The 143,316-nt window shown below is 37.4% G+C and overlaps 1 protein-coding gene across 16 annotated transcripts; it reads left to right on the top strand.

The window, feature by feature from the left end:
* Positions 1 to 25,507: 25,507 nt before the first annotated feature.
* EPB41L2 (erythrocyte membrane protein band 4.1 like 2) lies at positions 25,508 to 133,415 on the top strand. Of its 16 annotated transcripts, XM_056486330.1 has the most exons (25): positions 25,512 to 25,620; positions 29,253 to 29,334; positions 71,372 to 71,844; positions 72,766 to 72,978; positions 85,758 to 85,862; positions 90,322 to 90,364; positions 96,119 to 96,194; positions 97,672 to 97,890; positions 98,339 to 98,426; positions 99,644 to 99,796; positions 100,841 to 100,938; positions 105,408 to 105,580; positions 106,771 to 106,952; positions 108,393 to 109,040; positions 110,981 to 111,013; positions 114,072 to 114,218; positions 115,459 to 115,563; positions 118,233 to 118,382; positions 119,314 to 119,367; positions 119,577 to 120,137; positions 121,921 to 122,043; positions 122,538 to 122,636; positions 124,410 to 124,490; positions 127,087 to 127,225; positions 131,217 to 133,415. In XM_056486330.1, the coding sequence occupies exons 3-24, from the start codon at positions 71,386 to 71,388 to the stop codon at positions 127,192 to 127,194; spliced, it is 3,918 nt and encodes a 1,305-aa protein (XP_056342305.1). In that variant the 5' UTR covers positions 25,512 to 25,620; positions 29,253 to 29,334; positions 71,372 to 71,385; the 3' UTR covers positions 127,195 to 127,225; positions 131,217 to 133,415. The 16 variants fall into 16 exon arrangements, with proteins under 16 accessions (XP_056342296.1, XP_056342305.1, XP_056342289.1 ...); XM_056486314.1 differs by lacking the exons at positions 108,393 to 109,040; positions 110,981 to 111,013 and adding an exon at positions 111,231 to 111,293; XM_056486315.1 differs by lacking the exons at positions 108,393 to 109,040; positions 110,981 to 111,013 and adding an exon at positions 111,231 to 111,293 and having other exon boundaries at positions 25,532 to 25,620; positions 100,844 to 100,938.
* Positions 133,416 to 143,316: the final 9,901 nt, after the last annotated feature.

Below are 143,316 nucleotides of genomic sequence, written 5' to 3'. Positions count from 1 at the left end.
GTTCTGTAGAGGCCAAAGGTTGGATGTGATGCAGAAGTCCGAGTTCTGTGAGATCCAAGAGAAACTTTAGGACGAGACTGCTGGCAGTTTTTATTCAGGTTTCATTTGGATATCAGCTATCATTAGGAGACTAAATGAATAAGTGGTTACATCTTCCCAGCCCGTTTCCATTGTCAAGTACAGTACTTCCATAAAACTTTGATTCTAGATCAAATAGTGGAAGAAGATATTTTTGGAATTAAGTGTCTTTTAATAAATGTGAATTTATAAAGCAATTTGGATCTGAAACTGCTCCAAATCAATTCACTTAGTTTTTTTGCAGAAATCTTCAGTGAGAAAACTTTAGGGAAAAAAACACTTCTATTTGTAAAATTGACAGGGGAGTCCAACGCAGTGTTTAAATTAAGGTAGAATTTAATGCTCTTAACCAATGAAATGCAGTGCATTTTTATGGAGCTAAAATTGTCTGTAACCAGCACTCACTAGCCTGGCATTAAAGTTATGCCTGTAGATGTATTCTTTGGTCACTCGACCTGCGTGGATATATTACCTCCAGGGTGAGAGGAAGTGAGAAATGAAAAGTACCTTAGCTAGAGCTGGTAGCAGTTCCCATGAATTGTCCCTACAAGTCACAGAAGTGATGTTGGAGGGAAATGTTCGATTGAGGACTGGAAAGATGAAGTAACAAGTTGTGATTTTTTCTGCCTGCCCAAATACCTCACAACTTTCACAGAGGTCACTGACCTTGTGCCTGGCAGAAACTGCTTTTCATTACTGCTTAGGTTTGGGCTAAAGCCAGCACTTTTATCAATTTTCTGTGGCCTTGCCTTTATTCAAGAAAGTTTCTGATTAACCTCTCAGCAGTACAGTTGTCCTTTAAAGGAAAAAAATCACATTATGACAACTGAGTGACGCTAGCAGAAAGAAGAAGCAGGGTCAGCTCTGTGGTTGTATTTGCTTACACAACTGTACTGCCAGTGCCTATTAGCCTCTCACCTATCTTTCCTTCTCTTAATCCTCCCACTAATTTCAGCCAAATTCTGTACAGTGTTAGAGGATTTAGAGGTATGATATTCTCACACCTTTCCTGAAAGTGGGTGATTTAGAAGAAAAGAAAGACCCATTTAGCTCCCAAATGAGGGAAAGAAGAAACAATGCTGTATGTCTGTTTTTCCAAGAGTGGCTGTCCATGAGTATTGGCCAGCTCATTACACTATAGGTATGGCACACATTATCAATACATTATGTCTTATCTTAGTCAAGCAAGAGATATGGGGGAGCTATGTGCCATGAGTATTTGGGACATGACTCACTGAGGGAAGTTAGGTAGTAAAAAGGCAGGAACGTGGTGTGTTACAGGGAGCCTAGAGGAGAAATTGGGATATTGTGTAGGACATGGGAGGGAGTTGAAAGTATTGTAATGAGAGGGCATGGAAGCTGTAGGGGAAGCTTGGGTTGTTGTGATAAGAAGGGAGGACATTACTGATACAAAACAAGTCTTCATTACTGTCGCTGCTGATGCAGCATCTTGTTTTCTGACAAGCAAAGAAGAATAACAGACCATGACCTAATAGTAATAAGAGATTTGCCAGAGAAACAAAGAAAAGTCTGAGCTGCAGTACTACAGTTAATGGAAAATGAGAGGTAGAGGAGTGCCTAGGATAAAGTAATTTCATGCAAAGGTTGAAAAACAAGTAGTCTGGAGTCTCTACAATGACTGGTAAAAAAGAAAGAAGTGCATGAAGATTCTATGACATGTAGTTAATAAATAGAAACTGCACTTGATTGATGTCTGACATGAAAAAATAATATAAATGGATATTGTCATGATCTGTTGATCACAAGCAGTTCATTTACATTTCAGGAGAGAACAGAACAGTGGAAATCAGCTGAAAAATTAACTGATTACTAAGAGCAGCAAGATCTTCACTTGCTACCCTCTGGATAGCGACCTGTTGTGAGGGACATGGGCTAAAGATCAGCATAGACAAACAAATGCTGTAAATGACAGTGTAGTATTTCAAACATTTCCAAGTTCCTCTAGGATTTTTGAGGAATGACATCTGTTGGGTGAAGAGAGGATTCACCTAATGAAGTGGAGCAAGAATGTCTTTGCCAACTGGCTTGCCACCCTCATAAGGATGGCTTTAAACTAGGTTGTTGAAGGATGGAGAAGCAGTCCCATCAGACCTAAGCTGGAAGAGAACTGGAAGAGCTAAAAGCTGGTGTGCTGACAAAGAGGTAGTGGTAGATAATGGGAAAGCAGGTGCAGGACAGCAGAGATTACCTGGCATTTAGGGGGACCTCAATAGGCTGGAAAAGTGAAACAGCAGATGTTTGCTACATTAAATTCAGCAAGGACAATTGTAAAACCTTGCATCTAGGACCTGATGGGTTTTGGCAAAAATGGCTGGATGCACATCTGCACTAACTTAATGGTCCATGACATATTTTACCAACTTGGACTCTTGGACGGGTGTTATTATTAGGCGTAATCTCTAGCCTGAGCTCCTGCAGTCTTTGCTCCCTGTACACAGCATTTATTAAAGCTAATTTATTTCTTTACCCATTCACCCTGCAAACTCTATCTCACTGGCTAGTTTTAATATTTCCTCTTCAATACTTCTAGCAGCAGGCATAGAATACGCTTTCCTAATCTATACTTTTTCTGATCTAATCTTCCTTTTTCTTTTCAGCACAGAAAATCCACCAGAAATAATTTAGGTAAATCCCAATGCTCCAGCAGAGTTACGTCATCCTTTTCTAGTCAACAAAACCAGTCTCGCCTATGTTGCTCCATCGTCAGGTTGAAAGAAGCTAATAATTTCTTTAGTTTTGTCTGAGAAGCACAAATTCCATCTCTGTGATATACATTGCTACATTTTCCAAAATGTAAGGTAATTAAAATACAAATTAAAATACAAATATAATTAATATAATATATAATATAATATATTAATATAATTAATATAATGTAATTAAAATACAAATATAATGAAATATTTCTAGTAGTTCATATTTTGTAATGTAAGTAGATAGCTTTCTTTTTACTAAATATTTATATACACATGAACAAAAAATAACTGTAAGTGATTTTGATTATCACAATCTTGTTTTTCTTATTCTTGACAAGTATAATGTGGATTTAAGCAGAAAGTTGCCTGTCCTGGAGACCATTAAGTATGCCAGTCTGCATGATGAAGATAACATTCAGTTTGATAGGAAACCTTCACACACTTGCAATATGAAAGATTGTACACTGAAACAAAAGCAGATTTCACTTTTTGGAACTTTACTAAACCCACTTCCCTTTTTAGCACTGGAGGTCAAATTAGGTTTGATCTGGAATGTCCAGTTTCCGGGGGCTGTTCTTTTTCCCTGACTGAAAAAGAGGTTTTAAAAAAGCATGTGCAGGGAAAAAGAGAATGGAAAGTGTTTAAGTAAGAGAAGACATTGCCTGCAATTAAAAAGTTTGAGTGAGTATGGCCAGCTACATGCAGAAATCATACAGCTGAGACACTAACAAGATTGTGCATTCCTTGAGCAAAAGACACTTACTGGGAGTCTTAGGCAAATAAAGAATGCAGTTTTGAATCCAGAATTCATATTATTCCAGATGTGGGTGGGGGAAATACGTATTCACTTACTAAACTGAAAAATCATGATTCTACTCTGCCAGTCTTCTGTTTCTTACTCTCCTCTCTCCTCTTGTTCTTCTGTCTGTCTCTCCCTTCAGCCACAAGCTTATTTTTTAGCTCTTGCTTCCTACCTTCTCAAGCTTCAGGTACAGCACAAACACACTGTGTTTGTCACTATTATGCAGACTTTGTGTGTGGCCTTGTATCTATTTCATTATTTTATCCGTGGATTTTCTATCAAGTTAGCATGTCTGTGGAATTGAGGCAGTGTCTTTCCTGCATGTTTGCAGAGCCCATTGTCCAATTAAGAAAAAACAAATCTATGCTCCTTACTGCCAGAACATGTTAGAATTCTTCCTGAAGTTGAGCTAGTCATTCTTCTCTCTTCGTGCATTTCTGGCGTGTACCTGGTGGTTTTCCTAAGAGAAGCCCAGACATTAATTCACAAGCACTACCAGAGCTTCTGACAGTTGCTCATTTAGCCTAAGGTGTGAATGTACGTGCTTTGGGACTCTTCACCAGTCATTAAGACAAAGGCTTATGTGAATTGTAATTCATATAAGTAAACAGTTGTTCTAGAGATGCTTTACTCCCTCCATTAACAACCAGGATTGTGTCTTGTTTAGACACAACCTCTAATCTGCATGGTGGTTAGAAGGCTGAAGTTGGGTGAAATGGATCAAGGCCCGAATTTTGTTTTCACCTGGTTTAGAACTAGGAAGAAATATTTGTGTTTTAGCCCAATACTTGCTCTGGCTAAGCCGTTTGAAGCGCAGATAATTAAATTTAACATCTGCTCTCTAACTGGAAACACTTGAGTCAAAACAGCCTTTCTTGATTGTTATGCTAACCCTCATCAGGTTGGAAGAACCTGCTGATGGCTATGGCTAATGCTGCAAAGCTCAAGTGTTCAGGAAACTTCACGCAGTGTAGGTTTTGTGATCCTGCCAAGTTAGAGCCTACCTAGGAAGAAATAATTAAGCGGTGTTGTTTTATGTTTCACATGAATTTTGAAATTGATTTGCCCCTGGTGTTGCTGGGTGTAACTGTGAAAAAAATCCCACCCACCTCTCACATAAGCAGTCTCTTAAGATCTCTGTTTATGTTAAACCTGAACTCTAAAGCAAAAAACCAATGATGCTCAAAATACCTTTCCTACGAGATATTCAGGGAAAGAGTAACTTATTGTTTGAAGAAGAAAAGCGCCCCTGACCTCAAGAGAAACAGATCTCAATTTTAACACTAGTTTAGCTACCACTCACACTTTGAGCAATGTGATGTGGCATCCAGTTTCTGTCACTGAAATCTCTTAAAAGGTATTGGATCCATCTGTATGTATGGCTCTGAGGCTATTCGCCACCTCTTTGCTGATGGTGGAGTTTCCTTATCCTCTTCTTGAGGCTCAAGGTTTTAACTTATAAAATCACAAGGATGGACCAGTTCAAAGCTCCCTTTTTTACAATCATGATTTTAACCTAGATCAAAGAAATTAACTCATGTCCACATTATAGTATGACCATGCATGAAAAAACCCAAATACCATTAAAGGAAAACACAATCTGATTAATGGGGAAAAAGACACGTTTGAATTCTCCAGCTTAGAACACTGCTATGTCTTTAGTAGATTATATCATACAGTTCTAACTCCATACTGCAAGCTTTTGATGAACCATTTTCAATTCACATACTCTGGCACTAGATGAGTTGCAGTAACTGAAAGGGAGGAAAACATTTGTATTTTTAGTAGTACTTTCAGTCTAGGTTAGAACAATGTTTTAAGCAGTCCTATTAAAAGAACCAAGTTTGGGTCATTTTGTCAGGCATCCAGTCTGTCTCCATAAGTCAATATGTGAACATTATCATGTATCTGTGATAGTGGACTAACAGTTGTTTAATATAGCTAGTATAAAGTGAGGAGATGAAGGGGAAAAGTATCACCCTAGGACTCTAGAAAAGCTGTAGCTTGCTTGGTCTGATCAAAACAGCTATTTGGTCTTACCACAAGAACTTGTACCCATGTAGGGAAGAAAAGTAAAAGGTGTTACGTGGTGTTGTTTTTATTCACTTTCTGGATGATCTTCATTTTAAGAGAGCTGGACTTGCTTATATGTAAGAGAATCAGTCTACAGCTAAAAAGTCATGAAAGCTTACACAACAGTGTTGCTTTGAAACACTGAAAGGAAGGAGCTCAGGCACACATTAAAATGCACTCTATCAAAAACTATTTTTGGTGGACATCCAGGGAATCAGTGAATTTTTTGACACGTAACTCATACTCAGTTCAAAATATTCATAATAAGATATACTTGCATTGAGTTTTGACCAAAAGCTATAATTCCCCATGTAACATAGCATGACAGGGTGACTTAACTGCTCTCTTTCTAATTTGCACAGATTCCTAAAAACATCATCATGATTTTGAGCAAATATAAGCATCAAAATTGAAAATAACAAGCAAATTGAAAATAGTAGACAAATAATACTATGGGACATATAAATGTCTTTCTGCTATGTCTTGGCAAACTGGTATATACAATCCTAGGAACAACCTTCCTCACAACTCTAGCTCTCTAAGACAGGTAAGGTGCATGGAGACTTTCTAAAAGGGTGAAATCATACCCAGAAAAAAGTTGCTTTATGCTTTTGCAACAGTTGGGAAGGCAGTCATAGGAATCCTCACTTGTGGTACATTCAGTGAAAGAATTAATGCTTTCCTGAAGTGATGTAGTATGGCAAGGACCTGTTCCCTTAAATGCTGAGGAGAAGGGCCAGCAGAAAAACAAGGGGGAAAAAAGCAAACTGAATTGCTGAAGGATGTGTTGAGCTGCACTTGTGTCAAATCTATGTGTGGGTTTAAAGTAGGCTTTACCAATTCCATACTGTATTTTCAGGACTCCAGAGACTCATGGGAAGTACCACTAATTACAGTTGACTTGTAATATCCATGCAATTAGAATGATAATTAGGGAGATTTTAGAGCAAGTGAATGTGATTAGGTAGAGTTCGTTGACTTCTCTTGGGATCTGGCAACCTAAGGGGCCTTTGTGCCTTTGAAAATAACTCTGTATGTATTTGCTTTTGTAGATGTTATGTCTTACCCATTCAGCTCCAGCCTCAGTCAATATTCTGTTTACATTTGCTGTCTAAGTTCTTCTAAAATTGCATGTTCTACAGTCTATTGTCTGCCTTACAGTTGAATCTCTTTTCACTCCAGTCTCAAATGACACAAGGCCCATAATTGTTCTTTGTGGTTAGTTGACATCTTTCAAATCAGGGTCAAATTTCTGCCATTGAAATCTTGTCTCAATTGATTTTTGTAATAACATTGACTCATGATTATCCCCTGTTTCCGAATTGCCTTTGGAGGATTTGTTTTATTCCTTGACCCCTTTGTGTATACCCTTAATTTCTTATGGTCTTTCATCTAATGAACAAGTTACCATCTTTATCAAATTCACTCTCAGATTTTTCTCTCTTTCATATTTTTCAAATTAAGATCTCAGCCTGGCTTTGACCATGTGCTTATGGATGTCTGGCTTTCACCCTAGGTGCAACATCATTAAACATGGTTTGTCCTCATCCTCATTCTCCATATTCCTTCAGTCACTAAGAAGCACAGCTCCTATCAGTTAGTATTTATCACATAAGTGTTAGGTTTGTCTAAAACCTCTCAAAGCTCCTCTCTCAATCTGTCATGTGTTAGGCAGAACTTAACTTTTTACCTAAGATGGAGTCTTATCAATGTAAACTGCAATGCTTACTATTGAAATTCTTGTCCAGATCTTCACCTCATGTCTCAAGCTGTCTCAAGTACTGGAACTTTTTTTTTTTCTTTTTTTTTTTTTTTTCCTTCAAAAAATGCGATTTAATTCCCCTGTACAGTAATTTAGAAAGTCTTTGGAAAGGTAATTTTTTCTACAATTTCAACTTTTGCAATGCAGCCTATCTTAAATTCCTCCTTAGCTTCTGTATTTTAGCACACAACTTGGATATCTTGACTTTTATTCTTTATGGTTAATGCCTGCCTTAATTATCTTGAGCTTAATACTGAGAATGTTGATTTCTTTCTCTGAAAGGTTTGTAATTTAAACAGGAGCCATTACGTATGCCTACATAGCTCAAGAGAAGCAGAGTCCAGGTCTTGAAAACTGGCCTTGGGTACTGGGACCTGGATGGCTGTGTTTACTGTGCCTGTACATCTGGATGAATATATTTGGGTTCTTAGCCAAGCAAACAGCCCAAAGAGAATACTGCACTAATTAATTTGTTCTGCTCTCAATGTGAATTTAAGTCATTCAGAAGCAGCTCAGATATCTGTGGACAATGCTGTGTTAGTACTGTGCAGACATGGAATCTGTGTTTTTTTTTCCTGCACTCCTTCTTCTGTTTGGAAAAATACTGCTGTTAGCACCAGCAAAACTACCTTGTCGTTCTCCTTTAAACTTTTGTTTACTATGATATTGCCAGAAAAAAAATCCCAAACAAAAACAGCAATAATCCTTACAACTGCTGAACTGATAATGCACTAAGACAATCTTCTAAGCCGTTTAATGCTTGTCATATGGCTCCCTGGTGTATACGCCAGTCTATCTATCTCAGATGGAGCTTCTCTGCTTTACAACTAAAGAAATCACCACCAAAGAAATCTGTCTAATGAAAACTGGACAAGGTAACTTCTTGTTTGTGTGATAAGTATCAAGCCTTGACAAAAGAGCTGGCGCCCTTTGTAAAGCTTCATTTTAAAATCTCATTTTAATTTACTAGTAGATAATTTCAGAAAAAACCCATAAGAATTCCAGTAAATCATATGTCATAAAAGACATGTCTTCTTGTAAATATCTATTTCTGAATCTTTTAAAGTATTATCACCTGAAAAGTTTGCTGTCCCCAGGTATATTTAATAAAGTTGATTTCTGAGTGATTTATTGCATCCAACACCATTGAAAATAGTCCAGTTTAATTGCATGAGATGACGTTTATGTTGGTAGAAATCTAGGATGTAAAGCTGTAATAAAAGCTTTACTAGAAGGAATAGTCTAAAGAATTTTTATAAAGTGGTTATATTTTATTTAAATGTGCTTTTTTGAAAGTGGCATTTTTATGTTCTTTCTCTTATTTACACCATAAAAAAGGGAATTTGTATATTGCTTCTCTACAGTGAGGACAATTGAATATTTAATAAGTCCTTTGCAGACAGAGGCTGACAATTCTTCTCCCTCCTTGTATATTCTGCCAGCACCTGCGTTTTTTTAGGTGTGTGGAACTTGTGTCTTTAGTACTGCCAAACTTTGTGCCCCTATCTGCCTTGTTAGTGCCAATTTTATGGAAAATGGGTCACAGTCTGTACTAATTGACAATAGCTTTTTAAAAAAAAAATCCCATCAGAAAATTTTAAATACTCTCATAAAATATTTGCCTAAACTATGCATGCAAATGTAAGTGCAATAGAATTGAAAGTTATTTTTATCCTCATTTCTGAAAAGATTGGGACAGTTAAATATGGAGCAATTTTAATTTTATCTTTTGGTCCTTTAATAATTCTTTTTCCATAGTTATGATTGGAATTTGTAATGGCAGGGGAGATTCAACTGACAGATAACGTTTCACAGGTTTTACAGCTCTCCTAGAACAGAGTTGCAACTATTAGAGTTTATTCAGTGCCACAATGTTGAATTCATGGGATATTTTACTCCTGATGTCAGTAGGGCCTGGATTCTTGCCCTTGTGCTGTGGCTGCCCAAGATGAAATTCTATCCACTCTTCAGTAAATGACAAACTTGCTGTATCTTCAGTCAGAACAGAATTTCACACTTTAGGAATAACTGAAAATTATTCCACTTTGGTAGCAGATCTGCTTTAAGACTCATCTCCCAGCTCTTTTCCCCACTGCAGCAGCGCACATTTGCCCTTGCACTACTGAAGCGGAAGAAATGAGAATGAGAACATTGAAAAAATTTGGATTAACAATACCTAAAAAAAATTAATTCTGTGGGTTTTTTAATGTGTGTCATTTTAACAAGCCACCTTATCCTGGAGTCCAGAGACAGCTCTGTCTACACATCTTCTTTGTAAATGCAAAGTACAATGTAGATTTGATCAGACTGGGAGCAGTAAACAGAGCTCATCAATTAGGCTTGAGCTGGCTTTTCTGCCAAAAGCAGTGCTACACAGTTCCACAGCCTTCATGTGTATAATAAGTAACTTGTACACAAAGGGAAAAGATGCCATGTTCTTTTCATGATATATTGAAAAATGAAATTTTGGATAAGAAGATGATGTTCATTGAGTTTTCTTTCTTACTTTGCTCTTTGCATATCATGAAAAACATAACTAAAGGTCAGAGAACTGTGGTCAAAAGTACAGAGAATATAAAATATAAAAACACATATTAGAAGTGATTTGATAGCATAGTTTCCTTAGGCACATGTAACTGCTGTCAGCCATTGTCCTTTATCATTTGAAGTCAGTGACCAATTTCAGCCATATGTGCACGAGGATTGTCATCTTAAAGACAATTAATGCCTTACAAGCTTTTTTAAAAAGCCCTACAGTTAGCAAGAAAAGAAAGGAAAATAATTCTTTAGCAGAGGGAAAGGTTCTCAGATCTCCTGCTCTCCTTCCTCCAAGTTAGCTGCAGTTCATGCTGTCTTTTGTCTGAGGCAGGTGCCACAGAAGATCACTGCAGTAGGGAAGGAGATTTCAGGACCAAAAGGCATAAATCTTTCACAAACCAGACTGTATCAGTTGTGCTGCTCAGCCAAATATATTTTTGCCTCATAAGCAGCTACAGCACTTTTGTGACATGGGTAGAAAGCCCACTGGCTCAGGATTCTCTGGCAAGGCAAATAAACTGATTTTCATTGTGAGATAAAAATAAAACCGTTTAAAAAGAAGTAAAGAAATAACTTCCTAAACAGCTTGAAGGAAACAGGAGAAAAGGCCTCCCTTTTTTTCTGCTTTCCTCTTTGCCGGATACAGGGCTTACAATAGCCCGGAGCATAACACCTACAAATGAGTAGAATCTGCTAACCCATTTTTAATTACTGCCTTTATCTGCACTTCTGTAAAACAAACAATTAAAAAGCCTTCAGCTGGGCTTGCACAGGGAAAACCTAGGTGTTCATAGGACTGAATTCCCCACACTTCTCTCTGCACTGTTTCTCTTTTCTTCATTCTGACTTTTGAATCTGCCCTGATGCCCTCATCTGACACAGCAACTACATCAGGGAGAGAGAAAACAGGATAGGCTTTCACTTTTGTCTGGCAGCACAAGCTTGCATTCTGTGCTTCAGAGGTTTTCAGAGGCTCTTTATTCCATGTAATGTTCCTGGAGTGGAGAAGCGTATCTTTTGTTCTTCCTTATAAAGGGATATTTTTATACACAAAGATATACAGTACACTGAATTGCAAGAGTTTTTATGTATTGGATTTTGAGGCTTTAGCACAGAAATTTCTGATGATTCTTTAATTCTGCCTTACCCAAAGCATTTAACTTCAAAACCTTTAAAGCATAGATGAATCAAAGACTCAGAAACCATCCAACACATCAACTAATTGTAGTGACATCAAAACCAAAATGACACTCTTAATTTAAATAGGTTTCACTCCTAGCATGCTAAACATGCAGCCTGTGTGTATGTGCTAAGCAGCATTATTTCTGTATACATATGTATAGCTTTATATACTTGCAAGTAAAAGGAGGGAGGACAGACGTACGTCTTCCCTGCAAGTAGAAACAATTCTTTTGTGTTTAAGCATATCTCTTGTTGTTTTAAACGTAGCTTCCCCATTTTTGCTGTGAGATTCTGTATGTCCAAAGTGGCAAAGCTTGTATAGGTCTTCTGATTCCTTTAATATCGCTTCCATATTAGATAGCCAGATGGTGGAGAGCGATAATACTCTGCACTAATCACTTAGGAAGTCTACAGAGTGGTGCTTTGAGATTTAGACCCACAGCCACTGCCATCGCTCCTTTGATGGAAAGCCGCAGATACTATTCCAACCAATTGAATGTTTTTAAATATATCAACACTGAACGAATTATCTAAACAGGAAAAAGACTGACAAATACCATTCAGTGCTAATGAAGAGAGGGTTTTGTCCAAAGGAAATAATTGCGTTCACAAGGATCAGAGACCAACATGGCATTATGCAATAGTATTTAGGCACTTCTAAAAAAATATTTTTGCATTTTTAATAGCCATCACAAATAGAAGAGACTTGCATTGCTAAGTTACTTTCCCCCCAAAAAAAGAAAAAAGCCTAGGAGCAGAGTTATTACCTCAATGAGTTCCTCAGTGTTAGATTTTTAGTTCCACACTGATCTTCTGTTCTGCCAGTTGTAGGGTTTTGTAATTCCAAGATCAATCAGCAAAAACCTTTTTTTCCTACAGTAATATTCATCTATGTACGGCAATACCTTTTTGCTTATGTTTCTACCTTGAAAATACTTGGTTTCTTTTCTGAATGATGCATTGTTAGTTTGTGGGTGCATTTTACAGGAATGAAATGTCAGATGTGCCCATTCCTAATGCCATAGACTTTTTCATAAAAAAAAAAAACGCTTGCTGAGATTTCTACACAAAAAAAGGGAAAATATTTCTCTGTGAATTTTACTTTTATTGTTAAGCATTTCATAAAAATCTACACTGCAGGCTCTACTCCAGGCTGGCAACCAGAGGCTCTGGAAAAGAGACTGAGGCAGCACTGATCAGCACTCAAATATGATAAGCAAGCAGACTAAACATGTAAACAAGTCCTGCTGAGTGCTTTGTTTTGGCAGTACCAATTGTCATTTCAGTAAAGGAACAAACAACCGACTTCAGGCTATCTGGTTTATTAATTGTAGAACACTTTAAACAGTAAAAAGACAACATAAAATGTTTGTAAGGTTTGTAAGATAATTCTCAGAACTGGGCTGCTCTAGTAACAATTTTCAAAGAGCAGCAATATTTTACTCCAGCCGTCGGGTAAATTAAGCATCTTTATCATCCTGATATTTGTATAACATTGTACTAACATTGCAAAAATGGTGGACTTTATATAAAGTTCCCTCCCATCTATCCAGAATTATTTTTTCAGTGCTACTGTACAAATATTTACTCAGAATTTCTGAAAATCAGACTCTTTAATACCTGAGAAGACTGAAGATGTCAATATTTTAAAAATATTTATATTTCTTCTTAGTTCAGTGTGTATTTTTCCTCTTTTTAAGCTTAGTAAAAGAATATATTAATGTTTTGGATTACACTATTAAATTGTTAATTTTAATCAGATTTTTCTCTCCTATCCTAAATCCCCTACTCTGAATTACAGTATGTATCACTGTAGGTTCATTAGTTACATTACTATGCAATGTGGTAGTTCACAATGCTGCCCAGTCAGCCTGAAGCCAGAAAGCATGATTTTAACCTTGAATGACTTCATGGAGTTATTCTTCATGCACATTAATACATTAAAAAACAAACACTGGATCATAAATTATATAAAACCAGCACTCAACACATACTACTGTTACAGCATGCAGTTGTGAAATGTACATTGGAAATAAACAAAGCATTAAGGAATGTCTTTAAAATGAGGATGGAGCAGCCACACAGAGAGGAAGAACATGTAAACAAGTGGTGGAAAAGAACAGATGTGTGCTGTTTAGACACACAGGCAACTTGCCCGAGGGAAGTTTGGATTATTGAGCTAACATGGCAAAGATACATAGTCTGTTCACATTTAAATCATAAGAGGGTTTGTTCATGTTGTGTGAAGAATGCTCCCACTACTTCTCTAAAGTAGGTGGTTTCTTAGTGTATGCCAGAGTCACATATAAAGCACATTTGCAGTTCAGATTGCCTAGAAATTTTCTCAGAAATGCTGGTAAATGTTGCATCTAGTATAAAATTCAACAGAGATACAAGTTACAGAAGCCTCTCCAAGACTGTTGCATGAAGTCAACCAAAAAAAAAAAAAAAAAAGCTTCAATAAGGATGATAACTTCAACAGGCATTAATGGTTTTGATTTCATAGATACAGCATCCCCGTATTAAGCCTTTACATTTTTCAAAGAGTAGAGAATACACTTCAGTTCTGTCATTACTGCACGTGGGTGATCCTGATATACTTCTTGTTCCTGAGGGCAGCTTCCCATGACAATTGTGCACCATAGAAATACCCCAACTGTTGGGGTGAGAAGGGAAGAAGAAAGATGTAATGTCACCAAACACTCTGATGAAGTAATCCAGAGATTCATAGGTCACAAATCTCATTTGACTTAACTTTTCCTGCCTTCACTGTAGTTACAATCCTGGTAAAAAAGTAAGATGTACCAAAGAAGAACCATAAAATTACATCCACATTAAAAGAGAAGAAAAATACATCTCCTTTTGCCTTATCTAAAGTCTGTTAATGAAAAATGGTACATACAGTTCAGCAAGCCACCAGAGTACCTAGAGAAGGACTCTATTCTATAGAAAAAGCAGCAATTAGTAAAATTATATATATATAAATATATAAAATTAAAATAGTGAAATTAGTGTTAGAACTAAAGACTCCAGCAATAGTCAGAAGTTTGTTGCCACAAAAATTAGTCATCCATGTGACTCAGGCTTGCACATCTTACCAGTGTCAGAATCTCCCCTATGCTTGTCCTTGCCACATTTTATAATTTTGCTGAAGCTTTAGCAGAGTACTGTCTGAATACAGGGTCCTTCAGCAGTCAGATAAGAAAAGGAAGAGAAGGAGGGTGTTGCAGAGGAGAGAGGTGATGTCAAGTGAGGGGCAAATTTTAAAAGGAAAAGGTGTGCCCCAACTGGGCCCTGAAGGAATGGACAGACATGGCTTTCCCAGAAACTCCAGGTATGGTATTTTCTCTTCTTGAAGAAGGACAACTGAGGGAATTCGTAATGTGTTTGAGGTGCAAAGATGCAGAGCTGTTTGTGTACATATCCATATGCTCTAAGCAGACTTCTAGGAAGGCATTTGGTTACCCTTTCTCTCATGGTTGCCCCACTGTCCTTCCCACAGCACCCTATTACTCCTCACTGGATCTTGCATTTTGCACCCTACTGCTTGGCTCTGGCCCTTCTTACTGAACAAGAGAAAACAGTTCAGTGCTGCCAATCCCTCTGTAGGGCCTGTGGGTACATTTTTTGCATTTGTGGTGGCAACTACGTGTGGGAGCTTTGCACAGACTGGACTACTGGGGTGGAAGGGGGAGGAGAGGGGTTGCCATGGCCCTAGGTGCCAGGCACCTGGCACAGAAACACCAGAAGTAATTTTAAAAACCTAGCAATTTTCCTGATCTTGCTACAGCAACTCATCCGCTGGCTCATCACAGAAAAGTTAAGGAAAAGAGACAAGACAATGGTGATGGGTAGCAAAAAGAGCAAACAAATGGTGAGTTTAAAGCAGCTCAGTGCATCCTTTAAATTGCTTCTCCTTTTGAATTAGTCACAACTACTTTTGAACTGAGCCATGCTTGGCAGAAGACTACTAGTAGACCTTAAAAAACAGGGTGATTGAAGCCTTCAGGAGCAGGGAGTCTAAGGCTGTCAGGCTTCCTGTAGGATAGAGGCTTACAGATTTTATTTGAGAGAGGAAGAATAAGTAACACTGCTAGGCTGGAAGCCAAGCCACTAGAAAAGAGTTGTGGAGTAAAGGGGAATCCAGGCAAAGTCCCTGAACACCACCGCCTCCTGACAGATTTGTGTGAGGCTGCTGTTGTGCAAAGGAACGGCTGAATGCGCCGAGTGATGCTTAACCTCCCTTTCCAAGGATGTGAAAAGCTGGCTATAAAGTATACATGCAGTATGTTGTATAAAACTCTCCTGTGAAGTAAGCATAACACTATTTCTATCTATATTTTTATACCTGTGCTGAACAAGGTTGACAGTACATGAGATCACAGCCGCATGCTTGTCATGGGTTAAACTGCATGGGGTTTGTAAACAGTGCGTAAATATGCTATATGATACAGCAGCACGTCACTAATCCACGGTAATGCAGGGAAGCCCCAGTGCAGATTAGTGGGGTTTGTGGATTACGGGCTGAGAGGGCATTTGAGGGGAACTCAGCCGTGTCTCAGGGCAAACTCTCTGCTCCACTTGTAGTGCAGTGGAATGCTTGTCACTGGAAGGAGCTGCCAGGGACACCTCCGCTCTGCTTGGCCCCAAAGGACATTATGAGCAATGCTGATGCTGCTAGTGCTTCTTTTTCAAACGCTGTAGTAGGCCTGCTCCAAACAGGGAATTGCACTCCTAGCCTCCCTTGAATCAGTTTAAACACTTAGCACACACCTTCTGTGCAGACACTTCAAACCAAATTAAATTAAAATTATCTGGTGCATATGGATTTTGCAAGGAATTCTAACCTGCTCTAAGCACAGCTGGCATGGACAGATGTTACTCTGTATGTACAATGCAAAAGTTTGTTTCTGAGGGTTTTTAGGCTAAAGAGCAGTGACATCAACAAATACATTGTTTCTGATTTTATATATATAATGGCTGTTTCACTAACCCAAAAGACAATGCCACTCCCTAATTCACAATAATCTAGAATTGCATACAGTAAAATAATTTTCCTTACTAACAATATGACCAGACACATGCACTTTTAACTGTGAAAGACGTTTTTACTCATATAAAACTGAAATACTGCTAAATGTCATATGGATAATAGTCAGTGTCATGATAAAATATCAGTATAGCAATCATGCTGATTAAACATTTTAATAATACAGGCAATATTTAAAAAATTGAAATTAGATATTTGGGCCCAATATTGATATTCATGGTAATTTCTTCTTTTCAAGAGTCAAAATGAATAATCCACATTAAAAAAGGAGAGTGTGAAGTGTTTGGCTTTGTGTCAGGCAAATTTTACACTATCTGAAAATCAAGGTATTCATTATTTTTAATATAAGACATCACAGATGTCTTGGCAATGTAATGGTTATTCGTGGTACGCTTTTGTAATGCTAAAAAGTTACCTGAGGCAAAGACTTGAGATAGATGATTTTAAAAAGATCAGCTCTTCGTGAAGCACATTTTCCCATCAGCAGTCTATAGGCTCAGACAATGAGTTTGTCAATTTTAAGTTTATTGACCTTTGTGAATACAGTACTTGAAAACTGCTAACAGATTTCTTTGAAAATCAATGCCACTTGTGAAACTGTTTGTTATCTATCCAATGTTTTTTCCTGAGTATGATTAATAAAAAAAAAATTACATCAGTGAAATTGAAAAGTCAAATAGATCAAAAAGGAAGCATTCATTCTGTTCTCCTTTGGAAAAGCAAAATGAAGAAGAGATGGATATTATATTTAGATCTATATATCTGAACTACATATATAATAGTGTAGCTCACCACAGACCAAGAAAGTTTCTAATAGTTGATTCTAGAGAAGATTGTGTAGAATTCTATGCCCATATTGTAGTAGAGAAAAAATTTGCTACATTTGCTACTTTAACTTATTTTGGCCTAAGCTCTCAAAAGTAAAGCAGTTGATTCACACTGCTGGCCATATTACAGTGTAAAACATACAGGATAAAATAGAGGACCCCTGTGCTGTCAAGAGAGGTTGATTTATAGTGATTGAGTGAAGCCAGGATTTGACCTTGGTTTCTTTTGTGACCATGGAGTCTTCCATGGAATACTGAGAATTAGAAACATCAACATAAGTACCATTTTTCCTTTAAAACACGTTTTTCCAACACATTTTCTGACAGTAGCACATAAAGCCTTTTCTCAAGCAGTTTGCTGTAAAGGTAGCTAAACCTAACTGGCTGCATGGGAAATCTCTTGAGGGCAAAACCAGTTTCCTGCTCTGCAAATAGACATAAATATGAACTAGGTACCAAACTGTCTGCAGGACCAATCAATATAAATGTTAACACCCACTATAGGGTAACTTGTCCATAGCCAGGTTCCCCGAATCAACTGCATTTGTAACACAGATGGGGCCCCACAAGCTATTCAAAGAAAATACTGCAAAAGCTGCTTGCCATTTAATGATTGCATTAACACCATTATCTACTATCTAATCAATGCTGTGATTGACAACTTTGCAAATCAGATTAGCTTTCAGTCTGCCTATGAGTGTAGCATGGCTAGGAATGGAAAATTGTGTGGGCATCAATCTGTAGAAAATGAACAACATTCAAAGGTATGAAACAGAAAATCACTGATGCTGCAGATAAGTTGTAACTGTACCCCAAGATTTACTAAAATCTGTCCTGTGATTTTATTCACATCTTGCATCACATCACTCCAATGTTGCTTGCATACAGTGAGGGGAAGTTCCCACCCAATGACATCATAGTTTGTCTTTGGCTACAGCCAGCTACATATTTTTAAAGAGGTCCTGTTTGTTCCATAACTGAACTCTTCACCTTTTGATTATATGTTTTGGTGGGGGGGGGGGTTAAAAGGAAAAAGCCTGCTAGTAAATTTACTTGAACTTGGCATTCACAATCTCAGACTTGGGTGGGCTGCATTCCCTCCTCCGGTTACACCCTACCTGAAATCCTTGTATGTTAAATCACTTGACTAGTTCAGCCTTAATGATTGGGTCATACCCTGGGAAGCAAGTTCAGAGATACTGGAAATGTGTGCTTACAAAAACACACATAATTGTAGAAAAATATGTTCATAAACTAAGAGAGGAACACTGAGACTGTGGAAAAAACTTCACAATTATTTGGAAGAAAAAATTATCTCTTAGTTGTGATGAAGTGTCACAAAACACACATTATATGCTACACTTCTAGTGGCAAATTTTTATGAAGAGAAATGCCTCTCCCCTCCCTCCCTTCCTCCCAATCAGGAAACTTTAAGCTATTTTTACATATTAACACCAACCTTAGTATTTCTATCTTCTTCAGCTGCTACAAATGCATTCCCTATTAAAAACATGTAAGAAAAAAATGTATTTCTGGGAATATCTGGATCTTCATAGAGGTGGACTGAGCAATCAATAAGCATGAAAGATTGGAGAATTTTCACATCACACTCAAGTGAAGTGGATTTATTACTACATTTACAGACACACAACTTTTGTGTTTTCCATAGCAGCAATCTCAAAGATGGGGTCAGCAGGCAATTTTCTAATGGTCTGTAGGTAATTGATAGAATGCATAGCGCTGCTTTCTTGCTTCCAGATACTTGGAGGAGTAGCCAAGAAAAGTCAGGAATCATATTTAAGCACTTGGAATGGGACAGATATAAGTATCTTAACTGCCTCTTGTATGCACTGTCCTCACAAAGAAAGTGAAGGCTAGAACCACAGCTGGAACAGTTAGGAAAGACTAAATATTTTCTTAACATTACTTTTCCATTGGAATAGTTTCTGTGGTTGGCCCTGTTTGTTCCACAAATGAAACCAGAGGGGATCCATGCCACCAGTACTCCGTCCTGGGAAAGCTTGCTTTAGAACATCCTCAGCACATATCCTGAAGAAGATATGGATGCTGGATATACTTTTTTATTTTGAAAAAGTTGTCGTTTCAGAAAACAGGTAAATGGTTGTTTATGGTATCAAACTAGAATTGTGAAAAGAAATGGATAAGTACCATTGCTACTTGGGGATTTTTGGTGGTTGGGTTTTTTTGGGGGGGGGGGTTGCTGATTTGATTTTGCTGCTTTTGATGTTGTGAATTCCTTTCTTTTTGCCATTGGAAATTTTAAAAACTTATCAAGAAAATAGTCAGTGAGTGGTAGAAACTTAGAATTTTTGAAAAGTAAAGAAATATTCTGTTGAAAACTCTTGCAGAAAATTGACTTTATTCCTTTTTTCTTTATTGAAGTCGTGATGCCAAGGCTCCCATTCAGTCGTGGGGTTAGCATGGAACTCATCTAATTAACCAATGTCCTCTTTTCTCATTGTGTGGTCTGTCACACTGCGATATGCACATCCAAAGCGTTCTTAGTGAACGGGTTGGCTTCCTACCACAGGACGCTGTCATACAAAAACTTATTTAAATAATCTGTTCCTACAAGGTGTTTAGTGATTTATATGACCTACAATCCTCCCAGTTTCTTCGATCTTTGCTAAAAGGCAAGGTTTCCCACATCTTGATCTCAGGATCTTAAGATGGATGATTCTAGGAATGCATACAGTAGACACTACGATGGTGATGTAAATATCCATTTTACCATTGAGGACAATGGGAACAGGATGGGACCTTAACCTATTTGGCACAGCTATCATGAGACTCCAATATAAATAAAAATCCATCCCTCCCAGCTTACATTTTCACAATTCTATTTATCAGCCCCATGAAAATGTCTTTCAAATGTGATAATTATCTACAGCCCTCTCTCACAAAACTTGATGATGGCACAAGCTCTCTCCAGCTAGAGTCCAGAAGCTTTCATCTCTGCTTAGTATATTAGAATCAGAAACTTTTTAGACATGTTAACATTAATTAATACAAATTGAGAATTACCAGCTTTGCAGCTGAAATCTCAGGTATGAAATCTCAGATATGAAATCTCAGTCATGTTTTTACTAAGTTACAAAAGATACACATCCTTTGCTTCACTTAAGATGCCTCTGGAGTTGGTTGCTATGGTGCAGCTATGAAATAAGTAACTCATTTTTTTCTTAAAGGCTTTCATGCTCTACTTTATTACCATACAATCATGTTTCAGCTACATTTCTTTAGGCATAACTGATTTTGAGACCTACTTGGCCTGCCAGGTTGGATCTTTCCATCTGTTGTGGATGTTTGCTCTACAAACAAAATCTAGGTCTTCAGCAACACTTGCCACTTACCCATGCCAATATTTGTTATCCGCTTCACTACCCAGTCAGTAGTGATGCCAAGCAGCAACATCAAGGGAACACAGGCTTTTCACATCAGCAATCACTTTGAACTATTTGTTGTTTTTTGCTGTTCAGGGGAATTTATGTTGTGGCTTTGATTTTGACACTTAACAATACTACAGAATCAAATGGGCAATCTAAAGAAAAAAGAAAAGTATAACCTATGGGTATTAATTTCATGACCAACGTGGTGTATTTCCCATGTGATTCTCTCCTCCCTTTGTCCTCTTCCCCCAGCCTCCCCCCCTCCACCCCTTCTCTCTAGTTGAATGAAAAGTTGAAATTCATTGTGTTTATCTTACATCATGTACTGATCATCTTCAGGATTTTTTGTTATTTTATGGCTTTCTTTTAACACTCCAGACTCCACAACTTCTATTGCTATAAAAGGTGCAAAGGCCCTTAAGGTGTTCCATTTCTTCAGAGACAAAAACAGGCTTCTTTTCATTAATGGGATGGTCCAACAATGCATATCGACAGAGACATGTCCTAACTTGAGGCCAGCCCTCAAGCCAGTATAGCTGTAACCAAGAAGAATCTTAGCAGCTCAGAAGATGCAGTCGTAGGAATGAGTCCTTAACCAGTAGTGTCTGCAAGATCAGAACCTTATTAATTCCAAAGCCCCACAATTACATCTATCTGCTTGTAATCACCACACAAGAGCTGTCAGAGTGGGATTGCTGCATTTATCCTCCCTGTCAGCACCACAGCCAGGCTGTGAGAAAACTCATGCCTTTACACTGCAGCAATGTAACTTGTCTCTTGTTTTGGGCTGTATCTGATGTGTCAAAATCTGGGACCAGAGAGAATCCACTGCTCTGTTCTACTACAGAAGCACAAAGCAGAACCACACATTAAAAGTACCCAATCAGAAGGGGCATTCCTTGACCAGCAATCAAATGCAGTGGCAGCATCCTCTCCTGTGATGCCAAAGAGTACCTTTCATGTGCATAAATTGTGTAACTTTGAGCTCTAGACATGGCATACAAATGATATTACTGGGTACATGAAGTCTCCTGTCCCAACAGGTTGAACATATTGATCATGATAAGTATCTTCATCAATTATGCAGCTTTATAACAGTAAAATTGCAGGTAAAATTATCTTCTCCTACTGCACATTTTTATGATGTAGCACATTTTCTATTCATTATGGAAGATATTTTTAGCCATTAATACAATGCCTTGGAACCTTGCTGGATGCCAATAGACTCGCCAGCAAACTCTGGGCAAAAAAATACATTTCCTTTCCAGAAAGAAGCCTCCTAGAAGCTTGTTCCCATCTATAAGAAAACTTAAGAAAGAGAGGCAATTTTCAGGACCAGCTTCCAGACCACTCAGGAATTTACTCAGTAGAAACCACAACGACGTTGCTGAGTAACTAAAGTTAGTCACTAAATATAACTAAGTGTAACTAAAGCAGTTATATTATTTTACAGGAATAGATTAGACAATTTTCTTGTGTTTACTTCAGCCATTTCTGGGTTCTTATTTATTTTTCCTTCAAAATCTCTAAAAAGGAGACATCTTTAAATACAAGAAGGCAGCATAAGTATTTTTCCTTATGTCTTGTTTTCTGTTAACATCACACAGTTTATAATTAGAAATAGGTATTTTTCCCTTATTTTCTATTGTAACAGACACTGCTCATGGCTGTGCCAACAGATTAATGTGGAGACTACAGAATGAGTATTATAAAAGTGTCATTTAGATAAAGCCAAGAAGCAAAGTGGCTTATAGTCCATAGACAGCAGCTCCTACATTGCAGCCTTTCTATCTCTTAAACAGTGTGTAGGTTGTATCAGCACTTTAAAGAAATTTTGCATATTGAGTGCAAGAACAGATTGGTAACAGTTATTATCACCATGGCACCTACACAAAATTCAGATATAAACTCAGAGAAGTAGAAAAGGGATCAAGAAAAATATTTGAAACTACATTAATGGCTTTTCTCTAGTGCTAGTACACAAAGTACATGTCCCAAAAATGTTGTATGTTCCACCTGAATATGAGGAAAAACTTCTTTACTCTGAGGTTGTGGAATCTCTCTCAATGGATATTCAGAAATATCCTGTGCAATATGCTCTAGGATGATTCTGCTTGACCAGGAAGGTTGGATCAGATACTGTGGTCCTTTCAAACTCCACCCACTCTGTGAAAATCAGAGGACTCTGAAAATGACCACTTGACATGCCGCATACAGAATGACACAGACTTTTATGTGGCGACCCAGATGTTCCATTACTCTGCTTAAGAAATTGTCTACATCCTTCTCATCTTCAGGACATGTTTATCTCACAATAAAAGTTCAAGAAAAGCACACACAAAAAAAATGTATTTTTAAACATTTAATGTTGTTTAAAGAAAAGCAACATTGATTTTTAATTTAATGAAACTTCCAGGCTATTTACTTTTCCAAAACTGTAGATGAGAGAAGCAAAGTTTGTCATAAGACAACAGATTTCTCCAAAAACAAATGGCCTAAAACCAGTATGAGAAGAAATGAGAGTGTAAATAAAGCTCTGGGACGTACCTCTAACTGGGATTCTGAACAGAAGTGTCCAAGTCTTGCTGAGAAGAAACAGAAGCAGCTCCTTTGAAGTCTCCCTGAATTTTCTAATCTAGGGAAAATTCATTGCAGGCATTTCCACTGGTTTTAGCAACATTGGAAACCTTAATGAAGACAAGATTGTTGCAGGGGCAGTTGGTTTTATTACTGTGTCAATTACATTTGCTCAGGCCTGTGGTATTAAATACTGGCAGCCACACAAGTACTGGCAATGACAAACAGCAGCTGGGATGGTGCAAACTTAGGAAGCCTCTGAAAGCAGCAGAGACCAAGTGTCTCCTGATACACCCAAAAGTTAAGTCTTTTACAGTAGTAGTTACTGGTTTTTAGGCATGCATGGGAAGCTGCTGTATTATTTTCTGGAGAAACTGGCACATATTCTACTATTATTCTTCATGCTTAGTGATATTAGAGCATCTGAGGAATGAACCAGGAAAGATCAGACACAGAGTTTTAGATTCTGTTCTGCATATAGAAAGCATCTAGAGGTAAAACCCTAACCCAGTACTGCTTGGGTAATTGTAGCATCTGCTGTATCAAATTAAAAAATGCAGTAACTGGTTTTCCAGAAAAAGAAAAATTATACTCAGTCTCCTCTTTGAAAGAATCAAAAGGCTTTTTTAATGCTATTTGTGAATGTGGAGCAAGAGATACTAAAAATAATTCATCAGCTTTGTTTAAATTATGCAGTGTAATACATAAAACATGAAGATTACAACATCAAGCAATATAGCTGGAATAAATTAAAACTGCTTGTGCATATCCATTATAATTCCTTCTTTAATTACTAGTCCCTAACCTCTTTCAGTGGATGCAGAATGAACATGTGGAATTAAGCACAGATATCCAATAGCGCCTGCTCTCAATTCATTGCCAACTCATTGCTTCTCTCTGCTTACATTAATTTCCTTTAAGAGCACTCCTATGAACTGCATGGTTGTTTTTACTTCTGAAGCACTAAGATTAAAAAAAAATAGTAATCGGTGTCAAATAGGACTTGATTTCTTGACATTGCACATTATGAAATATGTAGAACATATGGTGTTGCCTGTTGACTTAATTTTCACTAGTAGGCTACCCTAAAATGAAACCCCAGCACCTTAAGATTGGCACTGTGAAAACACATCCCTCAACCTCTTCACAAAAAATCAGACTAAAGCTATATGGTACACGGCATCACACAGAGATTTTTTGGACAGAAAACTTGGTATCTTAAAATTTCTTCAGAATTCTGAAAAGAACAGTCAGCAACCTCAATGATCCTTTTCCCTGCCTTCTAATTTTCCTGGAAATTACACAGGGATTACATATAAAATGCCTCATTTTACTATACAGCTCTGCTCCAAAGTAGGAAAATCTATTCTGTGCTCTACAAAAAAAGGCAAGGCCTGGGTATGCATGGAAGTTTGGCAAGAACTTTGTAGTTAACTTCAGGGTATAGGGCACGAAAAGGATGAACTTGTACAGGCAACATATATTATGTGCTGAATTTTGCAAAATCAGTATGGCTGCACACAATGTAAACAATTTTCTGTTTCCATAGCACTCCCAGGGCCTGCAGCCTGTGCAGCACAGCAGTTGCCATGAGTTTTTCATTTCCCGGCCTTTTAGCAGTCAGCATCCACGCACACATCCAACACCTTATGCAAGTGAAAGTCAACCAACATTAGAAAACTCAGGTTGGCCTCTCACTTAAGCTCCTGCTCAACAGCAAGGCCAGCTGCGTGGTCAGTCCAGGTTGCTCAGGACTGCGTCTGCTCGGGAGTGGAAATCCCTGGGGAACCCACTCCCACGGCCCAGCTGTCCGCAGCGTGAGTAACTTTTTCCTTACACCCAGCCTGACGCTCTCATTTCGCCCCACTCCCCTTGTCCCCCAGCAGGACACTGAAGCTCCCGGCTGCCTCTTCTCGACCGGGTCTCACGAGCGCTGATCCTATCGCCAGGCCGGGGCAGTCCCGACCCTGCGCTTCCCCGTACAGAGGGCGGCTCCAGCACCGACACCTCGGGATCCCGGCGGGCGGTGTGTGTCCCGCCGGGCTCGGTGTGTGTCCCGCCGGGCTCGGTGTGTCCGCTCCAACTGCGCGGGGCCCGGCTGGAGGCGGCACCTGCCGAGGGCTGCGGGGAGCCGGGAGGGGTCTCACCGCCCCTCCGCGGCGCCGCAGGAGCTCACTCCGCTCAGAATCACCGCGGGACAGCGGCACCCTTCTAGGACACGCCCGGGGCTATGGCTCGCCAGCAGCGCTGCCGGACAGCGTCTCTCCGGTGCGATGCCCACGCTGCGGCGGAGCTGCTGAAGCCCGTCCCGCCCCAGGCTAGAACCGCACCGCCGACGGGCAGCGGCCGCTGGAAATGGCCCAGGAAGAGCGGGCGGGCGGGGGGGAAGCGCTGGCCAGGGAGACTGACGGCTGCACCAGCCAATGGCGCCGCGACAAGCGCGGGGGCGGGGCCAGGGCGGCCCGGGCGGGGCGGGGCGCGGGGGCGGGCGGGGCGCGGATTGGCCGGGGGGCGGGGCCGGCGGGGTTTTCTCCCGGGCTGGGCTGACGGCCGCGGCCGGGAACTTCGGGAGCGTGCGGGCGCCAGCGGCCGTGCGGCGGGCAGGTACCGGCGGGAGCGGTGCCGAGGGAGCGCGCCTTACGCGGGGAGCGGGGGATGGGGGGGAGGAGGGATCGGGCAGCCGTAGGGCCGCAGGGGACTGGCGGTGTGATGGGGCCGCTTTGCCGCGTATCCGTCGCCGTTTATCCGTGGTCCGCTTCGCTGGCCGCGGGATGCGGAGGCTGCGGGCGGGGCCGGCCCGGCTGATCGGGCAGAGCTGCCCCCTCCCTTCTTCCTTTCCTCCCTCCTGTGCCGGCCCGGGCGGACGGGGGCTGCCAGCGGCGCGGCCGGCAGGGGGCGGCAGCGGCCCCGAGGACGCGCGTCCGCAGCGGCGCCCGGGGGTGGCGGGGGCGAGCGGCTCCGAGCCGCAGCCCCTCCGCCCGGCGGGCAGCGGAGCGCCTCGGGGGCTGCCCCTCCCTCGCTCCTTTCCCGCAGCCCTGGGCGCTGGTCCCGGCCCGGCGAGCCGTGCGGGCCGCTCCTCGCCGCTCGGCTCCAGGGCTCCCGGCGCGGGCAGTGCCGCAGCTCGGGCAGCCGGCCGGCGCTGCGCGGGCTCCCGCGGTCACTGCCCTGCCCGCATCCGCCGCGCTCTCGAACCGCCCGCCTCTGGCCTGGGGCCAGAAGGAGAGCGGCGATTTCCCCCAAAAGCCCGTCCCGGTGGCTGCTCATGCCTTTCCCGCACCCCTCGCGTGAATGCTCCGTGAGGAGAGGCGGCTGGTTTCCTAATTTCCTCCCTCCCGGAGCACCACTCCTCCCCTCCTGATAAGTTCATCTGTTTGCATCTTGGGCTGTTCCTTTCTTTCATCTGTAAGTTAGCAACTGCAGAAAAATGAGCTAAATAGGTCCCCTCGCTGAAGCTGTTTATCAAGAATCGGGTAGGGGGTGAAATCGAGGAAGACTTTGCATCCCTAATTTCCCTTCCTTTTAGGATTAGCGTAAAAATAAGTGTAGAATCCTCTTATATGGTTTGTATCTACTGTTTTGAAATAAGTCCCCATTTGAAGATGTGACGACCTAGCCACTGAGCATTATGCACTGACATATTTTTTTTTAAATATTTGTTATTGTGAATTTAGGTCTAAAGTTCTTTTCCTATTATTGTTCTTTTGTAAGGCTTTGACTACAGTACTCTGAAGTCTGCATATGCTCACAAGCGCTATTAACACTGTGGTAACATTTTTTCAGTGCAGCATTTTTCCACAGGTAAAGATCCCACTGAGTTGCACTTAATCCCTTTTGATGTTAATAGTATTGTGCACGCATGTGTATGGCTAGAAGGATCACTGACATAAAGGGAGTTGTTTTGAGGCTTTGTCAGATTAATGATTATGTTTTCCACCTTCTGAAAAAAAGTCATTGGCAGAGAACAAGTAATAGCCAGCTAGAGATAATTTAGGTTAAGGTGCTTTGATACCAGTAATAACTAGCAAGCAATTGATTTGGTGTGGTTTTTACTTCTTGTGAAGCTCTCCAAGATCAGTTTTTTAATGGAAATAATACGTTCTGTATTTGTTTTAGAGCACATATATTGATTTTCTTAGCTTTACAGCCCCCTTTTCTGCCATGGGTGCTTCCAGAGTTGTTAGTGAAATGCAACAAGCACAGTTCTACGGAGCTTAATCTTCAGCAAATTCTCATAAACATGCATACATCCAGTCCTACAGAGGTTGAAATGAGAAAATACTTCTTTGAGAGACTGTCTAAAAGAAAAGTTGTGTCCTTTAGTATCATGTTTTGAACAGCAGAAAAGCGGAGTCCCTAAGCTACAGAGCCCACCAGTTACAGCACAGAAGCAGTTTTGTGGCACCCTGGGTTACACAGCAGTGACTCTGGAAGGGTATTCAGCAGATGCACTCTGCTTCAGCTGCTGCTCCTCCCTTACAACAAGTTTCCATTTCTGCTGGCCATGCTGCTTTCTGTCTGCTGTTGACCTCTTGGTGGGAAGTTGAGCTGCGTTCTCTTGCCTAAATTGCAACATTCTGCTGAGTTTCATTACCTTTGGGCTTAGAAAATGCCCTTCCCGTCAGTGTTTCCTGAGGTTATGGATCTCAAAAATCTCTATTAACAGTTTGTATCTCTGGCAGATGAGCTTGCATTGTAAAAATATAATTTAAATGGCCTAGACAAGACTTTCAAAAATATGCATGTTCTCTCTGCGTGTTTGTTAATAGTGGAGAAGAGGGGAAGTTCAAACTTCTTAACATCCAAGGCTGTGTGGAATAAACTTCCAGGCTTCATTCATCTGGAAATGGACCTTTTGTTCCACTTCTATGTGGATAATTTTCCAGGAACTGCAGTCAATTCATAATTTTTTTTTTATTCAAGGAGCAACAAAGATAACATTCTGTAGCTGGTTTGGCTTCCTATGTCTTAATGGGGATTTAGTGACAACACTGAAGAGCTCTCATTTAGAGAAGGCAACCTGAAGAATAATTGTATTATTTCTAGTAGCCAATATGATCTGAATGTGATTGTGGATGTTGGCAGAATATTCATTTTTCATAGGACCAGCTCCCAATCCATGCTTTTAAAATGAAGAATGTGGGTCATAGTTTGAGAATGGAAAAGTGTTCTGGGAAGTACAGAAATGTAAAGAAGTTAATGTGAGTTGTGATAAATAATTTGGACATATGTTCTCTCTAAGTTGGTGTTCAAAAATCAAACTAGGTTTATAAGCAACATATAACATGTATGACAAGGTAAAAATTTTTTTCTGTAGCTGGTGGCTGTGGGGCTCCTTTTTAAACTGGCATTTCTTTTTGGCATTAATCTGATTAATCAATTAATTTTGGCACTAAAAGCATGTTTTAGTACAAAAGATTGGTCTATTTTATGATTAGAAAGAGAGGGAACAAAATAATGGTAGGTGTATCTGTCACATGGATGAGTGCTATGAAAGTATTTGCTGGCAGAAAAAGGATCTAAATGGTTTACATTTTTTAATAGTTGTCTGTAATGTGTAGCTCTACTCTAATTTTTACAAGAGGAAGTGTTCTATGTTTTAGTTTGCTGTGTGTAAATTCCAGTAGGTTAAAAGTGATTTTACTAAAGATTGTAGTGTATAACATGTTTTTCACTGGGTATTTACAAAGCAAGGTTGAATGCTTCCCTGAGGAAGATGAACTAAGTCAAACTGGTTTCATTCTGGAACTAGTCTTAGGTAGGAGGGAGTGAGAAGAGGGAGGGTGGGCTGTCTTCCTCATTGCAAACAAAAGTGACCCAAGAAAAGCAGTGTTGGAAAACTGTTCATTGTGTACTCACACAATGGGTGGACACAAGAAAGGGGATGGGAGCAAGAAAAGGGGATGTGGAAGCATCTGATTGTTGTAGTCTGGGCTATACAAGAAGTCAAACTGCATTATAAGGGGTTATTTCTGGCTTTCTATTTTGAAAGCAAAGACTACTTTAGGGGTGCTAGACTTTAAAATAAACTGCCACACTTGTATTTTTTTAAGAGACAAAAGTCAAAGTGCAACTTAAATGACTGGGTGTGGGGTTTCTTTCTCTTCCTATTTGTCAGGGTGTTCACAATTTTTAAATGTTTATTATTTTAGCACTGTTCAATTTTACTTACCTGGTTTTCTAATATATTTGGTGGGTTAATTTTTGGTGTAATGTGATTCTGAATTATTCTGTTCCAGGCAAGGAAGATACTGTGCTGTTATCCAGTTGTCATAGTTGATTTCATTCTACAAATCTTCAAGATTCCTACTGGAGTGAAAGGTAATTAATTAGTTTTCTTTTTTTAGATCAGGAGATTCATTGTATAAATTTACTAAATAGGCAAAAATTTTGTGTTCTGTTTCTACTTCTCATTTGCTTTGGCTGTTGATGTGATAAATTTGCATGTTGTGAGTAGTCAGTTTTATAATATTATGTAGAAAAGAACATCTTGATGGTACAGTAACCATTTTGACTTCTTAAGAAGCTTGTGGTGTATGCTCTTCTGTGAAGGTAATTTTACTGGTAATTTATTTCCTCCATAGACTTCACCTTGTCTTTGGGAACTTTGTAAAGATTTACAGACTAAGTGAAGGCCATATCAACAGAATATTGATTCATTACTCTTGAGTAATCCAAAAATAGCTGTTCTGTTTGGCTAGTGAAATGAGGAAAGTATGTTCTGTGTTTAGTATGAGATTATAGACTTGGGTGGTGAGACAGCTCAGCAAGAATGCAGGTTTACTTATTTTAACACTTAGGGGGAAAAAAGGCTTTTTGCACTTGTAGTGTATGATGCCTTAGAGGCACTACACAAACACTGCATTACAACAACTCTGAGTTGCTGGTATAAAGGAGAATGTCAGATGCCAGCCCTTTGCTATGCACATCACAGCTGCCTTTGATGGCATAATATTTCATGATTGTACTGAAGTATGGGATACTTTCAAGGCCTGACTTCAGTGAAGTTGGCCTCTTGTGTAAAAACTGATTGTCTGCAGATTCTTAGAAGCAGGTAGTACTATTTTGCTTATGTGGTTCTTTGTGGTGTTTTTTTCCTTAAGATAAGGTGGTACTACTATTCATCTCTAGTGTTTTTATTAATAGTAGCATGGCTCTTTAGAGAGTTCTTGTGAAGGAGAGTTGCAAGAAGATCCTCTCTTAAAACTGGTGACTTTTGTCAGTGTCTAGGGGGTTAACTGGGTGTTTTACTTGATATTGTATCCACCATGGGGCTCATATTTGTCTGTATCTTGGTTTCTCCTCCCTGTATTCTTTCCGGAGGGTGTGATAAAGTCTCTTTTAGCTAACCTTGCTGTTGCTAATTCACTCAGCCTGTGTGCTCTGTAAGGTCATTGTTAGAAGATCTTGCCACTGAGTAGTAAAATAGGGTTAGGTAAGGACAGTTTTAAGGGAACTGTGGATTGCCGTGGTCCTCTAGGCTTGAATCTTCCTTTTTGCTTCTAACATTGTCTATGTGGTTTTCTGTTTGCAAAGCAGTAGTTCTGGAAAACTTTTCTTGTAGGAAAAACCGTTCAGTAACCAGAATATAAAAATAGACTCTAAAGAAGAGCGTGGACTCTCTAGAAGATCAGTTTCGTCTTTAAATTGCTTGCAATGATGACAAAGCAGAGTTTAACCAAATATTTATTGTTGAAATCACTCTCTAATTAGTAGTGTTGTACAGCTAAATGTAACACCAAGTATTGCTGTGATTTGGTGCTCTCCCATTACTGTGGGTAGAGAAGTATAGACTATAACTGTGGTGCTCTTTATAGTGGCCTGGATAAGAATTTGACTACAACGTTTTAAGAACACAATGTTATTAAGAGTATGGAAAGCTTCAGCATGTATTTAAAATACATGGTGTGCCCTTGTACCACAATGGAAAATTAGAACAGCTTTTTCTAATTAGAAGTAGTCAGTTATCCTGTTTATTGGTTTTAAAATATATATTCTTAATTCAAGTTTTTGAATTAATGCTAAGCAGACCTTTGAATTCTAACTGATTCAGCATGTATACTCCTACTTCTGAAAATCAAACCAGAATTAAAATCTGGTGATAAAAATATGCTTGGGTTTCACATTTGTTGAAACACTTTTATTGCTTCTAGTTACCAACAAAAGCAGGGATTCATCAATTAAATATATGTCAAAATATACAAAATATGTCCTGCAAACTTCTTTGAACAGTTTTAGATCTGAAAGTTTGTTTACTTTGTAGACATTATTTGTAAACAATCTGTTTGCTGTTTCCTCAGCTGAAAGAAGCTGTCTTAATCCCATTTGGCTTCTCCTTTTGAAGTTGTATTTAAAAGCTGTGTTTAAATAATACTGTAACTGCTGCTGTTTCATCATCAAGCAATTAAAGAAATATGCCTTGTATATCATTGATCTCCTCTTTTTCTTGTATGGCTTTTTTGGTAGAGTATTTTGTTATTTGACCATGAGTCTGAAATAAACCCAGTGTCTGGGAGGGAGGGTGGGCAGAGTGGGGAGCCCACAACCAGAACCTAAGAATGTTGTAGCATTCAATTATTTTTCAAGTTCATGTTTTGTCTTATGGCTGCCTTGTCCACTCTGTAGACAACATTTGTCAAAGATCATCATATATTGTGGTTAGAGGCAGCTGCTTGGATCAAGGCTGGGATTGCTACAGTTCAGTGTTACTGCTCCTTCTTTACAAACCTCAGTTGTAAGAGATTTTAGTATTAAACCTGTTTTGGACCTCTAAGTATCTCATTAGTTAACTCAAGCTGTTGGGTATTTGGCCTCACTTTCACAGTGTGCTTTCTTGACTCTGTATGTTTGTGCTTGAGGATCTATTACAGAGAACAATAAATGCTTAATGAAATTTGTGCACTTAGAGATTTTTTTTGTTCACCATCCCTCCTTGCCACCCTTGTATTTACTTATACTGAGACCATTGTATTTCCAAGCATGTTGAAGTTTTTTCATTCTGAAGGGTAAGACATGTTTCTGAAGGCTGAAATTTCATAGTCTCCAGACTTTCTACTGAGTTAATGAGAAGGTAAGGTGAAACATTAAGCATATTAAACCACTCTTAAGTTTTTGTCACTTCTGGATTTAGCCTCAGTGACATTTCAGAAAGTAAAGATGCTATTTAGGTGTCATGGCATAATTGCAGAATGATGAGTTAGTGTTTCATCTGAATAGTTGAGGGGGTTTTGGGGAAAAGTTTAACTGTTACTAATACATTGTTCTTGTATTTTAGGAGAAATTAAATATAAATAAATAAAATATATAATATATAAATATAATAAAATATAAATATAATGTAAAAGTGAAGTTAGAAATACTGCAGTCCTGTGTTGTAGGTGAGAAAATTCTTGGAGGGAAGGTGCCTTTTCCATAGAAATGCTTTGTAAAATGAGCTCTGTTGCAAGAGACTTGTATGTTTAGAAACTTAATCCAAAGCAAAAATGAAATTGTGCTACAGAACACAGTAATAAATGACAGTGTTCTGACTTGGGGAGAGTGGCAGAGTAGTGTGGTGAGTCTAGTTTTAAGAAACCACACATATAGCATTGCTGCCCACTCCATATTCCCTCATACGCCCACTGGTTTTAGCAAATTTAGTAAAAGATACATGACCCTACATTCTACTTTCATCCTTAGACCATTACAAGATCAGGAATCAAAACAGAGTATTTGCAGTCTTAACTAGAGACCAGGTATTAAATGTGAGAGTTTGCACTGAAGGAAGAGTTTGTACAGTTTGAGCCCTAATATGAAAGGAGGACTCAAGAAGCTGGTTTAGTTTTTCTCTCACGTGCATTCTGGACTTCTGTTCCTTTTGTTTCAAAAAGCATAATGAAGCTCTATAAAAACACCCACACATCAGCTGAAATATATTTTGCCTGAGCTGATTTGTTTGAAAATCTAAGAAATCCAACTCTGTATCTTGAGGAATCATGATATTTGATATACTGGGCTAAGAATTAAGAGTTGTATTTACTGTTTGCAGTTGGATTTTTAAAGGCTTAGTGTGAGAGAGGCAAAATGTCTCTAGTATATTGGGAGCAAGCTTGCTTCAACCATTTTTTCTCCTTGATAAAAATGCAGCTTCTTTGCATTTTTCAGACCTTCTGCTCAATTTCCCTGATTTTTAATTTTTTTTTCTTTTTTTAAATCTTAAGTTGTATTCCAAGGCATCACCTAGTATGAAACTGGTTGGCTTTCCATAAAATTATCCAGTGTGGTACATCATGTCTTGGATAAAGGGCAAGACATGTACTGTATGTAGTGTGTTTACACTTTGGAATGGGACCAGATGAAAACAGTTTTTATTGGGTGAACTGTTTAGTCACTGTCATGAGCCTAATTTTCTGTCTTGAAACATCTTGTCTCCATAAACTGTTGTATGATGTGGGAAGATTAATTTGCCTGGTGGGAGTTACTTTCCAAAAAAAAAAAAAAGAGGCAAGAAGGCTAGCATGTTGTGGTCCATATGTATGATTGGTCTTTGCTTGTTCATAAAGGATATTAATTAAAAAAAAAAATCTATGGATCCGTCCTGTTCAAAAGTTCACAAGGGTGATTTTTACTTCTACTTAAAACAAGTCAGTTTTTCTTTAATGGTTTTGGTTAAATGTTTTAAGACTTGAGGTAGTTATGCTACAAAAATTTTTCCACAAGTGTTATTTTTAAAATTCTGAGTGGGTTTTCACATTCTATTATTCCCAAGGATATAACAGTACATAACTCTTGCTAGAAGGCTCAGTGTGTGAGCAGTTACACTAACAGCTCAAGACACAACAAGTGGTTTTATATTCTGTGACTGTTTGTTTTTAGATCCTTGGTTATATCAAGAAGGTAAAAGCAAAAGCACTTATTTTGTGAAAAATGTGTTTTTTCTCAGCTGTTTCATTTTGGGGGTTTGGTGATGAATTTTTGGGGGTATTTTTGGGGTTTTTTTTTTTGTCCTCTTTTTTTACCTGCCTGTCTAATGCTTTGTTTCAGGTAACTCAGGCAGTATGTTTCTGTGTATGCCCTGATCATGAAGGTAGCAACTCAAAGGAAAATAAAGTTAATATTATCAAAGATCCTGTTTAATGTAACTTTATTAATGTTTAATCTCGCTTGTTCTTTCATCATACTCCTGTTTTTCAGTATAAAAAGGAATAATTTTCTCTGTTTTTGAGAAAAGAAGCTGATTTCTGTGAGTTGTTTTTTTAATGGGTGTGGAGTTTTTGATTTATTTCAGAGAAGAGCAGCTTCTTCTGATGGTTTCAGGTTATGCTTCCCGCCAGTTTGTTGTAACCAGTCACTTATCTCCTGTTATCTCTGTTGGCACTATATGTGATTGTGGGCAGACAGTGGGATAGCACTGAAGCATCCTGAAGAAGGTTTAGGAAATTCCCCAATTTAGTGTTCCCATTGGAAAACTCCAAACCATGTTCAAGTGCTGTTCACTTACTTCCCCACCCCCTTTCCCTTTCCTCTTCAGCTGGATAAAGAGGAGAATTGGAAGCACAAAAGGCAGAGATTGTGGGTTGAGATAGGAGCAATTTACTGGAAATGGCAATGAAATAAGAAAAGGAACAGTAAGAGCAACAATATTAATAAGTGTATGAGGGAGGTAAACAATTCACATGTGAGTGCTCACCACATAGAGCCTGGTGAATACCTGGCTCCACCACCACAGTTCACCATGCAGAAGGTCCCCAGAAAATGATGTGAGGTGGTATAGAATAATCTTTGCCTCCTGGCCAGGCCTCTTCTTGGCTAATAAAAATTAACCCTGTCTTTGCTTGAACTAGGACATTATGCTCCCCTTAGTCTATAGCATTCATGTCATGCACAAATCCTACACCTACCAGCTATTTATGTACATATGTACACACAAGCATAGGCATCACTTCAGTAGTCAATAGCTGTGCCTCCAAGATGTCTATTGAGTTAATTTGGTCTGTGACTTTGGGCTCTGTACATCTTGGATGTCTTCCAGGGCAGGAGGGCTGGTGTGATGCCATTAGGAGCTGGTGGTTGTGAGCTACATCAGGAGCCTCCTGTATCTGGAGCCTCCTGTATCTGGAGCAGATGATATTCATTGCCCATGGTAGCTAAGGCATACAGTGGCGGAATCATTCAGCAGCCAGTATTGTAAAATTCAGCATTACAGACTGTTCTCACCCAAAAATCAAATCCCTTTGAGGTACATGCTGTGTTTCCCCAGCCCTCTGCATTACCCACCAACTGCCCCCAGGTCCTCGAACAAAAGCAGTCACACAGATAGGTTTGCCTTTGCTTTAGACAGGACCAGTCCAAACTGATACTCCCCAAATGCACCACGGAGACTTTATCCCGTTCTACGGTACGTGGGGGTTTGCCTTGGGCAGGACGGCTGGGTTGGTGGAGCCTCTGCTGTTGGTGGAGCGTTTGCTAAGTGTGGATTGCAGTGTTCCCAGGCCCCATGACTGCTTTCAGTGTTCTGTCTAACAGCTGCTGTACTGCTCAGTGTTCCCAGAGGCTGGCACAGGATAGGGAATAGGGTATACCCTCTCAGGCCTGGGCTCTCTGGCCCAGGTGTCTGTGAGACTGTTGTTGGAGCGAGTCCTGTTGTCTGACTCAGTTTCCTCAGGGGTGCCATGTTGCCACAGGATGTGCTTTTATAGGCCCAAGATGGTGTTCTGGGCAGTAACATCAGCACTGGGTGTATATCCAGCCATCCTGGGGTTCTTTCCACCATTGTAAACATGTAGCACTTGTGTCTGAGGGTTTTCAGCAGCGCTATGTAATCGACATGCAGGGCCTCCTCACATTTCTATTTCAGCCATAGTCTACCACACCATGGAGGCCTTACCCACTAGGCCTGCTCGATGGCAGCCTGTATTTCTCAGTTAGGGGTACCTGGGACATAGTGCCCATGGTTAAGTTCTCCCCTCAGTCACAAGCCCATCTGTGTGTTGCATTGCTTCCCTGATGACATGAGGTATGATGGGCCCACCAAGCCAGAAATTATTCACCTTTGTTGCCACTCCATATCTACTTTAATCTTGGCAGCTTGATCCACCTGTCCATTGTTGCAGTGTTTTTTGGCAGCCCTGCTCTTGGGTATGAGTGCATCTATGTGACATACTTATATGGCCACTTCTCTACCTAGGCAGTGATGTCTTGCCACATTTCAGCAGCCCTGATGGGTTTCCCTCAGTGTTGCCAATTGACCTTTTTCCATGGGTCCGGCCATCCCCAGATAATTTGCTGCCACCCATGAGTTAGTGTAGAGGTAGAACAGTGGCCATTTCTCTTTCAGCAGAGTCTAAAGCCTTCTAGATGGCTTTCAGCTCTGCACTCTGGCTTGATCCACCTTGTCCCTCAATACTTCTGCAGCTGGTTGTGTAGGACTTCATGTGGCAGCTTTCCATTTTCACTGTGTGGAAGGAGCTATCAGTAAAGAGGGTGGGTGTATTGCTTTTCATTTTCTGGTAGATGATTATGTGGTAGGGCCTCGTCAGCATGTTTTACCTTCTACTTTGATGATGACAGTCTGAAATTTTGCCTTTATGACAGTTCTTGCTGACTTCCAAGATCCCTGGGTGATTGGGGTTTCCTATTTGAGCTTACTGTGTGATCAACACAATCTACCTGCTCCATGTGGCATGATGTGTGGCAGGGACTTTCCCTTTGAACATCCAGCCCAGTATTGGCTGGAAGCCAATTGGCAGAAGAAGCTGTGCTTCAGTGCCAGTCATTTCTGGGACAGCTCAAACTCCTTTGTAAGCTGCTGCTATCTCAGTTGGGGTGTAACAGGCCTGGGATCCTTTGCATCCCTGACTGCAGAAATAACAGGGTTATCCTTGAGTCTCTCTGGGTGCTTTTTGCCACAGCCTTCCAGAAGGACCTTTCTCCCTGGCTATAGTGTAAAACACATTTTTCACATCTTGTCCTTTCTTGACTGATCCAAGGGCGACTGCATGAGAAGTCTTCCATTTAATTTGTTCAAAATCTTGTTGTTGTTCAGGACTTCATTTGATTGAGAGGATTTACAATCTGACTGTGATCTGGAATATCCTCCAAAAACCCACAGTACCTAGGAAAACTTTAGGAAAGCTTGTGTTTTCTTCTTGCTGCTTGGTGAAGACATGGCTACCAGATTGTTAGCTCTTTCCACATCCATTGGAATCTGACAATGTCTGTCTTGCTGTTTTACTCTTAAAAGCTACTTTCCCAGATGCTTCAGGTCTAATATTATTTCAGGTATAGAATTAGTTCAAGTACCTAACTGGTACTTGAAAAGGTATGTGGAAATTCTCATACTGAGGTTTTTGGGTGTTGCAGAGATTCAAGCAACTGGCTTACATGACAGAACAGTTAGCTTGGTTTTCATCCAGAAACAAAGTTGGAAAGTTTTGCAGTGTATATGTCTTTAATAAAACTAAAGAGAAGCAGTATCATAGAATAGCAAATTTGTCATTTGTCAAATCAAACCTTCATGAATTTTAAATATTCTTATTAGAAGAACAGCAAGATTCTGCTATAATGGGAATTCCACCTGTGCTGTTTTCCTAGTTTTTTGCTATTATTAGGGTATTAGCACTTTTTTTTTTTTTATAAAGGACAATTCTGCCATTAGATTTTTTGCAAGCCTAAAGTTATAATTATTTCCATTTTTCAGTAACATAAAGTAAAATTACAGATTTTTTTCTTTAAACATATGTTTGCAGAACATTATTAGCCTGAAATTGTATGTAAATTATGATAGCATAGAGGAAAAATGTACTACTGTGTAGGAGTGAATTGGAACTGGAGATACTTTGGATTTTTCTGACTATGATTCATTATTTCTTTGTCTGGTTTGGAGAGCTTAGAGTGTGGATTTTGTACCTTTGATCAAGTCTATCTTATATGCAAACATTTGAATAGCAAATTTGGTCGCTAACTAGATAGCAATTCTTTTTTCTTCAATATTAATTTTGAGCTAATTGAAGTAGTGATATCAGTGGGCAGCTCCATGTCCATGGATCATGCAAGGCTGATGCTTTTTAACTGTTTGCTCCTATTGTGGACCCTTTAAAAAGAAGAATGCACTTTGGTGGCTGTCTCTAGTCTGTATGAAGGTTGTGTTAAGCAGCAGAAGTTGGGTTTTCATTTCCAACAGTAGATGTACTCTTGTATGGTGTCTCCCCCTCCACTTTAGTTTATGCTCTAAAGGTGTGGTTCAATATATTTTTTCCTCTTCATTCTTTCAGCTCCCACTTCTCCCCACTTAATTTTCTTCTGGTTTTTTTTTGTTTCCCCTTGAATTAAAGTAAACACTGCTGTTGTTTACAAAGTTCTGTGCTGCTGAAGAATTGAAGATGGCTTTTGCTCTGCTAGTTATCACAAAAGAAATATTTGTAGTGAGTTGAGAGTGGTCTGGTGGTTACATGCTGTGAAGTTATGCAAAACTTTCTGTCTCTGACGTGAACTGTAAAATGTTACTTGATCTGCAGCTGTATTTTTTAAATGCTACACTATTTTAGTATGGAAGGCTTCTTGTTGCTTTATGTGAAAGTGATCACATTCAGGGCTTTAGCTGAACTTGAAGCAGTCACCTCAAAGTACTTTAATTAAAATAAGGTGACATAACTATTGCTGCAATGAGATAATCTAATACAGGCCTTAATTGGCATGATTGCAACATAAAGACCCTTCTGCAGAATCAAGCTAAGCTAAATAAGTTCCCATATTCAGCCAGTGCTTCTGACCTTTTCTGCTGAAAACAGCTGTTACTCCTTTCACCCCCCCAGCCTGGTTGGCTGTTAAGGTGTATCTTCCTTTGCATGAAAAACCTTTTAATTTACTGACCTGTCTTTGTACTTGAAAAGCACTGCCATAGGCTACACTTACTTTTCAATAGTATGCATCAATTCACATTATAGAACTGTCTTTGCTGATGCCCTGAAGGCTGGTAATTCTGCAAAGGGCTTGAATAGTCTGCAAGAGTTTTACCAGTAATTCAGTGCTTTTCAGCCAAGAGAGTGTACTACTGTATTTGGTTTTCAAGTTTTTCCACTGATTTGATTGTGTTTACTTTTTGGAATTATTTTTATGCTTTATTGTATTGCTGCTCTTTAAAGCACACCTGCAAATTTTAGTGTAGAAGCTTTGAAGAACTGAACAGATAGATCAACCTCTTCAAACTCTTACCTTGCTGCTACACAGGGACAAGTGATAGCAAGGGAAAAGTCACTGCATGTAGAGTGCATAGTTACAGAGATCCTGGGCTTTGTCTTCCACTAACTTTCCATTTCTGATTGCTGAAGAGGGCTTAACTTTTGAGGTGAGAACTATGAGAAAAGGAGGAATCTAAAGTAGCCTTTTATTTCTCTTGGGTCACCTATGTTGTGTTTTTTATGCAGCCTTTTGTACCCTTTTAGGATAAGCTGTACTTACTTCACCTAATGGGTTAATGCCCATAGTCTTTTTCTCTCACAGCTGGTGGGGCTTTGAGGCTGTTTTTTGAGCTTCATAGTGCAAGTGGTGATACTTAAAGGTCTAACTCGAAGCTAGTTACAGAGCAGCATAAAGTAGAGAAGGTGAGAAGTAATCAGACTTGCAGTCTGAAGTAAGGCAGCATTGCTGTGGGTTTGTGCTCAGAAGACATTTGAGGCAGTGTAGCAATGTGTGATCAGTAAAATACTGATGTTTCATGTAAATGGTTTTTATTTCCTCTCAGTATTGTGACATTTTGACTTAAACATTTAACTTGGTCTGTAAAGCTAAAATATTTCTAAAACATGTTCATTGATTGTTGTTGATGTTGACTTAATTCTCCTATTTTTCTTTACAATATTTAATTAGAGGAATAATCTCTTCTGATTACGATACTATCATTGCCTACAGTAATACCATATTTTTAAACTGACCTCTCAGTTAAAGAAGTTCTTGCATCAAAATGGATAGTTACAGTGGTTTTTCTAGAATAATTACTGGCAGTTTATACAAGGGAGGATGCTGAAAATAAAGCAGTAGATAGGCAACTGGAAAATAACTTTTTGAGAGTAATTCAATGTAATGAAAATTATGACGATAATGCTAAATTATGATTTTATCCTCAAAATGTAGAGATGGATACATTAAGAGATTTCTGAATATTTTGTAATTATTTTCTTTTGGGTGGTCTTGTGACTGTGTTATCTGTTTGCTCTGTGGCTTACATAAAAGCTTACATAAGCTTAGAGTGTTGTTAAGTCTGAGGTATCTCCTGACCTTTCAGAAAAGCTTGAGATGCCATTGAGAGTTCTAAATCAGATCTGGCAAATTCTTGTAATAAGATGTCAAAGACCCTTGAGTTTTTTCTCTTCCCCATGGAGCTGAAAAATATCTTAACTTGTTCTATATTTTCATTTTCTCACAAGTTAAGAAACCTAATTAAGCAGCTCAAGTTCTACAAAGCCTGCAAGTGAACTTATCTTACGTATTTTGTGATAGATACTTCTAACATAGCCTGCTGAACTTAGTATGTTCTTCAAAAGAATATATATGGAATTTGGCATTGGGTGACACCAAAGTGCTTTATGTATCATTTGTAACTGAAGGTGTTTGTCTTAGCCATCATTGCATTTTGAAACTGTCCATTAGATTGTGCACATTAGTGCAGATTGGAAGTAGATGGCCTACCCAGCTGTGAATAAAGGTTATCTTTTGATTTAGGACATGATACTTCTGTTTCCATGCACAGCTGTTGTGCTCTTTGCTTCCAGGCTTAAGAGGTCACTATGCCCAGTAAACTGCCACAAATTCTCTGTCTTTGTGACAGGACTACAGAAATTGAGTTATTTGTAATTTGAGGAATTGTTGCTGCCAAAACTTCAGGGTGACTCTAAAGTTTTGTGTCAGGATATGTTCATAACCAGTGTAAACAGACTCAGTTTGAATACTTGCAAAACCAATATGGATATTTGACCAAAATTGTCAAACTAGCAATTTTGGAGATGGAGTTGGGGTTTTTAAAATCTGTATCATCCTCTTTGCACTATTAGTTCATACACCTGCAGCAGGCACAGCTTTGCAGCTCTATCTCTGCTTTTATGGTTTTTATGGGTTTATACTAGACACTCTTCACTAATTAGGATTTCTTTCCTACCAAACTGGCTTTGCATGTCCTGTATAAATTGAGTATTATTAAGACCACTAGACCATTGCTAAATTTGGTTCAAATTGACCATTGAACTTAAACATTACTAAAGGAGAATAACGGACTGATGAACAGGCAGTATGATTGCATAGATCTTATTTCTGTGGGAAACTAGGCCAACAACTGTCATGTTTCAAACAGCATTCTTATTGGAGTTCAAAATAATCTTTTCCATCCTGTTCCTAACACATGTGGTGATGGTTGATATTTCTTGTTCTCAGTTTGATTAGGTTAATAGCTGGTTTTCTGAAATCCTTAGCCTTTTTGTCTGCTTTTTACTTTTAAGAATGCTTAATACTTTTGGTGAAAGTGAGTGTTTGTAGATTGATTTTGCTGCCAGGCAAAGTTTTGCTGCTGTATAAACTCTGTTTTTCATTGGATCATATAATTATTCAGGTTGGAAAAGACCTTTCAGGTTATTGAATCCAACTGTTAGGTTAACACTGCCAAGTTCACCGTGAAACCATGTCCCCAAGCACCACATCTCCAAGTGTTTTACATACCTCCAGAGATGGTGACAACCACTTCCTTGGACAGCCTGTTTCAGTGCCTGGCCATCTTTTCTGTGGAGAGATTATCCCTTCTATCTAATCTAAACCTCCCTTGGTGCAACCTGAGGCTGATTTCCTCTTGTCTTATCCATTGTTACTTGAGAGGCAGACACTCATCTTGCTTACAACCTTTGTTCTCAAAACCACATCAACTGTTTTGCTGTATCCTCTCTAAGCTTTTATGTTCACGTTGCTGAATATAATTTAGCAACTGAGGTCTCTGACAGCTTGTTATGAGTGAAAGGTCTTATTTCCTTCTTTTTTGTAGGAAAAGATGTTAACTAGCAGAAGAATGTTACAAGTTAGGGAAAATACAGTCATGATTGTTACCTTAGTAACAGTTAAGTAATGTGCGGGGTATCTTTCAGTACTTGGCAACTCAATTCTGTTAGACCTAAATGACAGCTGTTTCTTCTTTGAAATCCTTATTATAAAGTAAGAGTTTTCTTAAGTGCATTAAGATTATTTTTGACACAGGGTTTTAATTCAGTTCTAAGTATCTCCTTCATATTGTTTTTACAACGGATCTATTTTGTTAGGTATTGTTAGCTACCTTTAGTTTTTCCTTAATGAGGAGTTTTTAGTAATTCTGTCCTTATTTTGTATAGTATTTTGCAAATATCACTCATGGTAATATACTAAATAAATTACTGAATATTGCCATGCTACAGTAATGAAGTAAGCTTGAGTGTCTTAGCCCTGTCCTGTTGTCTGTTACTTGATTCCTTTATCCACAAATTTGCTTTTCTACTTTCTTTGGCTTTTTTAGCAACAGAAGCTATCCATCAATTTACATATATCCAGCATTGTAATTAACCTTTCTGACTGGAAAGTTTGTAGCAAACTTCCCTACTGCTCATTTTAACCCAGGTCATGCCATGATTCAAGTGTAAAGACTGCTGCTCCTTCACAGGTATCCGGCCAGGAAAGAAGCTGCTAGTACAGCATGCTGTGGAGTGAGCCCAGCAACAACTGGGACCAAGCCCACCAGCAAATCAGCCCTCCAATGTGTTTTGAAGTGTTTCATGAGTAACAGGAGGCAGAGACTCTCTTAGATTCCAAAACTTGGTGATTGTCATCTGAGTTGCTAAGAAAATACAGAGTATTCTTGATCAAATGAACCTGAGTATTCCAGTCAGAATTAACTGAGCTTGGTTTAAATCTTTTTCTCGGGCCTTAAGCGTGTGGGAAAGATCATTTCTAAGTAAAGGGAAAAGGAAATTGTCTCATATTTATTAAATCCTTTTCCTATCAGGAAGTATGCATCAGGATTATATGCTTGGCAAGCAAGAGTACATATTTTGGCACATTTCTCTTTGCATCTTTAACAGGCTGCCAGCATTGCAGGCAACACTAGCAGCAGTCTGTGTCCCAGACAGTTTTGATTATAAATCCCAGTCTCTGCAGTGGGGCAGAGAGATCTGTGGGGTTGGGGACTCTTTGGTGTTCTTGGCTCCTTTTCCTTCCCGAGTGCACTGGGAAAAGAGAGGGTAGGGCATAGATGGAGATTATGGTCATGCTGCTGGTAACCCCCTCTGCATCCTGGTTAAATACCCTGTGAATAAATACCCTGTGTAAATTTGAGGGGATTCCAGGCTTGTTGTGATGGAACTGATGGTCTGCAATCTAATTATATCTGAAAGATCTCCAATAAACCATTGTTTGAGTGCACCAACTCCCAGAATTACAAATGGCATTGCCCACACAGGCATTCCAGAAATTGTGGACACAGTCTTTTCTTGCTTATCAAATGAAAAGTTAAAGGGTAAATCTCTTCTAAAGTTCTCTTGGGACCAAATGTAAAGTTGTGAGCTTTAATCCTCCATCAGTGCTCAGACCTGCATTTGCTAACTGTGTCATTTGAGGTGACAGTGGCTTCTCCATTTACACAACAGGGAAAAAATAGCTGAGCATAGTCATGTTTGCTGTCAAGGCTTTCTGTGAGAGTGATGACCATGCAGCTGAAATAACTGAGATTTTTAAAATGAAATAAAACTGAAGTGTGAAGAGAGGCAAATGAGGAGTGTAAATATCTTTGTATAGGAAAGATTCAGGGAAGAGGCTGGATGGATGTCCAGCTACCCTTTGGTTTTCAAGAAGAGTTTAGTACCTTTATTGCTTGTTTTTTGTTTTTTTTTTCAGATACCCAAATTGTTTATGTAAACATGCTTAATAACATAGCTGAAGTGTTTTGTTAATACTGTTTGAGTGTTATGTCAACTTCTTGTTTTTCTAAGTCATTCAAATAGAATACAGTTCTTAATTTTACAGGAACATTCTATCTACCAATCCATTTTATCATCATCCTGTGGAATGAATCTGGAGAGTAGCAAATAATGGAATTTCATATGTCTTTCCAGCTTATGCTTTCAAGCAACTTTTATTGTGTTTAAAACTCGCTTTAAGATGTGTAAAGCTTACATATTAAAATCTTGGATATTCCCTTAATATTGAAGTTAATGTTTTTGGCAGATGGGAGAGAAATATATAAGGAATATTTTGACTAATTTTTGGATTATAAAGTGATTTTATGGAGCAGTTAAGATACATATTCACGTTTTGGTTAAAATGGGTATTTTTTTTTTTCTAGAAAGATTTTTTTTTTTTTAAAAGCCATCTGATTTCTTCTAACATTGAGGAGATTTTAAGCTAGCTTCTTAACAAAAAATAGAAGCTCATCTACTGAAATTCTTTTTAACCTCATGTGAGCTATGTATTGGGGTCTGTTTTTATGGCATGTAAATTTCTATCTGCCTGTTTGGTTGTGTGAAATGCCTGACAAAAATTTTTGGGGCTCTTGGCTTAGTTTTATCATATCTGCTGGTCTGTGGTTTGATCTCAAATGTAGCTTTTTAAGTCTCATACTAGGAAAGCTGAAGTTACAGAGAATATAAACTTTGGTTACTGTGCATATAGAAGCTATTCTTTATTATGCGAAGGAATTGGATTAACAAAACAAATTATTTATTTTTCCTCGAGGCCAAGCCAAAGTGCTTCCAATAAAAAGACTCTTGAAATAACTGCAGTCTTCCACACTTTCCTTGTATCTGCCACGTGTGAAGTGTTTTGTATCTTTCTGGAATCAAGGTATTGAAGGAGTCTTTGTCATGAAAATAAAAGAGAATTGTTGGTTGTTTTTTTTTTATCTAGCATGAGATCTGAAATTGAGTTCATAATATCACAAATGTGTCAAAGCTATTTCCTGAAGATATTTTACAAGACTACATTTCTCTGTATAGAGATTCAAGAAGTGGATTCCCAAGGGCAGTACCACAACTTGTCGTGCTTGTTCTTTACTCCTAAGTATCTGTCTTGACTCAAGGATCCTGAACCTCCTTTCTTAGGACTTGGTATTTCACAAGAGATTGTAACCATAGGCAAGGAAAGAAAATTACATCTTTTGTTACAATTTGCCCTAATTGTATCATATAGATCATTCAGTGAGCCTGTGTTAATTAGCTGGCAAGTGTTATTGTTGATTTCCTAGACTAAATCTCTATTATGTGTATAGCATGAAAACAAACAGAAAGTTTAATTACTTATTATAATTAGTTTGGCAGCATTTCTTCATTTAGTAAACTTATGCCACTGTACACAGTTCTGTATTCCTTACCACATTAATGGACTGCTGCTTCAACTGTCTTCACACTTCCTACAGAAACATTGTCCCTTGTTTATTTCCATTTGCTGTTTAGGTGGCTTCTCCTTAAACTGAAATAGTTCATTTTGTATATCAGCTGGAGAGTCACATATTAAACCTAAATTGTAATGAGCAGTTGTAGCCTTACTACATGGTGCCCAATGTCCTTCTTCTTGGTAGGGAATTGCTGTTCATTCAGGTTGTTAAAAATTAGCTTGGTTAGGAATGGGCACACTTGATGTATACTGCAGTGAAAAATTTAATGAAAGGGCATTGTAAGTGATTTTTGTGGGGTACCAAACTGGGCTAGATTTAACTGGATGGATACCATATTAAAAAAAAATCATGCAGTCCTGTCTACCAATTGAATCATGCACTTGTTTGGTATTCTTGAATGAAAGTAAGAGTGCTTACTGGTATAATGATACACAGAAATAACTCTTTGGAATTATTACTGAAAATACTTTATGCCTTTGACATTGGCTAAGCTGAGAAGCTCTTAATGACTGACAGATTGTGGGGAATAGTGGAGTACAGTTTTTAAACACTTGAAGAATGAGCCTATGGCTGAGAAGTACTGGCAAGTTGTAGATATTGCAGATATCGAGAAGAGTGTTGAAGGGAAATGCAGATGTTATACAAGAGTTTTTAAAATATATGTGTATATATATATGCCCTGAGTCTCTGTAAAATGCAGGTAGCTGACAGCAACAGTTCAGTTAAGTATAGCTGTACACAGAGGGACAGCTGTGAAGGCATGAAGAATTTATAGTATAGCTTTGTAGTGTAATTGCAACCTTAATGCAGAAGAATGTCTCCTGAGGCACTTCAGGAGGTTCAAGTGAAATAATTCACAGTGAATTTAGCAGTAGCTGGAAACAAACTAACTTGTTTTGTTTCAGTAGTAGTAGTAGTAGCAGCCTGCTTTCCTTCTCTACCCACCCTCACTCCCCCAAAGAATGAAATTTAACTGAAATGCTTCGTTTAAACCCCTGTGAGGTCTCATTGGAATGACTATATAAAAGTTTGCCAAACAGCTGGAGTTTTATAACCATAAGTTAATGTTGAGGGCAGATTTTTAGTTTAATGTTTTTGGAAGGAGAAGGTATAAACAAAACTTGCCTTTGTTGCTTTGCTTAACAGTTTTTGTCACTGAATTGATCTGTAGGTGGGGCTGATAAGGGCAGCAAAACCTCAGTCTAAAACAAAAGGATAAGATTCTCTGGGTGGAGACTATTTTGTCTGCTTTGGTACAAGGGCTGTGTGAGTGGCTGAGGATGATAATGCTGAGTGTGGTCTGCAGCCCACTCCTCTGCCTCTGCATCCTGCCCTGTCTGGGCATTTCTGATGGTGAGGGAGGATAGGACAGCTGCGTGTTGTTGCAATAGCTCTCTGTTGCGAAAGGCAGAGGCAAGCTAGAGCAAAGCTTAATTCCTGCAGTGTCCTTAGCTCTGTTTCTGTTCTGGTTGAGGGTGGTCAGGTTCCTGGGAAGCTGTCAAAGATTGGTAATTTGGACAGAGAGAAGTCAGGAGCGCAATAACAGTGGTGAGGGTGGGGTTGTCACTGGGATTTCTAAATGATGGAAGAAAGGATGGAAGTTGGAGCTGGTACTGTTGCTGCAGCAAAAATGTATGTAACTGTTTTATTAGTACTCCTAGGAAGCCTTTAATTTGTGCTGCCTTGTCCCCAGACTTTCAAGTGAATGGTGTTAGTCACATGACTGGTGCCTCTTGACAGAATAGACAAAAACTAAATATCAGCTATGCTTAAAAGTGTCTTTGTGATTTGCTTTTGAAAATGCATTCATAATAAGTGATATCATGCATCTCCTCTGATAGCTTTTTTTAAAATAAGCTTCCTTTTTATTCTTTGGCTTATCAGGATGTTAGAAATAGGATAAAGGGTTGAAGGAACCTTGAAAAGCTTTAGTGTTTCAATAATGTGTACAAAACTTAAAGCTAAGGTAATTTGAGAAATGTGGTGCTTGACCTATGATACTGCTCTAGTTTGCTGTTAGAATTGGAGGAACTAGCCAAACCAGTAAATCCACTGTGTAGAAAACAGAATTTTGGAAAAAAGTCTTCAACAAATCCTTTATAAATTAAGTATGTTAACAACCATGAAAGTCTTCAGTTTCTCAAAAAAAGGTCAGTGCAGAGCAACCAGTCTTATACTGAATAAAGATGGTTGTGTCATGGCAACAGAAAACTTCTTACTACTAAAGATTTCAGTTCTCAAATTTTCTTTTCTAATATTTCTGGAGGTATGAAATGTTCACCTCTAAGACTTATTTTATACTACAACCATTTGAAGAGAGTTTATCATTAGTATTTGTTCTACCTGACATATTATTTGGATGCCAGTCTTGGAGTTGCCCTGACAATGAGTTCTGAGATAATCAAATGTATCTTCTATAATTTCTAATGCATGTAGTGCCATAGAAGGATATTTCTCAGTTTCTGCAATACACTATGCTTTAAATTTGGACTGATTATATATGCATATTATATTCCAAATGCAGCCACAGGTTAGAGATATTGACAAGTCAGTCACTGCAAAGTAAGGTGCTGTGTGTCCCTGGATGAAACAAGTTTTCCTTGAAAATTTTATTTCTGTGGAATAACACTCTAATTGTTGTGTGTATTCAGTTCAAAACATAGTATTATGTCAGTCTGTGCAAATTTTGGGAAGGAGATTAGGAGAATCTCTCTTTAGTACAGATTTAGTCACTTCTTTTTTTCCTTATAGCAAGCATTTCTTTAATTATCTTGCAATTTTCAGAAATAGCCATCATTTTAAATGGACATTGAAATGGACCTGGTTTAACAGTCAGTAGAAACTAAGTTGTTCGTAGTTGTTTAGTGCCATTCTAAAGTAGCACTGCTGCTAAAGTGGCTATAAACTTCATTGCCCTACAACTTCACACCAAAATTTTTGTTTGTTTAGAATCCAGGAGTTGCAGACTCTTTCTAGAGAGGGAAGCATCTGCAGTAATTCATGAGTGGGACTGCTGAGTGCGGTGTATCCATGTGGATTCACAGATATATCAGGATGATCCTGTGGTGTCCCTGTGGCTGGTGGTATTTAGGTGACCCTGTCTGCCATTGTGATAGCCTGATATGGATAGTTAATTTGGAAGGGGATCCCCTTCTAGGCTGCCAGAAGATACATTTACTGTAGTTGTGGACTGTCTGGGACCACACTGAAGCACAATGGTAGAAGTTAGCTTCTCTAAGTCTTATTTATACGTTTATGTTTATACATTTGTCTTATGCTTAAGTCCATAGAGAATATTGGAAAACACATTACATTTCAGACTTAAATCTGAAACTGAAGACTTCTGTAAAAAGGACAACTGGGAGTTTATACATAGCCTGTATTAAATGTCTGTGTGAGGGTATATAGTGAGGGACATTGCCATGAGTGCTTTCTGATAGGAAACAGCTTGTAGACTGGGGAGGTAGCAGGGGCACAAAGTTAAGTTGTTAACAAACCAATCAAACCACTTTTTTTTTTTTTTTAAAGAAGCCTGATAACCTAATTTTGTGGATGAGATTGCTGGAGTAGAATTTTGTCTTGCTTTGTTTTGTTTAGAATTTGCATCCCTTAATTGACAAGTGGCAGAATTACATTTTCAGTGCATGACTGTCAAATGTGAACATTGCTGAGTTAGAGCTTCTGTGGAAAACATGGTGTATTTGCTTATTGAGGCACTGGGGTGTCTGACCTAATTGGGTCATAAATTCCAGTTTTTGTTTTCAGCCTTTTTTTGAGGGCTTGTCAGACTTTAATACTGATTGCTGTGTGAAAAATTGCTTCTTACCAAGTACTCTGGAAAATTCAACAGTGGTAACCTTCAGAGTCTGAAAAGGTCCTGAAAGGTTTGGCCTGAGTTAGTTCAATAGTTGCAGTGCTGTTGCTTTACTGTTTTGACACCTACAAGTTGAATGGTATAGTGATTTGTAGCTTAGTGGGAAAGTAAGCAGAAGTTTTGCAATACTAATATTTTTGTGCTTATAAAGAAATAGTTTAAAATTTATAATTTTCATTTAACTGGAAAGTCGTATTTCATGATACAAAATATTTCTAGAGGCTAAATTAAATTTCTGTAAATGGGGGAATAGGCATGATGCTCTTCCAGTTTTTATGAGTATATATACTTTCTTAGACAACTTGGATATACTGTGGGTTTCTCATGGAAGTCACTTATTAACTTCATTGTAAAAGTGGTTGCATTGAAAGCAGATTTGCTTCTAGCAGCCAAAAATTCACTTCAAGACAAGGAATGCTTAAGTAACTGCATAATGTATTGGCTCTGTTAATTAGCTGGAATGCATTGTATTACATGAGTGTCCATGTGAAGAATTAATTATACTGACTCATAGGCAAATCTTGGTGTAATAAAAAAGAAATTATGTATGATTTGTCTGTAAATCTTTTCTGTCAAAGTAATAATCTCTCTCTGTTGTGAAAATTGCCATGCTGGCTTTGTCAGGTAAATTGCAAAACACAACATAACGCAAATCAGAGCATTCCAAATTGTCAGCATATGAAGTACTTCAACAGTTTTTCTCCAGATGAATGTGTGAGGCTCTGGCAGACTTTGCAGTGATATCTGCCATGTCTCCCACATAGGTTGCCCTGTAGCATCCTACTGCTGCCAAAAGAATGGGTGGGTGAGGCTTCTGTACCTTGCCAAGGAACTTAATGGCTGATTGCTTGAAGCGACTGCCTTCTTTAGTTGGGTCTTTTTTTAAACTTACTTGTAGATCATTTCTTGGTTTATCTGCATATCCTGTCTGAAAATGTTAACACTGGGAATCTGGGCTTTTCCAACCACTACATCTTAAAATATATCCTGTTTTTAAAGTGAAAGAGATGAGAGAGCTGGAAGGTTGGATATTGCACGAGTGTTCTTCATTTGGCATACAAAAAGGCAGAAGTTTCTCTAATTCAGAAATTTTTTAACATATTCAGTTTCAGCAATTACCAGTAGAAAATTCTTAAAAGGCTTTAGCATTTATGATAATCTGAATGATTTTCTGACCAATCTTTATTATAATTGAAATTTAAATGATGTCACATGTAGGAGGGTATTTCCTGTGGAATCCTTGGCTGGATGGCAGATGAGACTATAGTATACAGAATTACAGAAGGCCTGGGGTTGAAAGGGACCCCTGGTGAGCACATAGTCTAACCCCCCTGCTAAGGCAGGTTTGCTTACAGCAGGTTGTGCAGGATCATGGACAGGCAGGTTTTGAATTTTTCCAGGTAAGGAGACTCCACAGCCTTTCTGGGTACCCCATTCTGTGACCCTCACATTAAATAAGTGCTCTGTCACCCTCACATTAAATAAGTTTTTCCTCAGACTTGGATGGAACTTCCTCTGTTTGAGTTTGTGTCCCTTGACCTATCACTGGGCACCACTGAAGAGTCTGGCCCAATCTTCTTGACACCTTTCCGTAACATATTTGTGCACATTGATAAGATCACTTCAGTTGTCTCTAGGCCAAACGTCACAACTCTGAGGGAGATACTTCTGTCCCCTCATCACCTTCATAGCCCTCACTTTAACTCTCTCCAGTAGTTCCTTGTCTTTTTTGGACTGGGAAGCTCAGAACTGGACACAAACTCCAGGTGCAGCCTCATTAAGAATGAGTAGAGGGGCAGGATCACCTCCCTCCACCTGCTGGCAATGCTCTTTTTAATGCATCCTAGAATACCACTGGCATTGTTGGCCATAAGGGCACACTGCTGGTTCATGGGCAGCTTGCTGTCCACCAGGATCCCCAGGACCTTTGCTGCATATCTGCTGGAGATCAGCTCCTAACTTTTACCAGTGCATGGGGTTATTCCTTGCTGGCCTCTCTTGAACTTCATTGGGTTCCCCTCTGCCCAGCTCTAAAGCCTGTCTAGGTCTTTCTGAGTGGCACATATACATTTGTGTGCAAGCATTTAAAAAATGTGTGTACTCATGCCTAGCTCCTCTGTCTTGTTGTAACTGCTAATGCATGCCGACATTGCTAATCCAAGAATTGTCAGTATCTCTTAGAGCTCATAGATGTTACTTGCATGACTTCATTAACCTGTGAGCAGGCCTTGTTAAATGCATCCAGGTGTATTGGTCTAACTGCTTTGGCAACTTCTGGTTGTCCTACAGCCTGCTAGCTCCCAAGCCTTTTGGCATTCCTTCTACAGCTCCTGCACTTTCGATGGCAGCTGTGCTTTTGGTCTCTCAGTGCAGAGCTGCTTCTGTCAGATGTCCTGTGAGCTACTATGATGGGATTAAAATTACATTTTCTTCCATAAGCACCTGATTTGGATGAGATACTAGTAATGTAATTTAATATTAAAATTTTAGGCCTGCTGTGTGAGCATGTTTTGAGGTAAATACTAGCACTATTGCTTGAAGTTTCTCCTGTTAGACTAGGATGATGAAAGATTGTGAGACTTCTATGTTTAGTCTATGGATAATCAGAGGAAAGCAATTTGTTTGTTCACAAACTTTCCAGCAACTCTGTAATGGATATCTCGTGGCTGATGCATGTGACTATGTCGCTCATAAATTGACCATGCTTGAGTGCACTGATGATAAAATAAATGAGTGGATTATTTTTCTCAATAGGCTGTTATGACTGACAGTGATTAAATTTTGAGAGAGTGGAGAACACATTCTTTGAGTGGCTAAAAAGAGAGTTGTCTCTTCAAAGCAGCAGAGAAAGGACATTGGGTTTCTGTGTTCCTATTCTGAAAGATTAAAGTGGTGCATAAAGGAGATGCTGAGTGCTATGACAGCAATGTAAATTGACAAAGTCCTGCTTTGAGTTTTGTAAGTGTTAAGTTGAATTGTTAGATATTAAAGGCTTAGAATAGATCTCCTGGGTCATCAAGAATTGAAAATAAATGACACCTTTTTCAAGACCTTGCAAGTACCATTTGGTTTGTTAATCCTGTTGCCTTATTTCAAGTGAAACTGGTCCCAAAATCTCGTTTGTTGTATGAAAATACCCAAACCACTTCATTTGTATTTAATATAGTTAGTCCAGATATTTATAACCATTCATTTTTAGATCAGATTTTCTCAAATTGTTTATAGTTTCTTTCCACTGTAGTCTTACAAAATAGTTCAGATTTCCTCATCCAGTGGTAGAGGAACTTTGAAAGCTGTTGCAGCTTTTGCATTACAATAAACAAATTAACATAATATATGTGTGCTTACAACATGCTTTCCTTACTCTTGCAGTAATATCAATTTTATTCATAAGTAATGTGATACAGAATATTCAGCAAGTCAAGCATATTTAGAGACTTCATTAAGAATTACTGTTAATCACCTTAAACTTCTGGAGCTCTTTTGATCTGTGCTGCCCAGCGTCTTGCCTTTCTTATGTTTTGAGAAGTGGGGGTTGTGTGGCACTCCAGCAAAGTGCTTTGCACAGAGAGGCTGCCAGCCTTGTGTAGGGCTGTGTTGGAATCATTATCTTACAGTACTGAGGTTTCACAAATGGAGAAGGGATTACAGTAAGGAGAGGAAAACTCACCTAACCCTTTTTGTCATGTATCATGTATAATGTTATTGATAGATCTGATAGTTTAAAAATCTAGTTTGGTATTCGTGTTGGGGAAAATTCAAATTGTATTGCACATTGCCAGTAGAAATCGATTAATCTCGGTGGTCCCTCTGCGCTGTGCAGAGCACTAAGCCAGCTAGATTGTTGATTCATTTAGCTGTAACTATTTCATTTGTGAAAAACCACCAAAAAATCTTAATGGCTGGTGAGAGGTCAAGAAAATACGAGCTTAAAATAAAGGGTTGCTAATGTTCAGTCTTGAATTCATTGAGTAGTTACGCTGGTCCAATACAAAGGGAGTAATTTGTTTGAACTGTTTGGCAAGGTGGAACTACCATACACAGTTGTGGACAAAGTTGTTCATTTTGGTTTTATGCTCTTCAGCTGCAGAGGTTGTATGAAAACTTTCCTTTGAGGGCTTCTGATCCTGAAGTAGCAAAATACTTTGGATTTTCATGTGGCACTTGCATGAAGGGCCCTTACTGGGAAATCAGTTTATGGTTCTTTTGAAACACAGTCCTGTTTATTGAGACACTTTAAGAATGGGAAATTTGGTTTTATAATAGATTAATTATTATTTTTTCTTTAGTGTTTCATTCACCAGGAGTACATACATGATTTCAAGCATGAAAAGAAATCCCTGTGTTTAGGGAAAAAATTATGGTGCTTTTCAATTTATTAAACATATCTAAGATAGGAATAGAATAATGCATGTTAGAACCTTGTTCTGTTAAGGTTTGGGTTAGAATAATATGGAGGTTTGGTAATATATTCTGTAGGGATCAGAACTTGCTGTATCTTTTTTGGCACTGGTGATATCTAGGTTAAAACTTGGGAGGGTGTGTTATTTATATAGTAGTCATACTTCTTGTTAATACTGGAAATAAATCTGTTGGCTCACTAAGACCACCTTTGAGTCAAGATTTCAGTCAAAATACTCTTCTGCCTAGAATTAGTCTCTCTTTGCCTGCTTGGTGATTACATATTTGTAGCTTCACAAAGGTAAGGAACGGAGTTAAATAAAGGAAATTTAATTTGACAGACTTTCTTTCCAATGGCTATGTCTGCACTCTTTCTATATGTTTTCAGAATATGCTTATTCCATGATCAAAAATGAGACTGCAGGTACTATTAATGTAGTTAAATGAATTGGATGAGGTACCAAAAATGCTGCAGCTTGGGGTACCAGCTGCATTTTGGGGTACCCAAAATGTAACCGGTATGTGCCAGACCAATACACTGAGTTTTATAGTTATTCCTTTTTAACTGCTGTTAGTTGCTGAAATAGTTTGGATGTATACAGTCACGTACTTGCTTCTTTGAGATACTGAAGAAAAGCAGCTATGAGAGCATACATTTTCTAGAGATTTGTGATTTTAAAAAGGGAAATGTTGGATAAGAAATCCATGTTTTTCAGCAGTACCATTTTTTGTGATATGGTTAGATCAGCAGAAGAAGTATGTCAAGTACTTATGCTCAGTTACTAATCTAAAAAGTTCACGTGCTGATGGATAGCTCTGTGAATTGTGATATAGCATCTTCTGTATTAAGCTGTATGTGATTTTGTTTGGGAATTAAATGTTGCCTGTAAAAATTGATGTGAATATAGATATTTGGATGCCAAACTTAAATTCAGAATAGGGGTAGCTCAAACATCAGTTAGATACATTTGTACTATTAAAGTAACCCATTGCAAGGTTCTACCATGCCCGGAAGAATTTGTTACATTTTCTTACTTTACAAAATAGAGTGGCTGTAAAGAACCACTGTAATTTTCTGCTAGGTGTATAGGAGATTAGGGAGTTGGAGTGGGGAAAAGGCCTTGCTGCTTTCTATATGTGACTATGTGTGTAATTGAGTATCATGACAGCAATGCCAAATGTAAGATTACATTTCTGCTGAAATAAATGGATTTTAACAGCTATTGAACAAAAAGAAATAGAGGCTTTTGGAGAAAAATCCTGAAAATACCTGTGTGCAGGTATATGCACCTAGTTTCACAGAGCAGTAAGTACTATCAACCAATTGATATCAGCGGATGTATACTTAAGATGGTTTTATCATCAAATCAGTATAACCTGTGTGTTTAGAAATCCTCAGAAATAATGCCCTTCTGCAGACTCTGCTGACTTTCTGACATAAAAGCTTTTTATGCCCCAGGGCAACTGATTTAAGAGTAGGATATGCAACACTGTGGGATACCTGTTCAAGTTGTTTGAGAAGTACAGCTTCTCTGTTTCAGTGCATGGTCAGTTCCAGCTCTATTTAGAACGTACCTAAAAGTTTGCATCTAACCTTTATGGCTTTTGTTGCTTTGCCATATACAGAACTTAGGATTCCTTGTTGTTCTTTTTAGAAAAAATTCTCTCTATTTATGTTTCAAATAAAAACTTGAAATGTCTTTAGAAAATGGCTTTATGAAGTATTGCAGTCACTTCATTAATGAACTTCAAGATTTTAACATCTTCAAACTAGTTGTCGGATCTGTTTGAGCATCTATAGTTAAAGCAGCCTGAAAGAATTTTTAAAACACAGCAATATAAATTTCTTTACAAAACAGCCTATTTTTTTCTCTCTAAAAGACTTTTATAAATGTTAGCTTTTTTTATGAACCTCATTTTTAAATGTTAAAAACTTTTCTTGGATCGTTATCAAAGTGCTCAGAGCTAGAAGAAGAAAAACTTGCTGTAACAGAGCTCTTAAAATTTGTTTGCATTCCTTTTATTCTTGCTGTGTTTCCTGAAGGGATTAAACACTAAGTAGAAGAAATATTGCACAGCTTCCAAGAAACTTCAGTATTCTTACTTTTTCGGCAGGCCCATAACACTGGGAATTAATGAAAAGACAAATGGCATCTTTCCCTCTTACAGTTTTTCTTTTGATAATTGATTTTTGTTCCTGCTGGGTTTATTTTCATTTACTCAAGGATGTATTTATTTTCATATACCAAAGGATTACTACGGATTAGTTAGAGCCAATTCTCAAAGTAGTGTCATGGTCAAAATTGAGAGAAGAAAAAGACTGTGATGTTTCTATCACCTCTGCAGGACGTCTGCAAGCTGTAAAACCTGCTCCAAGCTGAGTAGTGAAGAATATATATTTTTGCTAGAACTTTATATTTGTTCTTTGAACTGGAAAATGTACTCTTTAAATAAACAGAGTCCTCCTTTAGAGTGAGGACGAGGGCTCTTCCTCGTCTGCTGGGCAGATTGCAGCTCTCCGTGTGTCTTAACGTGTACCGGGATTAATGTAGGCTATGCAGCACAGCGTGCGCTTAAAGCCTGGCTCAGATTGAGCAGTCATAAAATGGATTGGTGACTTAGGCTATTCATCCCAGCCATGACAGTTTAAAGGAGGTCGCTGACAACGTCAGCAGAGCACACAGTCCTTTTCTTCTCCACAGGCTTTGCCTTGCGGTTTTTGTCAGGCAAAATCAGAACTATTTAGGTCTGCCACTTTCATCTCTGTTATTCAGGGGCTGTTCTGGAAGAGATTCCGTATGAAAGGAAGTCTGGTGTTTGTTTTTGATACCTGTAATCCCTTCAGTTAAGGAATGCGAAGGTCTTCTTAGGCTATGGATCAGGAACATGATCAATCCATGCTTTTCAGAGCAAGGTGCTTTGGGAGATGTGAGCAGAAAAATCTGGTGATTTGTAATAGTCTCAGGTTTTATTACCGCTTTGTTCAAAGAGTATTTCACTTCCCCAATTATTTGGGATGTTGAAAATGCTCACTGGAAAGTATTTTGTGTTGCACAGAAGAAAAACGGAGTCTCTACAGCCTCCCAGGACATCTTTATGGTATGTTGGCTGAACTGGTTTCCAGTTGCTTTGGGCAGAAGGAAAATCCCTATACTATATTGTAATATAGTTCTCATTAAAAGATTAGCTGCAGCAACATATTCTTTATTTCTGAAGCTGTTTCATTCATATTATATATTTGCCTGTGGCTTAATTTGTCATTACTTCAATGGCTTTTAAGTACTACATTTGAAATTTTTTTGTTTTGATCAGTTGGCAAATAAGAAGATTCACATAATTTTATGAACAACTTATTTTGCTTGTTTTTCTGTGGAAAAGGTTTGCAGGAAAAGTCATCTTGCGTATTAAATTGTTTATATTATTTTTGTTCCAGTGAGGCGCTAAACTATCTGGATGTAAGCCAGGCTCTTGACACAGTTTGGCACACTGGCTTTCTAGCAATGGTGATGGAATTAAGAGTGGAAGACATAGTACTTAATTGATAATCAGGAAGATTCTAAAAAAAGCAAGTAAGATTAAGTGAAGGTACTAGAGGGGAGGGAGAAGAAAAGAGGATGAAAGAGATGCTTATATGTGAAACTAATATGAAGTAAGAAGGGCTTCAGCATGTTGCAAATGATGAAGACCACATATCATATCTGAAAACAGTCTTGTTGCTTTGTCTTGGGAATTTTAGGGGATCTGTTTCCCATTACAAGATTATGGAACCATGTGCTCCAACATAGTTCTTTCTTCACTGTTTTTATCTTGATGTTTCTTGATCATATGACTATGAATATATTTACAAGGCTTAAATATTGATTTAAGTATTGAAAACACAAGCTGGTAATGCATTTTCATCATAAGAATTATATAAATAGCTTAGTTGAAATATTTTTGGATAGTTTAGCATACTTTCCATTTTATGTGAATTATTTTACAATATTTTGTATATTTCACATAATCTTTGTGGGACAAAAAAAAATCTTTTTCTTTAACAATTTGAAACTCTTACTTGCAAGTCACACCAAATGTGCCATATTACTTAACTGTATATCTTAACAGGAATGCCTTCAGTTTCATTCTGTTTCCCTTTTCCAGTAAGTTTAATATTTAAAATTTTTATCTCAAGAGTTACAGTGTATTCTGTAGACATGTGCAGTCGAAAATTGATTCTCCTTTGTTAAAGAAGACAAAGAAACATTGTTTTAATTGGCATGAGAAATGCTGCAGTTACTCTGTGTGGAAAGCAGACTACATATTCATTTTGCTTCAAGTATTGAATTATTTCTGTGCAAATGTGGTCGTGGTGATTAATGAAGTTGCCAGGAATCGTGTACCTCATAGGAGGAATCTGCCAACACAGAATTCTTCACCTGATGAGGATTTTGTTCATTTCACACCTAGATGTGATGAAATCTAATTCTCTTGAATTGGAATGTACTGTTAATATTGTCTGTTTCCTCCAGACTTGAATTGGACTTCAGATTTTCAGTGATGTCATACAGCATGTATTACTTGGAATATTCAGCATCAAAACATTGTATCTCTTGATGTGCAATAATTTTTAGCTTGTGTGATAGTTTTCAGTAGACATTTAGCTGGGAATGCTTCTATTTTTGTTTATAATTTTAAGAGTAAAAAAGCTAGTTTTGTAACTTTTTGTAGCTTTCATAACTCCCACATAAACCAGTTCTGAAACTGTACATGTAATGCAATTTTTGTACATGTTTAGATGACCACATAATGTAAACTGATCAAAAAGACTTGTCTTCACCTTTTCTCTTCTGTGTGAAGTTAGGAAGATTGCTTTTGTCTAAGGAAAACTAAGCTTCCTTTGTGGACCATCACCCTTATATTTTTGGACAGAATTGACCTGATTTTCAACTGCAAATAAGTGAAAGGCATTGATTTTATTTCCTTATATGGAACAATTAGAAGTACTGGATGTCACTGTTTAAGAACAGAGGCCTTGAACTATTTTTGTTTTGGTTCTGCTACTGTCTTAGTGAGCATGCCTCATGTATCACTTTCTCCTCATAGTGCTCAAGTTTCTCTCTCTAAAATTATTTCTTGATAAAATGAGAAATATTTCTTGGGTCAGTTTTATAACTGCTACAAAGCATATAACTCATCTTCAGATTGATATTTATACAGGTATTTGGCCTTGGAGTTCTTCAACAGAAAGTAAATGAGATAAAATTCATGATCTGTTTTAAAACCAGAAAGAGGCTTACTCTGTAGGAACTGGTGAGCCAAAGATGTAGCTGAATTGTTGAGATAGTATGCCTCTAATCTTGATGTTTAATGCAACTTAAGGTTGTGTGGATAAGCCAGAAAAATAGAAGTGAACTAATAAAAATTCTATCATTTTATGGATTTGGAGATGCATTTCCTGGAAAAACTGTGTTACTGTAACTTTTCACTTAGTTCTTTAGGCAATCTAAAGCAAACATTTGCTGCTTAACATCAAATACATTAAATAATTACAAGTGTAACAGAAGGAGTACTCTTGTTTAAATTTTACAACAGAGGAGCAAGTCTTGAGACTTGTCACAAAATTGATGTACAAAAGTGAAGAAACTACTCTGCAGGAGCCTTAAAAGTGATGTGTATATAGATGATGGATCCTCTTCAGCCATAGGTCTTGAAGGACCAGTGCTTGGAGATCTTGTAGGCTGACCAGTAGCATCTATGATATAACTTAGCCTGTACTGGAATTCTGGTGTCTTCCCACCCTGCCCCTTCTCTGGCCTCCCTGCAGCTTTTTGGCTATTAGACAAATCATGACCTTCTTTCCTGTTTTGTCTTCAGCGTCTGTTTCCTGTTTTTTCCTTACCTCCCCCACCCCATTTTTTTTTTTTTTTTTTTTTTTTTTATTCCTGACTTTCTCTCAAAGTGTCTACTTTGTTTCATTGCTAGCTTGCTTTTTCTGAGTTCTGTCTTTGTAAAAGAAAGAGAGCAAGAAAAAGTTGTTAGTGTTAGTCCTTCCCTTTTAGTGAGTTTTTGTATCTACTTTTTAGTGAATTTCTTAAATGTTAATTTGCATGGTATTCAAACTCTCATACAAACTCAAGTCTGTCACATGGATGTATTACTCCCGGCCAAATATACACATTTTCTGAGTGCAAGAAGTTTTGAGGTTCTTATGTTTAGGCAGAATTCTGAGACTAGCACACCTCAGACTTCATCCAGACCAGAGCTCCAGTTCTTGATCCTGGACATCTCACTTTGAAAACTAATCAAGTACACCTGATTTGTGAAAGAACATGATGTCATTTTAAACAGGACTATGACTCTTGTCCTTTTGGTTGATGTATGCTCTCTATTGCTTCCACACACAGGAGTATGATCTTGCAAAAAAACAGTTGTATACCATGGTCAGAAAAATATTGAAATTAGTTTTGTCTGTAGACTTCACCAATTTTAATTTTCTCATTGGTTTATATTTCAAAGTTCTTAAGGTTTTAAATATCTAGATGGGACAGAGGAAATCAACGACTCTGAGTTCAAACATGATTTTGGATTTAACATTAAATGCCTAAGAAGCATACCAATATAGAACAGCTGGGTAAATATGCTTTCAAGCATTTCTTCAGTGAGCACTGATGAGCTCAAAAGGAATCAAGAAACCCCTAAGCCAATGCAGACTGGGAGTGCCACTCGAAGTCTTTTCAGTGCAGAGCTCATTATATCATGCTGTATGTGTTTTTGTTAATAAAACTGTAAGATGATCAATTACTGTCATCTTGGAGCTGTGTTTTCTTAGGACTGTTTCAAAGCTTTGAAACTTTTCTGCGCGTACAGAATGAGAACTGAAAGTACTGCTGAGAAGGCAGAATAAAGCCTCTGCTTGGCCTGGAAGCTTACAGTGACAACACACCATCCCCATTTGTATGTGGACATTGAAAGGCTTTTCTGCAATGGGCGAGGCTGCTTGGTAAACTGCAGTTTGTGATGTATATTCTTATTTATATGGGAGTGTAATTAAATTTGTGGTTTGGCAGGACAATATTCTTTTTTCCTTGTCTACAGGACAGTTCCAAATACTCCTCCCCACCTTGTTCTTAGTGTTCACAAATGAATTATTCTTTTAAATCTTCCTTATCTATTGTCATTCCCTAACTCTCCAAAGAAAACTTTGTCTAAATAGTTACTCCCTTGGGACTTTCATGCATATCCTGTTATCTGTTTTATATTACGGTCTTTCATGCTGGGAATGTCCTTCCAAAAAGCACAAAACAGCTAAAGCACTTAGATGACTAATAAACATGTTAAGTGCTGAAGTCTAGGCACAAAACCAGCATTATTAGCATTGTCTTTTGCCCTTTTTCTCCATTAAACTTGTTTCTGACCTCTAGGCTCAGAAATGAACTAGGGTTCTTTCACTTTGTCTCACCCAGAGGTGTTGCAGTGGTTGCAGTGTTGTTAGTTGTGAAGCCACTGCTGTGAAAAGTAGGAAACTTTTAGAAAGCTGCTCATATTTCCACTCTTCTAATCAAATACCAGCATTCAGAAGAGCCCATGGGAATGATGAAGTTTTGGCTGCCAGTTTTATTTGCTCAGCTAAGAGGCATCTCCACTGCTTTTTGTTGCTTGGGATTGGCAGAGCTAACCTCCCACAGGAGCAATAGATGCATACTTTTTAGAAGAGCAGTGTGTTATCTCTAGTTCCAGTACTTCTTATATATGCAGTAAACATAAGTGAGTAGGAAACAGTTTGCAGTGTTGTGCTTTACATATATCATTTGATGTGCATTATAATTATTTTGAGTAGGTGAGAAGCACTGAGCAAATTGGTTCTGCTTTTTCAAGGGAATACTGTTCCAGTAGCACATGAAAGACTCAGCTTGTGCTAGCTGCAAATATAAAAACTAAAATACCAAACACAGCCTGTCAGGTGGCTAACCTCTGAGGTTTAGGGAATGTGGAAGAACAGTCAGGGAATATTGGATAGCTTTTATTCATTGCATCAGGAGGTGAGAATTAGCCTAAGAGTTTAAACTATTGTACTTTTAATTTGTGGTAGTTGTTTTTGGTTTGGTTTGGGATTTTTTTCGTAAATTATGTTAATTAATGACCTGGGTTTGCTTACTTGTGTGTGCATTAAGCTCTCCACAGGTTCTTCAACAGATGATTCACATACTGGTAAAAACTTACCCAGCAAAGACACAGCTGCAGCTTTGTAGCAGAAGTCCAAAAATATTTAACCATATACCTTGACACATTGCACTTACTTAGAATTTGAACTAAGCTTGTTTAAGATTAATTGCCAGAGATGTAATTTAATAAAGTATTTGAAACTTTGAATTCATTATTGGTGGAAGGTGTGGCAGTATCAATTTCTGTATTATAACTTGAATCCTGATTCAGGAAAACAGGCACTATAAAAAGAATAGTGGCAGGAGATGATTCTCCTGTCACCTGCATAAAAGGCTTTAAAAATTTATTGTCACTTTTTCCAACTCTGTTTCCCTCAGTGCTGGCAAACATTTACAAATATTGTTCAAGTGGCTTGCCTTACAGAACTGTGCCCTCTGTGGTGCTTCTATTTGGAAATAGCAAAAATGAAATGCCCTTTAGAGTGGAAATATAGAACTGATGTTGCTGCCAAAGAAGTCACTTTCGTGGTTATGTTTAGACCCTAAAGCTTTGTAAACATTTGTCGATTGAGCTCTAGTCTTGTGCATGCCAGAGCAAACTGTCTTAATGCATTTGTCAGTTGTGTTTTGGCTGTGGTTCCTAGGTTGGATGAGCTGAAAGAAAAAGCTAGCAGCATTTTGAATGTGATCTCAGTAGCGTCCACATCTGTATGACATTCAGCCTTGATGTGCTGGTGAAAAAAATGTAATGGTTGTATCTGCTTATGAAAATTACTATTAAATGTGTGTGTACTAGTCTCTCACTACTGAAAACACAGACTGGTTGCTTCCCTGACATTGAATCCTGGTGTTGCAGAGATTTCTCTTTTTGCGTGCTGTTGTACACTTCCTGAACATGTGAGAGGGTAATAATTCTCTATATGACTTCCACTGAAGAGGAAATGGATACTTGTCAAAACAATGATGTGCATCTGGAATCCACCATTCAGGAACTTTATTATGCTGGGGCCTTCCAGTTTGCAGTACAAAAAATTCTCAGATACCAGTACATTATTTTTCACCAAGTTGGCAAGTGTTTTGATTAACTATGTTATTGTAAGTGCCTTGTAAGCATAGTGCATGCAAGAGTGAACATAATGTTGTCAGTATAAAAAGAACATGTTTTTAATCTTGCCAATACATTATAAATAGAAAGAATGATAGTTGGAAATGGAATTTTTTATTGTGGCATTTACAAATCAATCACCTCCAAATCTGAGCAAATAATTTACAGAACCCAAATGGGGTTGTCGTTGTCTGCCCCCACCCCCTACAGGTTCTTTATTGAGAACTGGAAAAACTTAAATGTTTGCCTGTGCTTCAGTGGAATTGTGTGACTGTCATGGTACCAGCCATTTGGCAGGGTGGGACAGAGTGGAAGAATAGGAGTGGAGATTGGAGGGACAGCATTGCTTGGAACAAACGAATACTCACTGCTGGTTTTAATCTCTAAAATTGTGGTTATCATGAGAGTTTGATGTGAACAGCCAAAACCCACTGTAAAATTGCAAAGTTGATTTTAAAAATAAGGCAGAGATTTTTCTCAAAATCTGTGTTGTTCTTAGTTTGTTGGACAGATAACAGGAAAACAGAGCTGTCTCTTGACCCATGTTCATTTTCTGTCTGCTGGAATGAATTTGGAACTAAATCCCATTTTTCCACTTGAGCATGTCCTTCTCTAGCAGTGTCAGGGCCTGGGTGGGGTCACTTGTTCAATACAGCTTTTCAAAACGGCTGTTGGATTCTCATCAGATTACAACATTTTTTTCAGTCCTGGGGAAGAGCACAAATCTGTCTTGATAAACAGAATATATTTGTGCATATGTACTCTGGCAAAGACCATTTTTATTGATTTAAATTAATTTGCTGTTTGCAACTTATTTTTTTGCCTTGATATGGCAGCATATTTGTAGATTGAAAATAACAGATTTCTGTTATCTCTGGGTATGGCAGAGAATAGCACCAATACAGATGCAGGATGTATATTTGCTTAAATGTGATCTCAATTTCCAATGTGGGCATTGCAACTTGGCTACATCTAGTATTTGCATTCTGATTTTCTTGAAAACCTCGGGGTTGAGTTTTACATGTTCTACAGCTGTTGTTACATAGATGATGCAGTTTTCATTGAATTTCATTTAGTTTGGAAAACAGCACCTTCCAACATTATTTTCTTTGTTTTATTACACATTTTTAGGATGCTGCACAGTGTCAGGAGATACATTTTAACAAAATAGCTTTTAAAGAATTCTCACTGGTTTTCATGTCATATAGTGTTATCTTTCCTTTTGGGAGTTCTTCAACTGACTTATCCATTGAAACTAAACCTTTAAAGTTGTGTATAGATTTCAGTAACCAAGTTATTTACCAGGCAAAATGGAGATGGCCTGCAGCAGGTGTTTTATGAAGAGTTGAGGCACTTGGGTGATAAGTAATAGGTATGTGTTGTGCTGCTTTAACAGGAAAAGAGATTGCAAGAAATAGTAATGTTCGAGGATGTAATTTGAGTCTGCAAAGAGTAGAGGTGACTTCCCCAGAGTTGCTTTACAGAAATTTGTCAGCATAATAGTTTTATTGTGAAAGTATTCTATCTAAACTACAGGTACTCACTGCAATTTTAGACAGAAGTAGTTTTTTCTGTCACATTCAATTTGCTGTCTATATCCTTGATTTTTTTTTCTTTGTCTTCACAGCAATCTTCAGAATTACACTAGAACTTGTCTTATGTTGTTGGTTTAGAGCTACCTTATAATTTCTTACCATCCTATGTAGGAACTTGCCAGTGTTTTTATGATGAGTTGTCTGTGTTCCGTGCATGCAAGGAATGGCTACACAACAACAGTAATTTTCTCACAGTATAAAAATGACTTCTAGAAATTTCAATATTTAATTAAGGAGAAGAATGTGTTTGGGAGGGAAATACTCCTGTTTGCAAGTTCTCAAGTGTATGATAGCATGGATATAAACATGAAGGCTAACAAAATACCTTTCATTTTGAATGTTGACTTCATTATCTAGATAAAATGATTTGTGTGTATAGTTTCTATTAGTTCAGGTGCTACTAGCTGCTGTGACATGCAAGTAATTCCCTGGAAACTAGATTTGATAGGCATAGGATTCTTTGGGAGGACAGCATTGTGTGCCATTTCTACCCTTGGAGATCATCTAAGCTTAGATGTTATGTGAATATGTGTATGTGTTGAGACACACATGTGTTCCTGTACATGTGTAACTAATTTATATGGTCATGGAGTCATGGTTCACTGGCTCTGAAGTTATATTTCTTGAAATATGTTAATACTTCTATGAAAGCATTCCATCACTTGTCATAATCTGGGAGTGACACTTGAAATTGTGTTGCTGTTTAAGTTTGGCCTTTGAAACGTGCTGCTGACTTTCAGAGCTATTATGGCACCATCTGCTGACCAATACACAGACTGGCAATGTCAGTTTACTCACCTGGTTACCTCCTCAAGAGTAAGCTCCCAGTTTAGGAGGGAGCTGAAGCAGAATCATAAGGAGAAAGGGCAATTCTTTTATGGGTTTACATTTAGGAGAAATTTTTGCTAGGAGGTATTATTATAAAGGCAAAAGTCTGAATCAATACAGATTTAGTTGTCTACTCACCTGAATTATTACTTAAGCTCCCTCCATGAAGAGTGAAGCTTTGAAAGAAGGAATTTGGAGGTTTTTTTGGCTGTATATGACACAGGATTGTTCTTGGTAGTCTGTTTTTCAATGTGTTGCCTTTTAAGCCTGCAATGAAGAGCCATGACAGCAAGAAATCCATCCAGGCCCCAGCTCTGGTGGTCTTGTCACAGCCTGGGAAACCAATGGACTCTGACAGGCTCTGCCCTGTGGCTACTGCAGAGACTCACAAAAAAGCCGAGTCTGCAGTCTGTCTCTTCAGCCTCTGCAGTCAGCCTTGATTTTTGTGCACAGTGATCATCAGGGAAGGAGCAGACTGGAACAGTACTTGTCATGTTCAGTGTGTAAATACTTGGGTTTGGGTTCAATTGCTAGATATTGTCTTCAATTAGTAATTTAAAAATAGGTGATTGGATTTTATATGTATAATATGTACTCATTTCCTCTGCTTTTTCTGCTGTAGTTTTTTTTACCATATTCACTAGTTTGCTAAATTTGATATTTGACTTTTGTATGTTCTATTTTGTTTTAGGAATGTGCTTAAAATGAATGTAATCCAAATTATTAGATTCAGCTTTCAAAGTATGTTTGTGTGCATAAACACTTCTGTGTATTTATACATACAGAGAAGGATGCAAGTTCCTATGGGAGAACTGGGGTGGTTTGGGGTTATTTGATTGCAGAACAATATTTAATTGGGAACTGTATGATGTGAATGTTTCAGATGGATCTAAGCCAACTTTAGAGATGTTTTTGCTTTCTTAAGGATCTCAAAATTGGAAACTTTATTCTTTAGTAGAATTTATTCCTTGGTGTTCAGAGCACTCCATGTCTTTTCAATTGTAGTAATCCATTTAAATATTGACTAAAAGGAGAAATTGGGTTTACATTTTGCTTTGCTAGTAGAATGTGTGCAGGTTATATTTGCACCTTCAGCAAAACAATGCAACAGAGAATCATGGTATACCATGAGTTTTGTTGTTTACATGCCAATGATAAAATACAAGTTTTAAAATCTAAAATAAAGTTATTTTGTTACTACTTTCAGCCAAATTTGAAATATAAATTATTGTACTCTGCAGAAAAGAACTGATTTATGTTTTTGAAAAAATCTAGTTGCAGTACCAAGTTCCTCAGATATTGCCTACTATTTAAACCAGATTCTTTTACACTCTGAAATATGAATAGCTGTTCTGGCTGGGATTTTACTTCTTTATAGCTTTTATATAAACAAATCTTACATGTTGGAAACAGCAAGCGTGAATGATGTGTCCTAACCTGTGAAATGCAGATCAGGTTTCTGCTGAGCTTCAGATCAATAATATGACAAGAAATAAACAACTTTATTTGGAAGCTTTTTTTGCTTTGTTTTAGGCAGTTGAAATACATATGACCTTGTTTCAGATTTTCATGTATATTTTTTCCAGTGTTATTTCAAATTTTCTTAGACATCTTTTTGGATTTTTTTTATGTGTAGTCCATGTGAAATAAATATTTGGGATATTTATGAAGGTAGTGATTTAAAAAATAAATCATTAATACTGCGGTGCTCCAGAAAATTACATGACTTGCACAGACACACATTGGCTTTTAGTGCACTGAGCTGTAATTTATTTCTGTAGAAGTAGGTTGATGTTTTTTTTTCCTTTTGCTTCTATGACATGATGGTTTCTTTGTGAATCCTATTAGACTGATGGAGATAAAACTATCAAAGCAATTTTTACTTCTTGAGTTTGCTGTGAATTTTAGTGACAAACTGAATAAAGAAGAAACAACTTTAGGACTGCATTTTCTACTTTTATATACCCAGAAAATAGGTAAAATGAGATCCAGAAATACATGGGAAAAGGATCTGTACTTGTTCCTCTGTGCTGTTAAATAAGAAATACTGAACATAAGCAGTGAATTAAAATATGCATCGTCAAAGGAAACTTCATTTTACTGCAGTTGGTTTTAATATTGTCTGTGATCTTTGAGCTACACTTTTTTCTTTCCCTCCCTTTTTTACTTTTTTTTTTTCAAACTTCATGTTATATTTGATATGTCTTCTGTTTCTAGTTTATCTATGGTGGCAGGAATCCATTTGGTCAGAAAACCACATTTCAAGAATTTATGCTAGAAACTGGGAAAAAAGGTATCAACAAGCTTACTGATCTATACACCTGAGAGGAAAGAGTGTAAGAAAAGAATGTAGCATCCTTTTCTGCTTCAGCTGTGAGCTCTGGCCAGCACTAGGTTTCTTCTCAGTGCAATAAAAAGAGAGAGGAAGGGATGAATGGAGAGAGAATATTTGTTGTCTTCAGTTGCTTCCTGGTCAGCACCTTTGCTTGGGAAAGTTGGTAGAGTTATAAATGGGGCAGATCATCTGCTTCATGTAAAAGTGGGATTGGTTTTAACAAACTCACCTTCTCTTCAGAAATTTTGGAGTGTTTTACACTTTTTGCCATCCCATCCCCACCTTCATCCTTGCAGTTTAGTTATTCAGTCGACATGAGCCAAGTTTTTGGGAGGATTACAAAAGACACAGCTGTTATCACTTGTGGTTTAATGTGCATTGGGCTTAATGTCAATTGCAAAATCTACCAAGATTTTTATTTTCGTTGTTCAGATATTGGTAATCCTTTATTTGAGCATCACCCTAAGGTTCCTTCTCTTTAGTCTACTCTTGCTGCAAGATTGGTTTTGTCCTTTCTCAATGCAAAATGGAACACAGATTTAGTGTTACCTTGCAGTACAAAAGAGTTGAGATAAGAAGAACCCTATCCTGCTGCAGTTGTTACAGAGCTTACAAAAGATTATAGGGGCAAAAATATTTAGTGTGCTCATGCTATGTAGTAAGAATAAATGAGAATTTACTTGAAGACAGGAAAGCAAGAAAACAGGCAGTTGAAGTTGAGAATTCTAAATTTGCAATCTGATTTATTTCTTCCCAGTATCACTTCTGAGACAGATGCTATCTGTTACTTGTTTCCATTTGCTTTCTGGCTGTTACACCAAAGCTGTGTGAGATCTTGTAAGGTCCTCCCTATGAGGGCAGGAGGGAATCAGGAAAAAGCCACTTTCAACAAACCAGGTTTCTTGATGGCTTGACTGTAGTGAAGGTAACATCTAAGGCTTTACAAACTGTGAGAATAGGCTGATGGCAGAATTACAGTGTTTTGTCCCTCCATATCTCTGGTTTTTCTGTGAACTACAAAACTGGAGGATCTAACAGAGCATTGAGATAGGGAGTGTGAGACCAAATTGTGTTTCTCAAGGGATGGCTAAGTCTTGTACCAACATGCAACTCTGGAAAGAGAAATATATCAAGCTAATGTGGTAGAGAAGGTAGGCATTTTGGGAAGACTATAACTTACACTCTTGGTCAGTGCCCTTGTTTAGTTAACTCATCCACCTCTTCACAGTTAATTCAGAAACTGCTGGAAATATAAAGAAATATACAGCCTCAGCAGAGAGGTGTGCTTCCTTTTGCAGGGTTCTCCTGTCTATTCATCTTCTCTCCCCTCTCCACCCTGAAAAGCATTGAAGTTGCAAGCTTGTAGGAAATTGAGCTCATGAAAGAAATCCCTCCTGCTGTGGGCATCAAATAAAGGCATTAAGTGAACATTGACAGACCTCTTCAGACAGGGGCTGTAACAAGTTTCCCTTGCTTCTGCAATATAAAGCCAAGTTCTCCTTGTAATTGTAACTTTGATTGTGAAAGCCAGGACACTTGGAGATGCAAAACCTTTCTTGTTTCACATTGAGCGAGTTCGTACCACCCACTGCTGTTGTGTCTAAATGTAATCAGTGATTGAATCATGTGTGACTTGGTTTCCTCAGTTTCTTTTATTGTTAGAACAATATCATAGGGATGTGTTTACAGGGTAACTTATTTTGCTTAGTTCTTAGTAACTTACTTTGCTTAGGAGATGTCTCTAAACAGCAGAAGTTTCAATTTTTCTTGGGGAAATCTGAGTTTGGTTTTCTAGATATTGTTCATTTTTCATTTTGATAATAAAGTTTTACATTATTATGTTCATAAGATACCTACCATTTGGAAAGAACAGGAGCATTTCTGTTTAAGATACAAAGGTGATAGCAAAATGTGATTTGATTAGTATCAGCTTAAAAACTAGCATACTTAGCCAAGATATGGCTTTAAATAGCAAATTCTTTAATCTCAACAGTCAAATGGAAACCTGGCTCTATTAGTAGTATTGAAACTTGAAGGGTTTTATAAAAAGTGGTAGAAGTGGCTGCATAACTGTAATATTTAAGCTTGAAATATATTCAGAAGTCTCCAGTGTAGCAGTAAAAGTACTTACTTTTAATTAAATTCCTCATTGGGGGATGCTTTGATTTTAGATAATAAAGTGTTAAATGATGAACAAAAAATCCTCACAACCATGCAGCTACTTTGGTCTCAAGAGGCTTAATGTGTACTTGGCTGTAGATAGTTCAAGGCTTCTATGTCTAGGCTTCTTAGTAAGATAACTGTTAAGATGATGTTTCCTTTGGCTCAGTATTACTCATTTCTTTGGCCAGAACGGCTTCTCTTGTATATTTAGGCCTCTCTGAGCTTCGTTTTATCTTTATTTCATATTGGGGAATGGCTTAGTTTATTTCTGACTGCCTATGGATGTGCTTTGGAAACCTGGAGGAAAAGTGTTGCTGCTGCCTTGTGATCTAAACTAGTTCTTAATTGGCTTCAAGTGCAGTTTGAAGTGCTGTGCAAGTTAATTACATCAAGCCTGAGCTAGATAACCTTCTTGACTCTTTTTGGGCAGGTAGGAGCAGTTGAGTTCAGAGTCCTGAACCTAAGAGCCTCCTGCCTAATGGCATGCAGTCAAGATAATCATAGTGCAAAGGGTTCCCATATTATAAAAATATAGATGTCATTGTAGCTAAATTGCTAAACTTTAGGCCAGAAAAACAGACCATCAATTTAAAATTAATTGTTTTCAGAAGATTATAAGTAAATACCAGTGACGAATAATGAAATCTAACCATTATAAACTTTTGTTGGAACCCTTGTATGCTTATTTTTGCTGGTTCATTTCAATAAATTGGAAAATAGTAATTATGCTACACTTTTTAAGCAATGCAGCACAATACAGTGCCATGCAGATAACAATATTTGTTTACTGTAGTTAATATTTTTTTCAAAGTTAAGTTGAAAGGTCATTATTACATATCCTATTGTTACAATATTGTGATTTGCCTTTAATTTCACTAAAGGAAGATTAAGCAGAAGTGATGAGATGTAAGAGTTATACATGATTTTATGTTGACTGGTATGAACTTCTTATACCAGTTTTACTTTAAGTTAAAATGTATAGTCCCCAGCATTATTAGTAATTTCAAAGATATCACTGACTTACAATTTTCCAATTTTTATAATCACTATCATGCTCACCTTCCTTTTGTCCTATTCTTAGATAATCTTTCTCTTTCACTTCCAATAAGTTATTTTAAGTTAGTTAAGTGTCACTGAATATCAGGGGGGTAGTACCTACCAGTTTTACTCAAAAAGGTGGTTGTTCTTCTGTAAATTCATTTTCTGAGTCTGCCAAGGAGCTCAGTAGAAAAAGAACTGAAGTTACTTCTGAATGAGTCGTGGCCAATAGCATTAGGAGTACCAGTAATAAAACAAATGCCTTTCAGTGAGCACACTTAAAATTTTATCAAGGAGAAGGAAACTGTAGATCTTTTATCTGCAGAGCACTAAGTTTTAGCTTACTGGTCTTACTTGTGAACTCAAAATTTGAAAAGGAGTATTTCTTTAGCCCTAATACGTTTGATATTGGACCAGAATTTATTAATTACTACAATTCATAAATTAATTAATCAGTAGGAGTAGTGATGCTACGTAACAAAACTATTTTTTATTGTTGTTTATTTTAGTGTCAGTTGTGATAATGACAACTGAAGTTGGTTCAGAGACCGAAGTAAAGAAAGATTCTGAGCAGCTGGGACCAGACAAAGCCAAGGACAAGCCTGAAGAAGCATCAGAGACTCCGGAAGATCAAAAGTCCAAGGAAACATTGTCTGGAGAAGCTCAAGATTCTTCTGTCCCAGCACCAACTAGCCAAAGTAGTCCAAATAGCCAGAAGAAGGAAAAATCTTCACCTGAAAGCAAGGGTATTTCTCGTTTCCTTCCCCCTTGGCTTAAGAAACAAAAGTCATACACCTTGGCAGAGCCCAAAGATGAGCCCAAGAAAAGAGCCACAGGGGAAGAGCAAGTAGTTGAAGAAAGTGAAAGCCAGGCACCGGAGGGGGCGGCTCAGCCAAGAAAGAGCTTGGAAGAAGCAGCTGAGAACCAGGAGAATGCTAAAGCAGATGACAAAGAAAAACACTCTGTTAGTGCTGAAATACAGGTACGTGTGGGAAGGCTCAGATACTTTGGAGTAATTTTAATGAAATCTGATTAATGAATTATGTAATTCATGTAAAGCTTTGTTGGGATCATACTGGGGAAAAAATGACAGCTATTCCAGTTGCTAGGTGCCAGACCTGCTTTTTGTGAAGTTACATGTCAGCTCTTAACATTCAGACTTCATATTCTAGGGTGGCAAAGGCACACAGAGAATATTTTTTATGAGGAGGGGCTGAGGCAGTTGACACTGGTCAGCCTGGGGAAGACAAGAAGGGGAATCTTATTAATGTGTATTAATACCTGAATAAAAGGAGTGCAGAGAAGCCAGACCCTTCTCAGTGGTGTGCAGTTAGATGACAAAAGGCAAGGGCCCTAAAATTAAAGCCATGAAATTTTAATTTTAAATCACAAGAAAATGTTTTTTGTTCTGATGATGATAGGAACTTTACTTGGTAAGGAATGTAGCCAGGTGGTGGTGGTGGTACAGGTGATAGTCCTCCTAGGGTGGTAAAGGGGGGAGTCAGACATTGGAACAGGTTGATCAGAGATATTGTGGAGTCTTTGCCTATGAAAATATCCAAAACACAACTGGGTATGGTCCTGGGCAAATTGCCCTGTGTGGCCCTAGGGACATTGGACTAGATGTCAAGTGATCCCCTCCAACCTCAACCAGTCTGAGATTCTGTATCACTGACTCTCATAAACTGGGGTTTATTTTAGTATAAAGTCACCTTCTCTGGTTTAAGAGCAAGAATATCTGGTCCCTAAAAGAAGACCTTAATGCTTATGCTGGTTATTGTGTTTCCAGTAAGTGCATAACTTTAATGAATGATTACTGTTTTATTTATTAGTAGCTTATAAAAGGAATGAACAAGTTAAAACTATCCTCCTTCCTGAATTTGTTTAACTTTATTTTATATAGCCTTCCAAAGAAGATGGTAAAGAAACAGAAGTAGAGGAAGCAGCAGAGAAAAAAGAAGAAAAACAAGAAGAAAAAGAAAATAGGGAGACAAAAGAAGTGCAGACAGCTGAAATTAAAATAGATAACATTCCTCAGAAGTCTCCAAAGAAAATCAAAACTGTGCAGTGTAAGGTGATGCTTCTGGATGGCACGGAATACAGCTGTGACCTAGAGGTAAGGCATCAAGCCATTGTACAAAGAGCTGTTTCTATAGGGAAAAGAGAACTTGCTTTCATTGTACTGAGTGTTTAACACTGTCTCTAGGAGTCAGTTAAGGTTTCAGTTTAACATTCCATCTTTAAAATTTTCCAGTCTATTCTTAAAAATTTTGTCTGTGGTACACTACCTGATTATTTGACAGCTCAAACTTGACGATTTTTCTAAAACATCAGGGTTTTTCTGAAGATAGTGTGACATGTGCTAATAAGGTTTTCTTGAGTTCATTTGGTGTTTTAAAGTTATCTCAGCTGGAGATAAATTTAAACTTTTTAAACTTGAAAGTTTGAAAGAAATTTTCTTCAGAAAGAAAAACTCCATTACAGCTATAAAACATGTATTTATATTTAAAGTTCTGTTCTAGTTCCACATTTTCACAAAAATTAACTGTAGGGTAGTAATCTGGAGTAGTTGTTGGTTTCTGATTGATTTTTTTTTTTTTTTCCCCCCCCCACATAAATCAGGATGTTTAAATCTGAATGGTATCTCTGTTTTAATTAAACGCTACATGAGTTTTATCTTCCTGGGCTTTTTCCCCATCCTAAAATGAGATTTAAATGAAGTGGTGGCTTACCACAGATTTAAGAATATTCCATTTTATGTTTATAACTGCAGTATTTTAAGTCTTTCATGATTCAGTTAAGTCATTTGGCAAGAAATAAGTTTTCTTATTTTTGCAGTAAGGGTTTCCTGTAAGAACTATAGTAAAATTAATTTAAGAAGGGAAAAAGGTGGTGAAAAAACAATTTGTTTTATATGTTTATTTGAATTATTTATAGGACATGAGCAGTGCTGATTGCAATTTTATGGATGAATTCATGTTCTTAAATACATGTAGAGTTTTTTATGCTCTCCTACCATATCAAAATACTTGAAGTCTCAGAAAGCTGTGTCAACTGATCACTGAAATTTCAGTTTGTGCTTTCTGCAGAAGATCCTAGTAGATTTCTGATACTCTTTTTTAGTCTTACCTCAATATTTACTGTTTGGGTAAATACTGGTTTTACAGTAACTTTTACAAAGTTACTGAAATGATACAAGAATTAAAAAACAAAGAAACAAAATTTTTGCTGTCAAAGCCCAGTGTACCTTTGACTTTCTGTTAAATCAGTTTTTGGTTTGGGGCAATTGTCATGATTTTCACATTCCTGATGCCTCTTCCAGCTTACTATGGACTGTAGACCAGCTTCTTTATATTTAAAATATATACTTACTAGTGACAAAGTAAAACTGAAAAATACCTTGTTTTCATTACTGTTATTTGGTGGCTTTTGGTAGAATCCTGTCTTTTTCTAATAGCCATTCTAAACCTTTATGATAATCAGTAAGAAAATCTGAGCTAATACATTATTGCAGACTTTTCTGTTTGACTTGCAATCCTATTCATTTTTTCCTTGTAGAACTGCATTAATTTTTATTCACATAAATTAAAAGGAGTGTGAAAGAAAACAAAATATGTAAACAAAACACCATTTATTTAGTCTCTGTTAAATTTTGCCAATTGTTCATTCCTACTGTATGTGTCTTTATATAAAAAGACAGTACCTGGGAACAGGCATAAAAGGAAAGAAAGTCATGATGCAGTAGCTTCAGTGTCAGCACACAGATCAAGGCCGATCAGGATTCTCAGCAGTAATGAAGTACTGAGAGTTTTGTGGCCAATTATCAGATATTATATTATACAGTTAATTAGTAACAGTGATGAATCATAATATGAGGACTTAATACTTGAAATCAGCTATTGCATACCTTAGATTTGCTAGAATCTAAATAGAAAATCTTGAATAATGCTTTGTTTCTTAAAATAAAAGCATTGATGCATTACTGTTAGAACATAAGCTGTTTCAGTCAGAAAAACTTTACTCTTCCAGCTTGAGTATGTTCTGATCAGTAAATGTTTAATGGCAAAAGGTTGAAGATGTGATTTGGAAGCTAATGGAAAAAGGAAAGGTTATGGTTACATGTGGGAACATTTGAGGTAGAGAGACAAATCCCATGGGACCTTATAGAATACACCCATCAGTACTGAGTGAGCTGGCTGGTGTTGCTTCAAGGTCAGACGTGACCGTATTGGACATGTCCCAGCAGTTAGGGGAACTTCCTGGGATTTTCTGGGGGAGAGGGGAAAGCAAATGTCATTCCTATCCTTAGGAAACATTTTTTAAATGCCATCTTGGGTTCTTAAAAATTCATAGTTTTGTGTATGGTCCTTTTAGCAATATGGTTACTTTTGCTTGTAGGAAAAAGCAGTTCCATAAAATCTCTCCTGTTCGTCATGGTTATCCAAGTACCTGTTTTTCCTCTAGTTTTTTTTGGTGGGGTTTTTTGGTGGAGTTTTTTTTGTAGCAAGATAAAATCCCTAAATAATTGAGAACTCGTAGGCTTGTTCTGCATTTGTACAATTACAAGCCTGCACTTCAAGACTTCATACTGTCTGGAAGGGCAGTTGAGTTCAGGTATAATATCTCTAGCGTTTCCTATGAACAGTTTCTAAAATAGCAGTTCTTTTCTTACTGCTCACTGAATTCCATGATATGTGCCAGTTGATTAGTCTGACACCTTTCTCTTAATTTCCTTCTATTTTCACTTATTTTAAAAAGCAGGCTTAGTATAGATTGAGGTGCTAGATGAGGAGTTATGACAGGTTTTTTCGCTTTATTTCCATTCTTTTTTCTGTCTATCTTGTTGGTAATTTTTCCTGAGAGAACAGAATATCCACTGACAATAGTTTGTGTGCTTAGGAAGAAATGCCATTTCAGTAGACCAGAAACTGCTCTCTAAACTCCTGTCCACGTGATAATTAGATTTCTATCCTGCTTATGTTCCCTTTTGCTTTGTGAGCTAATTTAGTTTTAGACATATTTGTGGTTATGTTTCTTCAGCTCCAGTGATTTAAGACATTTCAACATATTTAATTTTTTATAGCAGGATTTTGAATTTTGAATATGGAAAGAAGAAAACATTGTTTTATATAATACCTTGTACAGAAACCAGTTTTTACACGTACATAACCACCCCCTTCCTCACTTTCCATTCCCCCCCAACACTGAAGCCGATTTTGTTTTTTATTTTGCAAAGTAACATTTGATACAAATTGAATTAGAATAATTTCTCAAAGATGACTGAAATAGAGCTTTTTCAAGCTTAAAAAAAATGGTATTTCAATTCAGTAAAGTGTTAGTGAGGTTTTATAGAATATGCAAAACAATTGTATTAGAAAAAAGGTTACAGTTTTTGCTAAATGTTGGTGTTTAATGACAGTTCATCTGGAACTGGTTTTTTAAAAGATGTATCATCTCTGAGACTTAGACTAGGGAACAAAAGTTCTATAGAGGTTGTTCTAGAACAGGCTCTCCATGCTTCACTAAACATTTTTAGGAATTTAATATTTACCAAGTGACAAGTGTATATCCTAACTTGTTATAAATTGAGTTCACTATATTCTGAAATATTTAAGTTCTGTAGTATGAAGCTGAGATGGGCAGAGGGATTAATTTAAGTGAATTGGTGAAGTCCTCTAATTGTAATGTGGCTGAAGCAAATTTGTGTCTGTTGACAAACTTGTTTTCTGTCCTGGTTTTGTAATAATAATCTTTATATTCTCAAGGGTCTTCTTGTCTTGGTAAGGCAAGATTCCCTGTAGGCGAGGAGTTAATGCAAATATATGTAAGAAATGGAATACATATGTGCTTTAAAAAAAAAAAAAAAAAAAAAAACAGCAAAAATTGCTACGCAGTTATAAACTTAATTATAGCACTAAAAATTTGTATGTATGTGTATTTTATTCTAACTGGAGCTAGGTCTGTATATTTTAGATGGATTAGGTACATGTGCAAACTTAGCATCTATTATGCTAATAAAAAGTAATTTATTACAATTTAAAGTCTAGTTAATATGAAATTGATGTAACCTTTGCCTAATGAGGCATTTTCTTGGAATTTGCAATGAGTTAAAGCACCTTTTGGAAAAAAGAAGTGTATGTGACATGCAGATTGCATTGAGAAATACATCAGACTGAACAAAAAGTGGTTTCTATGACAAAATGTTCTGAAAGTCAATTCTTGTGGTGAGTGGTACAGAACAGAAGTGGGTGGGAGATGCTCACTTGGGAAAAATATAGCTTCAAGATGTTGAGCTAGTATATTTACATGTGAAATTGTGGGGAAAAAAGAAAAGTTCCCTCCTGGTGAATTAGCATGTTTTTAATGGGATATTAAAACATATTTGCAAGTGACTGTAATTTGATACTGTTCTATAGTTCAGAATTTGTCACCAAATGTTGCTGTAGGAGTACAGATACGTTTGAACCTTTCTTGTTTCTTTGCCAATTGGGTTTTGTGTATTGATAATTACTGTAAGTTCTTTTTTGTAGCCATGTAGTATTGTTTGACAGTGGAATTATTTCTTCTGGCTTGTTTTTGCATGTCTTTCCCATTGCCCCAGGCATGCCTGACATGGTTGATCTTTAGATTTCAGCCTAAAGCAAATCTCAAATATTTGTGTTTTTTGATGTTACTTTGTAACATTTATCACCTCTGAGAGTCATCTATTCTTTTCCCTGAGAACTCTTTATTTTGCCTTAGTAGATCTTCTGACTGGTGTGAACTTGCCAGTTTGAACTCTTAAGTCAATAATTTTTTACCTGTGGAACTGTTTGAACAGATATTTCAGTTTCTTTTGTGATTATTTTCTTTTTACTACTCATCTGTCTTTGTACTTTCATTACTTTTGAAGATGCAAATTTGAAGGACCTGGTTAGTAATCTTTCTGGAGGTTCTCCAGATATCCTTGTCTGAATGCCAGTGTAGATCCAACACCTAAGGCACTCCACTGTTGCCTAGAGAAGTCTATGGAGTGAGAGCTTTATTAAGTTAAACCTTGTGCTAGGTTCTTCAGTTCTTCATAGTTTGAAATTCTCACTGAAGTGTTTTGTGGTTTTTGATCTTTCCCAGAAATGAACTGCACTCAATTCACCAATGCAGAGATGCTGATTGTAATCTTGCATAGTTGATAAACTGTGGTCTGTAAATAAGTACTCTGCATCTTGGCTACTTGCTCTGGGGAGTGAAATTTGAGTGGGAGTAGTGTTATAAACATTTATAGCAGCCACTCTTCAAGCTTTCTTTATATTACTATTTTGGAACCTGTAAAGTTTTATGAGGCAGCAAAATATCCTCCATTACAATGTTATATTAAATTCCTTTAACTTTCAGTATTGTAGTTCCATATTAATAAAATAGATTAACTTTTTTTGTTCTGTTGCTTCTGAAATAAATCAGAAAATAATATTGCATGCAAGTACTATATTAAACAACATGAGCTACATGTACACAGTATGTGCATTCACAGAGCATGAGCAATTAATTTATTTATTTTAAGCTTAAAACTATTGAAACTCTTAAAGATAACACCTACTTAGCCTCAGAATCTTCAGAGTAATATGTGAATGCCTGCGAAGAGGGAAAGAGGAAGAGGCTATTGTTGAACAGTTCTGGAGGAGCATGACTTAGAACAGCTTTCACAGGCTGTGAACTGTGGAAAAAAAAACTTTCAATTACCTTTCATTACTTTAAATAGAGTTAAAGGAATAGCAGCCTGTAAGTTTATCACAGACAGTTGTCAAGGTACTGAGGGTGAAAACTGAGTGGCATTTGCCAAAAAGTGACTGAACCTTTGTGCTTGCTTGAAATGACAGAACCATATTAAAGGATACAATAACCTTGGTTCATGATTCAATAACATAATATTTGAGGTGTAATGGCAGTTGAGTTTTAATAGCTTGAATGTGCAGACTATCGGAATGTTTAAGACTTAATTTTTAGGAGCAATTTAAATTTTTTTAATACAGTGCAAATGTTGTAATTTTGATCTACTCCTTTCCTGATAATAGATCTTTATGGGAGGTATAAATTACTAATATATTACTGTGAACTACATGTTTATCTTTCTTTTATGGGGGAAATAAACTTGTTTTTTCCTCTCATTCTGTGGTTTTGTGGATAATTGTGAAGAAATTTTGTTCAATGAATTTGGGATCTGCAATAAAGCCCAGTTCAGATTTCCTGTTTTAAATATAAACTGTGTTTTAGTAGAGAGTAGCACAGTTCAAACAAACAAAAACAAGTACTTAGTGCATAATGATTACTAGTTAGAAGCAAATGAAGATCCTATTGGGTTTGTTTACTGCATTGTCAGTGGTCTAATTAAATATTTATGACAAAAGGCATTTAAAGGATGCCAGCACTGACCCTATTTTATGCACGTATGAACAAGTGAAATGTATTGGAGTTGACACAGACTCTATGGTTACTTACAGTTTGCTAATACAAAGTAAAAATATGTTTGCTCAATGTACAATTAAGATCAATCTTTAACCCTGAATTAAAAAAACTCTGAATGAAGTTGATATGGAACAGATGTTTAATTGTAGCTGAGTTTTGATTTGCAAATCTTTTTTCTGACTGCTCAGATGTCTAGCCTAGGTTTATTCAAGCACTAAGTGGTCTGTTTAAAGTATGACATCTTTTATTTAGAAAAAGGAAAATAGGGATGATGTTAAATTTGGCACATTTTTAAAATATTTGTCTAGATTCAACAGACACCACTGAAAGTAATGTTTATGTATGAAGTCATCTCAGTCCCTGGGGATTTTTTGCCTTCCTCTGCAGGACTGAGCAAGGCCCCTTGCCAAAGGCTCCTTTGGGCCATTCCACCTATTTTCTCTCCTGCTGATTTTGCACTTCCAAGGCACCACTCATGCCCTTGCTCTGTCTTTCTTTGCCACTCCAAGTTTGTAGCAGGAGTGAGCTCCTGTAGTCCCTTGGTTTGGTTTTCCCTACAGTTCTTGTTTGTACAAGGCAGTCTGGTTTGTTGCAGCATCAGGACCTGGCACTTTTCAGCTCTCCCTGCATGCAATACAGGGATTGTATTGCAGGCCAGGCATGAGAGCACTTCTCATGCATCACTGGCCAAGAAGCACAGCAAAGCAGTTTTTTGCAGCCAAAAAAATACACTTGTCATTGATATGTATCATAATTTCAAAAACAGCCCAGGCTGTTGCACATCTCCTCCTCTTTTTTGTGTGAGCAGTATCAATCCTTATTCTTCAGGTCTGGGGAAGCAGGGACTGCCTGGTTCATATTCCAGCTGCTTCTTTTTTCTGTGGCCTTGCCTTTGCCAGACTGCAAGGGATGTTTTGATTTTTAAAACAAAACTGAAGAATGCATTAGCCTGGGCATGGTTATAGAATTGCATTGTGTTAATGCCTGTGAGCATTGGCTCTTAGACTGATTCAGGAAAATTAAATTAAATTGAATCCTTTTTCCTCCTCTAAATATGGTTTTAGAAATGTTTTTGGAGCTGAAAAAACCCTGGCATTTCAGGTAAATACCAGTCTCATAGCTAGTCAGCTCCTGGGTACTGCTCCTGTGCTTGCCTGTGGCCATTTGTGGTTAGCCACTTTGGAGATGGACCTTTGCTCAGATGGAGTACTGTTGTTCTGAAATATAATAAAATGTTTTATTACAAGGGAAATGACTCAAGGATTTCTAAAAATAAGTACAAGAAGAAAAAAAATTCTCTGGGGAAATAACAGGTATAGCACACTTCAGAAAGTCACTCAGTTTGGGAGCATGTCCTGCATTCGGCTAAGGGTTTGATCTCTGAAGAGATATGTGGAGTTCTGCCATTCTGTGGAAATCCAGGTTAACTGAATGAACACAGAAAACTTTTAAAAACTGTACTGATTTTTGTTGGCTCCCTGCCCCAAATTTCTTAGAATGGTTAAATCAGTTTGAGATAATCCACAGCTCTCATGCCCATCAATAGTACATGGCTCCTTCCCACACAGAGACATTCAGTGCCTAGCCTGGGACATGTTTACCCATTCAATCCTTTCTCCTAGTGCAGGGCTGAGAGAAGTGTTGAGGGTTTCCTCTGTGTGTGCTGCTAGAGAAAGGAGAAGGCAGGAATAAGAATAGGATAGACTATTTCAGGTGGAAAGGATCTCCAAAGGTCATTGAGGTCAGCTGCCAGATGATCAACCCTTTAAGGGTTGGGAAGCACCCATGTCACAAAGGCTGACCTAAAGGTCATGTCCAAATGACCTTTAAACATTGACATGCTTGGGGCATCAGCTACCTCCTAGGAAGCCAGCTACACAGGTTGATCACCCTTGAAGTAAATGAATGCTTCCTAATATCACATCTAAACCTTCCATGGTGCACCTTTGAACTGTTCCCACATGTCCTGTCACTGATCCCATGGAGAAGTGCTCAGCATTTGCTTCTTCACCTTCCTCAGGAAGCTGTAGCGAGCAGTGAGGCCACCCCTCAAGCCTCCTTTTCTCTAACCTAGACAAGCCCATAGTCCTGAGCCAGTCCTCAAAGGGCATTCTTTCCAGCCCTGCTTTGTTGCCTTCTGGACATATTCAGGGACTTTCGCATTCTTTTTAATTTGTGGGCCCCAGAACTCCTCACAGTACTCGAGGTGTGGCCATACCAAAGCTGAGTGCAGCAGGATAATCACCTCCTTTGTCTGGATGAACACAGGGTTTGCTGCACCCCAGGATGGGATTTGTCCTCCTGGCTGCCTGGGCTCTCCCTGCTGGCTCACACAGACCTGCTGCTGATCAGCACTCCCAGATCCATTTCTGCAGGGCTGCTTTCCAGCCACTCCTCTCCCAGTCTATACTTGTGCCCAGAATTACTCTGTCCCAGGTACAGAATCTGGCATTTGCTAGATTTAATGTCACTGACTCCCAATGCTCTGATCTATCCACATTGCTCTGTAGGGTTTTTCATCCATTAAGGGAGTCAGTAGCACCTCCAACTTGAGTATAATCAGCAAACTTGCTAATGGTGCATTCAACTTGTGCATCCCTATCATAGATAAATGTATTGAACAGAACTGGGAGCTGCGAATATTTATATTGCATCAGTAGTTGGCAACTCTTATATAGTCAAACAGATCCATGATATCCTAATTCCCAGTTGCATAGAAATTTCCACTGTGTATGTCAGCTGCAATTGCTTTGCTCTGGTTTACTCTTTTTTTGAGAAGGAGGTAAACGAGATAAACCACCTCTGGTTTTATGAGGTGACATCTGTGGTGTCTAAATACAGGCTTGAAATTGGTACTAGAATAACCTTGGTTATATGTGTTCTTTTTATGTTCTCACTTAAAGGAAAGCATAACTTGGCAGCAATGCAGAATTCTGCTGGTCTGAGTACTCTAGTGTTTTAAACTGCTGGCTCTGTGAGCATCTCACTTCTCAGCTTCTTGGTATAGCTAGGCTGAATGTGCTCCCCTTCCTGTGGGAGCAAGGATGGACTTGCATATTTACTGGTATTTCTGCATTATAATTTGGAAAATTAATATTTCATTGTTTTCAGTGCTAGTATTTATTGTGCTACAAACACATGTGTGGATATATGGATGCATAAGTGTATCTGTATGCATGCATGTGATAAGAATAGTATTCTAATTTACACATTGGTTGTGACTATCACTTGACATCTCAAATGCCTTGGTAGAAAATTAAATGGAATCCATTGGTAAATGTAACAAACTGTGCAAACCATGATGCTGCCTGCTTAAGAGTGCCCTTCTCTTTTATAATATTTTTAACTTCTGAACTGACTGGATCACAACAGCTCAATTCATGTTTACAGACATTCTACTAGGAACACAAGTTTTTCCATAGAAGTTATTGTGGTGGTTTGTATAATATAATTTAAACTGTGTAATAATGCCTGTCCCCAAATGGTTTACAAAGAAATTGCACTTGAAAAGTTTGAAGAAATAAATACTATTTTAGATTTTTAAAACTGTATCACTACATATATATATATATATATATATATATATATATATATATGTAAATTTATAACTCAGAGTCTTTCATTTTTACAAGTAGGATCTTATAATGAAAACCATCACTGGTACTGAGAGACTTCTTGTGCTTTTGAATCCATTACAGAGCTTTATAAATACTAGTTACTGATGGTATAATGTCTTCATTTTGCTGCTGTGTCGAATGTAGACTCACAAACTTGGGCTTTGTGACATGGTGGTGTTTTTCCTTATGTGGAAGAACCATGAGCTGACAAAAAGATATTTAAAGATACAGTGGACACTGCTAGTGCATTCAAGTTCTTTGTTGATTGTGACTTCCTAATAAGAAACTGTGCACTATTGTACAGTTACACTTGCAATATATTTAATGTAGATTTGCCTGCTTTATGTTTCTGTATGTCAAAAACTTGATATTAACTGTGGGTTTTAGTTGAGAAAGTTTATAATAAAGCAGCTGATTCCAGATGTGAGCTTGATATGATAGCATATATTATTTTGCACTAATCTGTAGATTTCCTGTACTGAAATTTGTATATCTGAAACTTGCATTTGCAAGGTGTGATCACTGACTTGCACATTGGCTTTGGAAAAAGAATGGTTTCTATTACATGCATCTAAGATTCTTTGAACTCTCTCTTGCTTGTATTTATTCTGTTTTCAATTTACTGCTTTTCTATATTGGTGATTTTCCTTACTAAGCAGAAGGTGAAGCTGTCAAGAAAATTAAGTGGTTACTTCAGATGCCTAGAGGAAGTGGTCATCTTTCATTTTTGGAGAGTACCAAACAGACTTAAAATTCCCTGCTCCCCATTTCAGAAGTCACTCTGACTTCTACTTTCCACTGCCTTGCTACTTGGGCTGCTAAATGTGGTCATTTTATGATTTTGCTGCTGTGCAAACTTTCTGATCTTCCCGAGCAGCATGTCCGCTGGACAATGCGGTTTTGAACAAAGCTCTGGATTCTTGGGGAATAAATCAACAATGCCTTCACTCTTTGCTCAGTGCATCGCTTCTTTCCTGCCCTCTCCCTCGGCTCGTGCCTCAGCGCCCCGTGCGCGGTGCCGAGCTGCAGGAGTGCCGGAATGGGGCGCGTGGAGCGCGCTGCCGCTGCCTGCAGGGACAATGGCCACAGTGTCACCCGGGCCCACTCAGGGGCTGCCCCTGGCGCTCCTGAGGAATGGCAGCGCTGTCTGGCATCTGCTGAGAGCTGTAGGATAGGCAAATGCAAACATTCCTGTAAGCTGACAGGCCTCTGAAAAGGCCGTGTTGTGGCCTCTGTGATAAATGCCACAAACAGCAGAGCTGTCGTGAAGGAGTTGGTTCAGACTGGAGGCTGCGATGCTGGTCATGGGCAAATTTGAACTGTGGAAAGAACTTCTCATCTTCCCACCCCTGAGCACGTGGTCTGAGCTGTCTGCTCTGAATCTTTGTCTTCTGTCAGCAGGAGACAAAGATTTTCCTTAAAACCTGGCACACAGAAGTAGAGCCTGGACCTGCTTTTCATTACTGGCAGTACAGACATATGGAATGTTTACATTACATATGTTTCAGGTACAAGAATCACAGAATGACAGAATGGTTTTGATTGGGAAGTACATTAAAGATCTTCTAGTTTTTAAACTCCTGCTTAGGCTGAGACACCTTTCACCAGAGAAGGTTGCTGAAAGCCCCATCCAACCTGGTCTTGAACATTTCCCTGAGCAACCTGTTCCAGTGCCTCACCACCCTCACAGTAAAGCATTTCTTATCTGTATCTTCTCTCTTTAAAGCCATTACCCCTTGTCCTGTCACTACATGCCCTTTTCTTCCCTTCTTTCTTAAGTCCCCTCTAGATACTGGAAGGCGGCTGGAAAGGTCACAAGAAGAACAGATAAAACTTCATGACTGACTGCCATTTGCTTAAGCTCTAGTAATACTGAGATCACCAAGTGAGCTTGAAAGTGGTTTTTTTAAAACGCTTTCTAAGGAGTATGTTAAAACTATGATCAGTCCTCAATTACAATATTTATAAAGCAGCAGACTGATACTGAAATTAACCTGAAATAAAACCTTCAGTTTTTTTATTTTTTTTTTTTTCCTTTGTTAGTGACTTGCACAAATACTATTTTTAGGAAAAATAAACTTCTTGAAGATTTCTTATTTTTGAGCATCTAATGAATTTGCTGGGTACTGAGATTTCAGAAATACACAGATAGAAAGCAGCCATCTTATTTTCTGCCCCTCAAAACAGACCACTATAGTATAGACAACTAGACATATTGCATATGTTCAGCTTCTGCTTGCATGCTGGTCTGAGCATCAGCTCTTAGTGGTCTGCTTGTTCTTTTTGTCTTTTGAACATGGCACACTTTATTTTTCAGTGTATTAATATAATGTAATTCATAAGCCACTGAGAGGTATACCAAAATAATAAAGTTAGCATTGTAGAAACTATATTAATTTTTAGAAGATAATATATAAAAAGTTGACTCAAATAAAGAAGTCTTCTGTTATTTTAAAAATAAAGATCTAGGAAAACCAAGTGATGCCTAATACTTAAAATAATTAAATACGCAAAATACTTAAATCCTTCAGGTACTGAATTTTCCTTATGCACTTAATGTTGTTGTTTTGGGTTTTTTTTTGATGTATTGAAAAAAAATTGCATTTCTCAATTTTTAGTCAAGGATATATATAGCTTTGAAATATGGTGAACAGTCTTTATAAGAAAGCTTATAGTTTTATAATCTGGTTTATGTGTGTATTTAATTTTGCTGAATATTATCATCAAATGACAGTATCTGTAAATAAAGACCTTACTGATTTGCTTATATTAATTTTCTCATCTTTATTATTTTTCCTTGTTTTTTTTTCCCTTCTTTTCTTACTCTCCTACCCCTCAGAAAAGAGCAAAAGGACAAGTGCTGTTTGATAAAGTATGTGAACACCTCAATTTACTGGAAAAGGACTATTTTGGGCTGCTGTTTTATGAGAATTCAGAACAGAAGGTAAGCCTATATGAAGGTTTTGTTTGTTTTTCGTCATTGCCACTCACTTCAATAGTTCAGTGAGGTATATACTATTAAATGTTTACCATTTCAAACACTTGAGTAAATTTTGCTGCTTTTTCTCACAGATGTGTAAGAATACTTTGTTCATGGACATGAAGGGAATCTAGCCCATAAGTCTGTAACAACCAGGCCTTTGAGTTCCTTTGCTATTAATTTAAAGTTTTAAGAAAATTTTTGGCATTTGTTAAGAGACTGAAGCTGGTCATCACTGGTATTGGATGCTAATTTTGCAAAAGAATGATGAGATGACTGCATTTGAAAGGATTTCTTAAATACTATTTGAAAATCTGTCTTGTTTTGCACTTGCTTTTTTTGTTGGATGGTTGAGCACATCTAAATTGCTCAGTGGAGGAAAAATCTTAAATCAGTCAGTGGCAAGTGCTCCATTAATTACCAAAACCTAGTTTATCTTTCTAACATCTTATCATCTGCAGTTGTCGGCTGGGCTGCCTGTTGATTCCTCCATGAACTAAATGTGTGGTCATCTTTTTCTTAATAAAAAAATCTCCCACATGAATGATTAAAATTGAAGCAGGAAAATTCATGTTTCTTTTAAATGTGCATTTGTAGTAGAAGCATCATTACATCATAATGCATCTAAATGTTTTTGCTTTTTTTCTGCCATCTTCCTTTTAACACTGGTTTGTTTTTTTTTTTTTTAATGAAGTGTAGTTTCATGGTCTGAATAAATCTGAATTTCTGGCTATTTCCATTCTGATAAAACTGTTTTGTAGAGTTATTTGCTTTGCTGCAAAGCTTTCTTTGCAGTATTGAGCAAAATACTCAATTTTTCTATATTGAAGATCTCAACATATAAAATGAGCTTGTTATGTTATTACTTAGGTATTTAATTTTTTTCTTGATTTGTAAACCATTTCCAGCCGTAAGTACTTCTTTGGTGTAACGATGAAGAACATCTCTGTTGATCTTCTAATATCATAATCTTAATATGATCTGTTATTTTTGCTTGTTGCTTTATTTGTGCTTCTCACTATTGAAAAACTATACTGTGCATACAAAACAAAATAACATAAAACAGCAGTCTGATCTCTGGCAAGAGAGAAAAGGTCTAATCCTAGACCTGGGATCCTTGACCTGTGCTTTAAAAGAGCTCACCCGAGTAGATCCCAGGAGGTAAAATAGGGAGCCTCGGGTTTTTGAAAGTTCAGCAAAAAAGTCTGGATTGGTGTAGGGTTATGTCTGGTTTTTTTTCTTCCCCCCTTGTTTTTCCCCTCTAGTTAAACTTTCTTGGTCAGTCATTTGAATAGAGAAACAGAGGTCCAGTCTTTAAAAAGACCCCATTTGTTTTTTCATATGTCTTTTTCCTTGGAGATAGTAAAAACTTGACCAGATGTGAACCTGGGCAATCTGATCTAATTCAAAACTGTCTCTTGAATCACACATGGACTGGTTATGTCCAGAGGTCTCTTTCAGTGTGAATGAGTCATTGAATTCTTTATCCATTGACTGTGAAAATGGTATTGTAGCAACACTCATAAGTATTTACATAAATTAAGAGGTATTTGCATAAATTAAGTGAGAAATATCTGATCATGGGGTCCATATTTATAAGTAGAATAGATCACTTCTCATCGGAGTTATAGACAGCAGCAGGCTCTTATTTAAAAACTTCTGGAGAAATCTGGTCCTTTTGTTATGAAAACTAAACAACCAGAGTATGTTCTTCATATAAATACATCCCTAGTGATATTTGGAGAAACTTAAAAAAAAACTCTTTCCTGGAAAATTTGTATTTCACACCTCCTACTTTCTCAGAACTTCTGCTGGGTTTAGGGCCCTCTTTTTTTGTTCACCTCTGTATTAAGTTTGAATTACTTTTTAATTTTGGTACCGGTTCTTTCTGATGCTTTTTTCTTTTCCTGTTATGACTGTTGCCTTTTTGATTAAAGTGCCACAAATCCCTGACCTCCAGGCCAGTCAGTACTAAGTGCTGAATGATGTGTTTTTCCCATTCTTGTGCACTCATCACAGCCACCCATTTATGAGCCAGCTGTTGAGCCTGATGGCAGCTGTGGCATGTGGCAACTGAGTGCCAGGCACTCTTTTGAGTTAGAGCTGCTCCCCAATGCACCCTTGGGGTACCATTGGAGGAGGAGTCCCATTAACTCTTCTCCATGGGTGTTCTGTGCAGCTGGGAGAGAGATTGCATCTTCCACTCAGACTGATTTTTGTTGACTTTAATACACATTTTAAAACTATTTAAGCCAAATTAGTAATTAATGATTTCTTTCATTTTTTGCAAATGTTAAATTTATTAGCCCGAAGTTTAGAGATCTCATTGCATTGCACCCTCAGAAGTTCATGAATGCTCCATTCACACTCTAATTGGTCTGCAGAAGTGTTAGAAAGCTTCTGCTCTTATGTTTTGGGCACCAGCTGGAAATGCTGCTTTTCTGGATTTGTACAAAATACTTTTGTACTGGTAGGGAACATTTTGTTCTTTGACAATACATTACTTTGTCTCATTTATAACCTTACCATTCACAAATTAAGCAAATAGATTTCTGCCTACAGGAGCAAAGTAGTGTGTATATACTTTGTCTTTTGTTTTGAAAGACAGACCTGCCTCTTCTGCATTAAGAGCCCTTATTTAGGGTAGATTCTTTTGTGGTGTTTGTTTTTATCCATGACAAAAGGCACAGATGCAAAAATAGCCCCCACCCCTGTAATTATGCCTATAAATGGAATATAAACATCTGATTTTATTTGATAGAACAGTAATGAAAGCTAATGGCTAAGTCTGCTTCCAATAAGCTTATTTCAGGCTTGGAAAAATGAGAAAATGAACTTTATAGCTTGTGTAAAGGAGGGATTATTCTTATCTTGCAGCATAGTCTGTATTGTATGTTCTTTTCTCCCACTTTGTAGTGATAAAAGATGAAGTACTGAAAGTATTATGTACTCAGAAATCCAGTTTTTCTGTTGTAGTTATTCCATGCTGTATTCTCTATTTATTTACTTAATGCTATGTCTAAAAAGCAAGGGTTTAAGATACTTCTAGTTATTGCAGTTGCAAAAATATGGGTAACTTCAGAATGGAATTCTTGCCAAAGCTGAAAAGATAGGTTGATAACTGTAGCTGAAGTGAGTCTCAGTTAAAATTATTTAAAGACCTACGTTGTCTTCCAAGGCCTTTCCATGTCAAGATTCTTCAAACAGAAAGCAATTTTTCTGACATAAGTATCGTAAATGGTGTCCAGGAATTTGGAGAAGTGCTTTCTAAACTCTTCCTTTGTGAAAATGTTATGGACTTTGCCTTCTCTGGAAAAATTGTCATAGCTATGGAAAGCAGAGATCACAGACAAAGCAAGAAATGTGGAATTATTATCTTTTTTTAAACATTACAATTGTAATGAATTATAAAAAGGGGGTTTTGCTTTTTCCTTTGTAAATAGTATTAATCTAATATATACATGGTGCATTTGTGATGAAGTCTACTTCGACCAAGCTCATTAACAACAAGCAACTTGTTGGTGTGTTGGTCCATATTCACAGGAGACACATTCTCTGTCAGCAGGGGTGATCTGTGTTAAAGATTTGCACTACTACAGAAACGTAGTTCCACATTCTCCTAATTCACACAGACCTGTGAAACTAGACTAGAATTTCTGTCTTCTTGAAAGAAGATGGACTTCAGATGTGAAAGTCCCTGTTAGAGACTGAGGGATATGGTATTGGGAAACAATGTTGTATCTTCAATTTGTTTGCTACCATAGGCTGAAAAAGATAGGTCATCATACCCAGAATGTTCTGTTTTGCTAAGTTAGGTGAGAGACATTGGTAGAAATAAGCCTTTGGCAATATTTGTGCTGGCACTGGATATTCCCTCAGACTTTAAAACTGCAAGTACCTGCAGTGGCATGTGAAAAAGCTGATATTTTCCTTGGCTTCACAAGGCAGTATCTAACTCTTCACTGCATTTCACATCTGTATTTGAAATGTTGCAAAGACCTGCTGTCAGGCTGCTTTATGTGTGTTTCTTCCATGACTGTGCTTGTGTGTGTGTGTGTGTCTGGTCGTGGAAAGTAAGGGTTCAAACTCAATGAAGGAAAATCTCAGTAACTGTAGTTAAAAGGTTTGTTCCCAGTCTCTCAACCTGTATTTTAACATGTATGGATGTATGGGTAAAGCTAGTAAACAGGATTGCCAGGGTTACTATTGAATATATGTTATTGAATATATGTTATTGAATACATGTTATATATATATGTATATATGTTACAAATCAGTCTCCTTTGAACATATCAGTAGTAACTGAAATGCTAAAAGCTAATTAATAGGTTGCACAGATTATATCAAAATATTTTTGGTATTGATGATTGTAAATGCTGGCTGTGGTTTACTTGTTTTGTTTGTCTTTTGTTTTTTTTTTCAGAACTGGCTAGATTCTTCAAAGGAAATTAAGAGACAAATTCGAAGTAAGTACTTCTGTATTCAGATGTTATGCTCCTTTTTTTCTCTCTTCACAAAAATATTGTTTATAAATTTAGTAGCTTGGATGCTGATTGTTTACAGCTTTAAAGTAATTGCTATGTGACAGTGATGTGTTAACCTTAAAACAGGAAGCAAATCTTCTATTTCTGTCCCTGTCCAAGTAGGGGAGAGGGAGTCACTCAGCATTATGCTGTAGAAGTTAATGATAATACTATATGTTATTATATCACTATATTATAATGATTAATAATTACATTATATCAGAAACTAATCAAATATATTATTGCCCCAAAATTTTCCCTTGTTGTGTGAGTAATAGTTGTTATTTTTGCATCCTGAAACAGTAGATGTTTTTCAACTTTATGCTAATAGTTGGTTTTTGGATGGAGAATGTGATCATGCAAAGATGGTCCTGATTGTTGCAATAGGACTTTCTTACTTCAAAGGTTCATCAGAAGAATATGAACCTACAAAAAGAGAATTACTGTGTTTTACAGAAAATGTATATTCTTCAATACTGATCAGGCCACCATTGACTTTTTTGGTAATGTCCATCATTTTCAGAATGGAGATGGAATAGAGAGCATAATCTTGGAATGTCTCACTACAGTGCTTTTTCAGCCTGAATCTGCTTGAAATGCCTTTCTACTTCCTATACTCAGTACATGATGAGTAATTTATTTTACTCTTTTGCATAAAGCTCTGTCAAAGCTCTTCACTAGCTGGGTAGCTTTTGTAGTAAAATGGAGAGTAAATCCAGGTGATACTCTGCCTGAGTCTGCATACCACAAAATAAGTGGCCACTAAAACATGCTAGACATGCCCTTACTGAACTTAACTGCCATTGCTTTACTCATTTGTGGCCAAACCAGAGGTTTTTGTTGTTGTTTTGTTTTTTAATTGAAGCCTTTTGGTAGTACCTGATAGGAAAGTGGGGAGAAAGGGGTGATGATAATATTTACAACTCTAGACTTACAACACAATGAGAATTTAAGCTAAGAAACTGAATGTACATGTAATTACGAACAGCAGTGTGTTATTTATAATGAAAAACAGATGGTTTCTTTACTGCTGTTAACTCAATTTAAGGCAATACTCATTTTTTCCAGAAGTCATAGTGGTGCTAATTCCTTTTTCTTCACATCTTTTTCCATTAATGAAATCCCGTATATTTTCAGTATAGAAATTAAAGTTACAGAAGCATCCTTAGAAGCTGTTTTTTTGATCCAACATGCTCTTCTGTAAGCAAACTAGACCTACTAAAAAAGTGGATGTACTAATATGCAAGCAGCAACCATACCTTTAATCAAGGAAAAGTTACTGGTATTGGAACTTTTGCATGTCTTCAGTCAAAATCTATTAGTTGTCCAAATATGCAGGCTAAAGGCTGTTTGGTTTTCATAAATGACAGAAGATGGAGGATGTTGATACAAATGTTATCTTTTCATCTTCTGTAAGAATTTGAATGCTATCTAGCCTACAAGTTAGTGTCACAAATTTGAAGTGGAAGAACTGACCTGAAATTTTTTTGGATGCACTAGACAAAATTCTTTTTAATCCTGTATCATAAGCACTACAAAAAAATATGTTAAGGAGGTTTGATTTTTCCATACAGCATGAAGACCTACTTTTTGTACTGGAGAGCAAGTCCAGTTATTGAATGAGGAATCATGACTGGATGGTTTTTTTCCCTCTGGTCTGTAGTATTTCAGGGTTGATAGGCATAATAAAACAAACAGCAAAGTAACATGATTTTAAGGATTTTAAAATGACACTTGCTTACACCAATATGCAAGTAATTAGCATACTGTTAGTTGTGTTCCTTATCATTAGCCTATTGAAGTTTCCAGATATTGGAATCTTACTGCAGGCACATTTAATCCTCCAGCTACATAAGTATCAAGTAATGAGACTTTTTTCTTTTCAGGCTTAATTCTAAATATATTTGTATTTAATCAAGAATGGAAATCCTGAGTACAAAAATGTTCATTAAATTTAAGATACCTGTAAAACCTATTAGTCCGTTTGAAAGCTGGAAATTACAAAACTCTTGAACCTGAGATTAACTCAGTTGAATAGAGTCTGGTGCTAAAAAACAAGCCAAGATTGTGGGTTCAATCCCCTCTATGGGCCATTCACTTAAGAGCTGGACTTGGTGATCTTTGTGGGTCCCTTCCAGCTCTGAATATTCAGTGATTTATTTTTCTCTTGTATGGCACAAATTGAAACATTAGCATGCTAAATAAGTGTATTTGGACAAATACATTGATCTGAACATACAAAGGTGACAGTTTAAGAAATGTGGTTCAACACATCAGTTTTCAACCTAATATTTACGACAATCTGTTTCAAATGTGAGCAACATCAATGCTCTGCACATTGGGCATATATATCCCACCTGTGACTGGGAAAGATGAAATAAGAATCCTGTAGTCTCTCCCAAGTCATGTTCTGCAGGCTGTCTCTTGCTGTGCCACAGTCCTCAGGTCCTCTGTGCAATCTCTTACTTGTACAGGTTGGCCTTTGGCTGGGCAATTATGTTGGATCTCAGCAATTACTGATGTTACTTCAGCTAATGAACATGATCCACAAATTACTGTCTCTGTTCTCAGGGCTACAAAGGTGACAAAAATCTTGTTTGCTTTCAGCCAGCCTGATCTCTTCAGGAAAATGAATTCTTGACTTTTTTTAACTCATGTACTTGGCTATCCACTGGCATGTGTTAAAACCTGTAATTACTTCTTTCAGGGACAGGTAGGTAATTAAGTTTCTGTCACTATCTTTTTGAAAATTGGTACATCTCAAGCGGATTCAGGCTCTTGGAAAACTGAGAATCACAGCTAGAATATTGTGATGGTACAGGCAATAGCAACTGACCTTGAAATAGTCAAATCTCAGATTACATGGAGGGTGTGTTGGGGCACCCTTATACAGAACTCAATTGGAGAATTTATTTGTTTAAATCAAAGGGAATATTATGTCAATGAAATCTTTTTTCTAGCCTGCAGCATGGCTAGTATTTTTACTGCAAAAAATACTTCCACATCACATATTCTCTGTTCTTTATCTTGTAAGAAACTGAGAGAGTTCAGATGTTCTGAGAATACAATAGGCTGGGGTACTAAAAGAAGTTTTAATCAGGAAAGAGCTTGCATTTTAAGTGCACAACTCTGGCTGTCTGATTTTAATGCTGACAAATGTATGGGTGTGCTCAGGCATCAAGATATGCAGGTTCTTTATGCAAGTTCTCTTTATTTTATATATATTTAGCTATGTATCTTTAAGAGTTGTAGCTAATTTTGATCTAAGCTGATTACACTAGAGTGTAATCACAAGGGTTTGCTTGCAAAAGCTGACATGGAAGAGATCATGAGTAAAAGCCAGAAAAAGCCTTCACTGGAAAAAATACTCTCACTGATTTTTCCCAGTTTAAATGGGATGAATAATGTTAATTGTATGCTGCTAGCTGGTTGGTTATATTGCATTCTTTTCTGTAAGAATGTGCCTAAAGTTGCCACAGAAGCATTTTTGATGTAACAAGCTGGCTAGAAAAATTTTTGACATTTCTGTAGCCCATACTACTGAACATCAAAACAGAGAGCCTTATCAGGGACAGAATGCTAAATACAATTTAAAATCAGCTTTGGAGTTGTTGTTTTTGGTGGGTTTTTGGTTTTTTTTTTTTTGTCTAGGCTACCAACTCTATAAAGAGCCAGCAATAATGTACATTATTATGTGAGGACAACTATGATTATATGCCTTGTTTGTGCAGCTATGAAAAGCATGCTTTAGTGAAAAGTAGAAATATGGACATGCACATTGTAGTAAACTTGCTAGTCTATATTTAGGGGATAAATGTGCTTTCAGTAATCAGATAAAATACATGGTCTCCAGCTGTCCAGAAAATATTTAGTACAAAATCAACTTCAATATTTTTTCAATAAATTAGCAATTTAATCAGTGTGAGTAGAGACATGATTTTTTTCACACAGCCTACACACTCAGAGGCTTTTTGCACTTTTTATAAAGAATATAGTTTTTTCAATTTTCTTTTCCTTCCAACCACATCTAAATCTCTTGGATGCAGTGCTTTCTGAAAGTTGCCTGTAGAAATGCTGAGAAAGAGCAACAGTTAAACAGGAATTCATATGTGACTAGTTTAACTGCAATTTTAGACCAGGAGAAACTTGAAGACTGATTTAGTACCTGTGTGGAAGGACACATCCTTCATCCATTTCTCCACAGCTCTGTTAACAGGACAGCTCTCCTTGAATGCTTTTTGTACAGATATTTTGGCCATATTGCTCATTCTCATCACTTTGGTGTACCCAATATCAGAGTCTTTTCATTAAAATATGCTCATTCCCTGCAGATGATGAAAGTAGGTTAATCTGTTCCCTCTTTAACTGTGTTTGTTATGCTGTATGTATTCATTACTGTTAGACTTGTTTTTTCCAAGTTATTTTTGTCTTAATTCTGTTTTGCACTGCATTGCAGTAGACTATGCAATGATGAGGCCTCATTCAAGGGTCCTGCCTTATTTTGTACACAAAATTGTACAAAAACTTGATAACTGGGAATTTTAAGATACACTAAAACCCTGAGCTCTCAAAAAGAAACTGTGGCTTAGCAGCTCTAGAATGAGGTTCACACTTCAACAAAAATTGAAGTGCTTCGGTGAATAATCATGCCTGAAAAACCAAAATAATTCTTTAAATGTTGGTAAACATTAGAAATTCTGGAATACCTCTTTAGCTCTAGTATATATGGAATTTCAGAACAGGCTTTTTTTTTTTTTTTTTTTTTTTTTTTTTAAAGAAAGTAACCTTAAATAACATCAGTACTTTTTTCTAGCATTGTGTTGGAAGTGGCATTTCAGTCTTTTTTTGTTGCTGTAGAAAGACACATTTTTCAAAACATGATTAATCTGTGTAGCACAGATTTCTAAAATAATTTACTGTCCAAAATGCTAACATTCCGAAAATGTTTTTTAATTATTGATGTGTAACTTAGCTTTCAAATCTTAAAAATTAGTTTAAAAATGCTACTATGACTAAGGGCAACATTTTATGCTTTTTCAAATTAATAATCTAGTTTTAAGCATGCTTTTGCTTAAAAAAAAGCATCTGTTATTAAAAATTCTAACACATGAGAATTTAAATATCTCTGCTATTGTAGTTGTTTAATGTGGTGTTTACCAGAAAAATATTTTAAAGTAGGAATGGCTAATATTTTTGTCTTCCATGCATTCTCAATGTATAATTTATTATCTTCCTGTTAAATACAACAACAAAGAGCTCATTTTGATATCTCATGGTCAAAGTTACTGTACAGTCTCTCAAATTAAGTTTAGACAGGAGGAGACTGTTAGCCTTGGAGGAGTTGGAAATAAACACAAATTCAATGCAAATGCCTTTAAACACACAATATCTTAAAAGTGCTAATATATTATGGTCGTTTTCAAATAAAAAATGTCTTCTGATATTTGTGTAGCTTACTGTAAAACATTATTTAAAAATATTTTTTAACATGCTAATCTTTTATTGCATCTGTGGATCTCTACCTGCTAATGAAAATAATCTGTGCTTCTTAATAATGTACAGTAAAAAACAGAAAAAAACTTACTTCCAGATTTCAGTGATTTAAGATTTATTCTCCTTTCCAACATTTTTCAGTAAAGTTCTTTTTGCTTACTTGGATTTATTTGAGATTAACAATCAGATATTTCCTGTGTTTAGGTTTACCTTGGATATTCACCTTTAATGTGAAGTTTTATCCTCCTGATCCATCACAGTTGACTGAAGACATCACTAGGTATGCACAGGTTTTAAACAAGTTTTAAACTTTAAATTGCTGTTAGTTTAATTTGAAAGCCACATAGAATTTCTTTTTCAGTTTCTGGGTACTGTACACTGTAGATATTTTTACATACATCAACTGCTTTTTGGAACAAGGCTGAAAAGGTAAAATGAAAACTTCTGGAAGAAACATGAGCAAAAAGAATTTAATGATAAAAGTGAGGATATAATTAGGGCAGCATGTAAGGTGTGAGTGATAGTATGTGAAAGAAGCTGGTGGTTTATTGTCAGGCTGCTTCTTTATTATGAAACAAATGAGGGCACAGGGGTCTTGAGCAAAGCTCAAGGGATCCAAGATATTTCAGTAATTATCTAGAGTAGATGAAAATGTAGGTTTATACATATGCTTTAAATAAAGCCATAAAACATAATAAAACCTGAAAATAATTATCTTCCAAACTTCTTAGATAGAAAATACTTGGAATGCAGTGAATACTAAGCACCTAAAAACAGCATTGCAAGGCTGATAACTGGGGATTGAGTGCAGGGAACTGATTCATTTTTCTCACAAGTTACAGGAAACCTAAGTACTTTGGAGTTAGCTGACTCTGCTGAGGCAGGATATATGTTGCTAGTACATGTTGCATTGGATCAGTCTTCTGCACAAAATAAGATAGCTATGCAAGTGTGCAGCTAATATATTGCTAGAGATAGTGATTTGTAGCATCATAAAAGTTATTTAGTAGAGAGTGTATTTACAAGAAGTTGTGTGTGTTTCCTTTGAAAATTTTCCATTATTTGATTAGTTTTTCAATTCCTTGTTCAACTCATAAAACCATTTTTTGTTTACATTTTCAATCTAAGTTTCACTAGTAAGACATTTTTTTATCTTCCAAAAAAAAAAATCTGCTATGGTAGGATGTCTGCTGATGTTTAACTTGTTAAATTTGGTAGAAGGCTGTATACAGTACCTGAAAGATTGAATTCTAATACATGTATGGTTTAAGAAAGGTAATTATGGTTTCAGTACCAAACTGGGTTTCTTTTGTATGTTACATGACATGGTTAGCTTTTGAACTGCAAGGGATATAGAAGTTAGAGTTTCAAAGCCAAAGGGAAATGTCAAAGAAACACATAGCTTGTATTTTTAAACCATGGATACCTAAAGGCTACAATGTGAACTGAGCGAGTTCCTAAGTCAACTTTTGTTTAAAACTAGTTTTTTATTCATTTATATTTGAAATCAATTTTTCTTGCTTTTCACATTTTCTATGAAAGTAATATTGACTCTTAAAAATCAAGTGTCATTTACTGTGTGGTAATAAGGCTTAAATAATATAAGGTCATTATTAATGCATTCACTTACTTTAAAACATGCTTACCCGATTACACACATCCTGATGAATTCTGCCATATTTCTAATTATCTGCCATAGGTAACCATTTCTTTGTTTTTCTTTCTCTTTGGTTGTGTTTTCCTCCTTTGTCTTGCAGGTATTTTTTGTGCCTACAGCTTCGCCAGGATATTGCATCTGGCCGCCTGCCATGTTCTTTTGTGACTCACGCCCTCCTTGGTTCATATACCCTGCAGGCTGAGCTGGGTGACCATGACCCAGAGGAGCACCGCAGTGATTATATCAGTGAATTCCAGTTTGCACCCAATCAGACTCAAGAAATGGAAGAGAAAGTGGCTGAGCTGCACAAGACACACAGGTATGTCAGATACAGTGGGATTAAAAGAAGTCATCACACTTTGTCACATTTGTGTCAGTTCCCCTAAGGGTGTATGTAAAACTGCTGAGGTAAACTTATTGTCACTTTGGAAATCGTTTGTTATGTAACTAAAATCTCTTACTTTGGTGTGTTTAGAAAGCTGAGTTTGAAAATAGTAGTTGCACTAAGGTCTTGGTAGAGAACTTTTGGAAAAAATATTTTTATATTAATTAATTTAAGTAGCATACAGATAGTTTGAAAGAGTGAAGGTAGTAATCTGTACTCAAGTAAAATAATATGCTCTGAAAGAATACTTTTCCTGTAGAGCAAAAGTGCTATTGATACCTTATAAACTGAGATTTTTGTATCAGTCTGAATTCCAGGATTCCACTCAGTTTTGACTCCTAGTTTTTTGTCAATAAACTCAAGGCTTATTCAATTGTTTCAGGGGCTTGACTCCAGCACAGGCTGATTCCCAGTTCCTAGAAAATGCTAAGAGACTCTCCATGTATGGAGTGGATTTACATCATGCCAAGGTATTGGGTTTGTTTGCTTTTGTTTTAGGATAGACATGCTAAGTATTAAAGAAAATATTGTATATATAGGTTATTTTTTTAAAAGTCACATGCTTAGTTTTTGGCTGTAAGCCTTTATCTCTTGGTTACCGTAATTATTCATTTTACAGTGCTAACATCAATAGAATTTATATATAAGTTTATTTAGTGCATAGACATGTGCAACTTGGAAATAATATTTCACTCATAAGAGCAGATAAGTACATTTAAAATGTCATATTATCTATGCCAAGGAGATGTGGGGCCAATAAAGTAAAATCTAAAGGAACGTGTAATTGTTTTCATAGTACCATGAGAGTTAAAAATATATAGGAGGAGGTCCTGCGGGGGATTTTGGGGATTTTTCCACTTCCCAGGGTTAGTCAAATCAAATGTTCATTACAGGTGGGATTTTTTTTTTTCCCAGTTAAAATCCCAAAAGACAAACTAATAACCTCCTCTCACTCCTCATAAATCCAGAATCTCAAATCATTAGGAAATGCAAGGTATTATAAGCATATCAGTTTTGCATTAAAAAAGAAAACCAAGACTTTTGAGTACTGGAGAAACATGGTTAAATTTCATTTTGTTAGATCTGCCAGTGAAGCAACTCCATAATGATAGTGTTGGCATTTGATGTAGTTCATCTGAACATGAGATTCTGCTGTATTGTGTATTGTATCAGTAAGTGATTTGTTCTGTAGCCTGTAAAACTTGCATCAAATGCTGTCAGTGAAAGAGAAATCTATCCATTACCTCCTCTATCTTTGCTGGAATGGTACGTGACTGTAAAACATCACCTTGATCACCAGCTTGTTCAGATTTTCACTGACTGCTTTAAGTGGGATAAGCCTGGTTTTCATTTTTCTTCTTTTAATATTTGTTGAAATTATTGCTAGCACAGACACTGGCCATACCTTTCCTGCTTTTAAATTGTTAATTTAGTCCCTATTACCAGAATATTCAGGAATTTCCCAGAACTGTGGCATATGAATGCCAAAGCCATTACTAATAGTCCAAAGTCTTTCCTATAAAAAGAATATACTTGGCTAGTTCTGATTTAAGAATCTCACTGTAAGAGTCAGGTTTGAATATGAAACATGTTCCAGTTACAATATTCCCTCAAGGTATGTCAGCAATAATTACTTGTTTGAAATGTTTCTGAAGTGATTTTTATGAAATTGTCTCATACCTGGTAGGATTCTGAAGGTGTGGATATCATGCTGGGTGTGTGTGCTAATGGTCTGCTGATTTACAAAGACAGACTCCGGATCAACCGCTTCGCTTGGCCAAAAATTCTGAAGATTTCCTACAAGCGAAGCAATTTCTACATCAAAGTCAGGCCAGCAGAAGTAAGTAGCACCTTTCAGTCTTGTTTCTTTTGTGAGATCGTTTCTGCCCAGCAACAAGAAAGCATCCTGATTTTTTTCTGTCCTTATAAGCTTATGATATATTCAAGCAGAACTTATGAGGACCTTTTTCGTCTTCAGATTCTAATGATTGTGTAAAACACTTGTCTTGATTAGTAAAGGCAAACCAAGAAGAAAATCTTTTTTTTAATAGAAGCTGTCTTGTTATTGTTTTTTTTAACACAAAGAGCTGATTACATTGGTGATATTCTGACTGTGCAAACTTGCAGTCCCAGGAGAGAGCCAGCTGCTCTTCCTCTTTGGGTACAATTGTTCTCTAAGTGTCAGCACATTAAGTTTGTGGCTGTAACCAAAGGCTTGAGTTGTCCTGAAGAATGTTACAACTTTCTTAGCTGCTGTGGAAGTAGTGGATTCAACTTTCTCTTCCATTACTGCTAAAAGTTTCTGGGAGTTACCGAAGGGAGTGTGTGCATGTTTACATTTTGAACCCTTTGTAGAAGGAAATTGAACAAAACCCCCAAAATGTAAAATACTGTAATACTTTTTAGATTATACTATAAAACGTTTAAGGTAGCTTTTACTGTGTGAATAAATAAAATAAGAGACATCTAAACACCAATTTTACAATATTAACACTGTAGTTTGTAAGTTTTCTAATGCTTGCATTCACTGATGCTGTGCATAGATTAAGTATTTTTGCTAAGAAAGTATTATATAGTGATACAGATCATATAAGTTTAACACTGCCATATGGATTGCAGACCTTTATTGCATCTAAGCAAAGTGCAAAGCACAACCTGCAGTACAATTGCTTCATGCAATTTTTCCATCATGACACAGCCCACCAAGTATAATTCTTCTAAAAGGCTGAAAATTCTGATAGTTTTAAATTATTTTTTTTAAATCTTATGAAGTCTTATGGCAGGAATATTACAGCTTGATACTTAATGGAACTATCTGAACTCTACCTATTAATTAATAGCCAGCTTAAAGAAATGGGTTAATTTATTTGTGGATTCTTTCCAGCAGGAACAGTTTGAGAGCACTATTGGGTTCAAACTGCCAAACCATCGGGCTGCTAAAAGGTTATGGAAGGTTTGTGTGGAGCACCATACTTTCTTCAGGTAAATTATAATTCTCTCCTTCCCCTACTTTGCAAGGTATTACCTGCTCATATCTTTCTTTTCAAGGATAGGAGAAAAGTAAAGATATTCCCCTTCTTTGACTCTTGGAGCATTACCTCTTAGACAGAAGATAACCTGACAATAATTGACCCCAAATTACCAATTCCTAAAATCTCAAGTACAATTAACTGCTTTACCAAAACTTTCAGAGTGCTAAGAGGATGGAACTTAACAAGTGGTCATGGAGCACTGGGGGTACACATTGTCTGGCTTCAATCCTGTGCCATGTGCTCTGGAATGACCCTGCTTGAGGAGGGAGGTTGGACCAGATGACCCACTGTGGTCCCTTCCAACCTGACACAATCTGTGGTTTATGGTTAAATTTCCTCAGAGACTGAGTTTTCAGAATGACCATTTAGAAAGCCCTTATACATCATCACAAGAAGCTCTTGGGGCTTGACAGTAATCTTCATTCAATTAATTTGAACATTCTACTTAGTGTAAATGCCTCTAGCTGAGTTTTTCTTTATTGTTGAACTAGGCTGAGTTCACAGTCATTCTTCAAAGAACAGAGAATCACTTTAAACAGACTATTGTTTATGTAATAATCCATAACATCCTCAGCATTTTTTCCTCCAGCAACTGAGGAACACAGAATTCAGAACTGGTCATTGAAACTATGATCTATTTGTAAATGAGCACCTTAACAAGAGGCCACAGAGTTGTTCCTCTGATTACTTCCTCCACTGAAGATTTTGATATAGTTTGTTTTTTGTAACAACACACATTCCTTGAGTGTGCATGTGCCCCTTGCAGCCTAGGAGTCACAGATTTAGGCTGAATCTCCTATGAATTGGATAGACATTGCATCTGAGTTTTTTCTTCAAAGCACAGTACCTAGGGTGAGTAAGTGGTAAGCTTTCTCCTTTAGTAGCCTGTTTCCTTTACAAAAAACCAGTTGTGTTTTAAAGTAGATGAAATCCTGTTGCTGAGTATACTTGCTTGACAAAACTTTCAGAGAATTTGGGGACCAAGAGGCCTAAGCAGATGGAACTGTCTCATTGGATGTTTTTCAGTATTCAGATTTTCACTGACTGTAGCATGTGCTTGAATGCAAAGGTAGAACTTATGCTGAGATCACCAAATCTCAGTGTAAATCAGTCTCCAAATGCTTAATTTCAAAGCACTTCTTTTTAAAATCCTGATTAGAGGTTTTTTTTTTTCATGTTGCTAGAGTTCATTTATTAACATAGTCCAGCATTCTATTCTTGAAAATTTGAAGGCTGCTTTGGCTGGTGGTGTCTATTACCACAAATAGCATGCATGCAGTTCTGTCCACAGTGAAAAGTTAATTAATACTCTTTAAATACCTAATGGAGTGATATGCTTTGTTGGTAAGATGTATTTCATAGTTTTATAGTAATAAAATCGTCCTGAATAAGGAAAAAGCAAATCTTAGGGAAGTCAAAAGTCCTAAATTGACAGCTACCATTTGCAAGTCTGAAAGCTTTCAGGAGCATTAATAGGTTTGAAATAATGTTACTACAGAAATTCTGACAAAATAAAAATAATTGGATTTTATTCCAATCAGAAGTGGCTTTTCCTAACCAGGAATGACATTATAACAAGAATTATGTAACAAATACTTGAACCATTCTGTAAATCCATATACTCCACTGATGTCATCAGAGAGAAAATCCTCAGAACCACTCATCCTGATTTAAAAACAGTAAAATAAGGCCAGCTCTATTTTCCTTCAAAGATAAAAAGCAGAGAGCAATTGCTACACTCCAAGAGACTGTAGCTCATTCAGAGCATATGTATAGCTTGTTTATGTTTATGGTGCTGCTGTAAATTGTATACAGTTTAAATGCATATTTTTAGCTTCCAAATCTCTTAGTGTGCTCTATATAACATGGTAAGATTCCTTGTGTTCTCTTATGTAATGTTTCAGTTTGTCTAAAATAATCACATTAAGATCCATTTCTTAAAATGTCTAGGAAATTCACCAGTATATGAAGTTATTTATAAAAATTGTAATGAACTGTATTGAAAATGGCTACCAAAGGGCATTGTATTCACTTATCTGCTCAAGCTTAGAGGATTCCAGTAGCATTTTCAAAGAGCAGCAATCTACTTTAAAAATACAGTCAAACCATATATCTACAGAAAAATTTTGAGGTAAGCTTAGTTGGCAACTCTGGATCTTATCCAGTGTCTGCAGAAGCATGCTTATCTTTCCATTTTATGATGTTTTATTTGGTATTTTCAAGATTTTTTTTCAGCGTCTCTTCAGAATATCTTAAAGTAGTAAAAGCATAGTTTTCAGTTACTTTATGTAGTTAAACCTGTAGTAGAAAAATCCATTCAAATGCCCTTAATCAAGAGGTAATTAGTTCTCTTGTTTTTTCCAAATTAAAAGATTAAAAGTTTATCTCAGCAGGGTGGAAGATAAAAATGGCAGTTAATGTTGCAACCTTGCCAAGACTGGAAAATCAAGAACTGAAGGAACCTTGGAAAACTTTTAGCCTTCTTCCTCTTAGTACATAATGCACTCCCTCTTGGAAATAGTGGGGAGAAAGACTGTTTTATAGAAAATGAAAGTGAAGCCTTAAGTTCATAAGTGGCCTTAGTGCAAAGGGTGGATTAGTTTGTCTTGAATTGTTTTCTTTATAAATGTTGGAGCAGATTAAGATTCAGGTGCATGCATATGCATCTTAGACGTGGGGAATTGTATGCTTCTGGCTAGTGCCCCAATAAACATCCCCTCTTAGGGAAAAAGGGGGAAGGTGGTTTTGAGATTTAGGTTTACTTCTCATTTCCTACTCTAATTTGACTGATAAGAAATTAAATTAATTTGTTCCCAAGTCTAGTCTGTTTTGCTCATGAGGGCAATTGAATGATGTCTCCCTGTCCTTTTCTCACCCATAAGATGCTTGTTACATCTATCTCTCTATTTTGTCTAGCTGAGAAAGGGGAGTGTCCTTGGTGGTTCCTTGGTATCCAGCCAGGGTCAGCTCACCACAGGAACTCACTGCTCAGTTTGCTAGGTATTTGAAAATTCTTCAGTTTTGCTGAAACACATTTAGAATGACTGTTGTAGTTTTCAGAACCCAGTACTGGATACTGCCTAAACATATGTTGGATTGGATTCTGCTAACACAGATATTCCTTTGCAAATGCTTCAGAAGAGGAGAGCAAAGTCAGCACAGTTTGGACCCTTGCTTTGCCCATCTGTGCCATCCTCAGTACAAATGTCACATGAACTGCTGGTTCTGCTTGAAGGAAGTTTGATGTTCAGTGACGTGCTCATTCTTTGCAAATTCTCAAATCAAGAAACTTTGTCTGCAATAATCTGATAGTTTTATACAGAGAGAGTAGGCCATGATGGGTAAGCATGTATTTGCAGCATTACATTTATCCAGGAAATAACTTCAAAGGTCTTTCCAGAGAAATGGGGATCAGGAAGAGTTCTTGGAGTGATGACTTTGCCTTATCAGCAAGGATGGCTGTGGACCTTCAGTGTTGCAGCTGATGGTCAAATTTCAAAAGCAAAGTACAAACAATAGGAGTTAGATCAGTATGAACTTGAAGTCCTCACACTGAAGGAAATTCAGGGATGTAGAGAGGACCTGTCTTCAAACTCACATGATGGTGGTACAGAATCACAGAATCAACTAGGTTGAAAAAGACCCTGGAGATCATCAGGTCCAACCTAAGATCTAGCACCACCTTATTGACTGAACCATGGCACTAGGTGCTACATCCTGGGCAGCCCATTCTGGACTTTCTGACAAGGACTCCAATACTTATGGTACAAACACACATACCCAGCATGAACAGTACATGTAATTTATCTTTCTCACCCTTTTCACAATATGCTTCTTCCCCCACTCTTTATATCCAGGAAACATCAACCTATATAATTTTATAGATGACATTGTAAAGAAACTAGGGTCTGAATGTAGACTGTTAAACTTGTTCCTGTTGGGTAACAACTCCCCAGTCTTCTCAGCTTTGAGATACTATTCCCTAACCTTAAGGAAAAGCAGCTGCTGTATTGGTACCTCAGAATATAGGAAAGGCAGTGGAAGTGGAATGTATAGCTTTTACTATAACAGTCTAAGGAGAGTTCTGAGAGGTGTTCTACATGACCTATAATGGTTTCAGCTTTCTACAAAAAATTAAAATTTAACCAAGATAGCACCAAAAGATAGGAGTCTCAAATGCTGAGTTGTACTGTGGAAAAATGTGATGGTTATCAGCATCACTTGGACTCCAACTGCAAATAATAAATAACATGCATTGTTTTAAAGGTCCTTGAAGAGCTTACAGTAGAATCTTTTCTTGGAGAGCACAAATTATGCACTGTGAACTGTAGTTGAAGTGCAATAAGCAGCTTCACATTACCTCATTAAATACTTAAAATGAAGCCTTTTAAACTGACTTTCTTCATATTTCCCTTTTAGACTGGTCTCACCAGAGCAGCCTCCGAAAGCGAAGTTCCTGACCTTGGGCTCCAAGTTCCGCTACAGCGGCCGTACGCAGGCGCAGACGCGACAGGCCAGCAACCTCATCGACAGACCAGCTCCGTACTTCGAGCGCACTTCCAGCAAGCGCGTTTCCAGAAGCCTTGATGGAGGTGGGAAATTCACCTATTTTTCAGTATTGTGTTTGCATGATGTGTTGTCACTCCGACCTGACCAACATTCGGATGGCCAGAGGGTCATTTGACAGTTTCAATTTCTAAAGCCATTTTAGGTACTTGTCAGTGTTAGGTGACCTAAACATTAAGTTCAGTCACTGCCTAAGTGGTATGGCACTGCTGTGAATATATGGAGTTCTTTGTATTGGGTGTGTAGCATCTGTGTACACTATTCATACCTTTTTTAAGGCATAGGCACACACTATAGGCTCTTAATAAAATTGTTTGGTCAGTGGCATCTTTTTGGATTTGGGTTGTCCTGAGGGTCTCTAAACAGAAAAGGCTGAACGAGTTGTTTCTTAGGATTTTCCATCATTTTGTTCAGTGTATTGCTATCCTAGTATATTTATTCAGTACTTCAGTGTTTAGTTAAAATTTTTTACATTGACTTTGAATAGCTGAAAGGTTTTTTTGGTCATTACTGATATTTGGTCTTTTTGAGCAGAAATAACTTCTGGTCTCCTTTATTGGAAACAGGCATTCTTTCCACAGTCAGGTATAGCAGTACTGTGTGTGAGAAATGTAGAAGCACATGTATTACTCAAAATCATTCTTGCAATAATATATAATAGAAAAACACTTCAGCAAAATAACATGAAGCTTGACTTTGATTCAGGCATGCACAAACAGCATTCACTGGAATAAAAGTGAACCGTGACAATGATGTGAGTTTAGCTACAATTGAGCTGTCAACTTTGTTATTTTCTTAAAAAATCTTTTACTTAGTAGAGTTTTACTTCTGCAAATATTCATTCTCTGTGCTATGAGAAATGAACAAACTGTGACACTTTCTTGGGAAACCTACCAAGTCTTACCTTCTGAGAACTGAAGTGAAAATATGAGGCAAAAGTGGTATAGCATGTGATGACTTCTTGTTGCAACCAAAAAGTTCATCACCACATCAGTGTTACTGAGTCTGGTTTGTTCCTCTTCTTCTTTTGGGTAGAAACAATTTGTATTCTTCAAAGCTCTCAACAGCTGACTGCATCCTGAGCTGTATTAGCAAAAGCACAGCCGGCACATCAGAAGAAATTATTGTTCCTCTCTATTCAGTGCTTTCTGAGACAACCTCTGAAATAATGTTTCAGCTTATCCAAATTAATCAAAACTATTTTGTTCTCTAATAGCTCCCATGGGTATTTCAGACCAAAGTCTTCTAAGAGACTTCTCTGCTACTGGAGGGCAGGCTGCTGGAGATAAAATCATTGATCTTGAAGCTGCTGGTCAGGCCAAGTTGAAAGAAGGTGGCAGAGAAGAAGATGAAAGTCCACTCAAAACTCCACAATTAGAATTGGCTCAGGATGGAAAGGTATGTCTGACTTTCACACCAAAATTATTTATTCATGGGATGTGTGTGTCCATCTGTAGTTATTTAGTGTCTATAAGTTCTGAGTGTCATATAGAACACTATATTAAAATATTTAAAGAAAATTGTCAAGTGCTTTCTGTGTTTTTAACTTAATGTAAGTGTATGTAAGCCAAAGAGAATGTTCCAAAGGGTAAATCATGTTTTATTCACTTCCTTAGTTTGTTTAGACTTGAATAAAAATGTTAAAATACTGTGGTTGTGTGCACTCTACAAAATTTGGTATATTATGATTGAGTTTAATTCTCGTAGGTAACAATTTTGTTTCCAGAATTATTTCATCCTTTAAAAACTTGTATGTTGACTAAGGTATAGATTTCTGTGAAAAGTTAAGTATTGTGGTCTGTTCCTGTTGCAAATGTTTGCTTGTCTTGTTTGTTTGAGCTCCTGGGGAATAGGTAAAAAAATTAAATTTATATTTTGTATGATTTGATGTAAAAATTTCCTCCTAAAGTGCCAGGTAAAATCTGCTGCTCTTTCTCTCTTGGAGATAGTTTCTATTTCAGCAATTCTCCAGAACAAATTTTAATATTTAAATAGTAATTTTATCCTGAAACATTTTTGCAAGTTAGCTACACATTTTATTCTTAGTGAGACTGCTGAGTTTCTCTGTGCAGTTCATATGTTCCCACTGCATTCAAGTGTAGGAAGAGAACAAATACCACAGCTGCATTTTTTTTATTTGCTGGCAAGTTGAAATAATTTTGAAATAAATGAGAAAAAAGGCACACACTGTTTCTTTATGGGAGAAAAATGGCAAAATAAATTACTGTGTTTTGCCTTTGGGCTTGGTAAAATGGTGATTCTCTGATTCTCCCTTGTTTCCAAAGTGGTGTATCTTTCAATATTTTTAACTAAAACAGTGGTGGATGGGAAGGCAGTATTTTGGGAATTTGTTCCAGGAAGCTGTTCAGTACAGTTTTGTTACACATGCTTATTCTGTGAACAGCATTTTTTTCTTTCTCCTAGTGCTGATGCTTCTTTTCCTTTCTGGCTCTCTTTAAGTCTTAGAGAAAACAGTTATAAAGGCAAGAAGTGCCAGCTTGTCTTTCGTGTACTGCACTGTCCTCTGACCTTTCTGCCAAAGCTTTGAATGTCTGTCTGCTTCCATCTGTTTTAAGTGACTATTGCAGTTCAAAAGTGCACAGTTCTTTACAGCCTGAGAACAAAACATTTGTAATGGGCTCCTTTCATAATCCACAGAAGTAAACAAGTTTGCTTGTAAAACACAGCGGGATTTTTATTTTTATTTCTATTGCGTTAGTAAAGCTATCCCTTCTACTAAGTAAAAGTTTACACTAACTAATAATTTCTCTTTTTTCCCCTTTTCATGTGCCTTCAAACTTGCATTTTTGTTGTGCTTTCATTTTCCACTGTGCACAGAATTTTTTTCTTCAGCTCACTCACATGCACCCATCATCACTGCCCATCCATTCTGTGACATCCCATCTCACAAACTTGTCTCCCGTCCCCGAGATCGACATGCTTTCAGATATTTCAGAGGAAGATCCCTTTGAAGAGCCCTCCCTTACCATTCCAGACATTTCAGAGTGTAATTCCATGGAACAAACATCAGATCATAATAAAGCCACAGCAGCTTCTCCAGTTAATACCTTTGAATCTATGAGACCCCTAGCTAGTCGAGGCTCCCCTGCTGTTGAGGGAAGAATCCATACAAGTGACTACAAAAGCACTGAGTTGTGCGTCTCATTCAGCTTCTTCAGATGCCTTTCTTTTAGTTTCCGTTCACTGCTTGATGAGGATGGCTATATTACTTTTCCTAGCCTTCCTGATGTTTGCATTTCTTTCCTCCCACCTGGCCTTCAGCACTATATTCCTATTACTTCTCCTTCCTTCATTCCCTCTTTTCTCCTTGTCTTTATCCTGCTTCTGTCTGCCTTCCAGTCTATTCCTTTTTCACTCACATTTTCCCTTCCTCTCGCTCTGTCCCTCTGCTACCTGGAGCCTAAGGTGACTTCCTTTAGTAGCTCTAATGGCAATGACCTGAATGACAAAGCAGAGGAAGAGGAGGTGTGTAATTTTGCTGCTTAAATGTTGACACTTGCACATTGCATTTTTGCTTGTTCTCACGAGGCTTGCTCAGTTTTGCACACTTCCTAGTTTAGAGGTGTGTCTGTGTACTTGCCTGTAAATACATATATAAATACATACACAACTGCACATGAGTATATCTGTGTCTTTTTAGCATTACTCATTTGTGAAAAATTGCCATTGTGGTATTTTTATTCAATAGATAGCTCATGGTTTTTCTGCCTAATATCCTACAGCATGCATAATCTCACTGAATGCCACAGATACTGAGCTGCAGGTGGACTTACATTGTAGTTCAAAATGTTAATGAGCACATAAATCTGAATAATGAAAGTGCTCTGTGTAACAATAGATATGTTATTTGATACTATTTGCAAGTTCTATTTGCACTGTCAATTGGTTTTAAAATGCCTGTCTCCTGCATGCATTGATTGGAATGCACATCTCTGAAATTCTCTTTAGATCTGAAAAACAAAATTCCTAACAGCTGAGTTCAGAATACTGTGAATACTTTGAAATCAGTGTTTTGTTATTCCAGATTTCAGATACTTCAGCTCTACAAGGGTGTGTGCAAAGCTGAGTCTGTCCAAGGCACTTCTGTTTTTTACATGCTTTGATTAATCTGTCAGCAATTGAGACTGATTTCATTCATTAGCTGGGATTGCAGGTTATATTAGACTGTATCACTGAAGTCTGAGCATTCTTTGGAATACACTGCTAAAATGTACAGAAGCCTCAGTCACACCAGTATATGGCTCTGATCATCTGGAGTGGCTGACAACTGCCTCCTTTCCTTATGTCTGCTGCACATGTTACAGCAATACCACCAGAAAAAGGTCTTTTACTTTGATCCTCAAAGAAAACATTAAGTCAATTATTATAGAATCAAAATGGAGGAGGGTGGTCTTTTTAATGTTACATTTAACAAAGTTTGCTAAACCAGTGTACATATTAAGGACATGCTAAATAATATACAATGTCATTATAATACCAGTCTAAGTATAAAATAATGTAAATCATGTCTTTAAGATTTTCTCAATTTTTCTGTAGCCTAGTTCAATCAGTAATTTGTAGTGTGGTTACAGAAAATACAGTAGAAACCCAGATAAGTCAGAAATTAATAAAAAAGTTGTATGTACCACATGATTTACACAGAATCCAAAATGCAACACTATGAGCAGTAAATCCATCTTAAAATTTATAGACTTGCACAGTGTTGACTGCTAAATGCATCTTTTCCTATGATTACCAGTTGCTATTTGTACTTATGGAAAGACAACTGGGAAGTGGTTCACTTTTTAAAGAATGCTGTTCCTTAAGGCATTCAGAATACTTGGAGATGAGATATGAAGATTAGCTACAGAAAATTACCAACAGAATGAATGGCAGCTTAAGAATAAATATATTCATTTAACAAGGGGTGGGTTGTGTGCGCAAATAGTTCATCCCAAGACAACAATATTCCTAAAATTTAAGACAGATTGTAAAAACAGTGTTTAAGTGTTTGACTTGAACCCTAAACTCTTTTCCCAAAAGAACTCTTGGATTAGATTCCATTTTCCCATCATTTGTTGCAGAATTTAAGTCGCTTGCCATAGAAATTCCGCATATCATTTTTCTTTGTTACTCATTCTTAAATTTTCACCTGGGGACCAATAAAAAGTTCAGCAAGAAAGGGACACAGTGTGAAACTTCCATTTTTCATGCCACTTATGCCAAAAAATACTTCAGCCATTCTACAACAATGTAGGTGCAAGAAGACCCAAGTCGCTTAATTTCAACATCTGGGGCCGAAAAAGTAAAGGTCTGTAAAATCCAGCACGCTTTGCAGCATTTACAAAGAGATGAAGCCACTGTGTTAGTCTGTAAGCCAATGCTAACACCTTCTTTCCTTGGTAATTTGTCATGCGCTCACACAGGTGGAACACGAAGAGGAGGAAGCACAGCAGAAGGTGCTTGGTTGTTCTTTTACAATTGAACCTGGCTGTGGCTGCCTGCCTTGTTAGAACCCTAAATTTTCTGTGGGTTTTGTTTTGAATAGTGCCTTTTCACCTCACCATTTTATTTACTTTATTTAACTGTCTGATTGTATGGGTCCTTGTTTATTTACTTGCCGGTCCATTTTATGTTCTTTATGTTTTGTTTTGTTTATGTGGCTCAATTTCACAGATCAGTTCCTTGAGAGTAGACGGGGAAAATATTTATGTCAGACATAGCAATTTAATGTTGGAGGTTTGTATGTAATACAAAAAGTACTCTCCATTCTGATGGGCTGCCAGGCTGCATGGGATGGGAGGTCACCTGCAGGCTGTTATAGACACACTGCATGAAGTGCATGGGGAAAACTGGCTTGCAAATGCTGCATGTTACCATTCTAGTCTCTGAGTTTAAACAAAAAACAAACAAATGCAAAATACCCACAGCCAACCCTCAGCTTGAGCACTGTATGTAAATTTGTGTATTTTTGCGAAATGTTTTCAAGGTGGCAACTGGGAATAATAGCCCTGCTTAGATAGAGCAGATACATGGATGCAATTCATAATTCTAAACGGATTTTTGTACATGGCACCTCAATGTTTGCATATTCTGTTGAGTAGAGTTTCCAGCTTTTGCCAGTTTAATCAACCTTCCTCAAATACATTAGCTGAATAAATAGAGTAAATAAGGGACAAGCAGTAGAAGTATAGAAAACTAATTCTGGTTCTGACACTGGTTTTAGGAACACTGAGAAATTATGCAAGTATCAGATATTCAAAGGGAATGTTCAGATAGCTTCTGAAATATATGCTTTATTTTTTCCTTTTCAAATGGAAGTAAATTTTGCTTCTTGAAGGTTGGTTTTCATTGCAGATGAGCAACAGAAAAGAGCTTTGAACAATATGTTCATGTGTAGTGCATTGTCACTGAAGTAGAGACTTTTAAGAATTTTCATATAGATTGCTAATCTCCATTATTTTATCAGAGACTCTCTGTAGTTATTATCAGTATCATTTAACTTATGGTTAATAACTTAAGCTAATAACTGAAAATGTTTTTAAAAATCCTACTTCTGTCTTTATTTTATTCATCCAGATGGGGCTATAAATAATTCCCTTTGTCACAAAAATGTGTTTTTTTAAAAAAATCATTTGTTTTGTTCAGTAATAAGGAGATGTGTGAATCACAGTAACCCAACTAATGTTTTATGGCTTTTTGCAGCTTTTGATCACTATTGAAACTTTGCTTGCATATAACTTACTGAAGCACTGAAAGTGTGCATTGCATAACTGTGCTTTGATCAAGTCCAAGAAATGTGCCTTGTGTCAAGCCAAGACAGGTCTTAAAATAATGACGGGATTGTTATGAGCTTCAGTTGTATAATAGAATGCCTTTGGCATAAGATTTTACTTCACTCAGGAAATACAAACTTTAGGGGGACATATTTAATGTCTCATTTGTTGGTCCAGGATGAAATGTGGTCCTGTGACAATACAAACCTACTGAGTTGCCAGAAGGGGAAAGGTTCAAATGTTCAAAATGCATGTAGGCTTATCCACAAGGTTAGGAAATAGATGTGCAGCACTAAACCCTTACTGGGGCTGAACATGCAAGTGAAAAGAAATTAAAAGCTAATGAGTTTGGGATATGGGTTTTTCATGACTTAGTGTGAAGTATCTTTGCATGGAAATGACTGACAATAACAATCCTGATCTAAATTAAATGGTAGTTTTCAGAACATTCTGCTGAAAAATATTTAAAATCCTTGTAAAAATTCCAGATTCTTTACCTACATAATTATTTTTGATTACATTCTTTTGACAAAACTTCCTTAATAATTATGTCTGCGTTGATAATATTTCATTTCACTCTTCAGTCTTTTAGTTCTTTACTAAAATTGGATCCAAGGCTTAAACTTGAATATAACTATATAATACTACTGAAAAAATGTTCTTGTGTTAGAGTGAGCATAAGCAACATGAGCTTTTCTTGAGACCTGGAATGCTGGAAGGAGGATAAATTGTGAATGCAGGGTGAAATCTGCTTTTCCCACCAAATCACAGCTTTTGTATTTACAAGACAATGAATTCCCAAGAAAGCTGTATATTTTTGTCTGGTTACTAGAGCAGTTATATTTTGGCATAGCTCCTGAACCTACAGCTCTGCCCTGTAGCTGGTACCAAGTGAAAGAATACCTTGTAGTTACTTGATCCAAGGTGCGGCAGTTTGGCCTCAATGGTCATCACAAAATCTAATTTGGTATTCACGCTGTGGTGTCCCCTTTGGCACTGGCCTATGGAGGTGCAATTTAGATTATTTTTTTGGTACTAGCATGCCCAAAAAATATTCCTACTTGTCTGTCTGCTGTCAGACTCTTAAAAGTAGAATTGGCAGGTAACAGGTTTTAAGTCTTTAAATCTGATTCTTCCAGTAAGTTTAAGCCTGCATGAGAGAGGACAATGATTTGTCCCTCTGAAGGTAAGCAGGTGTTAGCTGCTTGTATGTTTGGCCTTATAGTATTGTGTTCACAGGTGTAGGTATTTTTCATGGAGCTTTTAATATCAAAAAAGATGTATTTTTATGCTCCTTGGGTCAAACTGTTCTTTCTTACAGCCTTCAGTTCTTTCTTACTATCTTCAGTTATGTTAGCTGTGCAGTATCCTGAAACATTTGCTTCTGTGCTTACAAATTTTAGGTGAAAGCAAACAGCTCCTGGAAATTACTGTTTCAAAGGGTTATTAGTGTCATGTTTTGGGTGAAAGTAGTTCTTTGCTTGGTAACCATGTAGAACATTATTTTTCTTTTCTTTAAAATATTGAAGAAACAAAAACAAAACCAAAAAATATTGGTCTCTTACAGCCTTAAATATTTTTAATTTGAGGCACTACAAGGGAGGTCACCATTTCAGACGCAAGGCACTTTTCTTGATTTGGTTGCTTCTATTTCTTTTTTTTTTTTTTTTCTTTTTTTTCAGTTAAGTTTGCTTTTGTTGTCGTGTTTTGTCCTACTTTGTTTTATGTTGCGGGTTGCTAGGACCTGGATAAGACCCAGGACGACTTACTGAAACACCAGGCTAGCATTAGTGAGCTCAAGCGCAATTTCATGGAATCCACACCCGAACCACGCCCAAATGAGTGGGAAAAGCGGCGTATCACACCTCTGTCCCTACAGACACAAGGGGTATGTCACTGCACACACCTGTCTGCATGCCTTTCCATACAACCCTCCTGTCATACAGCAAATGCAGTTTGGCCTTCAGGTTAACATGTTATTTGTCTGATATAATATTTGTTTATACTAAGTATGCATGAACTTTTTTCACCATTACTGTTGGACCTGACTTTAGTTAGTGGGCGGAATTTTATTCTTCTACATGAGCAATTGAACTAGAAGAAAACGGAAGTGATGGCAGCATTTTCCTGTATGTTAAGGATGTCTTAAATTTCACTCTGATTTATACAGATCAATAGACATAATTTTTCAGTGACAGTAGAACTTTTCCTGCCTTTTCTGTATCTTTATCTCTTCATAGACAGTTTGTGCATAATGCACACATAGTCTGTGTTTTGTTTCAGAAGAACTTTATGTGATCAGTTAATTTACAGTGTTGACCTCAGCACACATTTAATGTAGTTGTTAAAATTTACCTATCTTAATCTTTCTGTGAAATTAATTTATCTACTTCTCTTTACCTGTCCTATCTGCTTGACCCTTAAAACAGCAATGTGGAATACAGTTTTGTACAAATATCACCCTCAATTCCTGTAGCAAGAAACCTACCCAAAGCTGTTGTGAAACTTTTAGTTCTATTGGGTTATCAGCTGTTTCTTTCATACAGTAGATGAGTAAATCAGTCTTTTAAAGCAATGGGTTTATTGTGTTGTTGTCCTTGTCTATCACCATGGTTCTTACCCTTCCTTTCTTAAGTGTAATGTTATCCTATCCCTTAAATTCTCCAGCTTTTTTTTAGTCCACAGAAAGGTGAGCTTTGAATTAAGCAGGCCTGATGCTACAAATTTTTTTTTATAATAGGACATTATTTCAATAAGATCTGTAAGTGATATGAACTGTGAGTATGTGCATATAGAGAACACAAGTAACTATGCATCACTTCTTTATTTTGTTAATTTGTGGTTACTGTCAAGAAATTCCTCAAATTTCTGAGTAATACCTTAATATTTGTACGTATAGTGGTATATGCTCTGATACAAATCGTCATATTCTCAAATATTCATGACATAGTGATTAATTTAATAACTATAAATATATTTTTGGTGGAAAGCGACATTTATGTAAGAAGTGTAACTTAATTTTTACTACATTTTACTACAGACGATTTGGTTTTATGTTTGCTGTATAGTGTTTGTCTGTCTCATTGCTTGTTGATTTACACTGGTTTTATAAAATGAAAACCAAATAGAAAAAAGGAGACCACATTTTCCAAGTGAAAACACTGCCTGGGAAGGAGAAACAATGGATTGCAATGCCATGGATTGCTGGAGCAAAACCAGAGGAAACCGATAAGGTGGCTGCCCTGAAACATGCTGCTTTTATGCTGTATCTGCTGTGGGCTAGCTTGGAGGCTTGGGCACTTCTTTCTTTTTCTTTTTCTTTTTCTTTTTTTTTTTTTTTTTTTTTTTTTTTCTTTTTTCCTTGATGGAATTAACTTTTTAAAGCCAATTCTGAAAAGAGAATGTTGAGTTGTAAACCAGGATCTCTGTGTTTATATGTGTATAGATACACATATATGAATGCCAGCAACGTTTTGCTTAAACATCAAACTAGCCATGAAGTTCTGAATGGCCACTGAAAAGAAACCCAGTTTTTCACTGGAAAATTACTGTATTTGATGTGACTAGAATGACAGCAAGACATGTATTTTCATTCTATATGGAAATAATTGCTTGCAATTATTTGACACTTCACACAAGAACTTTTCCTTTGTATGTTCACTATGTAATCATAATTCAAATCAGTAATGATGTGTAAGTAGCTTCATTTCAAAAGCAACCTCTTCTGAATACCTCTGCACTTCTGTACCTCTCTTTTCATTAAGGAAAAGAGGGAGGTTTTGTCCCTGGTAACATCTATGCAATGAAAAGCACTCTAACCAGTGGGACTAGTAGAAATGTGATAGTGATGATGAGTAGCAATTGTGATGTTGCTTTTTTGCATCACTTTTGGTCTATTAGGTTAATATAAAGCTGGCAGTCCTATTTCATTAACATACATAAATATGATGTTTGGGGAACTGTATTTCCATCCTGAATTATTTGTTGATGGATGCCTGTTAACCCTTGCTTTTAGGATAGCTAAATAATAGATGAGAATAAAGCAGGGATACCACTGCTGATATTCTTTTTCTTCTTTTGCTTCAGCAAAAATGCTTACAAATAATTTTATGTGTCCTAAAAATGTTATTTTGGGTACATCTCTTTTGTGTCACCATACTTCTAGATCCACCATACTCTTGCAAGTGCACAGCATCTGTGACTTAATTAAACAAAAACTGACACATTGATATATATGTTGCAAATAGGGGAAATATTTCTATTTTATGGATATCCACAGTATTTTTTTTTAAATCCATCCCCCATAGCTTGTAAACAGTATTTCTTGTTAGAGTATATGACCATGTGCCAGAAGAATTTGCCAGGAATTTAAACACAGGCTGATAAAAAATTGATGAATTCTGTCTATACATTTAATCCTTTTTGCTAAATGCTCCAGGGAACAGGAGTTACATTATCAAATTGATTGTGTGACTGGGGTTTTCATTTTAAAAGACTGGAAGATCCAAAAATTTGAAGGTGGGAAAATACTAAAAGATGGGTGGTATGTGCCCATCTTTAATTATGTGTACAAGGAGGAGCAGGGATAGAGAGAGATGCACACAGTCTGACCACCTACCACATAAAGATTTTGGTTTTCCCCTGCTTTTTTTTTTTTTTTTTTTTTTTTTAATTTTTTTTTTTTTTTTTTTTAAACTGCTTTGAGTGTTCAGAAAGCAGGGTATCAGAATACTATGAAAGGAGGATCATGAACATTTTTGTCTTTTGATGTAATCTGTTAATAGATGAATGTTTCTTGAATGGAGTAAACTAGGGAAATAGAGTAGGGATAAGGAACACATTGCCCTAATGGATATTCAATGTTGCATGAAGGCAGATTTAGTAACTTGGGTTCCTGTTAACTCTTCTTTAGCAACCATTGAAATAAACTCTGAATTTTAGTGTAGGGGAAAAAAGCCCCAACAAGTTAGGGGTTCTTTTTCTTTTCCCTTCTCTGTTCTCCTGCATGCCATCCGCGTTGTAGCGTGTGTACAGTAGCACGGTGTAACCTCTGTCAGTTCATACCTCAGTCCACATCTCACGGTGAGTCCCCAGGGCTGCAGCTGTGTGCTGGCACCTTGGCACTCTGCCGTGGCTCTCTGTAGTGCCCTTCGGGAAGGCTGGAACCTGTCTCATGAGATGTTGTCAACATGTGTCTTATGTCCATGTTATGTATTTGTACATTGTTGGCTTTTTACATTAACCACTTCTAACTTCTTACTAGAGCTTGTGGGATGAAATCTGGAATAAAGTATTGTAGCCTTTCGAGAGGCTTATACCCAGGTCGACTTTCAAAGTTTGCTTAACCATACAGATTTATACCCCTATAGAAAATAAACCAGATTACTAATATAACGTATGCTTTAAAGCACTGTCACCTTTCATGTATGTTTGAAAAATACAAGTTTTCCCACTAAAATGGGAAAGCAGATTTTTAATCTACATGAATTTGCTTATGATATTTAAGTATTTTAAAAATATATATATAACGTTTATTGTAAAGAAGTAAGAACTATTTTAACATTTCAGCGTCTGACAGCCCTAGAGCTCTGATCCAGCTGGGCTTTAGAAGGTGTCAAAAATGGATTTTAAAAGGGGAAAAAAAAATCCCAGTAGTAAATACGGAGTGTAGCAGCTAAGTAAAGTGTGCTGTTTGGGCAGTCCGTGTGAATGTCGATGTGTAAATGTCGCTGTTGTGCATGGTGGAGGCGCAGCCCCAGCGCAGGCTGTGCTCTGTCCCCCTGTCCGCGCTCCCCTGCCGAGCCAAGCCTTTGTCGCGTCTCTCTCTCGCCAAACCTCTCCCCCTGTAGGTGGCTGCCCGCCGCTGTCTAATTCTTTCCTTTCCCTTTTCTGACCCGTCTAGAGCCTGGAAGAGGAGATAACCTCCATTTTGTTTAGTAAGGAGCGCTTCGGCGCCGGCACCAGCGGGCCCTTCGCCGCCGCCAGCCCGGGGCCAGCAGAGGGCGCTGCGGGGGAGCAGACGGGCGCCGCCGCCGCCGCGCCGGGGCCCCAGGTGCTGCTCGGGCGCGGGGCCGCCGCGACAGGGACAGCCGCAGGGATGTAGGGATACAGGATATAGGGATACAGGGACGGGTCCGGGCTGCTCCCCGGACCGCGTCCCGGCCTGCCTCAGAGCTTAACTCTGCCAGCAACAGGCAGGAATCGGTGCTGAGCTAAGCTTACGCTCCGTAGGAACTGCGCTAGGTGAACAGCAATAAAAGCTAGGATTAAGTCACAGATGGTGTGTTGATTTTTGTGTTCTTTTCATTTGAGCTCTTAATTTTGCTGCGGACTGTTCGCTAAAAGTATGTTCGATTAAAAACTAACACCCTAATACATCATTTACTGCGGGCTTTCAGATAGCCATCATTGTTTTGTTATGGAACAAATACTGCTATAGCTGCTTTAATATCATCCTTTTGGCTCCAAACTGAATTCTTACAGGATCTTCTTGGAAATCATGCATTGCTATTCTGACAACATACTACCCTAAGCAGTCTTCCTCTCATTATCTATTAAAAAGACCAAAGACAAACAACTAATGAAACCCTGCAATAAGGCCTTTTTTACTATTTTTAAAATTATGGCAAACTAGTAGTAGAGCATTAATTTTTCTGTTTACTTTTGTTTAATGTTATTTATTCTTAATTCCAGATATAACTGAGAGAAGTAACTGCCTCGGTAGCATCACTGGCTAGTACATTCATGCTTTTTATTTTCAGGCTTTCATAATTCCATTCTTACACCAATAATAATTTCCATAATTCTTACCTACTTTTGATGGTATATTTTGATGAAGTGTAAGGCAACTAGCATCTTGCAGTGAATATGTAGCATCTCTCTAGTCATGTGTATACATTCTTAAAAGCTTGCTTGGAGGATGTCACACTGTTAAAAAGGGTTATGCATTGATTTTTGTCCTCTGATTGCTTTTTGTTTCACAGAGACATGCTTCCAGAGCAGAAGGGCCTTGTACTGGAGTCAGCGATGCTGATAAGGTTCTGCAGATTTTTTTCCATGGCTAAATTTGGCTCTAACTCTTCCAATCCATCTTCATTCTTTCCTTCCTTCTTTTTTCAGTTAACCATCACAGCCATCTTTTGTCTTCCATATGACATGAACCAGCTATCAGCTAATTTTATTTCCATCATTTTAATTTATTCATATACTCTACTTTTGTTTATCCTCATCCATGTTTTTTGTGCAGAGTTCACATGAGACTCTGGACATAGTGGAGGAGAAGAAGCAGGCAGAGTTTGGGATAGAAGAAACACTAGTCATAGACGAAACCAACAAAGGGAAAATGCAAGTTGCCACTGATGCTGGGGAGACATGTAAGGTGGAGCACGTGTCAAAAAAGGACTCTTCATCATTGCCATCAGATAGTAGCAGCAGCAGCAGTAGTAGTGAGAGTGAGGATGAAGAGGTGGGAGAATACCTGCCACATCATAGGGCAATTGAGGAAGTCATCAGGGAAGAACAGGAAGAAGAGGAAGACACGAAAAGGAAAGAACGTGAAGAGAATATGCAGCATGTGGAAGCCATACCAGAAGGCAGTAAACTAAATGTACCAGTTGAGCACACACAAGTTCCAGCTGAAGATTTGGTCCAGGAAAATAGAGTTACTGTAGCTACAGAAGAGAAGAATTTGTCAGAGCAAATTAAGCAAGATTTAGGTGAAGAAAAAGAGGAGGAACAGCTGAAACTCAATGGAGATGTGTCTCATGTTGACATTGATGTTGCACCACAATTAATTTGTTGTTCTGAGGTAAATGGTAGAACAGTATGACGACTAGATTAAGCAGAGATATTTCTTGGGGTGAAAATATACCTGCCTTTCTTCTTCTCCTATTCCTCCACATCTTCTGGCATCCAGCAAGATTCAGATCATTTGGAAGGGGAAACCACTGATGAGCAGTGAAATTCTGTCTCCTTCAGTTTTGGTTTCTGACTTTTTGCTAGAGCTGAGTGAAAATCACCAGTAAAGGCAAACCTTCCGAAGACTGAGATCTCTCTTTTTTTTTTTTTTTTTTTAATCTCCTCCGTATTTTATATGCACATACATAATGTGTATTTATTATTTACATGTTTCCAGTGTTTTAAGTCTTGTCTCGTCTATTTGTCAAGTGTTTTTGACAAGTTCATGACATGTAATTGTGATTGGAAAACTATTGCAAATTGAAATTAGAAAGCACCTGTCAAAATTTTTTGTTCCTTTTTTCCCCGTACTCACTCGCTCCTTTTCTTGCCCTTTTTCTTCTTCTTCAAGAAAACATTACAGATTTTTAGGCTAGAGTATGTATGGCTAGAAATTGCCTAGGTGCACTGCGCTGTTAAGTGTTGAGGCTCATATCACAATGTTTCCATGAAGTCATCTAGTGCAGTAGATACTTAGGAAGCATGCATGGGTTCCTGTCACAATCAGTTATTTTGAGCCAAATAAGGTTGAAGAGTCCATTACTAGGCAAATGATAAAGAAGCAGAAAGGGAAAAATTGAAAGGCAGGCATGTATGTCTTGTAAATTTTGTCATGATCTTCTGCTGAGTTTTTCACCAGTTGAGTGGGGTTTTTGCAGTTCTCTACCTGCTTGTTCTTGTAATGGTGGCTTTTTTTTTTCTTCACTTTTTAATTGAAACAACTCACATTCTTTCTTTTGTTGTCTCCTGCATACACAGCTGTTCTGATTAATGATGTGAAAGAATTAGTTTATTAGACTTTTAAAATTTGCAAGTACCCACACTTCCTAAAAGCATAGATAGTTTGGAGAAAGGGGAAGAAGAGCAGCTGTGTGTGCAAGCATGAAAGAGTGTTTGGGTTTTTTCCTTGGGATTTTACCCTATGTGTATTCAAAATCAATATAAGATAGCAGCTGATGCATCTAGAAAAATATCAAAAGGCTTTAGTTCTTAAATCTAATGAAAATCTGTTCCAATAAGATTAGTAATGAGTTCACTAGCTTACAGACCCCAGGTTAATTGCTTTGTTTGTGATATTGCAGAGAACACCACTAAACTACAATTTACTCTAAATTGTTGAAGTAGCTATTTAGAATCTTAGTCAGAAGAATTCATTGACTTACAGAAAATTTAGACTACTTAAAATCCAGTTTTCAAAAGCTTTTCCTGATTGCAGACCGAGGAGTGATAGATATTTTCCCAGATTAGTTCTAATACAAAGATCTGTCTGATCTAGCTGTCAATTTCTTTATGCAAACTAAGATTTTTATTTTTTTCGTAGTGATGCTTTTACACATTTTCAATACATGTGTTGTAACTTTGTTTTAGCAATTGCTCTTTGGTATGTACTGAAACACTGAACTTTGACAAGATTATTAGATTAAATTTTCCTACAATGTTACAGATATCCTAGAGGGCTGATGTGTTAAACTTCATTTTATTTTGCTTATTTATTGCATGCTTTTTGTATGGGAAGTCAGTCAAATATTTATCTTACTGTTATGCTTTTCTTGAGCTTTTGGTTGTGTTTTCTTGCTCCACTTCACCAAACTTCTTCTGTCTTTTGAACTGATTGTTTATTTCTTGCATCACAGCCTCCAGTAGTGAAAACAGAGATGGTAACCATTTCAGATGCCACACAGAGAACTGAAATCTCCACTAAAGAAATTCCAATTGTTCAAACAGAAACTAAAACTATCACGTATGAATCTTCGCAGGTACGGTGACCGGTTTGTTTGCAATTTTTTTAAATTCCATTATGTAGATCAAAATACATAATGTCCAAAAATGCTTTTCAAAAGCATGTACTTTTTTGCTAGCAGATAAGGTTACACTTTGGCTATGAATTAGGTGAGTGAAATGTTACAAAACAGTGTTACTTAAGAAATTCTAATTTTCTTTTTCTATATAAAGACTTAGTTGCTGCCTGCAAAAGTATAACTCACTCTAATCCATTTTTGGAAAATTGATTAAAATATCTCATTGCTCCTGAAAGGAACCCATAACTGTGACCATGACTTCTCCACAGGAATGGGCCATAATAATTACCTTACCTGGCTCTGTAAACTTGGATGGCTCCTATTTAGATTTCAGTTCTAGTTGAATTAAAGAATGTGATTAGCAAGAAAACTAGCCTTTTCTCCTGTGAAAACAAAATTTTTAAAATGTCAATATACAATATTTTTTTTTCAATTTCTTTTTTTTCTTACAGCTTGATGGCAATGCTGTTGGTGATACTGGCGTGCTGGTGAGTGCACAGACAATTACATCAGAGTCCATTTCTACTACCACAACTACACACATCACAAAGGTAAAATATATTTCATGTCTTTCTCAATGAAAAAGACACCAGACTCTCAAAACACAATTTTACATTGTTTCTTGTATATCTGCTAATTTATTGAGGAAAACTAATTTGAAATTTAGGGGATTCATTCCAGGCATGCGTGAGAATTAAATCTTTATGTACAGATTTTGAAAAAAGAAGTTCTAATGAGTAAGCAGGAATATCTGGGAATAGGACATGGAAAGAGGGAAAAATATGATTCATGGTTTTTCAGTAATTCATATAGGTCTTATTTCAGTAGTTGACAAAAGGGAAGGGAAGGGAAAGGTCAGTGTTAACAGGACATCACGTCATCTGTTTCATGGAAAATATGGAACATATAATGTTCCATGCTGGAGAGTGTTAGAACTACCAAAGCATGATGATGATTATTGTTATTGCTAATTTATGCAAATATTTGTCAAATTTGCCTAAACAACACAGTTTTGAACTCCTCTTTGAACTCTTAGCATATTTTTCTAAGAAAATTATAGAAAGCATTGTTTAGGGTAAAGAAAAATGGAAGAGGGAAGAAAAGTCTGAATGGAGGATTCCTGCCCCCCCCCCCCCCAAGATACAGAAGTTCTACAACATGACAGAATTGAACAATAGTTCACTACTCACTGGATATATTTTCTAAAGATTGAAAATCATATGCATAAAATGAGGGTGTAAGAATCATGTTGGAAAGTGAGTCACATGACATAAAGTAAGCTTAGAATTAAAAAGGATATGTTAAAAATGCATTTGTTACAAAGACTAGTCAACAGATCCTTTTCAGACTCCAGCTTCTTTTTGGACTTATTAAACCACCACCATTTTAGGAAAAAAATCTTTATTCAGTGAATTGAACCACAGTTTTGCCAGGAAGTGTACATTTTCTTGTCAAGTTCACATAGTCTTGCTTCTTGGAAGGAACAATTAAAGAAAATGGTTTCAGTCTTGTCTTCTATTGAAAAATTACTGGAATTAGCATGATGCAGCAGATCCTTATCTTTTTTGAATTGATGATAAACAGTCAGTAACAAGATTGTTTGTTTGAATTTTCTAAGCTGATTTTTTATTTTACATTTCAAGCTGTTCATAAAGGATCCTTCCAAAATAGTTTTAATATTCTAATGGTGTTCTTAACAGAGTCATCTTGGCTCTTTCCTAGTATGGTCAATGTATCTTAAGTGGTAGTTTATTCTTTTCTCATACACAGGCTGATTTAAAGGGCAAATAATGTTATTTCTGTGAGAATTTTTTATAAGCTAAAGTGTTCTAATCATTAGAATAAGAAGTGAAGTAAAAAAGCACAAAACTATGCAGCAGTGTGAAATATGCTGAAAATATCCAATGAAGGTCCTTGAATGACAGAACTGAAAACCAGATCATCTTTGCATTTAATGGCATGGGATTATGACTGTGGAGAGGCCTGTGACAGATGGGTTGAAATAAAAGAAAAGTCTCCTGGAATTTCCATGTTGCCAGATTTATATGGTGGAAGAAGCTGGAATTACAATTTTCCAAACATGGGCTCTAGTAACTGGACTAATGCTCTATTGATTGATTTTTATCAAGTTTAGCAATTGCTAGAGGGTAACCAACTACATTGCTGAAAAAGGAGAGGATGATTTGTCACCGAACACATTTACTGCTAGTTGCAACTCAGACACAGGAATCTCTTTGCTTCAGTGCAACAGAAGGTTGTGCTTTGTGGAAATATGGAATAATTACAGGGATGTTTTTCTGGTTTTGTTTTTCTGACATCTGTAGATGGTAAAAGGTGGAGTATCAGAAACAAGAATTGAGAAGCGCATTGTCATTACTGGAGATGCAGATATTGACCATGATGAGGTGGGTATACAAACTTAACACTTAAAATGTGTTTTGTAGTCTGGTGAGATCTAGATGATGTTTCAGAAATCTGAAGTAAGAGAAAGGTAGAGAAATTGAATAAAACAAGATAGAAAGACCCTGAGACTGTTAATTGTGGCATAGTTATTAAGCAGTTGTGTTTTGCTATTTAAAAAGCCTTTTGAATAAATGTGAAAGAAAAACAGAAATTGTAAGTTTTCATCATAGAACATGTGAATGGATTTTTGCTATTTTTAGAGGGATTACTCTTTTTGGAAGAGACACAGTTTGTTTAGTGCAGCTTTTGTACTGGGAAGAAAAATATTACTGAAATAATCTTATTTTGATATACTGATCTGGATAGATGGGAGTCTCTACTGCATTGTTTCAGCAGCATCTGAATGCAACAGTTATTTGAGTGAAAGCTTTGAAATGCATTAGAATACATTAACTGCTTGAATTTAAAAATTAGGTTTTGGCCAGTATTTGTAGAATTATGTGTAACAAAAATAGTTGTTGATCTGCTATAATTGTATGTGCCTTTTATCTCCATCAGTACTAAGGCAATATTTTACAATGTCTTAGAAATGAAGGTTAAAATCACTTCTATGTGCCCAATTAATAAGGCTGAATTTGAGCACTATACAGGAAAATAATTGGGGAAAGTCAATTATCTAATCTTTGTAGTGATGATTGCACAGGGTTTTTTTTAATCAAAGAAAGCATAGTAACAAAGGCAATCAACAGTCATAGGTTAATACAAACGGAAAAGCCTGTCCTGCAGTGAATACATTTCTAACTTCATGAAGGCTTCACTAATCAGCATAACAAGCTTCAGTTTAACTTATGACTTGTAATATATTGAGAGTTTTCAAGGAATTTATTTTCACATTTTGATTTGTATCCAGAAAGTGTCTTTTGACAAGTTTAATCTCGTCTTGAAACTTGCAATTAAATCACAGGGCTGCTTCAGCATCAGGCGTGGATGGCTCTTGTTTGCCTTGAACACATTCAGTGCACTTCAAATGTTAGGAAGGTCACAAAATAGCTTTACTATACCAGACAATTCTTAAAGCCCTTTCTTAATTTGGGATAAGTAAATAATGAAGTAAGAAATTAAATTATAGAAAAGAAGGTACAAAATACAGTTTTAATCACTGAAGTTTAAAACAGCAGTGAGCAGCTTTTAAGAGATTTAAGAAATATCTACCACTTTTTCTTAAGTGAATGTGGAGCTTCTTAAATACCCAAACTACATGCTGGATATTTTTTATTTTGTGTATTAGCTCCCTATATCACTAAAATAGTTTCTAGTAGGAAAACAATATTTCAGTTGGAGTTTCAGAAAACAAATGTTTGTATTACCTGTTGCAATTTACCAGTTAGAGTCTTAGGGTTTTTTCATTGTTTATGGTTTGATTGTTAACAAAAAGCAAGCGTCAGTATTGTACCAATGCACATCATGTGTCCTGTACATTTTCTCTTCATAGGATTTCAAATTCAATGTCACATAGTTAGGGTGATTAATGCTGGTGTTTTCAATCTCTCTTCATAGTTAATCTCTCTTCATTTCTTCTCTCACTTAATACCTGTAGCTAGCTCAGGAAATAGTCACTTATCTAAATTAAGATAAACCTTTTTGTTGCATTATATTTTTCTTGCTCCTTCTAGTATTTTAGGGGTTTTTTTAATTGCATTTGGTACTAAGGTGAGCAGATGAACTATTACCTCTCAATACCTTCCTGTGTCTCCTGGCTTTTTGTTATGTTAGGTTCCATCAGCAATACTGCTGAAATAAGATGTCTGCTAAGATGTAGGCAAGAAAGAGAAGGTCCCAGGTGCTATTTCACCTGTGATGATTCAGAGAGTGCTCTTATGTGGTTGACTATGATGCAGAATAAAATAATACATTTCAGTTGGAAGGGACCTATGATGGTCATCTGATCCTACTGGGTATATTGGTACATCTCTTAAGAAGATAGCATTTCTTAAAAGGAGGAGAGATTATAAGCAACTGAATTATACTTGCATTTATACTTCCCTGAATTAAGCTAGAGGAATTTCTCTTAAATGAGTACAAGGAGAAAAATGGGATTTTGTGCTGAGAAATTTGTTATGATCTTATTCCAGAGTTTCAATATCACACAATATCATACATTCCAAAGTATCTTTCTGTTTTGTTCAGGAAACTGAAGGGCACTCTTGTTTTTCTGTACTATCTTAAGGCATTATTTGTTAGATCTTGTGCCAAAGTTCAAAAAGTTCTGAGATATAGAAATATTTCTTTCTCCTAAGATGAGCTAGAAAGTTGTCTTACAACTTTATGGTTATTAGTTACTTCCTGGAAATCTTGGTGTATTTTTAACATGGTGGGGGGTTTTTGTTTGTTTGTTTTGGTTTTTTTTCTTCTATTTGTGTTTTGGGAGTTGGTTTGGTTTGGGGCGTGGTTGTGTTTTTTTACCTTTGATCTCAAGTTCAGGAATTTACAGTTCTGAAAAATTATAACCATATTTTCAAAATATATTCTCCTGTTCTCTGGCCCCATATGAATGCCCTTCTGGTTTTGTTAAGTTCCATATTTCAAATACATTTGCAGGCCCTGGCACAGGCAATCAAAGAAGCCAAAGAACAGCACCCTGACATGTCTGTGACGAGAGTGGTGGTGCACAAAGAAACTGAACTTGCTGAGGAGGATGAAGACTAAAATCAAAAATGCCCTCAAGCAAATATTTCAGGTAAGCTTATGTGTATAATTAACATAGGCAAATGTGGCATCAGTTTTTTTTGCATTCATGTCTTTTCAGCTGAAAAATATGGGGCATCTTTAAGATAGGCATTACAAGAAGGCTGAATTGAATCAGATGCTAACTGAAGAGTGTAAGTGTAAGAATTTTTATCTTAGATCTAATCTGACATTAATTTCATTTGCACATGTTCCTATGTACATCTCCCAGTTTTGTCACAGTACTCTCACGGCATTTTCTACAATGTTTGGTCAAGTTGTTATAGTTTATATTGAAGTGTGTTTGGGTAGTTTCTGCAAAATATGAAGGATGTGTCACACTTTTCTGTTTACCTGCACAATTAGGGTTCTTGCCCAGCATCTTGCTTGTTTAGTGGGAAGACTGTGTAGTTTCCAGTAGTGAAAGGACACACTTAGATGTTTGAGTTTAGTCAGCTAATCCTTAATCTTAAACATACTGAAATTTTTGGCCTTTAATCATTTTCCCAGGCAAGAAGGTAAATGTATTAGAAGCTCAAGTTTTAAAGCCTTTTATCAGTTGAAAAAGCTATTCGAAGTCATGTTCGTTTATTAGGCCCTCCTTTCTAGTTTGAGATTAAAAAAAGAAAGAAAAAAACACAATACAGTTCTTCTTCATGTATTCAACAGAAAGATCAGGATGAACACTGAATAAATCTGCTCTTGCAGTCATTATAGGCTGATGTCTTAAAGCTCAGTAACCATTTGGGGGTGCAAAGCTTCGGATTTCCTGTGCTTGTCATGCTGTTGGTATGAGACTGAAGCTTCAAGTTTTTTCAAACTTGATGGTTATGCTAATAATAGATTCAGATTCAAGAAAAAGGTTTTGTTAATGTTTAAATGGTTATATCAATAAGAGAGGTTTATAAATAAGTGAAATTTAAAAACCAGTGGTTTAAGCCTTCATTATGAGACCTCTGATTTTTTGCTGACTAGCCTCTGTATTTAGTTAGAAGACCAGTGGTGTTATTGGAACATCTCAAGAAGGAAAATTGTTTTAGTACAACTTCAGGCTTTTAACATGCACTTTGATCAATGTTGATGTAGGGGGAGACAAGGTAAAAGAAATACATTTTATATGTTTTAAAGAAATGAGAGTAGTCATGATTCTTATTTCCCCAGTTCAATATTTCCTACAAGGTGGTTGTGGTCTGTGGACAAGAGACTTCTATGTCCTGTGCAGGCAGGCATTCCCTTAGTATTGAAGAAAATTCTTTACCCAAGGAAACTACCTATTATAAATTTCAACCTGCAGCTTTAGAAGATTTGAACATAGCCATGAAGTGCCAGGAATATATGAAAAATGAGACACTGACTTGATTCCAAATCTGGTGTAAGTTACTAGAGAGGAGGGTATTTTTCATAATCCTGATGATTTGTCATGTTAAAAAGATCCATTTTATTGCTGTGCCTGCATTTCCTAAAAGCTGAAGATTTAACTGTTTAGTATCAGTTCTGGGATCCAGAAGAGAAAAGATTCAGCTATCAGTTGAGAGGATATAAAGTGCATCTGTTGAATGCTGTTCCCTGGAGCATGACCATTAGCAAGGAATTGGACTCTTCCTGAGCTAGTCTGATCAGAGATGTGTATTTGCAGCTGAAAGACATAGACTAAAGCCTTAGTTTATTTAATCTACCTACAAGTGTCTCCTTTCTTAACATCTGGATGGGAGTGGGGATGCCTGTGTGTGGCTGAGGAAGGGGAGAGCTAATATCCATTGCCAGCTGTTGACATGGATATGGTCAGTTAAGAGACTGCTCATGGTGGAGTATTGGGGCAGGAGTTTTTCTCATCTGCTGGCAGGATTGTTGGGTCTCATCACTGTACACATAACTCTCCTGAGAGTTTGTCCTGTATTCGTGCAATGTGCAGTACTGCATAGAGCAGCAATGTTGAATTGGAGAATTCTGTGAGAATATAAAGATGACAGTAGGATGCCTGCCCACTGTCTGCAGGCAGGAAGTTTATCCATCTTCTCTGTCAGAGTGGTTCCAATTGCCCTTCCTGACCTCCTACAGATGGGCTAGAGCTACAATGTTTGTTTTGGTCATGTGTGTCTGGACAGTATTTTCTGGTTAGTTTTCTTCTGAGCTTCTCAGCATGTAAATTTACATAATCTTTCAGTACGCACAACAGTAAAACTAAGTTTGGGCTGCCTCTAGAAAATTTCTTCAGAATTAATCAGATTATTGTCTGTTTGAAAAAGAAATTAGTATTTCTTGTTCATAAATGTACCAGGAGAAAACGTGGATCACGTTTGGAAGTGCTAGATGAGCGCTCACCTGGATATTCATGTTGTACTGTTAATACATTGAAGAATTATTTTCTTATTAGATAATGCTAGAAACCAAAAGTAACAATGGAAGTGGAGTTGCTTGTGAGGGACAACTGGGGAAAAGCACCAGAAATAAGAAACACTGCACAAATATCTCTTTTTTCACTGTACCTTTATTTCAGCATTCAGTTGGGTTTGTTTTGTGGCTTTGTTGCTTAGTGCCACTTAAAATGAGTATAACATATGCTCCAGCTTTGGTTTGAAAGCACAGGAGAGGACAGGAACTGTACTGAGCTGTGAGATAGGGGGGTGTTGATGAGTCCCCACATGACATAAATGTTCTAGAAGGCTTGGAAAAATCCAAATCACTTTCGTGAGAGCTGTTTACAGTAAGAAGAATGCCTGGGCTTTTCGTGATTTCACTGGTCCCTTGGTACACAGCAACATTAAACATGCACACTCAAACCACCCCTTGCATATTTTCAGCACTTCCATCACAGGATCTAAGGTAGAAAGATACACTGAGACAGCAGAACAGATGGTTTGGATTTGCAGGGTTTTACTATTCGGTGTGCTACCATCACATTTTGCTTTCATTATTAATCAGTGTGAATTTAAAGGTCTTGGGAGTAGAGGATTGCCTCTACTCTTATATGTGTGTGGAATGTGCCAGTTTCTTCACGCTACCTTAATCCAGAGTAAGTGTTCAACATGATATATCCCACAGAAGTAATTACATCTTTTTAGAGTACACTGGGTCATGGGAGGAAAAAATTAACTTGGCAGGTTTGCACCACGTTTCTACATTAGTGGCCAGCTGCAAAGTTGATTCTGTTCCTTCATGAGCTACTTAACTATGTAAAAATTTTTTTCAGGATAAAAAGCATTCAAAGAATTCCTTCCATTGTCTGAGGGGGGTCTTTTTTGTTTTTTTGAGAAACATGTACATTGTGGAATCGTTGTTTGCAAAGGACTGGAATGTGTCAGATGTTCTTGTCTGAGTTTGCTAATTGCTTTACAAGTTCCTGGTCTTCAATGCTTGTGAGAGAATAAAAGAGGGCATTTCTCCATACTACTTTTGTGTCAGACCTGGAGACTTGTTTGACTGATGATGCCTTTCAGTTAAACTTTAGGGGAAAAACTTTAGTCATCTAAACAAAAGAAAACCACCTGAAATGCCTTGAGTATCTGTCAAGAGCCTTTTGCTCTCCTGTGCTAAGGCAGTGGAGTTGTGCAATTAATTTTGCATAGTTGTTTCTGAGGTGATGAAAGCTCTGATGACTACAGCAGTATTTGTGTTTTGTAGATTTGTTTTCTCTAACAAAAGATACTTCATTGTGATTCTGAAGAGTTTCTGAATTGAATAAATACCTTCATTTTTAATTTATACTCTAGGTTGTGGACAAAAATTTTGGTAAACTGTGCAAGCAGCTGCAATTAAAATAACATGAGAATATTGGGGAGGTGAAAATTCTGTAAAGCAAGATGAGTACTTGGAGAAAGTGTCCTACTGTTTGCCTAATGACTGAAGGGAATTTTAGTCAATGCAACATTTTATTAATGAAATAACCGTCCTCGAAAAAAAACCAAAGGACCCTGTGTAGAGAAAGTTACTTTCTGACTCTGATGTGACATTCACATGGTATCTGTTACAAATGCTTATGTAACCTTCATCATTTTTTCTTCCAGAAATAAGTGTCGCTGACCACGAAGAACTGTAGTCATTCCAAGTCATCATGACTCCACTGAATCCACCAGGCCTAGCAACGATGACCAGATGTTCACGACTTAAATGCCAATACCAAACTCCATTTTAACATCTTTGGTCTATATTCCCTTACAGTTTTTCTTGTTTATTTTTATAACCACTTCTTAACAATGTTAGAGTTTGTTTTTTTTAAAAATGAAGTTCTAGAGGATATGATCTTCTTTTGCACAACTACTTGTATTTTTGAAACTCATTCTTAATTATATGAAAGTGAACAAAAGTCTGGAAATCATTGTTCACTGGAGCAGGGAGTAATTGTGCAGGAAGGAGGATCTTTACTAATTTAGATATAGATTTTTCAGATATTTCAAGTGAAATCTCTTACTGGAGTAATTTACAGAATTTTTTTCAGATTATTCAGGTAAATATATGATATCACATAAAGAAGTTTTTTATAAAAATAAAACATTTGCTAAAATTTGAAAAATATATTTCTTTGGATAAATTTTATACTGGTATCTCTGTAACTCTTTCTTTTCCAAGGTTCTCATCTCTGCGGAGCAGAGATGGTGTGGCAGTCTGTAGAGGAGAAGGAGTTGCAGACAGATTTCTTCTGACTGAGCACTGTGTTCTTTTTGCACTTTGGTGCCAATGCTCAACTTTTTGCAGACTTTTTGCTGTCTGCAGCATTCCAGCTAAGGAAAGAAGGAAGAACAAAATATCTTTCTCTTTTTCCAACAAGAGATGATCTAGGCAGCTTAAAACCGTAGTGCTTTTTTTTTCTTACTGTGTCCCAATTTCAATACTTCATTATTTGGATACATGTGTAGAATGCTCGCTTGCTATTAAACCTCACTGTGTCTCCATGTTAGAACTGACATTTCTGTTACAGAGAAGGTATATGTTTCACATGCTTCCTTTAATGGTTAAAGCAGGTTTTTAGGCTGAATAAAAGGTGTAAGTTGGACTCCACTCATAAAGTAATAAGAGAGCACCATCAGTTGGGACTGCCATGGCAAAAACCTGTTAATTATATTGGGATTTATTTTTAATTTGTTCTTGCAGGGGGGGTTGTTTGTTTGGTTTGTTTTTGTTTTGGTTTTTTTTTGCTGTTGACTCTGTGTATAGTTAAAATGCCAAATTAGATATATAGTAGCTTGAAGTTGTATTAAGTGATATTTTGCTTTCTGTAATTCTGTTATAAAATAAAGTTGTTTATTCTCTGTATTACTTTTGGCACTCAGACATAAGCTTGGAGGATATTTGAAGTGAGCAGATTACATCTGAGAACTGTAATTCTGGAGGTCACAGAACCTTAAACAGGAATTAGTGCAAGTGGTCTGCAGAGCTGCCAGAAGGGTGGCACAATTGTATTTTTTAAACATCTTCCAGCAAACATCCTGATTTCTGTACTTTAGAGAAGAAATCTTCAGCTGCCAAAACAAAGGAAATTCGAACATCACAGCAGAAGTTGAAATGCCCCTCAGTCTGCAAGTGGTTCTACTGAGTTCACTGAGATAGTATCTACTGTGGTTTTCAGATAACAAAACAAATCATGAAACTTCTCACTACATTCCTCTTCACTTGTGAGCAATGTATTTTTGGTGCTATTCTCAGTTTAGACGGCTGCCATCTGTCAGCACGCGTCTGTAACAGAAGTTCTCGTTAGCTTTGGCTCTGCATAGTTTGGGTAACATATGACAACAGTAACAGAGATGTTAATTTCTATACATTCTCAACTGCATCCACATTACCTGGAGAATTAGCAGATAACAGTCTTACCTGCTTTCCTTCAAAACCAGAACTATTCTGCTTCTCAAAAAGGGGGAGAGAGCCCCCTGAAAACAGCACTGCCACAACATTGCGTGAGTAGGGAGGTTGTCAAAGAAGTGGCAAGTTTGGGATATGTGAATGTAGGTCAAAATGGACACACATGCATTTAGAAGGATGTCTTAGTGGATTTTTCCTATGAAAGTATAAGAAAAAGCTATATTAAAATCTTCAAGGTATTTTTGATATGATGTTGATATGATGTAGTTGCAGATCTCATTTGATGGGAGGAAAGCATATTACTTGATTGATTTTTGGATTGGTCTGATCAGTTAGACACTAGATCTATTGGTTTAATTGCAATTGTATTTAATTCTTAAAACTGCAAATATAATATTCTTTAAACAATATTCTTTTCACTGGGATATGTCTTTCTTCAAATACTAATAGAACCTTTTGTCAGTGAAAAATAATAGTATTTTTAGGTCAGCATAGCTTGTGCATTAGCTGTCACTTGCATTCATTAAATATGTGCTAAATAAACAGCCATTGTCATGCAGAAAAACATGATCCCTAAGTGTCATCAGTACTAAAAATAGTCAAGGTTTACAGATTCAGGTTGTATGTTATTATTCAAATATTCTGGAATATTGTGTAATTCTGAAATCTCATTGTTATATTTTTATATATGATATATCTACAGCAAAAACTACAACATACAAAAAAAGAAATTGTTCCCAAGGCACTTCAAAAGTCAGCTTTATAATACATGGGCAATTTCAAATACAATTACAGTGATTAATTCTGCTTAAATACTTAGAAAAATGAGTCATATGGGTCTTACAAAAAACCCCAAATACTTAATACATCTCACTTTTTAATAATGGTAACCTCAGGGTTCATAATAAATGTTGGACTTTTTCTACAGATTACTTCCTAGATAATGCATTTGTAAAGGGCAAGAATGCAACTAGTGAAAAACTTTAAACAAAAGATTTATTGCTCAAAGCAATGAGCAACTATAGTGCAAAGTGTTTCTTGAAATATTCTTTTGACAGTCAAGCTGAATAGCAACTTTTAATTGGGCCACAGAAGACATCAAACAGATGGAGTAAAATACTGACAACACCTCTGGAAGGTTTGAAACTTCTGATTTTCATGCTGCTTTGTTGTTTGGGGCTTTCATACTGCACTTGTAAAAAGAGAGTAGTAATATTGATACAAATTACAAGCATTATAAATGCTGTGATAATTCCTGTAGTGTTACAACATTCTCTTTGGTTTGAGGCAAATCCTATCAGTTTTGGAGATAATTCTATATGAATGTCTGCTGGGCCAGGCAAAGTGACTTAACTCCCCCAGTTCTGTCTCTGAGGGTATTGGTATTTGCCTTGGGGTGTGTGTAACTATGATTACTATATTAGAAAGTAGTACTTTCCCAAATATTCTTCCAGCCTTGAGCAATTTTCAAAGTCTTAGTGGTCTATCCATTTTTATCAGTATTTCTCTGCCTCTGGATTTTTGGCTCCTTTTAAAAAATTTCCTCTGGCAGGCATTTTAATCCTTCTGTGTGTCTTAAGGAACAAATGAACCAAATGCACTTTTTGTGTCTTTTGAACCTGGCCCTGCTCTAGCATCCTTGGACAGCATCACTGCAGACATTGGGTAGACTCCTGTCAATCACTCTCTTCAGTCAATCCCCAGCCAAATGTAGTTTCACAATCCTTTATCACTTTGTCATCTCTCTTAGTACCTTTCCAGTGTAAATGCTGAGACTTTAAATTCTGTTCTGGGAAGTGAATGGGATGCAGTCAAAGGCAGGAAAGTTTTTAATGTGCTTCCTGGTTATAGGTGGAGTAGAGTCCTAACTTTGTATTATTGCTAGAGACAGGAAGAGAGAGGACTCTTCAGTGACAGCAGTAATTGAAGGTAAGTTATTTCCTTGCAATTACTGTCTTCATGTCTATTTAGATAATGTTTGTACAATATATCTAGACAAAGATGTCATTCTGTGGTGTTATTTAAATATATATTTTCCCTTTTTGAAGTAATTATATAGGATTATGATGGAATGATAGGAATTACAAGGATACAATGGTGTGTTTCAAGCTGATAGCATGAAAACATTTACTTGACACTATTCTGTAATGAAACTGAAGACAACAAGGCCTGAGAATTGTCATTGCATGTTACTAAGTCGTGAATGTCAGATCCTCCTATATGTTAACAGTTACAGCTCAATAAGCAGTTCTGTCAGAGGCACACAGTGTATCTATAGTATTATTTTTGGTATCCATACCACCATTTTACAGAGAAGTGCTGTTTAAAAGTGTTACCACTTCTTGACATTTCATATCTCCCCATTCACAGACGCACTGTGAAATTAACAAAATCAGTTTTCATTCTGTGTTTTCACTTGTGGTCCTGGCCAGTTTTTTCTTGGGCAGTGAGTGAGTGAGTGTCTGGGATTCTGTGTGTTAGAATTCCTTTAGCATCTGATCAATATCCCAGATCACTGCTGTAAGAAGACAGCATCTTTCTTAAATGTAGAAAGTAAATTCTTTGCAGCAGCTGTCTCAACTTGCCTGCAAAAGATTGTGTTCACAATTTCAAACAATTGTCTCTTCACCTGTGCAATATATTTTATGTTATTTGCACAGATGTAAACCAGTGTGATGAATTATGTCTTTTTAAATTTGGTTAGTATTAAAATGGGACAGAGTGCAAGCGTACTTAATGTTTAAATTCTCTTTTTCTCCACAGACTTTGATAAATTACAGTGGTTTTTTAAACCTGTGGTCATGGCCTCATTAGTATTTCTGTAAAATTATTCCAAGGAGTATATAGTTAAAGTCTATAAGAACTGAAACTGCTAAATACACATAGTCTCAGACAAGGCATTATCCACTCTTGCAGGATGGGTAATGACAAACAGCTTTCATGAAAGGTAATTGCAGACAGCAATCATTAGCAGACAGGGACAGTGAACACTGAGGACAGTAATGATAGTCACTTATTATTCCTTGCCAATTTTGGTTTAAACTCGAGTCAGAAGCAGAGAATCTAAAAACCAATGGTACTTACAAACAATTTGAGTTGGATTTTTGTGGGTCATCTGCCACAGGCAATCTGAGATGCACTTAAAACTGTACATCTACAGCTACAGGGGAGCAGGGAGGAAGAGTTTTTAAAGAAATGTGTGTAAATTGACACACAAAAATGTTGAGATACATGTGCTTATGCAGTTTTTTATTAAAAAAAAAAGTCATCCATTTGTCATTAAAGGAGAATAATAGATGTTTTACAGAATATTGGCTGAATCTTTCCATGAATCTTTCAAAATTTGGCATTTTTTTTGGTCCGCAGAGAGAAACCCTTTGGTTTCCTGCTACTGTTACATTTTGCTTCCAAGTTCTGCGGAAAGGATACTTTACAAAACCCACAATCTTACCCAAAGTGTACAAGCTAATAAAAGTCAGTTCCCCTTCAAAACCCTTTTCAATTTCCCAGATATCAGTGTTTGATATCAACTTGCTATTTATGCATCTCGATTTCATAAGGCTGCTTCCCTTGTATGTGCCAGCTCAGCTCTCCCAGGAGCTGGTTGTGTCCCTTTCTCCTTGGCAGGCCAGGGAGGGCTGGTGAGCAGGACACTGTCCCTGTCCCCAAATCCCGTGTCACACAGGGGAACCAGTGCAGGTCATTGCAGGAGGTCTGGTCTCTGCTGAGCTGCTCAGCTTAGCCCTGCAAGGACTCTGGGTGACAGCAGCTGTTCCATTAGGATGGCACAGCACTGGCTTCTGCTCTCCAGTTTTGTTTTCCTATATGGTATTTATTTACAGCTGGCTATGGTTAAACCTGCAGCACTCAGTACCAGGTTTAAGCTTGCTTCCTGAGACGTGAAGCTCCCTTAAACATCCTTGAATTCTTGTATCTGTTCTCTTTTTGTCTGGATCTCCTGGGTCTCTTCCACTGGCCGTGGTGGTTCAGGAAGGCATTGCTGGAGTCTTGTGCCATTTCCTCCTCTACTGAAAAATAATCCAAACAACACAAAAATTCTCTAAGAACATGCTGATTCTTACGGTGAGTTTTTATAAAGAAGAAGAGCTGGCATATAAGAACCAATCTTACTAAGGTGAAGGTGTCTAAAGAGCACAGTGGTATTAGTTGGCCCATGATGCAAGAGGGAAGTCTTCAGAGTGTGAGTGTGGGGCTGTTACTATGCCCAGTGAAGTGCTAACATGAACTATTGACATCAGCAGAAATGCTCTGTTTTCATTTGCCTCTGTGGCTTTCAATCAGAATAAAACCCTTAAAGAGCACAGTTATTTAATACTGGCAGTTTGTGTTCTGCTTTACACAACTGTGGCTGTGCTGTGAGAACCTTGAGCAGCCCTGATCCTCCCAATCCTGCCTGTTTAACAGACAGACCAGGAAAATGCTTGCTGCCCACATAACCGGACATTTTCAGAACTTGACCATGCTGTTGGAGATTATTTGAAGAAGGATGGAGAAGCAGGGAAAATAAAAAATAATTTTTAAAAACCCAAACCATAAAATTCTTGTGATTGCTAATTGTTCAGGAGAAATGTATGCTGTTTTGTTCTATGATTTAGTTTTATTTATAAGGTATTTATATATTGATGTATTTATGCAGAGCCTCTCTCTCTGCACAGAGAAAAATTAAATGGTTATTTAACAATGAAGCAAGGCAGCCTTGATTTAATAATGAAAACTTCTCTCCTTTTTTCTTTTTTTGTCTTGTTGGTTTTTTGGGTTTTTTTTCTCTCTTTTTAAAAAAAGAGATCTAGGGAAATAGCCAGCTGAAACCTGCAAAATTTCTGTTGTTCTGTAGGAGAGGTAACCTCTGAAGGAGTCTGTTCTCAGGCTTGTCTGTGGCTGTATCTCTCACCTGATGGTCTTAAGCTGGAGCTGGCTCCACTTGCCTGTACAGGGAGAGCTGCTCAGGATGTTTTGTGTAAATTAGCTGGAGGCCAAAACAGTAGGTTGATCTCTGACAGTCTCAACTCGAGGAAAAGGTCTTGGGGACAGAGCTGGGTATGCAATGCCCAAAGTATTGAACAGACAGGAATTCATCTCACATCCTCTTGAGACTCCCAGCCAGAACACCTGTGATCTGCAAACTGAGTGTCTCCTTTCCTGAGGCATTGAAAAGCTAGATGATTCCCTTCAAGCATCCTTCTAGGATGTGAAAGAGAGAAGCACAGCAGCAATATTCCTTTGGCAAATGAGTCTGCCAACTACCTCATTCACCTCTCTCTTATACCGTTGATTACTAACCTCAGAAAAATTACGAAACCATTTCTTGCTTAAACTCATTACAAATCCAAAGCTAAAATTTCTGTACTTTAAGAGAAGCAGAATTTAACATCTGGTGCTGTAGATTATTTACAGACCTGCAGAAAGTGTATCTGAGGAGGATATGTGTGCTGTGAAAAAAAGGACAGTCTGTTTCAGCAGTTGATCATGCATCATGAATGCAAATGTCTTTGGGTTTTTTTCAGATGGGCTCATCTGGCTTAATGAAAGTATTTTCTGAGCCCCAGCAAAACACCTGAACTGATGGGATCAGTAGCCCACCTGCTTTCACTGGCTTTCTTCATCCTAGCTGGAATAGAAAAGTGAGAGCATCACCAGGTAACAGGGAGTTCAGTAGCAGCTCAGTATTATTTCTTCATAACTAATGTCTGACTTACCCATATGAGCACAGAGCAGATAATTTACTGAAAGGGAAAATCCCTGCTTTTATCTAAGTCAAATGCAATAATGTCACTAGCTTTCATTTCAACCACTTTCAGGAAAGAAAACTCTCTGAGTGCTTAGCCTTCCTATTTCCTCACAGATACTGAATTGCACAGTGGTTTGGCATTGCTCTGGTTTTTGTTGTTGTTTTACGAGCGTGTGAAAAACCATCAGCACCTTGCTCTAAGAATAATCTATAACCCAAGGCAGGGCTGGGCTAGGCATGTGGAACAGGCTTCTCTTGCAGATTAACTTAGCATCTAAAGCACATCTCAAACAGGAAATGTTTGAGTTTTAGCAGCCTGAAGGTAACTTGAAGTGCGTGCTCATATGCAAACAAACACCTTTCCTCTGTTAAAGCCTCGGATCTAAATGACTGGAGATGTTACACAAAACAGGGAATTAGTTTATTTTACATTTCTGGCTGCATATGACCTTACTTATGTTAAGTGGCCAAGTTTTCAGGATAGAGCAAAATCTGAGTGCAGGAATTGCTGCGTTTGGTTGGCATCTAAGTGGGATTTCTTTCCTGGCCTTGCACTGGTGGGTAAATCCTTCTCCTGTTGGGCTGATGCGCCCCAGGCCAGCTGGGTGCAATGCCTCAGCTGATCTGCAGAGCCCTGTGGACTGCCCCAGCTCACTCTTGGCTAGAGCTGAAACCTGCAGAGGGACAGCTGTGAAACATTGCCCCAGGTAGGGTTCTCATCAAGCTGTATAAAGAAGCATCTCCAGTTTACAGAGAAAACCTGGGCTGTCCTGGCTCTCCATATGGAGAAAATGTCCAAAAGACAGATAATTTGAGGAACAGGCTTAGCCCAGTGTCAGTGAGAGTGTACTTTCAAAGAGCTGATAGAAAGAATGGCTGAGGCCTCTGATCAGTGTGCCCCAAGGCTGGCTTTGGCAGCTGGAACCCTAAAGCAAGAGCACGTGGGAATCTGCTGCTGCAGCTGGGACCCACATCTGGAGGGCGTGAAGATCATCCTATCAAGACTGGATGGTTGGAGGTACAGGATTTTCCTGTTTAAAAGAAACTCCCTGCCTGCCCCGTTGGGCTCTGTGAGCAGCCTTGATTCTCAGTACACAGATGTGTTACAGTCACTGCACATTTGCACTAAGGTGGGTGTTTTGGTTTTACTCAGAAGATGGATTTTTGAAGTGAGTTTAAGGTGATTTTAAAATAGAAAAGGCAACATGGCAAATGTGCACTTAGGTACAAAGTAAAAGCAAATACACACTTTTGAAAGAACACAGACACATACTCAAAGCCCAATTACTTATAGGGTGCAACTGCTGCTACCTGCCTCACTGATGACTTGCCTAGTGTAAGCACAGAAGACAATTATATATACTTTACCTGCTCTTGTTTTTTTCATTCTGGCTACCCCTTCTATAGTGTAAAACAGTAAAATCTCCTATAGTATACTTTATAAAACTGCAGCATTTTAAGTGAGGGGCTAATCCAAGTTCTAAACAAATACCTGTAGTGTTTTTCGAACAGAAGAAGGTCTAAAATACAGTACAACTCATGAAATTGTTTCTGGTCATAGGTGTCTTCAGTTTAGTGGATGGTACAAGCCTAAGTTGTCTATTGAATGAGGTTTGTCTGCCTCCCCAGTCTCTGTCCCCAAGTCCTGACTCACCTTCTCTTAGTTTGATCCTGAAGTAGGCAATTAGCAGCAGCAGGAGTAAAGTCACAGGCATAAAGATCCCAGCAAAGAGAACATAAGCAGGCAGCTCTCTCACAAACACTGACAGTATGTAACCCACGCTCATCTTCCTCTCTGGCAGCCGTGCCAAGCCAAATCCTTAAGGTCTCCAAGTTTGGACCTTATTTATCCTGCCTTCTTCCTTTTTTCCCTGATGGACATTCTGCCCTTTGCTCATCCATTATCTCTTTTTGGACTTTGGTTTGTTTGTGCAGGTCTGTGATCCTAGTAGTACTGGAGTTCACTCACAAAGTTACTCAACAACAAAGTTTAAAAGTGTCTATTGAAGAAATGTAAGGCTTTGAAACCTTTGGATGTTGGGCTGGGCAGGGCTCAATATATGGGGCTGCTCCTGCCTTTTGAGCAGTGTGGTTATGTCATGTGCTAACACTGTACAGGCTGTTCTGGATAATAAGCACCCTCTTCCTAGATATATTATTATTTTTACAGTAGAGCTCAATGCTCACTCGGGGTGAGGACCCTGCTGTACATTCCATACAGGCACACATGTGCTCTCAACTCTGAAGAGTTTTCAGAACAAACCACTGAGGCAAAAAGCAAGTGACTGTGGTGATGCTGTTCCAACAGCATTCTTTCCAAAGAGCAGCTGCTGGGCAGTGAAACTCAGGAAAAAAAAAGTATGATTTGTTGAGGGGGAGATGTGCTGGAGAATTCGATTACCTTTGAAATGTTCAAGTAGTTTTGTTTTTCCCATCTAGTCACTAGCCTATGGCAAAACTGTGCCTTGCATGCATTGATCTTCTTAATCAATTTATTTAAAGATGATTAGTCATTTTATAGTCCTCTACACCTTCAGGTTGGCAACCATATCGTGAGCAGTTCTGTCCAAGAATCCAGAAAGACTGTACAGTGTTTGCTTCACTAATTGAGTAGGTGGATAGGCTGTAACCAGGGGGAAATGCAGTGTGTTTTTAGACTTTCAGGGGAGATATTTCTGTGTTCACTTTGTTTTCTTTACCTACTGTTTTCAAGAGGCAAACAGCTTCACCTAAGAACTATTTTAAGTTTGCAATTTTTTTGAACTGTAAAATATTTGTGGTCTTATCTTTTTAACAAGTGATGGAGAATATAATGTTTATGGGCAAATTCCTTCTTTTGTTAATTACCTGCTGCTGTAATTGATAAAAGAGCAAATTGAGTGTATCTTATTTCTTGCTTATCCTTGTTCAGCTTCAACTTCTAACCATTGTATCTTATTCTCCGTTTTTCTACAAGATGTTTGACCTCATTCATAAAGTGCTTTATGATCTACTCATGAAAATCATGGATTAAAAGCCAGATGGTGAAGATATTAATATTATTTTAGGCCCATCTGTTGCCAGATAATTCCTTCCTTGAATATACCTGTCAGCTGTGATCAATAAATTCCTTAGACTTTTTCTCTTTGTGCATGAAAAGTTAATTCAGGTTTTTTTAGACTATTGTGGTTGTTGTTGTTTGGGTTTGCAAAACAGTTGCAGTATTTGATGAACTGGCATATTTTTTAAATTCCTTCCTAACGTAGGAAAAACTTACATAAAAATATCTTAAGTAATCAGAGAGCTCAGTCTCTGAGAGTCTGTGACTGAATTCCAAGCACTGTGACATTACAAAATGAGCCAAGGGATACTTCTCTTTGATGGGCCTGTTATGGACCATAATGATGTTTATGGGCACTAAATACCTGCATAAAGGGGCAAAACACTCACTTGGATTTTTAAAATTGGGTTGCTTTGTGTGCCTGTGATACAATTTCTTTCTGTCAAATGCGAGTCAGGGGAGGTGAGGTAAGCAGCTTGACTTGCTTGTCACACCAGCCTCTGGTGGATCAGGCAGCTGATGGATTGGAAATGGTTAATTTCTGCCCAGGAAAAATAAGAAAATTCTCAACTCCCCACATTTGTAGAAGCTCCTTGTGAAATGTCAGCTGCCATCTCTGGCCTCAGCAGTGAGGAGCAATACTTGGCTCGTGGCTGCTCAGTGAATATGCTCAGGAGTGTGATGCAAGTTTCCATATGGAAGCAGAACAAAGCAGTAGAAATGAGGTCAAGCACATTTTTGCCATGAGGGCAGTTCATATCTTACCTGGCTGGGCTGGGCTGGGTTGTGTAAAGCCAAGGGGAGCCCTGCTGCTGGGCAGGCAGTGGTGTTTGCCTCGCGTGTCATCTGCCACAGCCAGAGCAAAACTGGGAAATGTGGGCCAGCCCTGGATTACTAACACAGGAACATATGGTTTCCTGGCTGATCTGTGAAGCTTGGCTGTGCTTGGGAAAATGGATGGGTTCATGGGCTTTGTGAACTTGTCACTGACTTTTCACCCACTGGAGAAACAGAACAGATTGCTTGTTATCCCTATGGCACTGCAGGGTGGGCCTGACCAAAGTTTGCTGTATGATTAACAGGGATTTCAGCCATTTCAAAGTTTTCCTTTAGGCTTGAATCAGAATCTTAATTTCCTGTGAGAAGGAATTTAAGGAACATTAATTTTACAGCCAATAAAACTCTTATTTCAGCTGTGTCATTTTGATTATTTGCACGAAATGTGAACAGAAATGAATTAATTCAAACTTCAAATGACTTTCTATTTTCCAGACTTGCCAGCTAACACCAGAAATTATGAACATCACACCTACCTTGTTGGAAGGAATTAGTTTTACTGCTCATCTTTTTGTGTGTGTGTGTATGTGTGTGTTAAGGGCACATATTTTCACACACATTCTTGGTGAATATTTTGTTTCAATCACAGTTTCCAAAGGAAAATGTTCTCTTAAAATTTCAAGATGACTTTAGTAAGAAATACAGAAAGTCAAAGAAGTACCTGTTGGTGCTGAGGGGAAAGAGT

The sequence above is a fragment of the Oenanthe melanoleuca genome, chromosome 3 (assembly GCF_029582105.1).
Source record: "Oenanthe melanoleuca isolate GR-GAL-2019-014 chromosome 3, OMel1.0, whole genome shotgun sequence".
Lineage (NCBI taxonomy): Eukaryota > Metazoa > Chordata > Aves > Passeriformes > Muscicapidae > Oenanthe > Oenanthe melanoleuca.
This window is presented reverse-complemented; position numbering and strand designations above follow the sequence as displayed.

Bases quoted from the DNA above. Each gene is read 5' to 3' on its own strand.
- EPB41L2 (XM_056486330.1), top strand. From the start codon at position 71,386: ATGACAACTGAAGTTGGTTCAGAGACCGAAGTAAAGAAAGATTCTGAG. The intron at 98,427-99,643 runs GTATTGGGTTTG...CATACCTGGTAG, and splicing joins TGGATTTACATCATGCCAAG to GATTCTGAAGGTGTGGATAT. The intron at 105,581-106,770 runs GTGGGAAATTCA...GTTCTCTAATAG, and splicing joins TTCCAGAAGCCTTGATGGAG to CTCCCATGGGTATTTCAGAC.